The sequence below is a fragment of the Meles meles genome, chromosome 19 (genome assembly GCF_922984935.1).
Source record: "Meles meles chromosome 19, mMelMel3.1 paternal haplotype, whole genome shotgun sequence".
In the NCBI taxonomy this organism is placed as follows: domain Eukaryota; kingdom Metazoa; phylum Chordata; class Mammalia; order Carnivora; family Mustelidae; genus Meles; species Meles meles.
This window is the reverse complement of record NC_060084.1, coordinates 1017353-1153342: the sequence shown is the minus strand read 5'-3', so window position 1 is coordinate 1153342 and position 135990 is coordinate 1017353. Positions and strand designations below refer to the sequence as shown.

The window sequence follows — 135990 nt, the reverse complement described above, 5'->3', positions numbered from 1 at the left end:
GGACGCACCTGCGCTTGGGCCTGGCAGGGAGGTGTCCCACCGTGGGGGGTCCTGGCCGGCGGCTGCGTGGGCCCCTGGGGTGCACAGAGCCACCCAGCCTGGGAGGCAGCGTTTCCAGGCGAGACTGGTTTTCCGGTACACGGCCCCTGTGCACACTTGTTTCATAAAACAAATGTACCCAAAGTGGGTGCACGCTGTGCCTTTGCCCACGGTGCCTGGGGACGGAGCCTCGGCTCCCCTGGTCAGAGAAGCCAGCCCCGTCGCAGGCTGGCCCTGGGGCAGAGGGCCTGGCTGTGGCAGCAGTCACCCTGACCTCCTAGGGCAAAGCAAGGCCAGGGTTCCGTCCCTCCTGGAGCCTCCCCCAGACCCGTGCTGGTCTCCTCACCCCGACGAGGGGCTGGGCCGTGCAGCGGGACGGCAGGCAGCCCTCCCTCCCCAGCACCAGGCTCTGTATGCCTCCTTTCCTGCCGGGGTGGCCCTGGGTGTCAGAAATCAGGGACCCCCCCCACACACACACACTCCGCAGGCCCCGGCAGCAGCCTCACGGGCTGAGCCCAGAGCACTCCTGTCTTTCAGGCTTGCAGACTGAGCCAGGGAGAGGACGTGGCTGGGCGAGGCGGTGCTGGTGTGGGCCTCGCCGCCGTTTCCCCATCTCCCCACCTCCCTTCCCTCTCCTCGGGGTGGGAGAAGGGCTAAGCCCACACCTGTATGTCCATCTCTCAGAGCCTCAGGGAGGCTGAGCCAGCCTCAGCATGGGGACCGCAGCTCTGGGCAGGAGGATGTTCTAGGGTCTGCGTGCGCTGGCCTCAGGACAGACAGGACAGAGGTGGGCCTGCCGGGCCCTGCGCCTCGGGGCAGGACAGAGGAGCCCCTCTCTAGGGAGACACCCTCTCTTAAGGCCCGTCTCAGCCTCCGCTCACTTTGGGGGCCTGCATGGGGGGAACCCATGCTCGATGTGGCCCATGCCCCCACAGGCTGCCCTGTGGCCCTCCACGGCCTGCCAGAGCAGGGAGGCAGGGCGAGAGCCCAGATGTGGGTGCGAATCCCCGCTCCCTGGGCCGTGGTTTCTAAGCAAGCCCAGTGCCCCGAGCGTGGAAGGGGCCGGCTGCTGGCTGCGTTGGGGGGAGGCCTCCCTGCCACGGGGGCTCGGGCTCTTCCCTCGGCGCCACGCGGGACCCCCGAGCGGGCTCTTCCTGTGCTCTGTCCTTTGAGTCCCCTTTCTCTCCCCCAGGGCCCTGCCCGGACGCTGCTGCTGGAGGACGAGCACTGCTGGCTGCAATCGCTGCCCCAGGCCCTGACCGAGGCCGAAGCCAACACGGAGATCTACAGGAAGGGTTGGTATCGTGGCGCTTCCCTCGCGGCCTTCCGGCAGGTGGGGGTCACTCAGCCGGCCCTGGCTGGCCCTTAAAGGGACAGCAGCCTGCTGGCCCCAGCAGCGTCGGGGAGCTAGAGCCAGGCCTTGGGGCACCCTGATGGAGGAGGTCAGCCCCAGCGTCTCGGGGGGCTGGCATCTGCTGCTCCCCCTGGGTCTCTAGCAGACCGCCAGGGTCAGCAGAGAATCCCAGGCCCCAGGGGCCGAGTGTCTGCTCGACCACGGTCCTGTGCAGTCCACCTCGCTCCGGGAAGGGCAGGAGAGCCACATTCAGACCCAGCCACGTGAGGCCTGGGCCACATCCCACATCCCATTCTGCCCTCGCCTCGCTGCACCTTCTAGGAGTGGCTCGGGAGGGAGGAGGGAAGGACCCCCACCTCCGACACACACTGCTCGGTTCCGAGAGCTCAGGCCACTCAGATGTGAGGAGGGGGCCTCCTCCCTCCCCAAGGGGATGACGTCAAGACAGAACAGGACAGGTTCTGCAGCCATGCCCGGTTCGGCCAGCACAGCTGTCTGGAGGGTGTGTGCCCCGTGACCACAGATGGTGACCTCATTCCCCCGCGGGGGGCTCTGCTTTGCTGGAATGTTTCTGGGGTGGGGGGAGCACGGCCACGTTGCCTCCCCACACGCGGCACATTCGCGGCGTGCTCCCAGAGGAGACAAGCTCTGTCCCGTGGGCAGCTCTCATTTCCGGAGGGAGCCAGAGGCCGTCCAGGGCAGGCCAGGGGCACACACCCAGCCCAGCGGGCCTTACGGGCAGCCCCCTCTCCGGCTCGGTTCCCCCAGGAGCTTCCTTGGCTTGGTGGGGGTGCAGCATGGGAAGCTGGGCCGCAGTCCACTTCTCTGTCCCCTGCAGGGTGGGGGAGGACCCCAGCCCCCACCTGTAGAAGGGGTGCTCGGACATGCCGTCAGCCCTGGGTGTGTTAACCCGGCCGGGACGCAGGCCAGTTCGTGCCGCGTGGCCTGCCCCTCCCGCCCCGGTCAGCAGGGCTCCAGCCCCTGTCCGCCAGGCAGGACAAGGTCCTCACAGAGGACAGGCGTGAGTTTGGGCTGGGAGGTGGGGGGCAGGACTGCAGCTCCCGGTGTGGGGTTCTCGGTGGCCTCAAGCCCAGCTGGCGCTGGGCAGGCGGGTGCCTGGGAGGCTGGCTGGAGCTGCCCCCTGCCGGCCACCTCGGGAACGACAGCTCTCAGGGGAGCAGTGGGGAGGGGAGGACTCGCAGGGCACCGGGCTCTGCTGCCTGTCCCTCAGGCCACTGCTCTCCTGGACACCGGGGCAGCCGTGCGGGCGCTCCTAGAGGCAGGATGGTCGTTACAGAGACGGGTCTGACCCAGCCATGGGTCTGGTGCTCCAACCCGCCCGGGCCTGGCTCCATCCCCCGCCCACATTCAGAACCCTGGGCCCCAGGAGAGGGCCACGCAGAGCGGCTCGGAACGGGAGGGCGAGCCGCCTGCGGCCCTTCGGTCACCAAGGCTTTCGCCCCCACAGACGAAGCCCTCTGGTGCAGACTCACCAAGCCGGTGCCCGCAGGCGGACGGCTGAGCGTGCTGCTCACGGCGGCCGAGCCTGGGGCCCCCCCCAGCCATGCTGTGAAGAAACCCGCGGAGCCCGAGGGCCCAGCCCCCGCCGACATCCAGCTGCTGCCGCAGCAGGCCGGCATGGCGTCCATCCTGGCCACAGCGGTCATCAACAGTGAGTACACGACGCGTGCCCCCTGGGCTCCGGGGCTGAGCACGGGGACCTGAGTGGCGGAGGCCACACTGCAGCCGATGAGTGTGGGGGACGGGGGCAGGCCCCAGGTGGCGGCAGTCCCCACAGGGTCCCCGGGCCCCACCTGCCCTCCCCCCGCCGGCTGGGCACGGAGCGGGTTCCGTGTCCGTGTGGGATGCTGAGCAGCAGCCTGGCTCCCACGCCGGCAGAGGCCAGGGCCGTGTCCACACGCGTCACTACATGGCCCGGCACCCCCTGGGGGCAGAGCCGCCCCGTGGGAGCACCCGGGTGAGAGACTCGCTCACTCCCTGCGGGGACGCTCGGGGTCGGACGGCGGCTGCGGGCAGAGTAGGGTTTCCTCTGCGCTCCACACACACGAACCAAGGGGTCCAGGCTGCAGGGTCGCCCGGTCGGCCCCCCGCACGGCGCAGCTCACGAAGCGGGGGCCGGATCCGAGGATGGCCGTGGCCAACTTGATTCGGAGCGCTTGGGCCCGAGCCAGCAATGTGGTTCTACCACCGTGGCGCCGGGCGAAGGTCCGCATTTCCTCTGGAGCCACGGGCACTCGGGCAGGGTCTGCTCCCGCGGCCGAGATCCCTGGGCCGTGAGGCAGCAACTGCAGGGCCGCAGGACGGGAAGGAAGTGACGGAGAAGCCCCAGGAGGCGGGCCGGCAGCACAGGCTGGACGGGGACCTGCCGTGGCTCGTGCTGAGCACCATGACCCCCACCAAAGGGGAGCCCCGGAGGCGGCACCTGAGGGCAGCGGGGGTGCACGGCGTCCGGCTGTGGAGACACCCAGGGCAGAGAAAGGACCACAGAGCTGAGCGAGCTGGAGGGAGAGTGTGGAGGGGACGTGGCGTGTGTCGCTCAGACTCGGGCGATGCCCGTGTGCATCTGTGGGCTGGTGGGAACGCCGTGGCGGGAGGGACGCACTGCGGGGGAATATTTACCCCCTGGAGTCCTGCAGGGAGAGCACGGTCCTCTGGGGGGACTGGGCGCAGGGGCCCGAAGGGGTGCTGAGCAGGCAGAACCCGTCCAGACACTGAGGTTGCAGGGGAGGGAGACCGGCAGGGGCTCTCCGGGCCCGGGACGGCCCCCTCACCGCAGCCGCCAGCAGAAAAGTCCAGGGTGACCCAGCGAGGTCCATCCGGTCCCCAGCACTAAGCCAGCCTCACCCCCCCAGTCCTGTCCTCGGTCCAGGCTGCTCGGAGGGGGCCGAGGGAGCGGGAGGCGCTGAGGGCTTCCCCTCATTAGGTCTGATGCTGTGGTGTCCACACCTCACGCAGAAACAGCAGGACGGCTGCTATCACGGGCGACACCCCTTCCGTGCCCAGCACCCGCCTCCGCCGCTAGAAAAGCTTCCGTACAGAGTCCACCATAGCTGGTTTAAGTCAGACCCAACCTCCCTGGGCCTCCGTCTTCTCACCTGTGCAGTGGGATCGTAGTATCACAGACGTCCGCACAGGTCGCCCGCATGCACCAGCAGGACTCCGCCCTGGTCAGCCCTGGGGCAGGGGGACCATGACTGTCCTTGCCAAACCTCAGGGCTACGTCCGGGGCTTGAGCAGGCATCTGAGGCCCCCAGCCCCTCTCCCCACCCACAGCCAGCAGCACCCTTCCCAGCCCCAGCCTCCCAGGGACAGAAACAAACCCACCAGGTACTTTCGGGTTACAGCTCGAGCTCAGCGCCTCAGCCAACAAACAGAGCTGCCCTGAGGCCCCCACATCAGAGGAACACGAGAGGGAGGAGGAGGGTCTCGTCTGCCGTAACTGGGGACCGGGATACATCTGACGCCGGCGTGAGAACCAGGTCCTAAGCTGCGTTAGAGCCCGGACACGTCCTAGGGCCCAGAACGAGGCCTCCGCCTGCCCTGTCTTCAGCCAAAGGGCAGCGGGCCATGGAGCAGAGGCAGCTTTCCTCACCATCCCGCTAGAAAGACCCCAAGAACCACCCACAAGAGAAACCTGCGGCAGCTGGGAACCCCCCCCGCCCCGCCAAGCGCCTATAAACCGAAAAGTCACAGGCCCCATCGGAGACAAATGTGCAGAATTGAGCAGTTCTGACCCATCGGTAGCTGACGTGAAACCACTGTGGGGAGAGTTAAGGGGGGGAGGGCGCCTCCTCCTCCGCAGCCCCCAGCCTCCCCACTCGAGGCTGCCCAGAACCACGCTCTGCTCCCGTCTTCTCGCCCACGTGCGTCATGGGCGTCCAGCGCACCTGGCCATGCCGACGGGCTCCCCTGCGCCCACACGGGTGTCTCCTCCACAGGGCCCCGGTCCGTGCCCGCCCTCCTACCCGCTCACGGCACACCCGCACCAGCAGGGACCCGCCCTCACCCACACGTGGCCACCCGCGCCGAGTCACACACGCGACACGGCAGCCGTCCAGCCTCCCACCATCGGGGGTCTGCGGGCACGGCCACACCCTCCCGCTGGCCCCCACAGCGGCTCCGGCATCTTTCTGTGGGGGGGTCACGGTCGGGAGGCAGCATGGGGGCCAGCCTGCGGGGGGGGGTTACTCAGAGACCCCCGTCCGTGTGGTCCGATGGCATCCTGGAGAGCGAGGGAAAGAGAACCCGGGTTCTCAAGGGACAGAGCGTGAGCAGCAGTGACCAGGAGGGAGGCCCCCCGCGTCCCCCATTCCTGCACCTCACTCCTCGGGATGTCGGAGGCCACACGCGCAAAGCCGTCCGTTTCTGGAGGCTTGCTGCCTGGCCTTGAGCTGTAGGCAGCCCCCGCTACGGCGCCGGGGGCCCTCAGCCTGCGCCCGCCTCTCCCCCGACAGAAGACGTCTTCCCCTGCAAAGACTGTGGCATCTGGTACCGCAGCGAGAGGAACCTACAAGCCCATCTGCTGTACTACTGCGCCAGCCGCCAGAGCTCCGGTGCGGCCGCCGCCGCCGACGACAAGCCCAAGGAGACCTACCCCAACGAGCGCGTCTGCCCCTTTCCTCAGTGCCGCAAGAGCTGTCCCAGCGCCAGCTCCCTGGAGATCCACATGCGCAGCCACAGCGGTGAGCCCCTCCCCAGGACCCCCGCTGTCTACCATAGGGCGTGCGTGCCCCCCCCAGCAATGCATTTCTGCCCCCTCTGGCCCCCAGCTGCCCGCCCTGCCACAGACAGGCCTGTGTGTTCCTCCCACCGCACCCCAGTGCTCCCGCAGCACGTGGCCCAGCTGTGCTCATCAGAAGGGTCAGCTCGGGGCCGGGCCCTTGCCGCAGTCCCAGGAGACAAGGGGCAGAGAAGGCAGAGTTCACACAGACACCCCCCACCACCCCCCTGCCCCATGTCACAGGTCCTTGGCCAGCTGGGCTCCAGGAGCCCAGCCCTCACTCAGCCCTGTGTTCCAGGAGAACGGCCCTTCATCTGTCTGATCTGCCTGTCGGCCTTTACCACCAAGGCCAACTGTGAGCGGCACCTGAAGGTGCACACCGACACGCTGAGCGGTAGGTGGGGGCTGGGAAGGGGCCGGGGCGGGGGGCACCGTACCCCAGGGCCCTGATAGCACAGCCTGCCTGCAGGTGTCTGCCACAGCTGTGGCTTCATCTCCACCACAAGGGACATCCTCTACAGCCACCTGGTGACCAACCACATGGTCTGCCAGCCGGGTTCCAAGGCTGAGATCTACTCGCCAGGGGCCGGGCACCCTGCTGCCAAGCTCCCCCCAGGTGAGGCCCTGGGCTCCCCATGAGGACTGGGCAGGGATGGGGCTGGTCCTCATGGCCGCCAGGGGTGAACTTCAATCTCGGCCCTCCACCGCCTCTGCCCAGTCCAGCTCTCCCCTTCCCGCCCTCCCCCTCCTCAGGTCTGGCCCAGGTAGGTCCTGCTCCAGCCCTGACGTGTGGCCCCTGGGGTCTCCCTGCAGACAGCCTGGCCAGCTTCCAGCAGCCCACGGCCCTGCACGGCCCCCTGGCTTCTGCCGACCTCGGGCTGGCGCCCACCCCATCGCCAGGACCGGACAGGAAGGCCCCGGCGGAGACCACCAATGGAGAGGCCAGAGCCGCCCCCCAGAACGGGGGCAGCAGCGAGCCCCCCGCAGCGCCCCGGGCCATCAAGACGGAGGCCGCCGCAGAGGAGCCCGAGGCGGAACCAGGGCCCCCGGCCGCATCGCGGACACCGTCCCCGCCCAGCCCCGCAGCGGCCAGGGTGAAAGCCGAGCTGCCCAGCCCCACGCCGGACTGCAGCCCCCGCCCGGGCGAGCTGGGGCTGGCGGCCGGCGCGCTCTTCCTGCCGCAGTTCACCGCGGCGCCGCCGGCCTCCGAGATCCTGGCCAAGATGTCGGAGCTGGTGCACAGCCGGCTGCAGGCGGGCGCGGGCGCGCAGGCCGGGCTCTTCGCGGGGGCCCCCAAGGGCGCCACGTGCTTCGAGTGCGACATCACCTTCAACAACGTCAACAACTTCTACGTGCACAAGCGCCTCTACTGCTCCGGCCGCCGCGCGCCCGACGACGCCGCCCCCGCGCGCAGGCCCAAGGCGCCCCCGGCCCCCGCGCGCGCGCCCCCCCGGCCCCCCGCCCGCTGACGCCGACACGGGGCGCGCGTCGCCAGGCTCCGGGCCGCGCGAGGACGAGGCGGGCGGCGCGGCCACCCCCGAGGCCGAGCCCGAGCCCGAGGCGGAGGGGGGCAGCCGGGGCAGCCCGAGCCCGAGCAGCGGGGCGGACGAGGACGACGACCCCCGCCGGACGCTGTGCGAGGCCTGCAACATCCACTTCAGCCGGCACGAGACCTACACGGTGCACAAGCGCTACTACTGCGCCTCGCGCCACGACCCGCCGCCGCGCCGGCCCGCGCCCGCCGGGACCCCGGGGACCCCCGCGCCCGCCGCGCCCGCCGCGCCGCCTGTGCGCACGCGCAGGCGCCGCAAGCTGTACGAGCTGCACGCGGCCGGGCCGGCCCCGCCCCCCGGCGCCGGCCCCGCCCCCGCGCCGTCCGGCCCCGCCCCCGAGCCGCCCGCGTCCTCCTCGCCGTCGCCCCGGCCCGGAAGCGGAAGCGGCGCGCCCGACGCCGCGGACGGCCCCATCGACCTGAGCAAGAAGCCGCGGCGGCAGGCGGCCCTGCCCGCGGCCCTGCCCGCGCTGGCCGACTACCACGAGTGCACGGCCTGCCGCGTGAGCTTCCACAGCCTCGACGCCTACCTGGCGCACAAGAAGTTCGCGTGCCCCGCGGCCCCGCGCCGCCTGCGCGCCGCCCCCGAGGACGCGGCCGTCGTGTGCCCCTACTGCCCGCCCGACGGGCCGGTGCGCGGCGACCTGGTGGAGCACCTGCGCCTGGCGCACGGCCTGCTGCTGGCCCAGCCCCCCGCCGGCGCCCGGACGCCCTCGCCCGCCGCCCCCCGCGACGGCCTCAACGGCCGCGAGCCCCGGGAGCCCGACGGCAGCCCCCGGCCCGGCCCGCCGCCGCCCTCCCCGGGCCCCGACGCGGCGCCGCCGCCCCGCGCGGACAAGGGCGTGCAGACCCCCGGCAAGGCGGCGCCGGGCGGCCAGCGGTACTGCCGCCTGTGCAACATCCGCTTCAGCAGCCTGTCCACCTTCGTGGCGCACAAGAAGTACTACTGCGCCTCGCACGCCGCCGAGCACGGGCCCTGAGCGCCGCACCACGGCCCCCACCCGGGCTCGGCGCGCCGGCCGCGGCTCTAATAAAGAGGTTCGGCCTGACGGGCGCGGCGCGGCGCGGCCTGGTTCTCTGCGCGCGGCCCGGGGGCGGGGGGCGCACGGGCGGACGCCGGGGTCGCGTGGTCCGTGGCCCCCGAGCGGAGCCGAACCGCGGTCCCGGGACGCCAGCGCACGTCCTGGTGGCCGCAGCCCCGCCGGCCGCTCGGGGCGCACCTGGGGCACTGGGGACCACGCCCTGACCTTCCCGCGCTCTGCTGCCCTCCGGGGCGCTACCGGAAGCTCGCGGTCGGCCAGCAGACACCGAAGGGAAGGACCTGGGACTGGCCAGCCGGCAGGGGAGGAGGAAGCCCTCTGCTTGCCAAGGCTGGTGGGAGGGAGGGGACACAGGCATCCAGCAGGCACCAGGGGACTCCGGCAGGGCTGGGGGCACCGGGTACCACAGCGTGCCCTGGGGCCAGCGGGAGTCAGATCCTGAGCTGGGCGTCGCATGGCACCTGTAGGGGCTCCGGGACCGCCCACCCCAAACTGCCCCGCTGTCCACCGCAGGACCTGGGTGGCCGCACCCCAGCAGAGTCCGGCCATGTTCTCAGCCTGCAGCTGCTGCTAGAAAGCGGCCACGTGAGTGTCTCACACCCACACCCCACAGCCCGCACTCACTTCCCGCCATCCGCTCAGGCTCACTCTCCCTGCTCAAGGCACGTCTTTCTCCCACCCAGCCCTTGTGGGGTTATGGGTCCATGTTCGGACAAGATCAGCCACAGGCCCCTGCCTGTCTGACACGCCCCTGCTGTGGGTCCCCAGGATCCAGGCCTCACCAGACACCAGAGCCCGTTCTGGGGAAGTCAGTCGAGGGAGGGTCCCAGGGGAGCCGAGATGCCCTGGCCTGTGCCACCGGAGGCCGGGGCGGAGGAAGCCCCCTGACGCTGACCCTCAGCCCTGCCCCTTTGCCTTGTCCTGCACGAGTCTGCACGGAGATTTCAGGAGACCCAGACCCCCGGGTGACAGCAGACACCATCGACGTCCACGCGCCCTGTCAGTAGAAACTTAATGCAAATGAACTTTACTGAACATAAAGTACAATAAAATACCTGAAGGGGTGCTGGGAGCATCAGGACTAGGACTCCTGATGAACCGACGGGGCCGAGAGGGAAAACCCAACAGACAGCGTGGGCTGCGGGGGGAGGGCACACAAGGGCCTCGGTCCCCTGCCTACAGGGGAGGGGAGCGGGTGCCCAGTCATCCCAAAGCCCCTTCAGGGAGTAGGAACACCCCGTGACTCCTATTCCAGCCTAGGACTGGGCCTGGCTCACCAGGGAGGTCCTGGGCCCTGCAGCCCGTGCCCCCACCTGGCCCCAGGAGTCTGCTGGGAGGCAGCGCTCCATACCGGATTAAGGTTCCCACGCAGGGGTCCCCCATCCCATCGCCTCCCTCTCAGACCCCAGGTTTCCCACCCCCTGCAGACACCACCCGTGCCCATGCTTCCCCCTCGAGTCCCCTCCATCTCCCCTACCCCCGCACCGTCCCAGGGACAGCTCAGGCCTTTAGCTCCTCTCCAGGAAACCCGGCGCTCCCCACTCCCAGACCACACCTCGCAAACGCGCTGCCTTTCTAACTAGGGGGTTCCAGGCTCTCGGGGCCCTCCCTAGAAGCTCTACTTGCACATGCTCTCCCCAGGGGGCGAGGGAGGGGGCACGCAGATTTCGTTGCCCTGCATCTCTCTCTAGCGCAGCCCCTCTGTCCCTCCGGAGCCCCGCCCTGTCTTCCTGCCTCTGCTCAGGTTGCCAGCAACCTTTGCTCCTCAAGCCAGTGACCTGTGCCCCCCCTCCCTTTCAGAAGCAGCTCCGGGGTCGCCCCAAGTACGCCTTCCCCCGTCTGCCACCTGCTTCTGGCCTCCACGTCTGTGGCTTTGCCTCCGTCCTCCCTCAACCCCCACTTCCAAACGCTATCAGAGAGTGATACGTTCTACCTCTGGGGATGGCTGCCACTTCTCCCTGCCCCGTGGCCTGGCCGCCGCCACAGCCACCGCAGCTCGTCCCCGCTGCTGGGCTCTGAGGGTGGCCTTGTGCCCTGCTTCGGGCTCTCGGGATTTCCCGCCACACAGAGGTGGCCTCGGAGCCCTGCTCACCCACCACGCCGTTCGGCTCAACGCGGCTCCACACTACCCCGGCCGCCAGGGTCTGCTCCCAGGAAGGGCTGCCCTGCATAGCCCACGGCTCTCAGCTTGGGGACCTTCTCTGACCCTCCATCCTGATGCCAGAGCAGGAGTCACTCTGGGGACCCCTGTCACCCCTTCCCCCAGGCCCCGCCTGCCTTGACCAGTGCCTCCTGCGCCCCTGGCACCTGGCGCTGGGAGGGGTGCTCGGGTCACCGACGTCAAGAGGGAATGGAAGGTCATCTGGGGCGCCAGCCCCACCCAGGACCCTTCCGGACCCCAGTTCTGTTCGTCGCCTGCCTTCCACTGTCCTTCGTCCTGCGCCAACTGCATCTCCCTAGAGCCGGCTGTGACCGGGGGATGTCCAGCCACAGCTCCTGGCACACACGCCACGGTCCACATTCAAGGTCACCACCTGACCCCATCGCCTCCTAACCGGCCATCCCCCATGCCCTGGTCATCGCTGTCCTCCGCCCAGCACACCCCACAGGCATCCCCATGCTGCCCGCTCGCCCGGTGTGGCAGGAGAGCAGGCTCTGCAAGTCCTGCAGGCGGGCGTGCCTGATGCCAGGGGTCAGCAGCGACTCGGTTCTACAGGCCAGCAGGCCGGGTGCTGGGGGGAGGCTCCAGGCCAGCCGGTTGGGGATGGGAGGCTTTGTCGTCCCCGCTGGGACAGAACACGGGGGAACAGAGCAGGAGCAGCCGACAAAGGAGGGGCCCAGGCTGGGATTTGGCCGTGGGTGAGGGGAGCACCGGAGAAGGCAGGCCAGGCAGTAGCAGATGCTTCAGGGGCCACCGTGGGGTTACAGCAGGACGAGGGGGCGGGGGCAGGACCGGCCGTCATGGGAGCCAACACCAGAGGAACACAGGCAGCCCCGGCCCGTGTCCCGGTGCATGGACACCCTCGGCCAGCCGGCCTCCTGTCTGCCACCGGGTCTCCTCGGAAGCCCTGGTCCAGCCTCGCACACACGCCCACCCTTCAGCCTCACCGGGAGCTCTCAGTGGGGGCAGCCCTAGGCTTCCCTGTACTTCCCTTCCTGTTCAGCCAGAACCAGCCCCTCCTGCATGGGACAGCCACCCCTTCACTCCTGGGGACAACATAGGAGAGTGTCCCTGCGCCTGGGAACACGCGATCCAGGCCCGGGCCCGAGGGTCTGCACGTTTGTCCCTGGCAAGGCAGAGAGACCCCCACAGCAGGCGCGTAGAGCCCGGTAGCCCCTTTGTTACCAGCCTAACGGGAGCCTGTATCACGCATAGGGAGAGGGGAGGGAGGGCACCCAGGTGTCCTCCCTTTGGGACCTGGGACGGGGTGACCAGCCGACCACCTGCCCAGGGAGCCCGTGCTTCATCCCCGCCCTGCCCCAGCGCCCTGCCCCGCTTCCGCTCTGCCATCCATCGGTCATGGGAAGGAGCACGTGAACAGACTGCACGTGAACAGCAGGGCTGGGGCAGCCACCCACAAAGCTGGAAGGACACCCTCCATCCCACAATACAATCCCCCGTAAAAACCGGAGTCCTCCCACACCCCCAGGCACGGCTCCTGGGAGCTATGAGGAAGGAGAATGTGTCCCCCCACCAATGCCTCGTGGGACTTGGGTACCCCGGGGGGGGGGTCGGACTCCATGCCGGCTGCCTCTGTCGGGAGGCTCAGCCCTTCGCCAGCTCTGCCCATGGCCCCCCCACCCACGAGTGGGCTTCCGGGTAAAGTCACCCTCCCAGGGAGGACACGGAGCCTCCCTTCCCTGACCGCTGTGTCTGCAGGACCGCCGAGGCTGGCAGGGCTCTCGGGATGGAGGGGCCCCCGCAAACCCACGTGTGGCCGTGGCCCACGGTCTGTCACCGCCCACTGTGAGGCTGTCGCACTCATCCCCTGACCACAAGGGGCGTCGTGGGTCCCACCCCTGCACGCGATGGCACAGACCTCATGGCCAGCCCCTCAGTAAGGACGAAATGCCCCCGGAAGTGGCCACAGCGTGGGCTCCATGCTCGTGGGTCTACGGGGGCCCGCCCCAGCCCCCCCGCACTGGAGGAGGCCAACTCCGCCCTAGCACGGCCGACCGCAAGCGTCTGGAGAGGCCGCGTAGAGTCCGGCCATCGGGAACGGCCACCACAGGTCTTCAGAAGGTCGAAGGTCAGATCAGTGGGGGTCATTAGGGAACTAGGAAGAAGCTCGAAACGGCACGCATACGGAGACCCGAAATATGTTAAAAGCTTTGTACGGCAGGAGGGAGGAGAGGGTCCGGCTGGGTCTGGGCTCTTACCCCCCCCAGAAATGCAGGCGTGTGCCTCATTCCCGAGGACTCCGAGTGCATAACCTTGGACAACCCCCAAATATGAGGACCATGTTTCTTAGGGACAGGGTGACCCTGACCGCCCACCGGCGAGAGCAGGACCCGGATCTCTGAGTCAGAGTCAAAGCAGACACTGCACGGAGCCAGGGAGGGCCATGCCCCAGGCACCCGCCGGCTGGGACAGTCCCTGCTTCCGGGACTCCAGCGGCTGAGCCCGCCCCGTCTCCGAGGGGCCACGCCCAGGCTCAGTGGGACACCGGGATGAAGCCGGGCGCTGACACAGTCCCATAGGTTTGCCGCTTCGTCACCACCGCAGCCCAGACGGCCCCGACTCCCCCCCCCTGGTGCACGGGGCCCCAGCAACCCCCTTCCAGAGACGTCTCAGCAGCAGCCCTCGGGCCAGGACCTGGAATTCCGCCATGAAGGGCTCTCCGGGCTGTCGCACAGCAAGAAAGGCAGCGGGCTTCCCAGCCTGTGTGCGGACACTCGGAAACGAGCCCACCCCAGAACAGGCCCGGCCTCCAAGCGGGGACTGCCTGGAGTCCCTGCTGCAAGCTACGGCCCCCACGAGGAGCGCACCTCCGGCGGCCTGTGCTCAGCCCCAGAACGCAGAGCTCGGGCGCGCAGAGAGGAGAGCGAGCCAGCCCGGGGCCCAGCCCCCTCCCAGTTGGTGGGGCGTCCGCCTCCGCCTGTTCCCTGTCCTCTGCCAGCCGCACACGCCCTGAGCCTAGGGGCAAAGACGCAGGCCCACGCACCCTGGCAGGGACTGAGGTGGGCCCAGCCGCCTGCACCGGGAGCTCGGTGGCAGGAGCTCCTTGGCGCTGTGGCATAGCCCACTGTGGGTCTCTCTGGGCTTCCTGAAGGTCACCTTTGCGCTCCCCCAGGGCTCCCTGCAGTGACATCACTTGTGGGCAGGTTTCTAACACTTCACAATGAGAAAGCGAAAGCAGGCTCCCCGAGGTCCCGCAGGGTCCCTGTGGGCCGCCCCGGCTCCCGGCAGCTGATGGGAAAGCCATCTATCATGTCGTGGTCTGAGCCGGAGTGGGACCAGCCACTTCGTCCCGTCCTGCTGAAACGGAGCCGTCTCTCAGCTCCACAGAAATCACATCTCTGCATCCCAGAGGTACAGCGGGGCTGGCCCTGTGAGTCTGCAGGGAGAGTGCTTAGCAACGACGCGAGGCAGGAGGGCACGGTGCACAGAGGGGCGCACACAGCCAGGCTATGGAAAGCTGCAAGGAACCTGGTGTGACGGGCCGAAAACTGTCTGCCTCCTACTCCCCGGAACCCACTAATCATGTTGCCTACACAGAAAAGGGGCATCAAGCTGGCTGTTCAGGTGACCTTGAGGTGGGCGACAATCCCAGAGAGACAAGGACGGACAGTGAGCAAAGGCCCGGCAAGGCCCAGGCAGACCGGCCGCCTCAGGCAGAGCAGTGAGCCTCCTGGTGACCTCGGTTTGACTAGGACGATCTGGGAAGAAACCTGCCATACTTTCCCCCATCCGCGGGCTGCTGTGCCCTACCCGGCCGTGGAAGCACCCAGATTCCACACTCCCGCCTGGGGTTCCCTGAGCTAGTAGCAAGCCGGAAGCAAGAGGACGTCTGAAATCCCGCAGGGGACGGAGCTCGGTCCAGGCCCCTGTGTCGTGCAACGTGAGCTGGCCTTCTGGATGTCCACAGCCCCCCGGCAGAGGGGGTTAGGCAGAGGGACGACCCATAACCCTCCTCGGCCTTGGCTGCCAGAATGAAGGCGTCTCCCCTGCAGAGGCGGGCAGGGTGCAGCGGCAGAGAGAACCCCCGCAGAGGCTCTGGGCTGGGCTCTGAGCCCCTGCCTGGACCACAGCCCACACCAGAAACAGCCAGCGGGGCCTGGGGAGCAGCCAGGAGCTCCAGCTCCCCGCCTCCCCCGAGACCAGGGCGGGAAGGAGGACGACACGACCCGTGCTGTCTCCATTTCAGAGTGTGCTCCAGGGAACCCAAGGGGGACCCGGGACCCCCTCTGGGGCTCTGCACGATCCTGGCCCGACCCACTGGGCGCGAATATGACGGCCGCACGGATCCAGGCTGCAGCCTAGCCCGAGGGGGCGGCTGCCGCTCTCCCCGCTGTGCTCACAGGAAAACACCACGACCGAGGTTCGGTTAAGAAGCTTTTGATGACAGGGCACCTGGGTGGCTCGGTGGGTTAAGCCTCTGCCTTCGGCTCAGGTCATGATCCCAGGGTCCTGGGATCGAGGCCCACATCGGGCTCTCTGCTCAGCGGGGAGCCTCCTTCCCCCTCTCTCTCTCTGCCTGCCTCTCTGCCTACCTGTGATCTCTGTCAAATAAATAAATAAAATCTTAAAAAAAAAAGAAGCTTTTGAGGACAAACGGTGAAAATTATTAATCGAATTAAATCTCTACTGTTGGGCACAGTCTTCTTTCTGCCCGTGTGATGGACGAGAACGCGAACGCGCAGGACAGCTGCCGTAGGGATGGGGGGGGGGGGCATCGCGTCCCGGATGATCCCAGGGACCGTCAGCACCTGGCGGACCGACGGACGGAGGACGGAGCCGACTTGGGCCGCAGGAGGATGCTTTCGAAAGCTCAACTGTTAGCCCGTGGCTCCGAGGAAGACGGCGGGCAGTGTTTGTGGCGCTCAAATGAACATGAGAATTTGGGGACGCTTCCAGCCATCATGGAACAACTTCTCGGTATTTAAAGAGTTTCCCGATGCGACGGGGAAAAATACAGATTTCTCCTCTTCTTACGTCGTGGGACGAAGGTGGTTCTTCCTGGGAAGCCCTAGGTGCCTCCGCCTTCACAGCGTGCCAGCAGGGGGGCTCGGGGAGAAGATGACGCCCACGTCCAGACCACACGTGGCAAGCTCTAGTCCATCCCGACGCTGGGACCGTCACCCGGTCCCTCCCACCCACAGGACGGCTGTGACCGTGCCCGGGCAGCGCCGAGGAAGAGCATGAGTGGTAGTGGACCACCTGCCCGGCGGGAGCCAAGGATCCACACGAGCGACCCCCAGCCCGCCGCTCTGTAGAAGAGAGAACCAGGGCGTTGGCGTGAGCACCCCACCCCCCAGATCGTGGGCGCCTCAGGGTGCCGGCGGGCCATTGAGGAAACCACTGGGCATGGAGGGGCCCTCTAGGCACACGGCTCCCCCGGGACGGGGTGGCTGCGAGGGGCGTGCGGGCGGAGGGCCTCCAGGACCAGAGCCACAGGAAGGTTCTAGAAGGCTGGAACTCCCTATTCTGCATGGCCCAGGGTCATGGCGTCTGGGGATGCCGAGGGGAGCGGACCCTGGACCAGAAGTCAGCCTGGACCAGGGGGACCGGCTTTCCCTGCCTCTGAGCCCCTCCCCATGCAGCCCCTTTCCCCAGATGTGTGTCCTAGGACCCAAAGAACAGATGTCTTTGTTCCCAGTTTGGGGGTCAGAGTCCAAAATCAAGGGTCAGGCAGGACCCCCCACCCCGAAGCCTCCAGGACGGTCTGTCCCAGGCCGCTCCTCCGGTCACTGCCAGTGGCCGCCGTGCCTGGGGACCCTCGGCGTGCAGACGTGTGTCCCTCTGCTCTCGGCCTCCTGAGGAGGTCCCCTCTTCTGGGTCCGTCCGTGTCTCCCGTGTCTCTTGTAAGGACTCACGGGAGTTCAGGCCACCTGGATCGGGGGACCTCACCGCGATGCTTCATTGCAGACAGATTTTGCACAAGGACACGTCGGAGGCTCCGTGTGGCCATGAATTAGGGAAGCCACCGTCTGCCTGCTCCACCTGGAGGCCCCAAGGAGGAAGCCGCCTTCCCTGCTCCCCGAGGGCCTTCTGAAAGGGCAGGCGTCCACCTTCTCTGCTGGTGGTCAGCCTCCAGCTTGTCCTGACCCCACGGCATGTCCAGGCTGTGAGCAGGACAGTCCTTGGAGACCCTGCGGCCACCGACCAGCTGGAAGGCTGTCACTGTGGGACCACGGGTGCTGACGAGCCCTCGGCCCCGACGTGCGGACGCGCAGCCACACTCCAGCCCTAGGCACACGGGAGGAGGTGCCTAGGCTTTCAACCATCCTGGTGGTTTCCTAACTCTGCCCCAGGGGCTTGGAGGTCCATGAGGCACCCGGGGGGGGGGGCGTGGAAGGGGGAGGGAGGCCGCTCCAACCGCAGGGACCGGAACGCCGCGGGGTAAAATGGTTTCATGTCAGGACAGCGTCCCACAGCCACGGAAGGGGAGAGAGACAGGACGCCGGCCGGCCCACCTCCAGTGTACAGAATGAAGGTCACTACATGTCGTAAGACCGTATGTCATCTGGACCTCACCACATCGTCCCGTCAGCGCCCACGGGTCCACAGACACACGGCTGTGGCTGCAGTCCCCGTGCACGTATCTGGGCATCCTGGCTTCAAATCAGCCCTCGCTGTGCTGCGACCTTGGCCTGCACACTCCTGATGGCCCCAACCGAGGGCTCTGGGGCAGCCTCCACAGGAAAAGGAGCCCCTGTCCCCACCATGGGGCAAAGAGGGCGGCCTCCCTCCTCCCCCAGCCCATACCCGAGTGACCGGAGTCTGCTGGCAGCCAGGCTGCTCCCCTGGGAGGGAAGGGGCAGGAACGGGGAGAGAGGAGGGAAGAGAAGAGACAGGGAGGAAGAGAGGGGAGAGAGAGGGGGGAAGGGGGGAAGGAGGAAGGGGAAGAGGGAGGGAGGAGGGAGGGAGGAGGGAGGGGAGAGAGGAGGGAAAGGAGGAGGGAGAGGGAGGGGACTTGTGGGGGGAGGGAAGTTTTGCAGAGAACCTGGGGTCCCCGCACCACCCGCCCCGCGCGCTACTGGAGGTGATGGGTGCAGGGCACACGGACAGGGCACCCTGCGCGGGGCTGCACGATCGTCCCTAGGGCCCTGGGGGCAGCCCACCCATCCGGAGCCAGGGTCTCACGGACTGTACCTTCCCTCCAAGAGGACAACCGAGCCCCAAGCTCTGCCCAGCCATGCCCCGGACCACAGGGCACCTCGGGGACCAGGCTCTCCCACGCCCCAATGTGCGGATCCTTGGGGTCTGCGTATGATGCCAGGAGGCTGGGCAGCTGGTCCTCCTAGCAGTGTCCTGGGACACCCACCTGCCGCACAGTCCACGCACCTAAGTGGACCTTCAGTGGCCATCACCACCCCAAGGAGCCCATGCCCCTCAGCCACCGCCCCCTGGCCTGTCCCCGCCCAGTCCTGGGCCACCTGCGTTCCGACCCTCACGGACCCTCACGGGCACCTCACGGACGCGGACCCCATAGCTCACAGCCTCCCTCCACGCCATGTCAGGGCCTCACGGGTCTAGAGCTGGACACGGCCACACTGTGCGGGTGGACCGCGTCCCGGGGTTCATCAGGTAACAGACATCGCGGCGGCCGGCGAGTCTCCTGTTACCAGTAACGTGGACACAAACCCCACGTGCGAGCGTCCGCGTGGACATGGCTCTGGCTTCACGCGGGTGGACGCACCCACGGGGACGCAACGGTTCCCCCACGCGGGACCCGGCAGACGGTCTGGCGCGGCAGCCGTCCCCCCACCACGTGCCAGCCGCCGTCCCCGCGGGAGGGAGGTGGGGTCTCGCGGCCGTCCTGACGTGCGTTTCCCCGGTGGCCCTTGGCCGTCGCGTGACTTTGGAGAATCACTTGTGCAGACGCTCTGACCATCCCTGCAACTTCTGCGCTCGTCCTGACGGTGAGCAAACAAGCAGAAGAACCTCCGAGTCTAGAAATGACAGGAATGGCCTCCGGCCTCAGACACCACGGCTCGTCCCCTCCTGGGCCCCGCCCAGCCCCCCGACATGGGGCGGTCACTCCAAGACCCCGGTGCCCTCGCCCGTCCAACACGCACAGAGGAGCGACCTTGTCCACGTCGGCAAGCTCCGGGGCAGTCGGGCACCAGAAGCCCGGGGTGGACAGGAACAGAGCCAGGGCACACTTGTTCCCACAGGACACGTTCTGGGTGGGCTCAGAGGGACAGATGGGAGGGACACAGCCGGCAGACGGGTGACCCTCATGGGTCCTCCCGAGCCCGGGGTGGGAGCCCCAGGCCCACTGCCCAGCACTGCCTGGGCGGCTCCACGGGGACGCTGGGCGAGGAGCCTGCTCAAGACTCTGCATCTCCCTCTCCCACTGCCCCTCCCCGCGCTCTAGAAACACAGAAAACCAAGGCCGCCTCCCTAAGCCAGCCTGGCCTGGTCTGTAAGTGGGGGGGTCCCTCTGGCCCCACAGAAACTGCCAGTGGGCCACAGCGCCGGCCCCGGCTCCAACCACAGCCTCCAGATGGGCGGCTGACCCCCAGTCACCCTTGAAGACAGCCCCCTCCTGGGCCAGGACCCCACCTCCCGTCCCCTCGCCTCCCCCAGGGTCTGGCGCCTTCCTTCCACACGGCGTCGGCCCTGGAAACCCAGGGACCCTCCTGGACTCCCGGCTTGAAGTGGGACCGAGCTTGATGGACCCCTGAGTGGCCCAGTCTTGGGGGGCCTCCTGCCCACTGCCCCTGCGATCCGTCCACCCTGACAGCTGGGCCCCCAGCCCCTCCCTCCCCACCGGGCCCTCTGGGGCCCATCCGAGGGGGTCGGCACCGTGCTCGGAGCCGGACGCCGGAAGGACGTGAGCCCCCGACAGCAGGGTTTGGGGCTTTAGAAAATCACCAACCACGGGATGGCCAGCAACCGCTCTGGGGTCACACAGGCCTGACCTCTTTCTTTCCTGTTTTTCCAGATACCGACTTTAACCACTGGTGAATCATTTCAGTGTTTCCTAATAACACACTCTGGCATCAAAGATGTTGGAAGACAGAACTCAGAACAAAAGACAGTTTTTTATAAGAAATTAACTCAACTTTGTGAAACCCCCACTTCCCTTTTCTTCGCTTCGCTGCAGAAACTCCACACACGGGTCCACGGACCAGGGCTCGGGGACGTCTGCTCCCGTCAGAACGCGTCCAGCCCCCGCTCCGTCTCACGGAAGAAGAAACAGAGGGTCCCAGTGGCGGAAGGCGCGGGCAGCTTCAGCGCCGGCAAGACCCCTCCCGACTCCCCCCAGTACTGCTGTGACTGTATCAGACGCCACAAGGACTCGCAGAGAAGCGGTGTAGGTTTCAAAATACGCTAAAAATACCAGAGTGGAATAAAAGTCCGTTTCTCCGTCCAAAAATGGGTCCCATGTCAGAGTCCGCGCCCGAAAGCCGTCCCCCCGCAGTCTCACGTTCACGGTCACGTCTGAACTACTTGGGCTGATTCTCGAAGGCTCAGAACCGCGGAGGCACGTCGTGTCGCCTGCGTTAGCTCATCAGTCATGCAGTTTTCTCAGAAACGCTCTTGAAACAGCAGCGAGAACCTCCGCGGTGCTCAGGGGCCTGGGGAGGGGCGAGGGGCCTGGGGAGCCGTCCGTAGAGACCAGGGCGTCCCTGGGGCCGGCCCCGGTCCTGTCCCGCCCTGAGGCCTACGGGCGTCTCCAGGACCCTGATGGGGACCCCACAGGCTGGGAAGACACGGGAGCCTCTCGTGCACCCACCGCTGCTGTGCCCTTGCCTCTCCCCGGAAACACGCGTCCGCGGGCGACCCTTCCGAAGCCCCCAGACCCGCTCGCTCCCTCCAAGCCGGCTCCGCCCCACCCGAACTCGGCTTCCTGTCTCCCGCTGTGGGGTGCGTCCTGGCTTGGGGTCTCCTGCCCCCAGCACTGTGCATGCCTCAAGCCCCCTCCCGCCCTAGTGCCCCCAAACTCCACTGTGCCACCAGCGGGGGCGGGTGCGCTCTGCTCCTGCCAGCCCCAGCAGGACAGAAGTCACCCACGGACACCGGGCGGCTTTCCCACTCCCGTCTCCCCTCGGACCGTCTTGGAGGTGGGATGCGGCTGTCAAGACACGAAGTCCACACTTGACGCGCACGACCCAGCAGCATGTAGCCCATCCGCAGGGACGTGTGACGCCACCTCCCATTCCTTCGCCCCTGAGGAGACCCCGAACCCGCTGGCGTCACTCCCCTCGTCCCCCGACCCCCACACCCACCCTCCGCTCCCCCATCTCCCAGCCACACGATTTGCCTGTTCTGGGCATTTCGTACCCGTGAGATCAAGCACACGGGGCTTCGGGCCTGGCTCCCCGCACTCCCACGCTCCCGGGTCCATCCGTGCCACGGCTCTGCTCCGCCGTGTGGATAAGCCACGTTTTGATGGAGCCCGTCCGTGGATGGGCGTCTGTCTTGTTGTAAATGTGTTCGTGGCCGCTGAGCAGGGACAGCTCTGAGTCATGAGGCCGGGAGGGCTGAACCCTGCCATCTTCCCCCGGGACAGGGGACGCGGCCGGCCATCCGTGCAGGAAGCAGGGGTTCTGATGTGGGATGCCCAGCCCACGGCATCCCTCCAGGGTCTGACTCCTCTTGTGACATGGGACACGTGCTCCCAAGCCCTCACCCAGGAGCCTCACCCTCCCCTCCCCACACCCACCGGCCACGACGCCCCCACACTTTCCTGCGTGCTGCCCCCTCTGCCTGGGGAGCCCCTGCAGGTCGTCTCCACACCCAAACCCTGCCTGCTCCTCGGAAGCCTCATGTGGGGACCGTGGCGGGGTGAACTGTGTCCCCCAGGGTGATATGTCCACATCCTAACCCCCGCTACCTGGGACTGTGACCGTTCTGGAAATAGGGTCTGTGCAGGGACAATCAGGTTAAGGGGGTCGTGCTGGAGTGGGCGGCCCTACCCCACCAGGGGTCCTAAGAGGGCACACAGCACCCCGTGGGACAACGAGGCAGAGCTGGGGCCCCGAGCTAGGGGACGTCAAGGATGGCCGGACCTGCCGTTGCGGGGGGAGGAGAGCACGGCCCCGCCCCCAAGCCTCCAGCCTACCCGCCCCGGGATCGCAGACCCACGGCCGCGGGACGGGAGAGAACCCGGTCCTGCACTATCAGGCAGTCAGGGCCCTCTCTCCCCACCGCTGCAGGAAGCACCTGGGCCCTAACTTTAGACCCAGACCCATCGCTAGTCACGAGCAGACGTTACCTCCCACGTCAGACACAAGCCTCCCTGAAGACAAAACCCGCGTTTCTGATTCTCACGCAGGCGGCCAGCCCCCGCCAGCCAGTCTCCCGCCCGCAGGCCGTGGGGGAGACTCGCCCCGGCTGGACTGCACCGCGCACACAAGGACCAACCCGGGGAGGCTTGCGGTCCCAACAGCCGTCATCCTGTCCTCAACGCTTTACCCCAAACCCACGCTTTTCAGCACCGCAAGGGAAGGGGCGCCCGGGCCTGGCCCTCAAAGCTGCTATGGAAAACTGGCTGAGACGGCACCGAGGCCGGGGTCTCGCCGTTGGAGAAAGCCGCACGCACCCATCATGCAGGCCACACGGTCAGCAGATAGAAAACGCTGTCAGGGGGCGCCTGGGTGGCTCAGTGGGTTAAAGCCTCTGCCTTCGGCTCAGGTCATGATCCCGGAGTTCCGGGATCGAGCCCCGCATCGGGCTCTCCGCTCAGCGGGGAGTCTGCTTCCTCCTCTCTCTCTGCCTGCCTCTCTGCCTACTTGTCATCTGTCAAATAAATAAATAAAATCTTAAAAAAAAAAAATGTGTTTAGAAAACGCTGTCAGCCCCCAGCGAGGACAGGAGCAGGCGTCCGAACGGGTCACTGGGACCCTGGTTAGACCCGGATGCTGTCCCTACAGGAGTGTCCTGGGGCTGCTGGCCACCCCGACCTTGTCCAGGTCAGGCCTCACCTGGAGGCTCCTCTCGAGCAGGCAACGTGATGCCCGGGGTCCCTCGCCCACGCCTGTGTCCCCGCACGGTGGTGTTAAGGTGACCGAGCAGTGAACGAAGGACTCCCACTTCTGGTTGGTCTGTCCCATCCACACGGGCTCCGGCTCCCTCTCCTGCTGCCTCTGGACTCCGTTCCTCTCCCGGGCGGCACCCGTCTGACCACCCGTGCCTGCCGCCACACCGCCTGCACCGGCCCCGCGCTCCTCACCCCCCCGCCGGCCCGGGCACCCACAACCCCTTCCCGGCAGCACCGCGCTCACTCCACCCCCTTCTGCAAACACTGACCTTTTCCATCCTGCGGAATTATGGCTGGATGGAGCACGTAAGCGTTAAGCAGAATTTTGTCAGAATTCCCACTTTTCTGTCCCAGATCTAAATATTCCTCCTCTCTGCGTCCTCCTCCAGGGGCCTTCTCTCTCCCTGCCTCCTGTCTCCCCATGCCCTGGGCCCTCGAAGCTCCTAGGTTTTGCCTGATAGGTGGGAGGTCAGGGGAGCCCCGGCACGGTCTTACATCGTCTCTCCCGGTGTCCCCAGAGCTCCAGTTAGAGTCCGTGGACGCCCGCTGCCTTGTGTCACCACAGCAACACCCCTAAGTATCCAGCACCGGCAAAGGGAGCCCAAGGAGCCCCTCGACATGCTTGGGGTAGCTGGCCTTGGTGCGAGAGCAGAGCAGTGACCAAGAGACCCCCAGAGAGCATCTGACCGGCCCCCCCTTTCTAAACACCGTTTGCCGCAGAGACACGCACGCCGGCCTGACGACCTTCACCACTGCCAAGTGCACAGCCGCCTCCATCTGGCCACGGAAAGCCTCCTTCTTCCCCAGCTCCATCCCCAGGACACCCTAACTCCCCGGCCACGGCACCCTGTCCATCGCTGGCTCTGGGGGCAACTCCTCGGGGGACGCCATGCAAGTGGCACCTTGTTAGGTCTGTCTCCATGACGGGCTGACCTCACGGAGCCTCGTGCCCTCCAGGTCCACCCACGCTGTGGCCGGTGTCCGCATGGCCTTCCCGGTGACGGCTGAGTCCCAGGCCACGGCATGGACGGACCATGCTCTGCTCGGTACCCCATCCAGACATGGACCCTCGCGTTGCTTCTGCCCTTGGGCTGCTGTGAGTGACGCTCTTGAGATCATGGGGTGCAAAGAGGTCCCTAAGACCCGGCTCCCGGGGCTCACGGGTGTGCACGTGGTCCTGCAGCCGCTGGGTCATGCGGGAACTCGGCGTTCGTGTTATAGGAATGACCCCCACACACACACCGTCTCCCACAGCAGCCGCACCTCCTTGCCCTCTCATGGGGCATGAGATTCCCAGTCTCTCCACGTCCTCACAGCGCTGGGGTTTCGGCCGCCATCGTCAGGGCTGTGAAGGTGTCACGATGATGCGTGGCGACCGTCCCTTTGGAGCTCACTGGCCACTCGTACGTCATCTCCAGGGAAACCTGGAGTCACGTCCCTCACACGTTCTGCCTCGAGTGTCTGGTTTTGCGGTTGGGTTTTGATCTCTGGTCAGATCGGTGGCTTTCTCCCTTTCTGCAGACCGTGACCTGGGCAGCCGCCTTGACCCAGCAGACGCACCCGCCAGGCCCGCCGTGCAGCCGAGCACGGGCAGACCAGGGGCTCGCTCCAGACCAGCTGGCTTCTGTGACACAGGTCACTGCCAAGGCACACATCCAGCCCTGCGGTCCCACCACGAAGCCCCCCAGCCCCACCGAGGAGCACATCTCCGTTCACAAAGCACTTGGGGGCAGAACTCGCTCCTCTGACCTCATAAGGAGCCCAGACCTTCCTTCCCGCATGGGTTCTCAGCTCTGTTTCGTGCTAAGAGCTGCCCATCTCGAGGAGCTGCCGTGGGCCAGGCTGCTACCGAGCCCTGCGCAAACAGCGTCTTGCTCTAGGGCACCCAGGGGAGGCTCTGCGTGTAGCCCCGTTTATAGGGAAAGGACAGGAAAGCTCAGAGGGTTCAGGGAGCTGGTCCCCAGGCTCAGGAGTGGGGCGCAGGGACAGCGAGTGACTCGGATGTGGGGCCCGGCCCGAGCTAACCACACCGCTGGAGGAAGAGACATTAAGGCACAGACACACCCAGAGCCTCCTGACGTGCCCCAAAGGGCCACGGTTCATACTCCTCATCTCGTAGCATGGAGCCCAGACCACGGGGTGGCCTCAGACCAGTCTGCTGTGGTCCACGGAGGAGCGGCCCCTGAAAGAGATGTTCCCCTAGAACCCACAGATGTGACTGTATTTGGAAAAAGGGCGTCTGCTGACGTGCGTAAATCAGAGATCTGGACATGCGGCCGCGATGCTGGCCGCCCTGGGGGGCCCCACGCCCCTTCACATCACAGGACGGAGGCGGGGGGAGGCCAGGCACACACGGAAGCCGGAGGCCAGGGGACGACAGAGGCAGAGACTGTGGGTTTGTGGCCACAGCCCAGGGACACCTGGAGCCCCCGGCAGTCCCCCAGGAGCTGGGAAAGGTGGACAGACCATCCCTGGGGCCTCGGAGGGCGTGTGGCCCTGTGACACTGAATTTCAACCCAGCTCAATAGATCTCAGACTCAGGCCTCCAGGACAGTGAGGGTCTCCAGCTCTGCTGCTCTGAGCCCCCACCCCCCCGGCTTGGGGCACTTTGTCACAGCAGCCCTGGGACAGAGACACCCACACAGTCCTGACCTCAAGACAAGTTTCAGTCTGGCAGGAAGGGAGCCGGCGTGGATTCAGATTGTGTTGTTGACGCTGGGATGCGGAGCTGGGGTGCCGGGCCATGGCCAGGGGCATGGCTGAGCCCCCGGGGTGCCTCCCCCGCCTGGCCGCAATGTCCAGCTCCAGGGACACTCCGGGCCAGGCAGGCTGAGAGGCGGGCAGTGGCGGCCGCCCTTCACCAGCTCCAGGAGGACAAGGAGCCCGGCCTGCTCTCCAGGATGACCGAGCCCACGGCAGATGCCTCTCCATGGCGAGGACACACACACTGCCACCAAGCCGTGGGAGACACCCCAGGAGCATCCCGGATCTGGGCAAAGCTTTGCTGTGACGGACGCCGTCCCATGAGCATCAGGACCGCCGGGCCTGGACCATGGCCCGTGTACAACCTTGGGCCTGTCCCTTCCTCGCCTGGGGCCTCAGTTTCCCTGCTGTGAAACGAGAGCTGCATTCTGCTTCGCGATCCTCAGCCTGCAGGCAGGGACCAGGGACCCTGGGCGGCCGGCCATGAGTCGTGCCAGTGTGGTACGACTGGGCTGTGTCTGCGAGACGTGCGTTGAGTGTTTCCGAGTCCAGCACCGCTCTCCTGACACCCCACGGACACTCTTGTTTAACAACCACGTCGGGTGGCGCTCACGGTCGTCTTTTTAAAGCTTCAGAAGCTTCGAAGGGTGGGGAAGGGCCAGAAAGCCAGGGTGTGCAGAGAATGCGGGAGGGCAGAGGGCTCAGAGCCTAGGGCCCTGCTAGGGAACGTGGACTTGGGTGCATAGCTCCGTGACCGTCCTCCTCCGCCGCTGTCAGCCCAGCAGCAGCCGTCCTGCCCCCGGGTCATGGGGACGGACCCCCGAGCACATCGGCCAGGCTCTGTGGGAGCGCTAGCTGGACTGCTTTCACGGTGGGAGACTTGAACTCTGACACCGGGCCACAGCCGGCCGGAAGCTGTGTTTGGGAAGGACCGACTCAGCCCGGCCATCTCCAGGCTCAGAGCCACGGGAATGGGCCCTGGGCTCTTTCCCTCCTCCTGCCGGACCTTCCCATCAGGTGACCCATTCCAGAGTGAACCATGCTGCGGCCCAGACATTTTCAGCCCCCAAGGGACATTTTCACTCCCTTCCCCTCCCCTGGCACTGGCCACCGCCAGTCGGCTTTGTGCCTTGGTGGAGGGTTTTTCTGAACGTGACCTAGGAATGGCATCACAGGCCACGTGGCGCTCTGGGCCCGGCTTCCGTGGTCCAGCACGTCGTCCGGGCCCCCCTGCCCCGTGCCACATGTGTCCGTGGTCCGTCCCTTCTTACGGCTCAGTGGCCTTCCCCGCGCGGCTGAGCTCCACACGCACCTCGTGAACCTCCTTCGTCGCTGACGGGCTGCGGCCGCGTCCACCTTCTGCGTGGGGACACCTGTGTGAGAGACTGGCTCCCGGTTTCTCTGGGAGCCACCCCGGAGCGGAGCTGCGGGGCCCCGTGGTGTTCCGTTCTGGGTTCCGAGCGCGTCTGTCTGCACCTGTACCGCGTGTCTCGCTCAAGCGAGTGGCAAGCACGCGGGGAAGGAGAGCAGGACACCGCGGGCGCACAGCTCAGCCTCCGGAGCCGCTCCCGGCCCCGCTCCCGGGCAGCCCCGTCGCCACGCTGCGCCCCACACTGCGCCCCACACTGCGCCCATCCCCTGCTTTGCGACCAGTGACCAACGCCGCTGTTTGGGAACTTCCCATCGTGTCGCTACAAGACATGAAGGAATTCAAGGGGCTCCCCGGGTAGCTGAGTCCGTGAAGCGTCCGCCTTCGGCTCAGGTCATGATCCCGGGGTCCCGCATCGGGCTCCCTGCTCAGCGGGGAGCCTGCTTCTCCCTCCGCCTCTGCTGCTCCCCTGGCTCATGCTTGCCCGTAAATAAAATCTTCTTGGCCTTGGCAACCTTGGTGCGATGTGGTTCGAGATCCTGCCCAGGATCGACCTCACGGCCGCGTGCTTGGTCACCCCCGGCACCGCCGCGGTGCACACCCACAGGCCCAGTACCGCGGCAAGGAGAAGACAGCTGCCTGTGACCCATGTCGGTGGAGCGTGCTGCGGAGAGACAGGCTCACCTCTGGAGTTCCTTGTTACTACGTGTCAAAGGGCTTGGAGAATATGGGTTAAGGAAGCATTTTCCTGACTGATGAAAACCGACGCGGTCAAGCCCATCTAGCCCTTCTAGGAAGTGACGCAGCACATTGACGTAGCGCATACTAAAAACAAAAAAGTAAATAAATAAATGAAATCTCAAGAAAAATTCAAGACCTAAAACTGCCGGTATCTGTCGCGGCCTCGGGTAGGACAGCCCCTGGGAAAGCCGCTCTCCTCCACGCGCCCCCAGAGCCCTGACCTCCGTCTGGGGCTGCAGCCACTCTGTCCCCGCAGGGCGAAGGTCAGCTTGTGGAAGAGACGAGGCCAAAGGTTTCTGGTGTCACAGACCTTGAGGGCTCCATGGGCCGCACTTTGAGGATTGCTAAACACGCACCCAACCTCCGAGCGGGTCCGAGCCCTGCTCTGCTGAAGGAGGAAGTGGGGGCCGGGAGACACGGGAGCCCTCGTGCCTCATGAGCTCGGGGGACCCCAGAGTCCCCACGCCCGTCTCTGCGGGCAGCGATCTGGGAAGACCGCCTACCCTGCATAGGGCCAGGCAAGGTGGGGGGCAGGGGATCTCTGAGGCCCCCAACTGCACAAGTCCAGCCCTCCATGCTGACCCCCTTGCCTCTGCTAAGGCCTCCCCCACAGGTCACTCTCTGGGGCCTGCGTCCCTGCACAGGAAGTGGTCTCCACGGGCCCCTGCCCATGAGTGTGCACTCCGGGACTCTCCCCTCTCATCCTCTCGCCCAGAGGGACCGAGGCTTGGAAAGGCGCTGGCTGCCCGGCCCTCCAGCTGCCAACGCGACTCTCACGGCCCCTCCCCCCATGTCTCCCCGCCTCCGTCCCTCCAAGCTGTAATTCTGGGACCTGCCACTGGGGGTCAGAAGAGGGCTGGGGGCCGCGTCCGCACCCGCCCCTCTCCCCTCCCCGGCTGGTCTTGGGCTGGGAGTAGCCCCTTGACCCCAGGCTCCACCACAGGACAGGTTCGAGTCTAGGCAAGTCCCAGGCCCTTCTCGGCGGGTGACGGAGGCAGCGTCACTGCCCCTGGATGCCAGCTTCCCACCTCCTGGACAATTCCTCCCTAGCCACCGGATCCCTCTCCTGACGCCGGACACACTCAGAAGCCTGATGGGCGCAAGCGTGTTCCCTGATACAGCGCTGGGAACTCCGGGCCCCAGCCGGATGGAGCATGGAGCGCACCTGCCGAGGACCACCCCCTCCTCCTAGGGCTGCGGCACCAGTCCCTCCCCCCGCTGCCCCCGTGGCCCGCAGCTTGGCCTGGAACAGGCCCCCCACGCACCTAGTCCTTGCAGGAGGGGGAAGGAGAGGTTGCCCCTGCTCCTAGAAGCCCACGGTGGGTGCAGGGTGACGGGCGCCTTCAGAAAATGCGCACCTGGAATGAGCAGCAGGTGCGCCCGGCGTGGGGGCGGGGGTGGCCGGCAGAGGGCTCCGAGGCCATCTCAGCTGGTTCTGCCATGGGAGTGCGGGAGGCGCTGTGGGCCGCTGCTGAGGGCCGAGAATGTTCCTGAACCGAGCAAGGCCGTCGCCGTCCTGCCCGCCCCAGCCGGCTCCTGTGGCGGTCACCGGGCTTCTAGGACGGCATGGGGCCACCCACGGGTGCGCAAAACAAGGGGCTGGGAGCGCGTCGGGCTCATCTGCTTGCATTACACACTGTCAGTCTGCCTCCCAGACGGACGCCCCGCCCTGCGCTTTTCTCTGGGATTTAATTTGTGGGTTTTCAGGCCCCTCGGGCCCCCCAGAACCAGCTCTGTTCACGACACAGGGCAGCGGGAGGACCCCAAGGCTTGTCGAAGGCAGGGCCTCACCTCGAATGCTCTGACCCAGGCCAACGTTGACCGCGGACCCGGGGCACCGCCACGCCTCAGCTGAGCCCCAAGGAAAGGGGCCTCCAGAGGCCCACCTGACCGCACACGCCGCCCCGTGAGACCCGGACCCAGCATGAGGGGACGTTCGTGCCGCCAGCCCCGGAGGCAAGAACTCAAAGGCATGAGCCAACAGCTCATACCCCAGCATCTGCGGTCCCGAACAAGAGGGACGCCGCGGACGTCAGCGGTTGGGCCCGAGGTGGGAAGTATCAGGGTCTTGGGGGGGGGGGAGTCATGTTGGGAGCTGCCCCGGGGCTTCCTAGAGAAGGTTCCTAGCATCGCCCTCAGGGGCAACCCCCGCAGCTGCTTGTAAAGTTCCTCGGGCCCAGCGCAGTCTCCCCTCGGCCGCATGGGGCTGCCCAGAAACCGCGGCGAAAAGCGCTTCACGGTCGGACGCAGAGCACACGAAATCACCAACGGGTGTCCTACCTCCACACGGGCGGGCCGTGGGAGCGCGTCGGGCGTCACTGTGCCCCGGAGGACTTCAGCCGGCTCCGCCGCCAATGTCTCCCCCGGTCCTGAGACTGCCAGACGCCGTGGGGAGAACGCCGAGACGCGGTGCCGGCCCACGAGGGGCGGGCAAGGCGGGCAGAGGGGAAGTGGGAGGGAAAGGGCCGCAGGGCCTGCTGGGAGTTCGGGCGCTGGAGGGGACGCACTGGGCACACCTGCTGCGCTGGCCGTGGGGGCGGGGCGCTAGGAAGGGCCACCGGAGCCCCGCCTGCCTCCAACCGAGCCCAGTGGGCAGACCGGGTATGAGGGTGCCCAGCTTTGGGGGAGCAGAGGCTGCTTAGAAAGGCACAAGAGGCCAAGAGCATCTTCAGCTCAGGGACGCCAGACGGAGCCAGAAGCCGACCTTGATTCCAGTCAGGCCATTGCAATAGGGAGAGCCCCGTGGGGCTGAGGACCTCGGGTCCCGGCAGGGGGCTCTGCCCGGGCTCGCAGGGGGAGGCACAGACAGGGGACAGGGTGGTCCGCGGCTGGGCTGGTCTTGCGATCGGGGGAACTTGGGCCAGCGGCCTCCACGTCTGGCAAGTCTCAGCTAATCAACCGTGAGACCAAGGTTGGGGAGCTGCAGGGTCTGGCCTGGCCTGGTCCCAGGTGACCCGGGGAGTGCTCTGTGGGTCTCATGGAGCCATGAGGCGTGTCCTGTAAGTCGTTAGGGGAAGGGGGTCTCTGCAGCAAGCTGGCCCCCGGGGCACTTTGGAAAACAAGAGATTTGTGGAAGCTTCCTCACGGGCCCTGTTTTCGGGCTGCTCCGGCGCAGGTGAAGTTCCCCGTCGTCCTGAGAAGCTCAGAGGGGCCCGGCCGGTGCGCCGTTTCCCCGAGGGAGGCCCACGGTGCCCAAGCCCCACACTGTGCCAGAAAGCGTGCAGCCCCTCACACCCCTCTGTCCTCACAGCTGTCCCCCAGGTGCGGCCCCTGCCAGGGTCACGCGGTCTGTCTGTGCGTCTGGGCCTGTCCCCTCCCCACGTGGGCCGCACACGCCCACTGGAGAGCAAAAGGCGGGTGGTGAGCACCAAGTGACCGGTAGCATGTGAGCCCCACGACAGTACGAAGCCTGCCCCAGCCTCCCCAGCCTCCCCCGGCCCCGGGGGCTTGCCCTCCCGCACTCTCTGGACGCACGTTCTGGGCACGTTCTGGACACACGCTCGCCCTCCCGGTGCCGGGCCTGACCGCCGCGCCTGCACCCTCCAGCGGGTGTCACGGGACGTGGGCGCCCAGGCTGTAGCGGTGTGGATTTCACGAGAAATCCGAGCTCAGCCCGTGTCTGTGCGGTTTTCACGGCCAGCAGTGACCCCTGCTGACGCCTCCGCGCACCGGCGTGTTTCCACTCAGCCGCTGCGGGCAGGAAACAGACCCAGAGCATCGCGCCTTGAACCGAGGCCTTGCCCTTTAGCGGGCGCCGGCCGTTTGGGAGCTGGGGGCTGGCCGTCGGCCCACCTCTGCCCCCGCATGCTTCCTAACGCTGCTGGTCCGTCTTCTCCCTCCTGGCGCCTGTGGCTCGTCGTGGAGGCCACTGAGCAGCTCCCCCGCGTCTGTCACAGACGCCCAGGCCCCGCCGCCCCGGCCAGCGCTCTGCATTCCTGACCCAGTCCCCAGGAGACCGCCGGCGATCACTGTCCTGGCCCCTGCGCCAGAACCGGCCCACAGAAGCCAGGGCGCACGAGGGCCTCCGCTCAGAAACGGGGCGGGACCGGTGCGGGCCAGCTCTGGGGGCCCCGACGGCTGTGCTGTGTGCGAGACAAAGGCAGGAGCGGGAGCAGGCCACTCCTGGCCGTCAGCCTGCTGAGCTCCCAGACGACTGGAAGTCACTTTTTGTTGGTGGGGGCGGGGGGGGGCACATCTCCTCCCAACAAATCCGCAGAAATTCTGTTCTAACCCACCCCAGGAGGCCAGGAGGAAAGTGCTCTCCAAAGGAATAGGGACAGGGTCGGGGACACGTGCCCATCTCGGAGGTGGGGACACAGCAGCTTCCTGCCTTAAGGTGTCCGGGGCTCACGCACACCACGGGGACGTGGGAGTCCCGCTCAGCAGGCCGTTGCTGGGGCGAGGATGGTGGGCTCGGCCTCCCTTCATTGAGGAGTGCCCCACGGGGACGGTCCTGCCTCCTCAGGGGCTCCCTGCTCACCCCAGCACCCCGCTCCTGCCCAGCTCACTGGGAGGGCCAGGGGCATGGCCGTGGGCTAGGGAGGGGCCAGCTGCAGACCCTTCCACGGGGAGACGCTCTCCAGGCTGGGGCACCAGGGCATGGGGGTGGCCTGGATCCCCTGCCCCATGGAGTATCTCTGGGTGTCAGCGGGGGAAGCTGGGGGAACCTCTCGATGTGGCCCTGGGCAGCTTATCTCTGCAGGGAGCACGCGGTCCTGGCTGGGCAGGCCCCACACAGCGGAGGACAGTGTTGACAAACACTGGACACTCGGCCTTTAACACCCCCGAGGGCTGTCCCCAGAAAGGATGCTTAACACAGTGCCGGTGTGTAGAAGGTCACACCATCACCCTGGTGAATGCCGGGGGTCCTCCAGACTGTCCTTCCTGTTTCTCCCCTCGCCTGCTTCCCGAGGAGGGGAGAGACTCCCACATGGAGTCCAGACTTGAACTTCAAGCACCTGGACCCAGGCCGTCCTGCTGTCCTTGCCGCCCGGGGAGGGAAGCCGCAGGGGGCCCGGGGGCTAAAGGGGCGTCTGTGCCTGTCCTGGCCCAGGGCGCGGGTTGAACCCACACAGGAGCAGACAGAGGGAGCAGAGGCAGGGAGAGGCAGGGAGGGGCAGGCGCCGGGCAGGAGGAGCGCTGCCCTCAGACCGCGCTGACCCAGGGCTCCTGCGGGGGATGGCAGTGACCCTGTGGCGTGATGACCCCAGCCCTCACTCCCGGTGGCCTGCGGCTTCTGGGGGGCTCTCGGACCGTGCTGCGGCTGGGAGCTGTGTGCCAGGCTGTCGCTCCCCCGCTGGACCTCGGCACAGGCGCCGGGAGGCCTCGCAGAACTTCCGGGACACAAGGCTATAGACGACGGGGTTGAGGCACGGTCGGTGGAGACACGGGTGCGGCGGGAGAGGAGCGCCGGGGGTCCAGGAAGGGCCGGGCCGCCAGGGAGTTGTGCGGACCCCGTGGGCACAGCGCCAGGAACAGTGCACGACCACCACCAGCGTCCTGGTGACCCACAGGACAGGGGGATGGGCTGGTCGCCAAGCACAGCCCCAGGAAGGGGCCCGGGCCGCTCCCGCCAGCGGAGCACCGACGAGACTGTTGCCGGCACCCCGGCGGGCAGCGTGCCAGGCCCTCCCTGTGCGCTGCCGGGTGCACGAGGTCACGGGACAGGCTGCCTGGGGGACCTCCTGGTCACCGCCCTGCATCCCCAGGGGCACCCTGCCCCCACTCCGCTCAGACTCCCGGCTGCCAACCCTGATGCTCGGGGCCCCAGCGGCTGCGAGCCTGGGACGGCTCCCGGAGGTGGGGCCATCACGGTGGTCCGCTCAGGGATGGGGGAGCAGAGCTTGGAGAGCAAGAGGCCTCCCCGAAACCCATCCATGCTTGTGATGTCCGAATGCCCTTCCAGCTGCAGCCCTGCCCCTCTGGGCCGGACCCCCACCCGCACCCCGCCCCATCCTTCAGTTAAGGAGTGAGTTGCAGACCCAGAAAGGCTTGAGGGGGATTCGAGCCCCCCCGCCCCCGTGCAGCCAAGGACAGTCTGCTGGGACCAGAGTGTCTGCGGAGTTGGGTTCATCGGGAAGGGGAAGAGGCACCCGTCCAGGCCTCTGGGGGTGGGGGGCGCTATCAGACTGACCCATGCCGGGAGCCTCCTGGGGGCCCCGGAGCTGAAGGGAGGTCTCCAGAAGGCCCCTCCCTGCCGCCATCTCCAGGGGGAGGGTGTGATGCTGTTCGCCAGGTGAGATCCCAGCTCCTGCTGTGTGACCCCGGGCAGCCCCGACCCTCTCTGAGCCTCCCTTTCCAGCGTCAGGATGTCAGCAATTGCCTTCCCGAATTGTGGTGAGGAAGGGGGACCGTGCAGTCATCGCTGGCTTTTGCCCCAGGAGGTGTGACCACCTGTGTGTCCAGAGCTTTGTCCCTGAGAGTGGACACAGGCCTCGACCATTCTATGTGCCTGGCTCTGTCTCTCTCCCTCTCTGACTCTGACCCTGTCCCTCTCTCTGTCCCTCGCCCCTCGTGAGACTGAGGCTCGGTCCCAGGCGTCACCTCTGCTCGGTGCTCTCTCTCCCTCCGTGTCTTGGAGTGTGCACCTGTCTCAGGCTCCCCACGTGGGGACCACCACTGTCTCAGAGCCCCGTGGCTGCCCCATCTCTCTGCAGTCAAAGCCGTGAGCCCCAGCCATTCACGCGGCCCCCTCCCAGCCCAGGGCGCCAGGCCTGCCTCCGCCTCCAGGCATCTCTCTGCCCACCCCCAGTGCTTCCTGGCCCGTCCTCTTGCCAGCCTCACACCTGTACCCCGCTGTCGGCTCCGTGAGGCGTCCCTGCCTGTCCCTGAGCCCCATCCCGCGTCCCGTGTCCCCCAACCGCCACAGACCACACATGGGTCTTCCCTGTGGTCCCGAGTCCCACCGTCCAGGTGGGGCCCGCAGACACTAGAGGGTGAACAACTCTGCGTCCCGCCCGAGACGTCCAGTCCCGTCCAGCCCTCTCTGCCGGGCTCTGCCTTGGCCTCTCCCTGCCCTCTGCCCGCCAGCTCCCCTCTCCTGCCCGCCAGCTCCCCTCCGGCCACCCCCCTCCAACCCGCCTGGAGACCTCACCCATGTGCCTCCTGGAAGACCTGGGCCCCCACCTGGCGGCCGGGCTGCTTCTCCTGGATTCCCCACTCCTGCCAGGCCACGCTGCGCCTGGCCCCCGGCTTGGGGCCGTGTGCTCCGGAGCAGGACTCTCCGGCTGAGCCCACAGAGGACGGCGGTCTCCGGCAGGGGTGACAAAGAACAGGGCGAAGTCAGCAGGTAGAGGGCAGGTGGAGGCTGCGGGCCGCTCTGCAGCCACTGTGGGCTGCGGCTCTCGCTGCCAGGCAGGTCCGCCAGCGAGAACCAGAGCGGGCAGCAGACGCACGTGACGCCCAGGCAGCTGCCAGGATCCGCCGGGCCTGGGCCATGGCGCACGGCGTCTGCGCCCACATCGGGTGGCAGAGGGCAATGTACCTGTGGCCGTGTTGGGGGCCCCGTGTGGGCATAGGCATGGGCGTGTGTGCGTGAGCGTGCGTCAGGGGGGCACGTGCTCACGACCCAGCCTGCTCCTGTCACGGGAGGACTGGAGGGCCGAGAAGATCCAGGCGGCGTGTGGAGGGCGCGTGGGAAGTGCCACCGCGGGACCCCAGGCTCAGCCGTGTCTGCTGCTGGTCCAAGGACCCCAGGGCCCTTTCCAAGACCTTCGACCTCTACGAGAGCCCGGGTGGGTTTTTAGTTGTGCACCTCCAACACTCACCGATGTGGCAGCCAATGACATCACATGCCCCTCACGGCCAGGTTCACAGCCTGGACCCCGGCCCCCCCCTGCCATGTCCAGGCCGTGGGGCCAACCAGTACAGGCAGGGGATGGGGGCCGCGGGAGCCCAGACAGCCACAGCCCAGGAGAACCAGGACCGGGCCAGCGTTGGGATGTCAGAAAGCCTCAATTATGTCCCAATTCTGTGTGGCCCTGGACACGCCACCCAGCCTCTGGGTTCACCTGCCCAAGACCATGCAGGCAGGAAGGGGCAGGGCTCGGTGTGAACCCAATCAGCGAGCTTTGGGGACCACACGCCTAACTCTGGGCTACACTGCCTCCCGGGACTAAAATCAGAGCAGGGAGAAACCCAAGGGGATGTCCAGTCCAGATGCCCACTTCCCAGGCAGGAAAACCGAGGTCCAGAGATAGAGGATTGCCTTGGCACCTCCAGGCAAGATAGCCGCGGAGATGAGAGAAAAGCCCTTCTGAGCCCTGCTTCCCGGGGGACCCACCCCACTCCCTGTCTGGAAAGGGGCCCTGGCCCTCCTGCCCAGCGGAGGCTCAGCTTCCGAGCCCCCCAGCCAGGGAGTCCTGGCTGCATCACTTTGTGGTGAGGGACTGCCTGGAGGGCCGGGCCGGGGAGCCCCCAGCTCTCCACCAGGAGGACACGCTGAGGCCCAGGCACCGCAAGTGGATGATGGCCGGGCACCCAGCGCGTCATAGACCCGCTGCCCAGCCGGGCTCTCGGAGACGTTGGGCAGCCCCGCGGCCACCAGCACAGTGAGGCCAGCCAGGGCCAGGCTGACCAGGTAGCACTAAGTGGTGGTGTGCGTGTCGCGTGTGGTCAGCACCACTAGGACCACCATGGCGATGCCCACGATGCCTGCCACACCCACCAGGAGCACTGGGAAGACTGCGACGGTCTCGTACTCGGTCAGGCCCAGGACGGCCTCTCCACGTCCCCCGCCTGCACGCTAGCCTTTCTGCAGGAAGCATCCACCAGGTGGGAGGCCGCCACCGCTGGCTCCCAGCCCCCAGGAGAAACTTGGAGAACTTGCCCAGTGATGAAGCCTTACCACCTTCTTCTTCCTTCCAGAGACGGAGAGAGGGGACGACGGCCTCAACACCTCAGGAATCCCACGGACGGAGGCTTCTCGTCCTTCAGGCTGCCGTGCCAGGCGAACAGGCACCGCGTGCTCACGCACAGACGCACGGGGCCCTGCCAACGTCTCCCTGCTCCTGCAAGCCCCTCGCCCTCCCCCTGCAGGAGTGATCGCCAACCCAGCCAACCCGCCCACCACTAGTGCGGCTTCCCCAGCAGGAGACCCGCTCTGCCATCCCTGCCTCCCCTCCCAGGCCCGGGGAAGGGGCTCCCCGGGAGTTTATTAGGCTGAGAAGGACCCTGCCAGCCAGCTGAGCCATCGGCGGGCCAACAGGAGGAGGCAGAAATCCAGGGAGGAGGTGGGAAGGGCATGGACAGACCCCCTTACCCTGAGAGGCCAGGCCGGGGTTAACTGGGAAGCGCTCTGGTGTCTACAGTCTGCAGGCAGCTCTGGTGAGGGGCCCGGCGCTGTGCTGTGGCGAGGACAGAATGACGGCAGCGTGTGCTGGGGGGAGACTGAGGCATGGGAGGGGGAGCAGCTGTCTTGGGCTGAGAGGCAGGTCTAGAGCCTGAGCCCAGGTGTTATGGGAAGCAGGGGTGCCCCGGTCCCTTGCTGCAGGGTGCCCCACAAGGGGGCATGTTTGACACATCTTCTCTTGGCAAGCCCTTGGGAGGAGACCACAAAGGAGCCCGTCCGCTGGCCCAGGAAGCACAAGTCCCAGACTGTCTCCCCCACACGGTCAGGGGCCTGGCTCTTCCAAGGCATTTACAATGCAGATCTCAGGGGCGTGTGGCTGGCTCAGTTCTGGAGAGCCGCAACCCTTCGTCTCGGGGGTCTGGGGTCATGAGTTCGAGGAGCCACAGGCACAGGCCTCGGAACCAGGGAGGGACAGGTAGTGTGCGAGTTCCTGGCCAGGGATTGAGCGACCAGTGACCCTGCTCTTGAATTGGGTTTTAACAGCCCTCACCCCACGAAAGTCCAATGGCCCCGCCTCAGGGACTTTCTTTTACTTTTCCATCTTGAAACGGAATCAGCTCAGGAGCAAGTACGCCAAACATAAACCGATGGTTAAATGAACCAAAAGAGCCCCACCCTCCCAGCCCCTGCCCTCCCTCTGCAGCCCCAAATGCCATTCTTCCTGTCACCTGCCTGGGAGCTCTCCGTAACCAGAACCGCACGTAAGGACTTACGTCCTGCTTAACCCAGCATCGTGGTGAGAGATGCGTCCCTGCCTCGTGTGACTGTCCCTTACCCATCTCCACGGCTGCATGAGACTGTGCTGTGGGGCTCTCTGCAGCATGTCCACACAAGACGGGCTGTCAGGGGGCTTCTGGGTGGTCTCCAGTTTGGGGGACTCACAGACGACACAGCTAGAACGTTCCTGCACACAAGCTCAGCCCGAGTGGCATTTTCATCTGCTTGTTCCCAAAACTGTGATTTCCAGGGTCTGACTGAATTCAGGACCACAGAGAGCAGGGGAGAGGCTGATGCGAGGGGGTGGAGGAAGGGTGGCGGAAGGCCCTTGTACAGGGCTGGCCCCAGTCCCTCATGCCCCTAAGCGTGGCAGCCGGAACCTCTGGGAAGGCTGTGATCCCGCGAGCCACCATCGCATGGCAGGGTCATCGTTCCCAGGCGCAGAACACGTGTCCATCTCCCACCATCCCTGCTGCTTCCTCCCCGTGGCCCGCACCTCTGCGGCCCTCTTCCAGTGGGGGTCCCCACCCCCGCCCCGTGGATTCAGCCCATGGACAGCTCCTTGCGCTGTCCTCCCTCGCTGGTGCTGAAGCCTCGCGCTGCCTTATCACGCAGCCTTCCAGGAGCCACCGGCAAGGCGACCCCGGGAGAGGAAGCTATCAAGTGCCTACGAGCCCATCTCCTCCAAGGCCTGTGGACGTGACCACAGAGGTGCAGAGAGGGAAGGCGGCTCGCCCAGCTGCGCAGTCAACGGTAGCAGATGAAGTCGGCAGGGGCAGCTACGATTAGAGGACCCCTTGCTACACCCCGCACGCCGTGTTGTTTGTGGGCACAGTGTCTCCGTCGATCCTGAAGAGCAGGACGCCGTTGACAGAGGAGAAGCTACATCAGCCTCACGCTGGGCCTTTCTTCTACCCCACGCCCTTGCCCCTGATCTTGGGGAGTCCTCCTCCTCTCCGGGAAGCCCCCAGAACCTGTGTAGAGAGCGCTTTCACCCTGCCCTGAGTTCTCTCAGCCACTAGCCCGCCTGCACTGTAGACAGACCACAGCTCACAGATGCTCTGCCCCCGCCGACCGTGTGCCCCAGGAGCCCTGCAGCCAGCAACCTCCCAAGAAACCCCCAGTGGCATCTCCTGGCGTCATGGAGCAGTTACATAGATAGCCTTTGTTTGTAAGAGCACCACTCACCGACAGCTTAAATGTCCATTCCGAGTGGAAAGAACTCGATGCTGTGTCCCCACAGCAGAATATCAGTTAAAACCGATGTCACAGGGCACCTGGGTGGGGAAGCATATGCCCTCGGCTTGGGTCATGATCTCAGCGTCCTGGGATCAAGCCCCACTTCAGGCTCCTTGCTCAGTAGGGATCCTGCTTCTCCCTCTCCCTCTGTGTGTGCTCTCGCTCGCTCTCTCTCTCAAATAAATAAATTTTATTAAGAAAAAGAAACCCCGATGTCATAAGAAGTACTGATTGGCAATGGCAAGACGTGTGTAACAGAGTGAGCCAAACCTGTCTGTGAGCAGCTGGTGCGTGTTGTCTCCTACACGCGAATGGGTTCACGTCTACCAGCAACCATGCTCCAGGAGCGGGCCACGTGCATGGCCTGTGGCGTCCTGCGTGGCTGTTAAAACCATCCCCACGTGCTGGCAGCTGTGAGTGCCACTGTTTTCCGGACGGGAAAGCAGTGTCAGGAAGGCGAGGCTGCAGCAGGCAGAGTGGGGACTTGAACCCAAACCTCTCCTTCTGCAAAGTGGTGTCTTTAGCCACATGGCTGGGCAGCCACTCCTCCCGGAGACTCTGGAAGGGCTTGGATCCTGGTACACACTCAGGGCCCAGATCCCCTTCTTTTCTTCAACTGTCTGCCTCTGGAAGGGCGGGTTGATTCCATAATTAGGAAAAAATGACAAAAAACGTTTGCCGTCTTCGTGACAGTGTTCCTACATTCGGTCCCAAGGACCCGAGCAGGTGCGGGCAGGAAAGGCCACGGTGCCATGCTCTTGGGAGCAAGGATTTGGGGATGAGCCACAGTGAGATTTCCTAGAACGTCGCCTCTCAGGCCATAGTCTTAGGAGCTTGGCACTTGGTGAAAACCCCCAGCTGGGAGGTGGAGGCCCAGGGAAGGGGGTGTTCCAAGCGTGTGCTGCAGACGGTACTCCTGCGGCACGCCCCAGGGGCCCTGCGGCGGGAGGGTGTGTGTCGGACCGGGCCCCCAAAGAAGCAGGCAGGAATTCCGCTGTCTCAGTCTAAATGACCACACGACTCCCATACCGTCTGACCATAACCGAGGACCCTCTACCTCAGCCAGCTGGACTCTTCTTGGGGACTCTGGACCTCTTCCGTGGCCCGGGAACTGAAGGGTTCATGTCTGGCCCCACGGTTGTGACCCCTCTGGCTGGTGGACAGTCATGCCGTCCGGCTGTTGACCAGTACTTCAGCAGCGGGCTCGGGTACTCGGCTGTGGGTTCTGCTGAGGGTCGGAGGTGCTCCCGGAAGCTCAGGGGGCTTTCGTATAGAAGAGGGTTGGGGGTGGAGGTATGAAGCTGTCGGCATAGAGACGTAGGCAGGCTGGCACTCAGAGGGAGCAAGTCGTATTCCGGAGGTAAAGTCATCACAGGGCTGGGGGGCCGCGTGGGTGCAGAGCCCGGGTCCCAGGTGTGGCAGAGTCCCCGTGGCCTTGGTTCTCTGGGGCTGGGCCCCAAGGACAGGCACTTCCTCATTGTCCACACTGCTGCAGCAGGCTCCCCTGTGGTCTTCTGTGCGTGGTGACGGCGGGGCCTCCGGGGTCTTGGGTCAGCAACCGGGCTGGTGCTTGTGCGCCTGTTGGCTCGCGAGGAAGACCAGCAGCTGGGCTAGCCGGGATGGCGGGGCCCGGCCCTCTCCATGCAGCCGTGCCAGTGAAGAAGCCGTTGTTCCTACAGCACCTCAGGGCCCCAAGAGCACACAGTGCCTTCCCCCGCCCCTGCCAGCTGGCCACCACAGTCCCCTTGTCTTCTAGAAAGGGCGTCCCTGACAGCTGGGATGGGGAGACCACGGGCTGCACAGTAGCATGGAACGAGAGTGCTGTGCCCATGCTGTTGCTGTGGGAGGAAGTCCTTGCTCTTGGTAAAGGCTGTGAGTGGGGAACTAAACTAACATTCTTTCATGCAATCATTCATTCGTTGACTCGCTCGGCCACACCAGAGAGGAGGGGGCTGGCAGCCACTGCTCGGCTGGGACCAAGGGTCATCCCTGAAACGTCTCCCCGAAAGGAAGGGAAGAGGCTAGCGGAGTCAGTGCTGGGCAGCCCTTGGGAATCAGGGACAAAGCCTGGAGAAGGCAGGGGTCCCGCAGGACTCAGGGTCCGACACAGAACCAGGGGGCCCTTCCTGCAAGCCGCGTCCACAGCTGCCTCCCAGAAGTGAATTCCAAACATGTAAAAGAGCTGAAAAGAAACATGTACTCCATCGATTTTCTCATGAAGCTGGAGAAAGAGCTTCCGGATGAAGACGAAAGGGAGTGTGTGTGTGTGTGTGTGTGTGTGCGCGCGCGCGTGCACGCATGTGCCCCTCGCCAGGTGGGAATGGATAGCACTGGAAGGTCCAGGAGCCTGAGGTCATCCGAGGGGCCACCCGGAGAATGAGAAGGGCCAAGGGGCATCGACAGCCAGAGCAGCACCCATCAGCCCCCACCCCAGGCCCGGGAGCGGAGAACACCTGGGTTGGCGCGCCCTCTGGTGGCATCTTGGGAAAACAGCAGTGGCTCGCACGGGCACTGCTACCTTGAAGAAGTGAAAATGTAGGTCCTACGCCCCGCCAGGACCCCCATGCCACGCCCTCCTCTAAAGACAGCTGTGAAACCCCGACGTGCTGAAATACGTGCACCTGTGCATTTGGAGGGCCGCCAACACGCGCAGCTGTGCGGCTATCACCCCTGAGCAGAGAGACAAGGTGAAGCCGGCATCCGCCCTGTGGGAGGCTGGGAGGGAGACAGCTGCACGCTCGGCCCTGCTGAGCTGAGCGGACAGGTCTAGGCCATCTGGAATGTGAGGCAAAAGCCTGGAGAAGAGGAGCCCAGCATCCTGAGTGCAAACCCGCAGCGTGGTGGCTGCCCGTGCTGGGGAACCTGTGAGAACAGGCAGAGACGAGCAGCTGGGGAGACCAGGAGCTGGAGGGAGGAGCAGCAACAGCACGAAAGCAGGAGAAGCAGGTTGCAGATCAAGCCTGCGGACACGGAGTCGGTGTGGACGGGGCAGACCGTCCTCTGAGAGTGCAGACGCTCCACTCCCAGGAGTATGGGCGGGCCACACTCTCAGAAACAACCAGCCCTCGGGAATCCTAGAAGAAAAGCTTAACACAGCCCAGTGACCTGCTGAAACCAGCCGCTCGTACGAATAACGCCTCACCCTCTTTGGGAACAGACAAGGCCATCCCAGCACCCCGTAAAAATGTATCCATCGTGTCTAACATCAATAAGAAGTACAAGGTGTGCTACAAAGCATGACCAGATCACTGAAAACCAAGAGGAAAAGCCACAGACCCCGCTGGTGACTTAGATGTAGGAGCTTCGGATGAAGCTTTAAGATGACCATGCCACCTTTCTTCATGTCACTCCCCTGTTCAAGATCTACTGTGGCTCCTCATCACTCTTCAATGGGGCAGTCAATGCCATGCTTGACGCAGCTTCCCAGAGTGGAAAGAAAACAGCATCATCCTCATAGACATCATGTAGGTGCAGGCCAGGCCGGACTCATCTGTTGCAACGTGTAACACATTATACAATGTTGCACTCAGTTATAAGCCTCTGGGCCACTTCTGTTCTCTCCCCTTTGCTCTTTCGGTTATTATCAAGAAATCTCCTGTAAGTATCCTTGCTCATGTCTCCTTGTGGCCACGGGCAAGAGAGTCCAGTTGTGTGGTCTCGCCCTCCGTGGGGCATCAGATCCCCAGGTCTGTGAAAAGGCAGCCTGCCAGCCCCACAGCCAGAGTTTCTGGCACAGCAGCGCAGGGTGGGGCCTGGGAATGTGCATTCCTAGCCGGTCCACAGAGTTCTGCCGTCCAAGGGCTCCACTCTGAGCACACCTGTCTAGGCTTGCCTTGTTTGGGCACGGAGCACTGCTCTCAACGTGCCCGTGGTTTTCCAAAGTGGTTGTCGCCTGGGGTAGACTGTCACTCTTGTTCAACTCAGACTCGGTGACCCCCATGCTCACTGTGCAAACACCTGTCATGGTTTGGGAGAGTCGTACCAACTATCTTGGTCCGGAACTGATATTCAGGCGGGCCTGTTGGCTTCCACCAACCCCATGACCCCGGCCACATGGGACCACGCCTACCAGCACACTGACCTTGGAGGGGTGCACGCCTGCCAGCGAGGAGGAGGAGGAGGAGGAGGAGGAGGAGGAGGAGGAGGAGGAGAGGGAACTCGGTGCTCTCTTCCTGCAAAGACTTCATTGCTTTGTATGACTGGGCATACCCTATTGAACGGATAGACCGTATTTCTCTCCCATCAGTGGGTGAACATGTGGGTCCTCTCCCTCTGTGGCTCCTGTGAGTAAAGCTGCTACCAGCTCCCGTGCGTGTGCAGGTGTCTGTGCCGATTCCGTTTCTTGGGTCGGCTACGAAGGTCACTGCTGGGCTGTGTGGCAGCTCGGCGCGCGCCCTCTTCTTCCCCGCTCCATTGTTCCGGTAACGCCGGGCAAACCTCTGCGAGTTCACGCAGCTTCACCGGCGCCAGACCTTAAAGCCGCGGCTGCGCGGGGGCAGGTGCACCGGGGAGGAGCTCTGCCTGCGGTTTCCCGCGGGCCCCGAGGAGGACGCGCTGCGGGAAGGCCTGCCCTGCCCCGCGTCTCCCAGCACCTTCACCGCACCCAGGACCGGGTACATAATCCGCAGCGCCCCGTGCAAAATGGGATGGAGACCCCAGCCCGTGGGGCGCCTTCCGCTGGGGTCGTGGTCTCGGGGTGGTGGGATCCAGCCCCACGCCGGGGCACACGTCACTTAAAACCAAAGTATTTCTTCTCCGAGGGCGCCGTCTGACCCCGCGGGCGGCCCCACGCCGAGCGGCTGTGCGCGGCCGGACACCCGCGGGACCCCGGCCCCGGAGAGCGGGTCGCGGCCCCCGCGGAGCCGCTCCGGGAACCCCGCACCCGCGACCGAAGGGACAGCCCGTGGAGCCGGCGACCCGCACGCGAGCCGGGACGGTCCCAGCCTCGCTCCGGCGTCGACCCTCGGCGCTCCACGGGGACCGGGTCTGGGCGGCACCGACCGGAGCCCGCGGAGCGCAGGGGGCCGCGCCCGGGCTGCCCAGACTCGCGTGCGGGGGGCGCGCGCTCCACGCGGCGGGCGGAGCGGGATTCCGGCCGCGGCGAAGCCACCTGCCGGCGCCGGCGTCCCGAGAGCGCGCGGCGTCCCGAGAGCGCGCGGCGTCCCGAGAGCGCGCGGCGTCCCGAGAGCGCGCGGCGTCCCGAGAGCGCGCGGCGTCCCGAGAGCGCGCGGCGTCCCGAGAGCGCGCGGCGTCCCGAGAGCGCGCGGCGTCCCGAGAGCGCGCGGCGTCCCGAGAGCGCGCGGCGTCCCGAGAGCGCGCGGCGTCCCGAGAGCGCGCGGCGTCCCGAGAGCGCGCGGCGCGGCCCGCCTCCCCCACCTCCGTGGGCGTGGCCAGGCGGCCGGCGGCGCGCGGGCTCGGAGACACACCCTGGGGCGGGGCCTTCGGCGGCGCCTGCGCCGTGGCGGGCTCGGGCGGGCGCGCGCCGCGGGGGCGGGGCCGCGCGGAGGCGGCCGCGCGGAGGCCGGAAGGAAGCGGGCGGAGGGCGGGGCGAGCGAGGGAAGCCCGCCGGCTCGCAGGACGACCGTCGCGGCCTGATGACGTCGCACAATGGCCGGCCCCCGCGGGTAGTGGAGCCCGTTTGTTCCGCCCGCGTCGCGCCTCAAGCCGGAGTCTGTGAGGAGCGGAAGGGCCGAGGGACGCCTTCCCCGCGCCGCCCCGACGCCAGCGGAGCCGTGGCCCCCTCCCCGCCCTCGCGCTGAAGTAAGTGGAGGCGGCGGCGGCGGGGAGGCCGGGCCGGCGGGGAGGAGGCCGAGGCGGCCGGGCGGGGAGCGTGGCGGCGGCGCGGAGCCGAGGCCCGGGAGCCCCGGCGCCGCCGCCTCCGGGGAGCGCTCCGGGCTGTGTCCCCGGCCGAGCGTGGCTCTCAGGTCGTGGGCAGGGGTCGCGGAAACAGGCACGATCCCGCGTCCGGTCCGCGGCTCGCCGGCCCGGGCGGCCCCGGAACCTGCTTGGAGCCCGGAGCTCCGCGCCCCGCGGTGGACTCCATTCTCCGAAGCTGTCATTTCTCTTCCGGGACGTTCGCGTGGCACGTGTTTGCCGCCCACGGCGGGGGTGGGGGGGCGAGGCACGCAGGGTCCCCCTCCCGCGGAGACCGGCCCGGCCTGGGGATGGGCTCCCCGGGAACTTTGCGCTCTCGGGAGCCTCCCGGAACTTGCTCCCTCGGCTTCGGCGCGCACGGGTTGGGTGTGTTGGCCGAGCCCCAGCGCGCCCGCCGCGCTGGGCATGAACTTCTTGCTCCTTCAGCGAGGAGCCCGAAGGATGCCGAGTCCGTTGGATAAACTGTAGCCATCGTGCCCGGAGAGCCCAGGACCCCGCCCGAGCTCTCTGGAGCACTTTAGGACAGCGCGTTGGCCGCGTAGAGTGGTCGGGCGTCTTGGGAGAGCTCTGGTCCGCAGGCTCTTCTGCGGGAGTAGGTCAGTGCTCCGTCCGCGGGGGGACCTGGAAGAAGAGGGTGTCTGGTACCTGCCGTGCTGCCCCGGGGCCCCGCAGAGTCTCACCATCTCTTCGTTGAGACTCCCCTCCCTCCTGTTCTCGCGGAGTGGAGTTGGAGCCTTAGCTGGAGAATTTTACAGTCTGAGCACGCGTGTGTGTGCCAAAGGCTGGGACTCCTCTCTGGTTTTGGGTAGGGAACGCCCCGATGTTGTAAGAAAGCTTTGTGGGATCGTTCCAGCGAGCCAGCAGGTAAGCCGTGCGCTTGCTCGTGTGGAAGAAGGGTTTTCACTCTTTCACAGCTACCTGTCGTCTCAAGGTGAGTGCTGCTTTCCTGGGGAGTTTGGGGTCAAGTTTAGTCAGTTTGGGGTGGAGTCTGTCATCTTCCTTGACGTCCCTCTTTTAGATGCTGTAATCCGTGAAGTCATGAATCAGAATTTTTAAAAAAGATTTTATTTATTTATTTGACAAAGATCACAAGCAGGCAGAGAGGCAGGCAAAGGGGGTGGGGAGCAGGCTCCCTGCTGAGCAGAGAGCCCGATGCGGGGCTCGATCCCAGGCCCCTGGGATCATGACCTGAGCCGAAGGCAGAGGCTTAACCCACTGAGCCACCCATGAATCCGAATTTTTAACCAGAGGTACCAGAACTTAAACATTCAAATAGGGATTGCTCTGTTAAAAGTTGTCCTAAAAGGTTGTGCTTGTATTTCACGGGCGCTCCTTTGCCTAAACCGTCTTCTAACTTCTGTATTGGCAATAAATACGAAAGCCGTATGATAAAATTGGTCTCATGAATAGTCGTACCCCATGTTTAAGCAGCGGTCGTCTCACCTGGCTCAGTAGCTTACCTCATGTACTACCACACCAGGCTCTGAACGGTTTCCTGTGATTTCTCAAAGTGACCTGCCTTGACAGGAGGGATACCTGCTTCTCCCAGAGCGCCAGAATAGAACGTTGCAGGTTCGAAAGGTCAGTCAAGCTGAGAAGTTCCCCAAATGGTCTGCACTTTAGCATTGTCAGTGGAGTCCGTGTGCGGCCTTCCAGAGTGGCTGCTGGGCCATGAGGCAGCACCCGCTGTGTGTCGAGTTCTGGGGTGGTCTTCTAAACACGGGGCACTCACTTCCAGTTTCCTCCTGGGATGCAACAGGTAGTTTATCAAGTAACAACATTTTGCTACTTACTCAACAAGCATTTTTCGAACATAGTCTGCTGAATGCAGCAGTGGAAACACAGGGATGGACACTTGTCATTCAGTTCTCTGGGCAGGTTCACCATCTTGTGGGTCAGAGAACCGGAGAGGTAGTTCTAAAGTTCACCAAGAATCCTCAGTTACAAGGCGATCACGTGAGAAGAACAACTGAGTAAAAACCATGAATGGGAGTTGGTGCAGATGGGACGTGAGGACCCTTCGTGTCATTGTCTGCATGCGATGGGCTGTGTGTTCTCCTTAGCACTGGACCCCACGTGCGCGCACAGGTGGTTGCCAGACTGGATCCATCTCAGAACAGGATGTAGATGCCCAGCCCTGGGCCTGAAACACAAACCAAATTCTGACCCCCAGTGACACTTCTCTTTTGTGCCGCAAGCTGTGACTCGGGTTGTTTCTAATAGGTAGATTCCCGGGCACATTTTGCTCTCCAAGGTGCTCACCTGTGTGCGGCCTCATACTGTCAAATCCCAAGGGGTTCCATCGCTAGAGGAGAGACGGGACTCTTCAGGCAATGTCAGAGCCTCCTAAAGGTGATTGTGTTTCCCATTGTGCCTAGGGCAGCCCCTCTTCATGCCTGTTGTAATTGTTTTTTGTTTTTTTAAGATTTTATTTATTCATCAGAGAGAGGGAGGGAGTGCAAGCAGGGGGAGTGGCAGGCGGAGGGAGAAGCCGTCTCCGCTCTGAGCAGGGAGCCCGATGCGGGGCTCGATCCCAGGACTTCGGGATCATGACCTGAGCCAAAGGCAGAGACTTCACCGACTGAGCCGCCTGTTGTAATTGTTAATAGTGACCCCTTTACAGTCTCAGGTGTGACGCAATTTAGACAATAGTTTGCATGGAGCACAGCCACTAAGGGCTAGCTGTTCGCTGAGCTTGGGAAGCGCAGAGGCGAGTCTGAAGCCTACCACTCAGGTACTTTATGGAGGGAGGGATCTGCCAGCAGACTTTGCAGACAGAGAGTTGTGCGTGGCGTGGTCAGTCTGGGTGTGTACTAGAGCAGCGTATGGTGTACTTAGGGCAAGAGTTCTCAATTTGGGAGTAGTAGGTAAACCTCAGGGGATTTTGAGCTCCCGAAAGTGGGAGATAAGTTGCATACATTCAGGTTTTTCTAGGGAGAGAAGCCATCCCATCCCCTTCATCGGATTCTCAAAACAACCCATGCTCTGCTAAGGCTAAGCACCGCCACCCTAGAAGAGCCGGCCACCCTCCTCGTAGCAGGTGCGCCCGGGACCTTTTGCCCTGCCCCCTTCTGGTCAGCACTGGAAACTGCCTTTGAGAGTCAGGAAGTTCAGGGCCTTTGTGTCCTGGCATGTTGAAGTGATACCCAAAATTTAAACTGTGGGGGCATGTACTCAGTACTTCTTAAAATTACTTGCCCTGCCACAGTACACCGGCCTCTCAGGATTGTGATTCCAGTCGGCATTTCCCGGGGCGCCCAAGTAAAGCTGTGCCCCTCTGCGGTTTCTTTTCTTGGATTCGTGTTTAGTTTACATGCCTAAGGTCCAGACTTCAGACAAGGTTAAAATAAATGGCTGTTGTCACAAGTCGGACCTCCCTATAGTCGTAGCTGTTTTTTAACTAACAGACTATGTAGATGATGCGTTACCTTTTCCACGTGGGTGAGGATGTTCTTGTTTCCAGAGGGCCTAAGAGAACTGTGGACGGAGCAACACAAAACGATAAAAGGGAGAAAAGACAAACGGGCAGAATCTACTGGTTCAGAAGTCCCCAGTATGTGTGGGTTCTGTTCCCAAAAAAGAGTATGTGAGATCAGTTTGAACCCAGGTTCCATTTTCCTGTAGAAACAACAGCAAAAAGCGGGGGCTGGCTCCCCGGTGGGGAGCACCAGCTCATTTCACACGCAGCACGAGGCTCCGTAACCAACTGTGTGCCCTAGAGGCAGCTCTGATCTGCAGTCCCAGGATGCCGGCTCAGTGGCCGTGTGGCCTGGGCTCTCCTTCTCCATGATGGGGAACGTGGCTTATTTGGAAGGCTGATGTGAGGGGTTGTTCAGGTGCCTGACCCAGGGGCCGTCTCTTAGCGGATGGTGGTGGCGGTCAGCTTCACTGCAGACATCGTTGCAGTGATAGTCTCGCGTGGAGTAGAGAGCTGTTTGTCGAGTGAAACCGCGACTGAATTACTCAGATGCGCCCAGAGACTGGAAATGCGTCTGTCCGGAGCGATAGGGGTCTGGTTCTTAGAAGGTGAGGAGGACCTTTCCTGGTCTTCTCGCTAGTTCAGTTTGAATTCAGGTATGTGGAACCCTTGCCAAGCATGTTATCAGGCTTATCGCATCTAATCGTTGCAGCAGCCTCGTAAAGTAGATACTGTTGTTCCCGTATTTCAGGGGAAGAGACAGACTGAGCTGTGGCAAGTGTACATACTTGGCCCAGGATCCCGAAGCTGGGAAGCGGAGGGGCTGGGGTTCAGCTCTAACGCCGAGCCCACGCTGTTGCGCCGTCTGTGTACCCCGTTACACTGCAGCACTCCGAGGGGTAAACTGCTCGCCGGCCTGGCCCACTTTTTGTCCTGGTTCTGGTGTTTGAAGTTAGGTGCTCTGTTTCTTCCACTTCTTACTCGAGGATTTGATTTCAGTTTCGCAGAATATAAAAAGCAGTTTGGATCTAATCATAACCCTGAAACCGAAGTGCAAACCCATCTGCATCCGAGCCGCAGCAAAGGGCTGTTCGCAGGCTGGGGGAGCTTGTGGCCATGAGCAGGGTCGGGTGTTAGAGGCCAGCAGCAGGCTTGTCCGCTGCAGATTTTTAAACTAGTTTGAGGACGTGTCGTTTGAGATAACATTTGATTGATTGAAGTAAGAAGCCCTTTTGTTTTCAGGGTTGCCGTTGGACTAAAAAAGGTGGGAATCAGAATTTGCTGGGGGTTGCCCGGGGGGTTGAGCAGGCACCTGTTGGTTTCAGCTCAGGTCACGATCTCAGGGTCGTGAGTTCGAGCCCTGCGTCGGGTTAAGATTCTCTCTCTCCCTCTCTCTCTGCCTCTCCCCACTTAAGCAAAAAGAAGAATTTGTCAGGTTTCGAGTAGGATGTCTGAGGCTCAGGGACCTGCTCCAAGGGACTGGCTGCCCGCAGGGTACGTGTCTAGATTCAGCAGCTGGGGAGATGAAAGTCGCTGCCCTCCCGCGAGGAAGGTTTCTCATATATGGTGTGATAAAACTATGCGAAGATGGGCATAGGACTCATAACAAAGGAAAATCTTACTCCTTAGTGAAGGTGAAGGGGCCCTGAGTGGCTGCTGTGTCCCACTTCCTTCCAGGCCCTGTGCAACAGCCAAGAACAGAAAGCCCTTAGCTTTCGGGCACCTTGTTCATGGTTACTGTGGGCAGCAGGCGTGCTGTGCACAGGGACAGGCTCTGCCCCCGGTGGTAGGGTGCTGCTTGATTTTCCGCAGAGCCCATCGTTTGAAGACTGACTTTTTTTGAGAGAGAGAGAGTGTGCGCCCTGGGGAGGGGCAGTGGGGGGGCAGGTGGAGAGAGAGAATCTCAAGCAGACCCCGCTGAGTGCAGAGCCCGAGCCCTATGCCAGACTCATCCTCACGACCCTCAGATCACGACCTGAGCCGAAACCGGAAGCTTAGCTGCCTGAGCCCCTCGGGCGCCCCTTGAGGCCTGACTTTTCAGCAGGTCTCCCCAGTAGTCCTACCTCTCAATAGTGCAGTCGGAAGACTGAAAAGTGAGTCGTTTTTAAAACCGTGGCTGTGAATGGATTCGTTCGTAAACTTCTATTATCGTTAACCGTTTAGTTGATTTGTAAAGTGATGAATTTTAAGTGATTTGTCTTAATGTGTACTGAATTATAATAATTTCCATTAACTGCAAAGAAAAGTATTTTTAACTTTAGGTTAAGATACTATCTCTTGGGGTGCCTGGGTGGCTCAGTGGGTTGAAGCCTCTGCCTTCCACTCAGGTCATGATCTCAGGGTCCTGGGATCGAGCCCCGCATCGGGCTCTCTGCTCGGCTGGGAGCCTGCTTCCTCCTCTCTCTCTGCCTGCCTCTGCCTGCTTGTGATCTCTATCTGTCAAATAAATAAATAAAATCTTTAAAAAAAAAAAAAGATATTATCTCTTGTTATATGCATCTTTAAACACAGTTTCTCCTTTCAAAAGTATAAACTTGAGAGATATACATTTAGTTTTTAATTACATGAATGCGCAAAATAATTCTTTATATTTAAAGTATGTAATTATATGGTGTGTTTCCAGATCTCGCTGAAGTACCAAGCTGCATATATGCGACGCGCATTATTTTAAATTAAATTTCGAAGAACCAGGTGAACACTGAACCCCTCACTGGTCCCGTTATTTCCCGCTAGTTCCGCAGTGGCTAGCTCCGGGCTGCGCTGGTGAATGCTCCCGTCCCACTCTCTGCACTTTACGTTTAAACAGATGGAACGATGTCCTGTCACTGGGCATGGAGGAGGGAAAACAAAAAATGTCTGCTTTATCATGAAGTCTGGGTTAGTAAAAATCGAAGAAAAAGGTCTTCTGAAATGACATTCTGGTAACCTATGAAACTGCTCAGATACGGACAGTTTTCAGCCAGAGTTCTTTTCCGTGGCCTAGCTCTGTTAGAGTTTTGGTTCTGCACTTTCCATGAGGTCATCTCAGCATGCGCGGACGGATGCCACTTTCTGAGCATCTGTGGGTGGCCGCAGCGTACAGATCTGTGATAAGCCCCAGATCTGCGCGTTTGAAGATTCTGACGGGGCAGTTGGGGCCATCCTTGGAGAGGTGCGTTCAGGGACAGGAGCCCATGACCTGGGGACGAGGCCAGCTAGGGTTTCTGCTCCAGATCCTTGAGTGTGGCTCTAGAAAGATAGCAGCGTACCTTCAATTTTGTTGCCTCATTCCACAATGCAGCTTTTCTTGAATTTTAAAAGTAATTTTAAGGATCCAAAAAGCTTTCCCTTGCGATGCCTGCCTGTCTCATTGCTCACTCTCTGTTCACCTGCCGGGTGTGCTTGTGGCGAGGAGCACTCCAGGTCCCAGCCAGATTGCCGAGCTGGGACGCACACACGGCTTAGGGATTGCGTGCAGCCTTGTGGATGCATGTGTGCAGGGCCAGCCCGTGGCCTCCCTGGTGGGACCGCCGGCAGCAGTGGTCTGTGGGGTGCCGTCTGGGGTTTGGAGGAGCGATGCGGGACCAAGAGAGGTGCAGGTCCTGGTCCCCCCTGCAGGTCAGGGATGAGCACGGGGCCGAGAAAACCAGGCCAAGATCGACTTTCTGTGTTGCTGACTGCTGTGTGTCTATGTTCTCTTTCTTTTGCAGAACTGTGGGTACCGATGGATGTGGCCGAGAGCCCTGAACGGGACCCTCGCTCTCCAGAGGATGAAGAAGAAGAGCAGCAGGGGCTCTCGGACGATGACATTTTGAGGGAGAGTGGGTCCGACCCGGACTTGGACGGAGCTGGGGGGAGGGCTTCTGATTTGGAGGATGAGGACAATGCCGCCCCGGGACTGAGCCAGGAGGAGGAGGAGAGTCGCTCTGAAGAGGAGGACCAGGACCGGGAGTCTGAGGCTCAGGATCTGATCAGGGGCCCCACAAGCCCCCCGCCTGGGGAGGAGGGGGACGGAGGGGAGGAAGAGCGCACAAGCGACCTGAGGGACGAGGCCTCGTCGGTCACCAGGGACCTGGATGAGCATGAGTTAGACTACGATGAGGAGGTCCCCGAGGAGCCAGCCCCCGCTGGGCAGGAGGACGAGGCCGAGAAGGCTGGCGCTGAGGATGACGAAGACAAGGGGGAAGGAGCTCCTGGGGACGAGGGGGCGACAGGCGTTCACAGTGTGGAAGACAAGGAGCCCCTGGAGACTGCCCAGGAGAAAAATAAGGAGGATGATGATGGGGAGCTCGACGATGGGGAGCTCGATGTGAGTGCCTGGGCTGGCAGGGCTCGGGGTGGGGCAGGGAGTGGGGGGCAGGACACGTGAGGGCCGTGGTGATTGGGAGTGCCCAAAACTGGGCAGGACAAGGAGTAGGCTAGATTCAGAGAACTCGGGTCTGCCGCCTGGTAGCTGGCAGTTCCGCGGATCCTCCCCTTCCACTGGTGCGGCGGATGGCGTTCAGACGCCTAAGCCAGCTGTTCTGCTGAGCTCCGGGTTTGTGTGCGAGTGGAGGTCGCTTCTCCTTTTACTTTTGCTGTCTTTAGATGATTTTTGAGGTCATGTTCAACTAAAACCATCGTGGATTTTCAGTTCTGTTAGGTTCTTGAGACTGATGCACGCCAGACGACGAGCTCAGGGCTTCCTTTGAATTCTGTCTGTCCTTCAGTCTGTCTCCGTCCCTGAGCCCATCCTCCGACAAGGATGCCGGCTGGCCAAGCATCTCTGGAGCTGTCCCCAGAAAGATCCTTAGGAGTGGGTCACGGGGCTGTCTCCAAGCACCTCAGCCTTTGACCAAGCCATCTCACTGGGTTATAATGGACTTAAATGCTCTGTGGTTCAGGTTACAGAGACGGCAACGCTGCCTTCGCCTCTCAGACGTGGATAGGTCGGGTTTTACGATGCAGCATCCGACCGAAGGACTTTAGTCGTGGTCTGCTTTTCTTCCGTTAGTTCTGGGACAGTTGACATACAGCGTGGCGCCAGTGTCGTGCACGACGTAACGATGCAGCCCTTCCACACATCACCCGGCGCCCCCCAAGACAAGTGCGCCCCGTCACCCTGCCACTCTTCCAGCCGTCCCCTACCCCTCCCTTCTGGGGGCCGGCAGGGTGTCCTCCGACGTCACCCGTCTGTTCTGGGTCTGTCTCTCTTTCTCCCTTTGCTCCTTTGTTCCCTAAACTCCGTTAGGAGTGAGATCGAATGGTATTTGTCTATTTCTGGTTTCTTTCACTTGCATTACGCTCTCTAGCTCCCTCCATGTTGCAAATAGCAGGATTTCCCTCCTTTCTGGGTGAGCAGAGTTCCAGCGTGTCTACACCACGTCTTTACCGTCCACGTGTGGCTGCCCATGTGGGCTCTTCGCCGTATCGGCTCTGGGAAGTGATGCTGCAGTGAACATAGGGGTGCGTGCATCCCTTTGAATTCCTTTTGTATTTGGGGGTTAATGCCCGGTAGTGCGATTGCTGGGTCGTAGCGTGGTGCTATTTTTAACCTTTCGGGGAGCCTCCATGCTGTTCTCCAGAGTGGCCGCACCAGCCTGCATTCCCTCCAGCAGAGCACGGGGGTTCCCCTTTCTCCGCGTCCTCGCCAGCATCTGTCGTTTCCCGACTTGCTTCTTGTGGCCGTTCTGACAGGTGTGAGGGGGCGTCTCGTGCTGGATCTGGTTTGCACGTCCCTGACGATGAGTGCCGTGCGGCATCTTTTCGTGCGCCTGTTGGCCGTTGTGTGTCGTCGTCGGTGAACTGTCTGTTCACGTCTTCTGCCCACTTTTTAACTGGCTTATTTGGGTTTTTGCTGTTGAGTTTTGTAAGTTCTTTATTTTAGATACTAGCCCTTTACTGGGTGTATCATTGGCAGATGTCTTCTCCCGTTGCACAGGTCGCCTTTTCGCTTTGTCGGCTGTTCCCTTTGCCGTGCAAAGGTTTGTTATCTTGTAAAGTCCCAGTAGTTCATTTTTGCTTCTGTCTCCCTTGCCGCTGCACAGACTGTCTCGAGAAACGTTGCTGTAGCCGGTGGCAGGGAAACTACCACCTGTGCCCTCCTGTAGGTCTGACGTTTAGGTCTTCGGTCCATTTTGAGTTTGTTTCTTGTACATCGTGTAAGGAAGTGGCCCAGTGCCGTTCTTGTGTGTGTTACTGTGCAGTTTCCCAACACCATTTGTTGGAGAGACTTTTCCCCATTGCATATCTGTACCTCTTTAGTAATCAGGACTTTTTTAAAGATACATTTATGTATTTGAGAGTGAGTGCACACACGTGCGCTTGTGGTAAGGGGAGGGCCAGAGGGAGAGGGAGAGACTGTCCTAAGTAGACTCCCCACCGAGCATGGAGCCGACAAGGGGCTTGATCTCACAACCCAGGCTGAAACCAAGAGTGGGACACTCTACCGACTGTGACACCCAGATGCTCCTTTTGTAATCATGATCTTTTTTTTTTTTTTAAGATTTTATTTATTTATTTGACAGAGGGAGACAGCCAGAGAGGGAACACAAGCAAGGAAAGTGGGAGAGAGAGAAGCAGGCTTCCCACCGAGCAGGGAGCCCAATTTGGGGCTCAGTCCCAGGACCCTGGGATCACGGCCCAAGCTGAAGGCAGACGCCCAACGACTGAGCCACCCAGGTGCCCCTGTAATCATGACCCTTAAAAGTTAGTTTGAGGGGTGCCTGGGTGGCTCAGTGGGTTAAGCCTCTGCCTTCGGCTCAGGTCATGAACTCAGGGTCCTGGTATGGAGCCCCACATCGGGCTCTCTGCTCAGCAGGGAGCCTGCTTCCTCCTCTCTCTCTGCCTGCCTCTCTGCTTACCTGTGATCTCTGTCTGTCAAATAAATAAATAAAATCTTTAAAAAAAAAAAAAAAGTTGAGTTTGGGCGGGGAGCCTGAAGTCCTCCTGAGTAATGCTTTTATTCAAAGGAGCTGAGAGAGGGACAGAGCGCATCGAAATAATGAGGGTTTTTTAAAGTCCCCCAGGGAAGGGGGTGCTGCCTCTCCAGGAGCCGTGGCAGTGAAAGGTGCGTGGAATTGGTCTCCGGAATGTTTTGGTTTAGGGGAGTCTGGGGGGCTCAGTCAGTGATGCTTCTGCCTTTGGCTTGGGTCACAATCCCAGGGTCCTGGGATTGAGCCCCATATGGGGCTCCCTGCTCAGTGGAGAGCCTGCTTTTTCCTCTCCTGCTCTCTGCCGCTCTGCCTGCTTGTGCTTTCTCTCTGTCTGTCAAATAAATAAATAAAAAAAATCTTTAAAAAAAAAGAAAAAGAAATGTTCTGGTTAAGGGAAGGGAAGAGGTTGCTGCTGAAGTCCTTAGCCATTGGTTCACGGCAGGCACCGCGCTTCCTGGCCAGCTGCTGGTGCAGCGGGGCGCCGTCCAGTTCAAACTGTGGTGGCCCGTGGCTGTGCCTGGTAAGTGTGTAGGGTTTAAGCCTGCCTGTCTGACTTTGGTTCACAAGAACAGAACGGTGGGGGGGGGGGGCTTATATGGTTGTAAGCTGAGAATCTTAGCTCTTTTATCTTCTCACAGCTGAGTTAATCGTTTTCGTTTGGAGCTTCATTTGAAAGGTATTGTCAGGATGTGATTAGGCAGGCGCCCCTAGGTTTTCGAGCTGCGCTTCCCTTCCGGCTTTGGACAATGTACGTCTGCCACAGGGTTCCTGAGGAAGGAGATAGTGAGACTCAAGTTCGTCAGTTTGGGTGAAATTTTAGGTAAAAGATGAAGTTACTGGTTGAGATTGCACGTGAACGGGGTTTTTCGGAGTCATGGAGAGAAAAGCGGTGGTTTGCTTCTGTCCTAAGGAAATGAGGTCTCCTGTTTGCCACTCAGAGACGATCAGGTGCAAGTGCTCGCGTCAGCTGTGGAATAAGTCTTGGGGGAAATTCAGCTCCTTTCCTGCCTTTCCATGGTTCTGTGGGGTCAGGTGTCTCCCTGCAGGTCCTGGAGAACCTTGCTGTCCTCACGCCAGCGGGCTTGCCGCCACTTGGATATAGTGGTGGGACCTTGGGTTGAACCGAGCCAGCCCTGGGAAGTGCCCATTGCCTAGAGACTGGCCAGTTTCCCTGGAGGAAGCATGTGCAATAAAAAATCTAGCTCAGCTTTCTTGTCCCTCAGATTTGACCATCGGCTGGCTGGCTGGCCGGCTGGCCGGCTCTGCCCTCCGTCACACCCTGTTGTCAGGGGCCCCCGCCGTGCTCGAACGGTGCAGCTGAGGACACCTGAGCGCGGCTTCATGCCACCGCGCGGACCCAGTCTCCCCATGCCCCAGATGGGGCCTCTTGGTCACAGCCCCGGGGGACCCTGTGGCGTGCCGGGGTGTGAGCGTGCAGAGCAGGACCCCACCCCCACCCCCTTGGAGACCGGCAGACCTCAACGAGGGGAGGGCAGGCGTCGTGGATGGTGACTCGGACCCTCCCAGGAGCGCGGCTGTCTCCAGGAGCTTCTCTGCTGATTTCCGCTGTCGGCCCCGCCGGCTGCGCTCCCGGCTGCCCCCGACCCCGTCGGCGTGAATGTTGCTTCCTTGACGGGGGCTCTGCCTCCCCGGGCCCTGTTACCCTGGCTGAGGACTCTGTTTACTTCCGCACACTCAGGCCACTGGTGTGTTTGTTCCTGTTGCTTCCCCCTCCCCACCTCCAGAAATGCAAGTTCCCGAAGACCAGAACCTATCTGGGCGGCTCACGTCGGTCTCCCCGGCACAGGCCCACCGTAGGCAGCCAGAAACTGCGTGCTGAGCAGATGGCGAGCCCCTGTTACTTCGGGGTACACTAATGTTGAGTGCTGTTGAAGTATATAGTGGCCGTGGGCAGAAGGGAGGGTTACCCTGGAGAGCCATTCCCTCAGACAGGGCAGCCCAAGTCCTGGGTGCAGGTGACCAGTGCCGGGCCCCGGCCCATCCCGGCCCTTCGTCGCTCCCTGACTGATCCCTGCTGTGGCGTTGCCCCGTGTCCCCAGCAAGCAGACGTTCCATTCCTGGATCGCTCCTTCCCAAGGTGCCCTGTTAGCGTTCTGGCGCCGTGTCCTCCTTGGCCCAGGCCCGTGACCCTGATGGAGCGGGAGCCAGAGGTGTGCGCTTCCTTCTGGAAACAGCCTGGTTTTGTCAGTTCTTTCGCTTTGTCCCTTTTACTGAGTCCCTGCGAAGTAGCCTCTGGCCTCATGGAAGGCGAACGTCCCAAAGGCCTCTGCGCTGGTCGCTTTCAGGCCCGCTCGCACCCGGCTGCTTTACGAGAGGAAGTGGGCAGTCTGGCTTACACCCCAGCAGTACCCTTCCCTGATGTCCCTGCGAGTTCCCGTGCCCGGCAGGCTCACTGTCCGGAGCACACCCCGCCTCCCTGCAGCCTCCCGGCCCTGAATCGCCAGACGGCGGAGCGGAGGAGTCTGAAAAGCCAAGTGCTTTTCTCCTCTGTCAAGACACATCTTCGTGCCTTTTTTCTCCCTTTCAGATCTCGGGTCACTAGGGTAGGTGAGCTGGTGTGTGGCCAGGTCACCCCACCCGCCCCAGCTTTTCTGCCCTCTGTGTTTTTCCTGATGGTGACACCAATTTGTGCATAAACCCATAAATTTCTTTTCTCTAAAGCACACGATTTGTGACGAAGATCTCGAATGACCTTTGCGTATGTTCGGTGTGCTGCGGCACACCGGCACCGATCATTTCTGGGAGTGCCGCCTGCTGCCGTGGTCGGGCCGGGAGGGTTAAACACAGCGTTGGCTGTTTGTGGAGGGGGCGCCGAGGGTCCCTGCCATCTGAGCCCCAGGGAACCTTAGTTAATGCGTGGTCCCCCACCAGTTCTGGAAGCCACACTTATCACAACAGACTCACCGGGACTTTGTTTCTGTGTCTTCCTGTCGCAGACGAGTGGAGGGAGCCCGCTGGCCCCGCCCCTGCCGCCTGGAGGCCTGTCCTGGCCTGCACCGCCGTCTTGTCTTGTCGGAGCTCTTCCTCCTGCCCTGGTGGGAGGAGCCCTCAGATGCGTATCTGTGGGTCTTGATTTTGTCTTTTCCAACTTAGGACCCCCCTGTCTGGTGTGTGCGTCCTTCCCTTTGTTCGTGTGTTGGCTTTGGTTTTCTTTTTCGTCATTTGGTCAGTAGAACTTGGTGCTGTCCCTTGGGGAATGGTGGACTGCGTGTTTTGTTCCAAACCTGCGTTCTTCGGTGACTCTCACACTGGTGGGATGGCCTGTCGGGGACAGCAGGACAGCAGTCCTGAGTGGACAGCCCACCCCTGGCTCACAGGTGTTGGCTCTTGGCCCACCCATGTGAAAACTACTTTAAACATTCTCTTTGCAGGTGGTATTTTGTATTTTCTCCTGTTCAGATCTGCCTGTTCCTTCTGTGTCTAGATACCTGACATCCTCTACAAAAGGTATCCTTTTAGCACACTCCCTCTGGTGGCTTAGGGTCTCCCCTCCGCAAGGGCCCGGCCCCTTCCAGGTGGCGCCTATGGGTCGTGTCTGCTCTTCTCCGTGTCACTTCACGCAGATGCTTAGCGGCCTTGCTGAAGCCCCGGAGGCAGCCACCTGTGCTGTCTTTGAGCAAAGAGGGAGTTCCAGGTCTGCCGCCCCCGTGTCCTTGAGCCTGGTCAGCGCGGGCTCGCGCAGGCGCGCCGGCTGCAGCCCCCACCCCGAGTGGCCGGAGTCCCAGAGCTCTGAGGACAGAAGGGTTTCCTCGCTCTTCTGGTGGCAGATCTGGCCCCAGTGGACACCAGGCTGTGTGTCCTATCGCTCGTGGGGCTGGTCACGTGTCTCCGCACAGAAGGAGGTCTGTGTCCTTTACGGGGAGCTGGTTCAGACCCCTGCTTATACTGCCTTTGTAAAACCAGAATGTTTCTGAACTCCCGAAACATGTCTGCCCCAAGGGTTTCGGTTAAGGGATGGTGGATCTGTACTGTTGCTCCCTCCTGCCCACGCAGAAGTCAGGAGCTGTGGAGGTGGTGGGTGGCCTGTGCCCATCTGCCTCCCCACGTGCCCGGCCACTGCTGAGCCCCCCCTCTGTGCGGGAGCTGCCGTGGTGGAAGCCGCTTCCTGTCGGAGAAATGATGTGCACGCATTGTTTTTGTTTGTTTGTTTTAAAGGAAAATAAAAACCTGTACAGAGTAGAAAGTAAGGCTAGGCCGCATTGCTTAGACAGTCGTCTTTTGGGTCCTTTCCCGTTAGTCGTGACCACGTCCTGAGCTCTCACTGCTAGGGTGCCCTGAGACGCTGCACACGGAGCTCCCTGAGCGCGGCCAGTTCTGCTCCAGGGCTCCCCAGCTCGAAGTGGAGGCCCTTGTCCTTGTGCACACCGTCAGGATGCGAGCCCAGGCCTTCCCCCCAGTCCTGTCTCGTAAAGCCATCAGAGTGCACTGCGCCCCACGTGTGTTTCCCTGAGGACGCTCTGAGGCCCGCGTGCCAGCCTGGCTTTGCTGAGGCCTGCAGACCCTCGCTGTGTCAGCCTGTCTGGATGCGGGTCGCGGAGAGCCTCGGGAGCGCTGTCCCGTGTACATCCACCAGTTTGCTCGGCCCGACTGCCGGGGCCCCTCCCTGTCCCCCACTCTCTGCGGTCCCTGCCTGCAGCCGCGCGATCGGGGGTCTGAGAGAACCGCGTGCGTGGCGCGCTCGCCGGGACAGCCGCATGCAGCGGAGCGCTGCGACACGACTCTGGAGGCCGCGTGTCTTCGTCTGCACGAAACCGCGAGGTGCAACAACTTATTTCAGTTTCTCATCACTTGAAAAGCCATCCTACTAAGGGGTTCGTTGAAAATTTCAGGATATTAGTGATTTATTGATTGTTCTCGTTTGTTTTTTAATTGAAGGGGAGCCCATAAACCCAGCCTAGCACCAGGGACAGGCGTCCGTCTTCATCCTAGCGGGTGTGGGGGCTGGCAGGGGGCGGCGGCCAGCAGGGGATCTCTGGGGGGGGCGTCGCGTTGTGAGTGCGCTGCCGTGCGTCGCTAGGCCTGTCACAGAGCGCTTCCAACGGCCGCACAGAACTCCTCTCTGTGGCTCCCGTGGCCACTCACCAGTCTGCAGTGGGTGGGTGGTTCTCCTTTCTGCTCTGCCGAGTGTTGCAAGTCCCAGCTTTGCAGAAACATCTCCTTAAATTTCACCCAGTGCCCTTGCTGTGAGCTGACTGCGGACCTGCTCTCCTCATCTCCGCTCCTGTGCCTTAGTTTCCAAGGGACGCAGATTTGAATGGCTTGTAATCTTTCAGAAGAGCTCGCTTTCCTAATGAGCGAAGAACCTGCTCTCCGTTTGAGCCTGTGTAAACCGCACAGGAAGGGGTAGCCGAGCAGTCATCTCTGCGAGGACAGTCATAAAAGAAGACGCCAAGAGCCAGAGGAGAGCGGCGCTCTGTCCCGCACGTGAAGGGTGCGCGTCCCTCTGAGACGTGAGGACTTCGCCCTGCGGTGGGGAGGGGGAGAGGTGGGGCTGGTTCGCAAGAAGGCCGGGCCTCACTTAGATCATGAGTACGCTCTGGCCACTAAAGTCCTTGAACAAACGATTCAATCTTTGTCAAAGAAAAGTCATTCTGTTGCTTCTTAAGGAATATAACTTTCTAGCAGGTGTTCTTTTCACTATAAAATGTGGGGTTTTTTTAGATTTACTTCCTAGACAGTGCACACGTGTGCAGTGGGGAGGGGCAGGGGCGAGGGAGGAAGAGTCCTCAGGCAGACTCCACCCCAAGCCCGGACCGCAGCACGGGGCTCAGTCCCCCGACCCTGAGACCATGACCAGAGCCGAAACCAGCAGGTGGACACTTAACCACCTGTGACACTTGGGTGCCCCCAAAACGCTTCTGTAGTAAGTAAATATTTTCAAGGCAGAAATGATACAAATACCTAAGCTTTAAAAATAAGTCATCGGAAACCCAGGGTTTGACTTCAGTATTTTTTCATTAAACAGATTCTTACCGTCGGCCACAAGCCCAACGCCATGCTTGGACATGACATAGTCGGGCCCGGGAGCGCTCCTGTTCAGTCGGGCAGGGCCGCGGTGGCCCAGACCCGTCACACAGGGAGCTGGGGTGGGGAGCCGAGGGCGGAGACTCACCTGCCGTCTGAGCATGAGACGAGCTGCGCGTGAACAGAAGTGGGGAAGGAGGAAGGCGGGCTGGGGTCCGAAAGGCCACTGCACGTGGACCGTCGGTGGGGGGGGCACGAGGCGGAAGTGGTTCCAGGCCGGGTGGAACTGGGCGGTACTTTGGATGAGAGTGATGCTGCCGGAGAGGGGAGATGCTCCCATGACCCCACAGGCCGCCCTGTGTGACCCCCTGGGTAGGGTGACCTAGAACAGGCTAGGACACGGGGGCTCCACCTCGGACCTCCCAACAGAGATGTGGGCGGGGTGGCTGCACACTTCCTCTGGACTGCAGGTGACCCCTGGGGCTGGGGGCTCAGCCGAGGGACACAAGGCGGGTGTCGCTGCAGGTCATTGGGACTGAGGCCCTGGGGTACTGGCGGCTAGCCAGGGCACAGAGCAGTAGTCAGCATCACGGCTGCTCTGGGGAATCCCTGAGGGCGAGACCCACCCAAGCTCCCGTGTTTTCAAAGCCCCTGCATCATGTCAAGACTTGATAGTCAAGGTTAGGAGCTCTGGACTACGGAGAGAGGGGCCTGGTCTGACTGACCTCCCTCTTCCCCAGCCCCAGGCTTTTAAATTAGAAGACGTGGATGTTTAATTTTTTTTTTTAAAGGAGCCACTTTGAAATATACCAGAACATTTTGTTCGTTTGGTTTTTTTTTTTTTTTTTAAGGTTTTATTTATCTGAGTGAGAAAGAGAGCACAAGCAGGGGGAGGTGCAGGGAGCCTGACTCAGAGCTTGATCCCAGGACCCTGGGCTCATGACCTGAGCCAGAGGCAGACGCTTCACTGATGGAGCCCCCCAGGCATCCTAGAATGTTTAGTTTCCTTTTGCTTTGTCTTTTTTTGTTTGTTTTGTTTAAGATTTTATTTATTTGAGTGAGAGGGAGAAACAGACTCCCCACTGAGCTGAGATCCTAATGTGGAATTCAGCCAATCCAGGACCCTGAGATCATGACCCAAGCCAAAGGCAGACACGTAACCAGTGGAGCCACCCAGGCTCCCCGACAGTGTTTAGTTTTAAGAACATAAAATATTCTGGGGCGCCTGGCTGGCTTGGCTGGGGAAGTGTCGGACTCTTGATTTCAGCTCCGTCCGTGATCTCACTTGGGGCTCTGCACTTGCTGGGGAGTCTGCTTACGGCTCTCTCTCTCTCTGTCCCTCTCCCCATCACTGCTCTCTCTCTCTGTTCCTCTCCCCATCACTGCTCTGTCTCTCTCTGTCCCTCTCCCCATCACTGCTCTCTCTCTCTCTGTCCCTCTCCCATCACTGCTCTCTCTCTGTGTCCCTCTCCCCATCACTGCTCTCTCTCTCTGTCCCTCTCCCCATCACTGCTCTCTCTCTCTCTCTCTCTCTCTCTCCCTCTCTCTAAAATAAATGAAAATAAATCTTTAAAAAAGAGCATAAATATTTTGCTCATAAATCTTGTTGAAACGTTGGGAGTATTAAAAACCTGAAGTGTGACCATTTTCTGCCCAGCATTGCTCATGAAGGGAGCCGTGGTGAAACCCTGCTTCGTCCCTGCCTTGTCTGTGTCCGGGGTGTTTTTACTTGGTGTTCCTCTTTGTGCCTCGGTCTCGGAGGCGAGCTCGACATAGCCCCGTCACGCCGGCTGAGGAATCTGGGTCGGGAAGATGCGCGCGAGTTGCTGAGCGGCCAACACCAGTCTTGAGGAGATGTCCGTTCTGGTCGGGGAAGCCGGGCCTGCTGGCGGATGCCCCTCCCACCTCCTCTTTGTCGTTAAGGTGATTCCCTGTTAAGTCCTGTTGTCCTCTATTTCAGGATGATGACCTGGAGGAGGGCGAAGTCAAGGACCCCAGTGACAGGAAGGTGAGGCCACGTCCCACCTGCCGATTCTTCATGAAAGGTAATTGTCCAAGGGGCTTGGTGTGGCCTTGGCTTTTCCCGGGACTCTGGTGGTGGTGCAGCTCTGAAGCTGTGCGAGGCTGTTCTTGGGGCCAGACCGTGACCGTTGGTGGCAGTGTTGGCATCAGTCCTTCGTGGGTCTTTGCCTCCCTTGACTGGCTCGGAGGGGCCAGCCTCGCCATTTTCACACTTGTGGTTCCAGGCCCACGTGTTTCTAGAGAACCATAGCTCTCATGGCAACAGTATCATTCCCTTTCCCTGAGGCCAGACGTCCCAGGCACCCCTGCAGACATTTTCCCACAACTGTAAGGAAAGTTGCCACTTTTTTGCTAAATGTATCGAAGCCGAAGTACTCCCTTCGTCAGAATGGAGCGGCTCTGAGTGCAGCACGGTCTGCCCCCTCCGGGAGGGCGTACGGTGCAAGCCAGGTGGCTGGGACAGGCGGCAGGTGCGGAGCGGGCAGAGCCGGGAATGGCAGTGCGAGCCCCGGTCCGCAGGGTCGCTGTGCCGCGCGGCAGTAGTTGGGGCGGTCCTTGTAGTCGCGCTGTCCGTGCGCAGGTAGGAAGATGCCTGTGTCGGTCCCGCCTCGCTCTGGCCCTGGGCGCCCTGGCTTGTGGCCCGGCGATTTCACAAGGGCTCCTGTACTTCTCTTCCAGATGTTGTGGCCGCACTGTCCTCTCCTCTTGCGCCGGTGCCACATTCCATGCCCTTCCGAGCCCGGGGGAAAGGTACAAAGTCTACGACACTCAGTCTCTGTTCCGGAGGCCAGACTTCTTTCTCCCGGATCCAGCTTTCTGATGTGAAGCCAGAAGGAAGGGGGAGGCTCTGAGGGGCAGAGAGCGATCGTGGACCGCTGTTCTTAGAGGCACCTGAGGCTCACGGGAGCCTCCTGGATGGCATGGGGAGGGGGGACAGCAGGGGACGGGGGAGTCTCACCCTCCCAAGAGGGCAGGCTCTGCCCTTGAGCGGCCCCTGGAGGGCCCTCTCCGGACACCCAGGATGACGCGGTGCAGAGGGGGCGCGGGCGCCAGGGAGCCGATGCGCTCAGGACCTGGGTCAGCTCCCTCTTTGGGGCGCGCGCTCCAGGCCCGTGCCGTGTACACGCGGGCTGCGGTTTCTGCCGAGAGGAGACCCCTCGGAGGTAGACGTGCGTGTGGTGAGCTCCGCTGTGCGGCCACGTGCGTTCTGCCCTCAGGAGGGTGGCTGCTGGTGACGCCGTGGGCAGTGTGGGCACCCTGAGAACGCAAAGTGTGTGGTATATCTTAGGAAGTCAGTTCTTGACAGTTCTTTAAAATTTTGGTGTTTGAGGGGCACTTGGGTGGTTCATTCGGTTAAGTGTCTGACTCCTGATCTCGGCTCAGGTCTCAATCTCAGAGTCTTGAGTTCGAAGTGCACCTTGGGCTCCACGCTCGACATGGAGCCTGCTTTAAAAAAAGTTTTGGTATTTCCAATGTTAACGTTTCAGAAAATTTTAACTTAAGCAGGGGACTTCTTTTCCGTAATGATGTGGGCATAAGTGATGTCAGTGCGCCTCTGAAATTTCTAGATGACAGAGAAGGAGGCCAGTGCGTACGTGCTCGCATAGATGTACGTGTGGTGTGGTCAGACTGCGGCTCAGCATCCCGGCCGGCCTGCCAGGACTAGCCGGGGGCTCCGCCGGCAGAAGGCAGCGCCACCCGTCCGCGCCACGGAGGTTGCGGTGCACAGGGTCGCAGCGCGCAGGTGATTTTCAGAATCGAGCAGCACCCAAGTGACATTGCTGCTGGGCCTGCAGGTCAGCGTCCTCAGGACTTGCCTCGTGGGCCGGGACTGGGCACCGTCTCTGTGGACCCTATGGTCCCCAGGGCCACTTCGCAGCGGGAGGCGGGTTCCTCCAGAGTGCAGTGAAATGCCCAGCTTGGGTTTCGGAGACAAAGGCCAGCGGGCAGGGCTTTCTGCGGGGAAATCCGAGGCGAGCGGCAGCCGGCCTCCACTGCAGCTCGATTGCGCAGAATCAGTAATTCGTCTCCGACTTTGCTTCTAAGGATATATTTACCTTTTCTGCCCACACTTGTTCGTTCTACAGAGTAGTGTGATACAGTACAGAAAGAAATGGTTGATGCTTTGGGGGTTCTAGAACACATCTCTTGCTTCTTTTCTTAGTTATGCGAGTTTTTTGGGTGAAAATGTTTTTGCTTACCTTCAGTTTTTAGGCTTGGTATTAAATTGAGATGAGTCTGTGTAAGTTCCGTTTATTAGCAAGAGGAGTCACTTTAAAAATAATACAGAATATGGGCGCCTGGGTGGCTCAGTGGTTAAGCCTCTGCCTTCGGCTCAGGTCATGATCTCAGGGTCCTGGGATCGAGTCCCGCGTTGGGCTCTCTGCTCTGCAGGGAGCCTGCTTCCCCCTGCCTTCTGCCTGCCTCTCTGTCTACTTGTGATCTCTGTCAAATAAATAAATAAAATATTAAAAAAAAATACAGAATTTGACGAGATGCGGAGACCTGAAACCTTCACGCTGGCGGGAGCGCAGAACGGTTCAGCTGCCGGAAGACAGGCGGCGGCCCCGAGCACAGGAGAGGGTAGAGCTCTCCGGTGACCCGGTCACTTTTGCTTCTGGGTCTCTACCCACGAGAAAGGAAGACTCCATCCGCACAAAAATGCGTATGTAACTGCTCATAAAAGCAGTGTTCAGAATAGCCAGCAGGTGCAAACAACCAAGTGTCCGCCAGCTCACAAGTGGTTCCACACGGTGTGGTCTGTCCGTACAGTGGGACGCCACGCCAGCCAGAAGCTCAGGGAGAGCTGACCCCACCGCGCAGGCGAACCCCGAGGACGCTCTGCCACTTAGAGAAGCCAGACAGTAAGGGGCCCCGCTTGTGCGTCTTTGTCTGTGTGAGCCGCCCAAAGTGGCTCTGTCGAGGCGGGAACTGGGTTCGTCATTGTCTAAGCTGCGGAGCCTGGGAGGAGAGGGCGTGGGAGCGGGCGGTGGGGTGATGGCCTGGAGTCGGGGCTTCCTCGTAGGGCGATGGCTGCGTGCCTCCTGCGTCCGTACTGAGACTCACTAAATGACACTCAGTAGACGGAGGTATTTGGTGGTAGGTGGAATCATTTTAATTTGAAAATTCTTTCCAAGAACATTTGTTAGTTACATTCCTATTGGAAGGTTCCTGCAGATTAATCATTAATTGTCCAAATGGATACATTGGTATTTGTGACCATGGACAACGAAATGTACTTAGATATAAAAATGGAAACATTTTTTTAAAGATTTTACTTATTTGACAGAACACAAGCAAGGGGAGCAGCTGGCGGAGAGAGAGGGGGAAGCCAGCTCCCCGCTGAGCAGGGAGCCCGATGCGGGGCTCGATCCCAGGATCCCGGGATCATGACCTGAGCCGAAGGCAGAGGCCCAACCCACTGAGCCCCCAGGCGCCCCTAAATGGAAACGTTCTTAAGCACCAGTGTTTCGTTTGTGGTGTGTTTCTACCTCTGCTGTATTTATGTTGAACCATCGAGATATATAAAGTGCTGTAAAGGCCTCAATGACATTTTCTTTCAATTGTGGCCTACTTCGGGTTTCTGACCGAGCCGGCCGTTCGTAGTGCCCGCCCGTTCTGTGGGCCAGACCTTGTCCCTGCTCCTTCCTGTTTTCCCCCGTCCTCTCCGTCCCTCCACCTCTTCTCTCTCTCCCTCTCTCTCTCTCTCTCTCTCACACACACACACAGAATTTGGTAAAATATGCCTGAGGTGAGGTTTGCCGTCTTAACCGTTTCGGAGCGCACGTTCATGGCACGTTCACTTTGTTGCCGTCACCCTGTCCGTCTCTAGAACTCTTTCCCTCTTGTAAAACTGAAACTCTGTAGCCATTGAACAATCACTTCCTGTTCCTCCTTCCCGCAGGCCCTGGCCGCCACCATTCTCCTACCTGGATTTGTCTGTTTCAGGTGCCCACTGTGAGTGGAATGACACGATTCCTGTTTCTCTGTGACTGCCTTATTTCACTCATCCTGCTGTCCTCGGGGTCCATTTGTGTCTTAGCAGGTGTCAGAGTTCTTTTTCTTTTTTTAAGATTTTATTTATTTATTTGACAGACACAGTGAGAGGGGAACACAAGCAGGGGGAGTGGGAGAGGGAGAAGCAGGCTTCCCACCGAGCAGGGAGCCCGATGCGGGTCTCGATCCCAGGACCTTGAGATCATGACCTGAGCCAAAGGCAGACGATCAACACCTGAGCCTCCCGGGCGCTCTTCCTTTCCTGGGTTAGTGGTCCACCGTGCATACACCGTGGGCTGTGTCTGCATTCATCCAGCGGGGGACACGGGTTGTGTCCATCTTTCCGCTGCTGTGAACATAGGTGTGCATGTGTCTTTGGGACGCTGCTTGGGAATTTTGGAGCTGTGTACCCAGCACTGGAATTCCGGGATGGTGCGGTGATCCTCTTCTTAATTCCTTGGGAGCCTCCGCACTCTTCTCCGCGGCAGCAGTAGCGTGTGGGATCCCGTCCACGGTGCGCAGGGACCCGGGGCCTCCTCCCGACACTTCGTGTGACCTGACTTTTTGGTAGTAAGCATCCTGATGAGAAGTGGTATCTCGTGGTGGTTTTGATTTACGTTTCCATAGCGATTAGTGATGCTGAGTGTCTCGTCATGAGCCCATTGGCCATTTGAACAGTCTCTTTTCCTTAGAGAAACGTTCATTGCCTTTTTTGAATCCCTGCGTTGTCTTCTTTGTTTAAAGCAGAAGATCTTCAGATGTGGTCTGCAGACCCCGACGGGCTCTTAAAATTCTTTGAAGGGACCCTGAGGTCACAGCTTCTTCTGGGGTCATGAGCTGGTATTGGGGGTGACCACCACACACTAGGGGTTCAGTTTCGTGTAATGAGGCTCTAAGAGAACAGTAAGAGTTATGATTAAATTTTACATTTGAGTGCAGGTTTTCAAAAAAAAATTGAGGTACAATATCCATGCCCTAAAACTCATGTTTGAAGCTACAATTTAATAACGCCTATGAAATGTACCGAGTTGGGTGGCCGCCGCCACAGTGCAGTTGTAGAACATGTCCCCGGCCCCAGGAAGACCCCGCAGTGCTGGCCTTTCCCACATTCCACATGACGAGATGGGGGCGCTCCCGGAGCCTCTCTTCCGCCCGGGGAGGCACGGCCGCATCTCCAGGAAGGCCGCGAGGCTTGCGCTGTGAGCGGGGACCGCTGCGTGACAGAGAACACAGTGTCCTCTGAAACAGAGTGAGCCTGCCGCCTGCGGGAGAGCAGCTGCCGGTATCTGTTGCTAAGCAGGAGCTTCAGGCTCTTACGTGAAGTCAGGATTTTGGAGGGCCTGACTATCCACCTGCGGTGCTTGATGACTTTGCCAAGTGACCAGTGCATGGCGTCACAGAGTCACACCCGCGCAGAAGGCCTGCTCACAGCGCGAGGCGGACCAGCGGGCATCAGCGCAACAGTCGGAAACATTCAGCGCAAGGGTTCTGGGCCCCGCACAGCTGTTAACGGCCTAGAAGCCTTGCTTGACGTGTGGGTGACCTCAGGGACGCACGAGAGTCTCTGCGGAGGCCGCAGAGTCCCCTCCCCGGTCCCGCTGTGCCTCAGCGTAGGGCTGGCTTCCCTTCAACTGCTCCAGCCAAACCAGCCGTCCCGGCGAACTGAAAGCAGAAGGTGACGAGAGCGAGGCTGTCCCGTGTCCCTGTCAGCTGGAGAGGTTTGCAGAAAGGGAGGGAAGACTGCTTGTGTCTCTAAGTATTTGTGAAAGTTCTCACGAGTATCTATGTTACTGTATCGTTAGTTTAAGTCACGCGTGGCATGTGCTGTGGCTTTTTAAACCTTTTCAGTCTTAACGTCTATAGTAAACACCGATAGACAGGACCCATCTGTGATTCTTTTTTTTTTTTAAGATTTTATTTATTTATTTGACAGAGATCACAGGTAGGCAGAGAGGCAGCAGAGAGAGGGGGGAAGCAGGCTCCCCGCGGTGCAGAGAGCCCGATGCGGGGCTCGATCCCAGGACCCTGGGATCATGACCTGAGCTGAAGGCAGAGGCTTAACCCACTGAGCCACCCAGGCGCCCCCCATTTGTGATTCTTTGGGCTTGTAAGACTTCAACGTTAAAGAACTTCTGGTTTCAAGTCTACCTCATTTACAAAGACGCTGCCCACACACTTGGAATTTTTTCCCTGGCGCAGTGCAGGGTTTCCTAGAGAAGTAACGGTTTTATCTCCGATACCACGTGAGGTGACCGGTTGTCTGTGAAACGGGAAAGGAATGTGCTCCTTTATGTTCTCTCTTAGGAACTTGCCCATGATGGTCCGTGGACTTGATGCTCGTTAGGACACACGTTTGTAGATTCTAGGTTGGTCCTTAATATTGGGTGATTAGGTTTTTTCATATTCTGCCTTCCTTTCAGTGGTAATTTCTTAAAACCATGAAGCACTTTAAACCTCTCGACTTCTATGGTCGCGCTCTTTTCTGTTCTGAGTATCTCGGACTCCCAGAAGTGGGCCCACCGTGTCTTATTTAGAGATAACAGTAGCAGGCTCCCTCGCGATGCAGCGAGGCCCCCATAAACGATGCGAGCGTGGCACCGTACTGACCACCAGGCTGAGTGACAGCGAGACATGTTAACTCTCCTCATGTGTCTGGACCCAGCGCACGCACGTGTGGCTTGCTTCTCCTGACGTTCCACGCTGCAGGAGAAGCCGGTTGGTCCTTGATCTGTCAGGTGTGTGGTTGTGAGCAGTGGGCTGCGGCCACACACGCAGACGTGACTTTGGTGTCCCGTCGTCTCTGGGTGCAGTTCCTCTGATCGCTGCGGAAGAACCTGTAGGTTTTCTGCGAAGGTTGTGCCTGTCTCGCTGGTCACAGGTACGTGGGTATTGTGCACACGGTTCCTTTTTCATGGATCTGTGATGTAGTGACGAGAAGCAGGGGAAACTGGGTGGCTTCGTCGACTGACTGACTGACCCACCCCCAGCAAGTTGCTCACCGTCTCTGGCAGAAAGCCCTAGAAGCATGGAGACTTCGCTGAATCCCTTTTAGAGTATTTGGACGTATTTTTATGTTACTTTTATTTCTTACTGTAAATAGTTCGTACATTTAGAATAGCACTGCAGTGACGTGCTGTGCTGATGGAAAACGTAGCTACTGAGCCGCCTGCCGTCCAGTTGAGAAACAGCGTCCGTGCCTTCCAGGCCGTGTTTATGCCAACGTGAAGAATCTTGTCCCCTGTCCTGCTGCTGTGACCACGCTTCATGTCTCCTTTTCCCTGCTGGCTTGTGCCCAGGTCCCTGCCCAGGGTCCTCACATTGTTAGGAACCTGTTGCTTCCCCCGGTCAGAGGCACAGTCCGCATAAATTCTGTATTTGTGAAGCTTCCTTTGGAAGTAGAAGACCATACAGTTTTATAGCAAGATTTTTCCTCCATTTTCTAGAGAATATTTTTCCCTAAACAGAATGCTTTTTTAAATTATGAAAGTAATACATACTGACAGAGAGGAGAGTAAAAGATAAAAGTCTTTTTACCATCCAACAGTTTGGGGTGTTTCTTTCCAGACTTTTTTCTACACAGATAAAAATTCACTGTTTAAAAGGCTAGTGGAGCCCTAGTGGATGGTTGGCTCCGTCGACGGAGTGTGCAAATCTTGATCTCGGGGTTTTGAGCTAAAGTCCTACATCAGGTGTAGCGATGACTTAAAATCATAAAAAAATAGGGGCGCCTGGGTGGCCAGATGGTTAAGCGTCTGCCTTCGGCTCAGGTCATGATCCCAGGGGCCTGGGATCGAGCCCCGCGTCGGGCTCTCTGCTCAGTGCAGAGCCTGCTTCTCCCTCTGCCTCTGCCTGTCTCTCTGCTTGTGCTCTCTGGTTCTCTCTCTGTCAAACAAATAAAATAAATAAAATCTTTAAAAAGTAAAATCATAAAAAACCCAAAAGTCTGCTGGCTGGGAGCGCTCATGCTCCCTCGCCTGCGTGTGCTGGGCGTCTGTGCTGAGGCGAGGTATTTGAAGACCTTCTGCCCGGAGCACGGCCTTCTTGTTTGCTGGCTGGGAGTCAAGGCACGTCCCGCCAGGATCTTTGCACACCCAGGCACACAAGGTCCACGAGGCCAAGCTCCTGTCACCCCACAACGTCTCGGGGGGCACAGGCTGCTGCTCTTGCCTCTGGCACTCCTGACTGATGTCTTCCCCTCCTCTCTTTGCCCCTGCCTAGGGGACCAAGAAAAGATCTTTTTTGTCTGTAGGCTCATTGGGTGATGTTTTGTTTTCATTTTAGAAAATATTTTACATATGGGGCGCCTGGGTAGCATACAGCTCTTGGTTTCAGCTCACGTTATGATCTCAGGGTCATGAGATCGAGCCCCACACCGGGCTCCACGCTCAGCATGGGGTCTGCTTGGGCGTCTTTCCTCTCCCCTTTCCCACCCCCCTGCTCCTCCCCTGCACACTCCCCCTCGCTCTCTCGCTCTCTAAAATAAGTAAAGTCTTTCAGTAAAAGATTTTACATACAAAAAAGAAAAGACATTACCAAATAGCCATTTATCTACCACCCAGGTACGTATGTTAGCTTAAAAAAGTTATGGGAACTCGGGGCTTGAGCTATTAATACTTCCTGCGTTTGCAGACTTTCTGCAGAGAGCCTCCGTTGGTCTTGTACCTGCCCAGCAGTGAGGGTACCGTGTGAGCTCTGTGACAGACAGGGAAGGGCTGGGCAGCATTTGGAATCCCTTATGTACTTGCAGGACCGCACCCAGGGTCTGTTTTCGGTAAACCTCTCTGCGACTCTGGGATCTGAACTCCTCGTAGTATAATGTTTCCCAACCTCTGACTTAACGTGTGATTTCTCCAGTGCTCTTAAGAATTTTAAAAGTCGTTTTTGCATTTCCAGAGAATTAATTTTCAGCATACTTTATTTTCCATTTAATTTGGCTCAGTATGTTATTAGGTTGGTTTTAATCCAAGTTTAAATATTCATGATGCCTAAAAGGTAAATTTAGCCTTTTCCTAAATACCAAGTGATTATTTCTCTTTAATTTATGTTATACAAGGAAAAATGTGTTTTGTTGATAGAAACATTCGAGTGGACTATTACATTTAGAAGGGAATATATATTAAAAGATGGTTTAAAATTTATGTGTTAACCCCTTGAAAATGTTTTTAAAACTATTCAGATATTTATGCCATATTTGTGCTTATGTAGATATTACATGTTTTAAAAATTAAATTTTATTTTTATACATGTGTTTTATTTGTTTTTTGAAGTAATCTCTACGCCCACCATGAGGCTCGAACTCCTGACCCTGTGATCAAGGTCGCGCGCTCCACTGCCTGAGCGGGAGTCCTCCCCACCATGTGAAATTTTTTGAAAATGATTCCCTTAGCGATTAAATTAAAACTTGGACTTCTTGCCTTCTGCTCTGAGAAGTCAGGTGGTTTCCTTGAATAATCTTGGTGTTCTGTTACGGAGAAATTCTAAAAGGTGACTTTGTAAAATATTTTGTGTGAAGTGTGAACAGCCAGGGAGGTCCAGCCCTCCGTGTCGTACGTCTCTCACGCGTTTTTAAGCACAGGGATACCCTGGAAGGCTTTGCGAGACTTCTGGTGGGCGACGTGCCGGTTTCCGGAGCTGGTAGAGACGCCCTGAGCGGACGGGCGGGACTCCCGCGGTGACTGTTGGGTCAGGATGAGGACCTCGCGCGCGCACCCCGGAGCCCTTCGGGGGGTGCCGCGTCCCCTGCGCAGGAGACCGCCTCACAGATGGGCAGCCTGGGATCGTCCGGGGCGCTCTAGGACTTCGCTGTTCTTGGGGGAGAGGAACTCTTCCCAGAGTGACTTAGGAGCGGGGGCCGGGTTCCTCGGCCGCACGAGCCCAGCCCCTTTCAGGGGCCCTTAGGCTCACGGGAGGCTCCTCCGCCCGGGCTGTGGCCACAGACCTTCCAGACGGCCTGCGTGGAGCGTGTGCGGAGGTGGGGGCCGGGCAAGGCTGGCGGTGGCTGTGCTCCGTTCACTGGGAGGAGTGGGCCTGGGCGGCCCAGCTCTGGCTCTGCCGCGGCAGCCGCTTGCCTTGGGGCCTGTCCGTGCTCAGGCAGGCACAGCTGATGAGGTGGCGCGGGCTGCGGCGGGAGCCCGGGAGCACCCGCGGGCCCCCCCCAGGCCCTCCGAGAGCGGCTGCTCCTGGCACGGGCCCCAGGCTGCCACTGCACACAGAGCGGGCGGGAGGCTGACCTGTGCGCCCTGGTTCTCTTCTCCCCTTCCTGACCTGGCTTTTGTCTCCATAGGGAACTGCACGTGGGGCATGAACTGTAGGTTTATACATCCCGGAGTCAACGACAAGGGCAACTATTCCTTAATCACCAAAGCCGAACCCTTCCCGCCTAATGGCGCCCCGCCTCTTGGACCTCACCCGCTGATGCCCGCCAACCCATGGGTGCGTGAACCCCTCTTTCTCTAACTGCTGGCAGGTGGGACAGCTAAGCTCTCTGAACCTTCAGCTTGCAGCACGTTAGCAGCTTGTGTGAAAGGCACTTCTGTGACGTCACACCGTCACTGAGTCGCCTTCCAGAGGCTTCCGTGTCTCCGTGTGGAGGTAATCGTAGATTCAGGCTGGGCAGCGGGTCGGGCCAGACTGAGGCCTGGGGAGCAGGTGCCATGGAGCTAGCTGATGCTCTCGCCAGGCTTTTTGCTCCCATTTCTGTATAAATGTCAAAGTTTTGCTTGCTTTCTCAACTTTTCCCTTCTCGTTTTTTGATAGGGTGGGCCGGTAGTTGATGAAATTTTGCCTCCACCCCCTCCAGAGCCCCCCACAGAGAGTGCCTGGGAACGAGGACTCCGGCACGCGAAGGAGGTAACCAGACAGCCCAAGAAGAAAATGCTAGCAGCCGTCCCTTGAGCCAAAGTAACTTTTCTTTGATTCAGAGACAAGGATTGAAAACCCAGTAAAGTCTCTGAAGCGAGGGGTGTATATCCGTGATTTCTCTGTAGAGTTGTGAATAGAAACCGATGTCTGTCGATCTCTCCAAGGTGTGCGAGCTCACAGGGCAGTAGTGGGCCCCGCCCCGGCTAGTGCTGCAGCCCCCGGCTGCCCAGAGCCACTCCCCGGAGGCTTAGCACGGGGGCCCCCTGCCTGTGGAGGAGCCGTCCTCTCCCGAGGAGGCCAGGTGCTCACGCACACCCTCCCCTCCTTCCCTGCTCTCTGGCTCCCGGCCATACCTTGGCCCCGGCTGTCTGTCAGCCTTGTGGTCTGTCGGCACCAGGCCTGCTTGCTGAGTCCCCACTTCTCTCCAGGGAGGTGACAGACTAAAAACCCTTCTCCTCCCTCGCTCAGCACACACACACCCCCGTCCTGCCTTTCCTCTGAGACTGGAACCGCTTCATGTGGCTTTTCTGCCACAAGCGGCCTCCCCTTCCCCTCCACACGTGGGCCTCCTCCCCGAGTGACAGTCTGGGTTCCCCAGCTCAGTGTGAGGACTGTTTCCAGGAGATGCCAGCTCTCTCGCCCCTTTCTGGAACGTGAGCGAGCTCCAAGGCACTGCCGAGCGGGCCCGTCCTGGCTGCCGGGTGCAGAGACGGCGCGCTCCCGACCTGGGACGGGCGTATCTCCCCCACCCGTCACGCTCTCGCAGGCCACTTTTGGGCCAGGGGTTCCGTGGGTCACATCAGGACAGGCTGCCCTTTGCTTTTCCTGACGGTACCGGCATTAACGTCTTCCTTCTTATAATGGTAGGTTTTAAAAAAAGCAACCATTCGAAAAGAGCAGGAGCCTGATTTTGAAGAGAAAAGGTTTACGGTGACCATTGGTGAAGACGAACGGGAGTTTGACAAGGAGAATGAAGTTTTCCGAGATTGGAATTACCGGATCACCAGAGATGTCCGAGACACAGTGTAAGGACCAGTTTTGCGTCTTCCTTTCCTTTCGATAGAGTATGCGTTGCTGCCCGCTGTGTGAGTCCCGGGCTCTGGAGAGCAGCAGCACATAGGTTCCCCACAGGCATCGGGGGCCTGTGCGCGTCCCCTGTCCTGGACTGAGAATGGCATCCCTAAGATCCTTTTGGACTCTTTGTATCAACTTTCCTTGGTTTTTTGCTCTGGGAAGGAGCAGGGCTGTGGGCCTAGGGAGGGCTCAGCTCCCTACACGCTGAGCTCGGAGAGCTTCTACAGCCGTCCTTGGAGCCCCGTCGGTCTGTGTCTGCCCGCCCTCCGCCTGGCACCCATGAGATTGTCACCAGGGTCCAGGAACTGGGCAGGTGTGACGCTTTTCATTGTTTCTCCTCCCCGATGTTCCACTGCTGGGCTCTCAGGGACTCATTCCTGAGGCGCACGTGGTTGAAAGCCCTGAGTCAGAATTTTAGGGATCGTGGAGCCTTAGGAAAAGCTCTCATCCGCCCGTGTTGCGGGGGAGGCTGGCCGTGCTGTGATCCGCTCAGAGGGGCGGGACCAGGCAGGTGAGCAGCCACCACAGGGTGGGGCCAGCTCCCAGGCCAAACGTGGCATCTGGCTTCAGCCTCCCGCCAGGCCTGTAGCGACGTGCGTTCCCGTGTGCTGCCAGGAAGGGCCGGTCGCCAGGTCTGGCTGGGCCGGTGGTGGTGGAGGTGGCGCCGAGGGGAGGGGCTCCTACGGCCTCGGGCCCCGCCGCCCTCCCTGCACCCACCAGGCTGTCTCAGGGCCCTCCTGTCCCGTGTGCAGAAAGGAAGAGGAGGAAGCTCTTCGATCCTGCCTGTCATGGCAGGGGACAGCCCAGAGGTCAGTGGGTAGAGTTTGAAAGACGGAGTTCAGACCGCTGTGCTCCTGATTCTGGGTATGGAGGCACCTCGATCCTGGACAGGAGCACGGGAGTCGGGAGCAGTCTGCGGGGGCACGTGGCCCCCGTCCTGTCCTGAGCCCTCACGTTCTCCTTGTGTCGAAGGCGGGTGATGATCCTGCCCTGCGGGGAGTGGGGGGAGGGGAGAGCCCTGGGAGCTCGCGTGTGTGTGTGGGGCATGGGACGAGCACGGAGCGGAGGGTGCTCCCTTGGTGTGCTCATCCGGGCACTGGAAGAAGAGCTCTGGAACCTCAAGGTGCCCCCGACCCCGTGCTTCCCAGCCCTGGCTGGAGCGGGGGGCTTCACCATGTGCCTGCTGGGGAGCAGCGCAGGCAGGTCTGGTTCTGTGGCCGTGCTCGGCCCCGCCCTGGGCTGGGGACGGTCCCCAATGCAGGGCCTTCAGCCTCTATAGCCTCTGAAGAGGGGCCTTCAAGCCAAGTGCTCACCGGTGCTGGCCGTTTGGACATCAGTGCCTTAGCAGGAACTGGGGCTTCTGTGACACGCGTGTGCCGGGCCCCGACCAAACCCAGTCAGTGAGGACCTCTGGGAACAGGGTCCCGGCGTGGGTCAGTGGGAAGCCACCTCTGCTGCGCCAGCTGGGGTCCACGCCCCCCCCACCCGCTGTTTCAGTGGAGAGATTTGACGGAAGACCTGCTGTCCGGGAAGACTGCCTGCAGCGTCCCCACCCCTGCAGGGAGGGAGGGGAGAGGCCGGAGGAGGCAGTAGGATTCCGGTCGCTGAGGAGGGGACGCTGGCCAGCCACACTGACGTCTCTGGGGTGGGTGAGGAGGCCGGGGTGCGGGAGTGGTGCAGGCGGTGGGCAGGGCGAGGACGGAGAGGGCCCTTCTCCACCCCGGCCTCCCCAGCCCCCGTGGCACGTGCCGGGGGCTGGGCTCTCGCGGGGCGGCTGGCAGAACGGAACGCCCTTGACAGCGAGCGCGGGGAGGTGGCGGGGACACCGGGCAGGTGACTTCACGGAAGTTCAAGGGCATTCGTGGAGAACTCAAAAAGCCCAGCATGACTGGTTCTCCTTTCCCGGGCGCCGGCAGCTGAGGTGCTCCTCAGCCAGCAGCGCGACAGCCCCGTGACCAAGGTCCCTACGCGTGCCGGGCAGGGAAGGCGGGAACAGGGCAGAGGGCTGAGCTCCGGGGTGGCCGCGGGAGCCGCAGCACACCGGGGAAGGGTTTGTCAGAGCGCCCGGGGCCAGGGGCATGCGGCTGGCTGCTGCCAAGCCTTGTGGCTGATTCTGCTGCCCTCCCCCAGCTCCCAGGCCAAGGCCGCCTGTTCCCGGGGCCTGGGCTGCCTGGCCCGAGGCCGGCGGTGCGCGCAGAGAGCTGAGTCGTGGTCACGCGGTGGCGTGGGTGGCCTCAGTGTGGGCGGCTCCGGCCCCGCGGGGGTGCGCGCCGGGAGGAAGCTCTGAGGCGGCGGAAAGGGCGGGAAACAGGTGTTTTCTTCACGCTGGTATGGGAATGAATTGTCTAGCAGGATCGTTTGGTAAAAAGAGCGTTTTTCTAGACAGACCGCAGGTGGTGACGGGATGAGTTTCTTCCCACCGCTGCTGCACTGGGTTCCGACGCAGCCTCCCCGCGGGACCTCCCGCAGCAGATGGGAAGTCCTGTCCCCTCCATCAGGAAGCTCCTGTCTTCATCTCAGCGTTGGGAGGTCAGGCCCCATGGCGGGCATGGAGGCTGCTTCAGAAAGGAGCGCGGGAGACCAGAGGAGCGTCTCTGCCTGGCAGCTGGGCCAGCCAGGAGCAGGAGCGCGGCACCGGCCCGGGGTTCCGCCGCGAGGAAACGGGTCCTTGGCAGGAGCTGGTGGCCACAGAGCCGCTCGGCAGCCAGGCGCCTGGGCTGGAGCCCTTCCTGGGGTGCGTCCTCCGAGCCACTGTTGCCTGCAGACCGGGGCCGTGATGGCTGATCCCTCTGGTGCCAAGCAGTCCCGCAGGACAGGGGCCGCGCCCACGTTGCTGACCCCGCTTTCCAAACATGAATCGGCCGGAACAGCCCTCCTCAGAGAGCACGCACACCCTCACACCCGCTCGGGGCCGTGCTCGCTAGGGCCTCGGCCGGCTGCGATGGTACTGTTGCCGCGGGGCCTGCGTCCCGGCCTCGGCCGCCCAACTCTCGTCTTCAATCTGACCTGGGTCGCGTGCGGCTTAGGCGCTTCAGAAGACGTCGGGCTGATTGGAACGAAAGAGCCGTGTCACCCGCAGAGCCAGCCTTGGGGGGCTCTGCTGAGTCCGGGGAGCCAGGGGAGAGGCCTCCCAAAGAGCAGGCTCCTCGCTGGAGGCCTTCAGGTGGGGCTCGATGGCAGCCCCTAGTGGCAGGTCTCTGGGTTGCAGGTGACTCAGTTTCCCCCCCCCAGCTTACTCAGAGGGGAGAGTTGGTCCAGAGCCAAGAAATCCCTGGCAGAACGCCCGTCTGTTGCTGCATTTACATTTTCTCGTTCCCCCTTTGGGGTCCCGGGCACCCCCAGAAGAGGTCCTCTGGGTCTGTGGGTAGTAAGGTGGTGGTCTCCTCACCTTCCTCCCGGTGGTTGGCAGTGGTCCCTTCCCCATCGATGACAAGCCTGCCTCATCCCTGTGGGAGGATCTTCTATCCTCCCTGCTGGGCTTGGTCTCTGGGCTTCCCGTCACATTCCCGTGGGCCATTCCTTTCCTCCCCAGAAAGGCCTCCTAACGTGTCCCGGAGGACTCATGTTTCTTGGCTCATCTCCCGGGCCTGTCTCGCAGCGCACCCAGGGCCAGCTCGTCTAGCTCACGCAGCGGCTGGCTGCTGTTCTGGGAGGGCCCTGCGTCCGGGAATTAACTGGCAGGTAGCTGACTTCTTGGCAGTGTCTAGTTGTCCCGCTGAACACAGGGAACATCATCTCATTTATTCACACGTGTTTCTGTGTCTTTCCAGGGTTTTCTGTGTGTTTTTGTTTTAATTTTAGGTAGTTAACATACAGTGCAGTATTGGTTTCTGGAGGAGAAATCAGTGATTCGTCCCTTCCGTACGACACCCAGCGCTCATCCTAACAGATGCCCTCCTCAGTGCCCGTTCCCCGCCCGCCCCAGCCTCCCCAAACCACCCTCCGTCTACCTCAGTTTGTCCCCTGTGAAGAGTCTCTCATGGTTTGCCGTCCCTTCCCTTTGATCCTCCGTTTCTTAAATTCCGCATACCAATGAAATCATCCACATGAGTGAGATCATACGTTAATTGTCCTTCTCTGACGTATTTCACTCAGCATCATAGCCTCTGGTTCCAGCCTCATCATTGCAAATGGCAAGATTTTGGTTTTCGACGGCTGAATAATATCCCTTTGTGCGCGTGCCCCACGTCTTCTGTATCCATTCGTCTGCCGAGGGACACCTGGGCTCTTCCCGTAGTTGGGCTGTTGTCGATAAAGCTACTGTAAACATTAGGGGGCACGTGTCCCCTGGAATCTGTATCTCTGTATCCTTTGGGTGAAGACCGGGTAGTGCAGGTGCTGGGTCATCGGGGAGCTCTCGTGTCGATGTCGCGAGGGTCCTCCACGCTGTGTCCCGGCGCGGCTGCCGCAGCTCGCGTACCCACCAGCAGTGCGTGGTGCTGGCGGTGTGTTGGTACGGATTGCGTGGACTGCGTGCATATCGTATTTATCTGTTCATTTTTAAGATTTTATTCATTTGAGAGAGAGAGCGAGAGAGAGCACAAGCGGGGTGCCGGGAGAGGGAGAAGCAGGCTGCCCGCTGAGCAGGGAGCCTGATGCATCCCTGGACCTCAGGATCATGACCTGAGCCGAAGGCAGACGCTTTAGCGACTGGGCGACCCGGGCTCTCCGAGTATGTACATGTTTTAACTGTGTTTGCTCTTCCAATCCGTGAGCATGGAACATTTTTCCGTCTCTTTATGGCCTCTCGAGAGTGTTGTGAAGTTTTCCTGAAATAATACGTTCTCATTTCCGGTTACCTGTGCTTTGACCCTCCGTACCCCCGTCTCGCTGACTGTCGTCAACGCAGACTGCCCTGCTCGGTCTCCCGGGCGGTGATGATCTGGTCTCAGTCTGCCTCCCTGGGCTCCTCTGGCTACTTGCGTTGGCTTCACTGTGTCTCGGTTTCCGGGTGTAGATCCTTCTCCTTCTTGCCGGGTCTGCTGCCCCCTGGTTGTAGCGGCGGGGCCCCATCCCGCCGGTGAGTGCTCGTGAAGGCCATGGCCTGGCCCTACAGAAGTGCCCGTCTGTTCCACGGAGTAAGAGGTCGCTTGCGTCCGTAGTGGAACGTGTGTGCGGCCACATCAGGGAAACGCCACCACCACTTCCTTTCAGGACTGCCACCATGGGTGGGCACTCCCGTCCCAGACGCTGCCACCAGCCGTCGGTGCAGGCCCATGGTTTTTCTCTCTCAGTCTGTCGCGATGTGTGGTATAGGCAGGAATTTCCTCGTGTCGACTCAGCCTCACACTCCTGGAATAAATGCCCCTGAGTCACGGTGTCTGTTCTCTTAACGTGGTGTGGGATTCAGCTCGCTGACATTTTATGTCACGTTCTGGCGTTACTGTTCCCAAGTGGTAAGGTTTGTGTTTTCTGGGCTCTGTTTTCAGACTCGAGCCTTACGCGGACCCGTATTACGACTATGACATCGAGCGCTTCTGGCGCGGCGGGCACTACGAGAACTTCCGGGTGCAGTACACGGAGACGGAGCCATACCATAACTACCGGGTGAGTGTGCTGCGCGGCTCCTCGGTGAGCCCCTCTGCGCCGTGTGGGACTGCGGGCGGGCTTAGTCGTGTTGGCCTGGTGGACCAGCTTCAAGCCCGGATTAACTCTGTGGAGAAGCTCAGATCCAGAGATTAAATTGGTGGTGGTCTGCAGACAGACTTCCTTTACTTTGTGTCCTACTGTGGTGCGAAATTTTAAATTTTAAAAATTAGGTTTGCAGATAGGGTTATTCATGTTAATATAGGCCGGCATGGGAGTGTGTTCCACGCTCCCGAACCAATTCCTCCTTCAGGCTCCTTAACGGTACCGTTTGTAACTGCGCTGTCCTCCTCCGTTGGCGTGACCTGGGCCTCTCCCCAGCCGTGCCATGGTGGTCTCCTGGAGGACCATTCTGTTTGGTATTTTTCGATGGGCGTATGGTTCAGTCTTTGAGTCCCTGATGTTTTCAGAGTGATGGGAAAGCTGCTGCTTAGAAGAGGTCAGGCGGGAGCAGGAGGGTGGTCTTTGTGATGGAGTTTTGAGGACAAAGGGTGGTGGCTTCCTGGGAACCCGTGGCTGGTGGGACCGTGGTCGACCATCCTGTGCTGCTCTCCCTGAGAGCGTGTCCGTGGGGCCAGGCTGCCGGGCTGCAGTGCCACGTGCCAGGCAGGGCAGCCTGGAAGGTCGGTAAGTCCTGTTAGAGTCCTTTCCGCCTCCTCTCTCCCTTACCAGGTCCACGATTTGGGTTAGGGGAAGGGCAGACACTTGCTTCATTTCTTCCCACAGCCTCCTGGAGCCTCAAACCCATCTTCCTGCTGTGATTCGGGCATTATCGTTTTAACTCTGACTGTTAGCGCAAGTGGGTGGATGAGTGCCGACTGCTAGTTCAGAAAGGCGTTAAAGGGTTGTGCTTAGGAAAGCAAGGGCCAGCACTTTGGGGCACCCCCTCTGTACCAGACTCCCCGAGCAGAATGCTTCGGGCCGAGCCCACCGGAGGCCTGGCTGGGTCATGTCCAGCCCTCGCTGGAAGGGGTGAGGCGGGAGGCAGGATGTGTTGGGCCGCTAGCTTGGGGCCCAAGGCGGAATCCACTCACCGCGTAATGCTGTGTTTCAAGGAGAAACTTGGGAACAGAGTGAGCACTTGAGATCGATCCCCGTGGTCTTGGTGCCAGGCACCACCCAGCACGTGTGTTTGGCTTTAGGACCGGGAGCGCGAGCGGGAGCGGGAGAACCGACAGCGGGAGCGCGAGCGGGAGCGGGAGCGGGACCGAGAGCGGGAGCGCCGGCAGCGGGAGCGTGAGCGGGAGCGTGAGCGGGAGCGGGACAAGGAGCGGCAGCGGAGGAAGGAGGAGTGGGAGAGAGAGCGAGCCAAGCGGGACGAGAAGGACCGGCAGCACAGAGACCGTGACCGCGAGAAGGAGCGCGAGAAGGAGAAGGAGAAGCCGAAGCCCCGTTCCCCGCAGCCGCCAAGGTAGGCCATCCGCCCCCGAACTCTGGGTTTGTGGCCCCGGGCCCAGAGAGGAGGGGGCTCGGCAGTTGCTCACGGGTCCTGTCTGCTGGCCGTAGCCCCGTGCCCATAATCCTTGCTGAGAAATGCTGGTGTGTTTTGAGAGGCGGGTGCCGCCCCCTCCCAGAACGGGTGTGTTACGGCGGGAGCACACGCCAGGTGCTCCTTCTCGTCACCCTAAATCAGGAAAGTTGTGAATTTCCAGTGCCCCTGCTTTGGCAGCGAGGGTAGGAGTTGCTGGCCACTGTGTGGGCTCTCGTGTCTGCCGGTGGGGGGCAACCTCCAGGCAGCCCTTCTCTGGGTGCTCGCCTCGGTGCTCTGCGTCAGGAGAGCTGCCAGGGAGACCGCAGGGGTGGGCGCTGATGACACGCAGCACAGCCGCGGCCCAAGAGGCCGAGCAGGTTCTGGGCCTTCAGACAACCTTTGTTTAAAATGCACACGGGGGTGGGGGGGGCGCCTGGGTGTCCGCTGTTGTCGGCTGGTGATCGTGGCTCAGGTCGTGGTTTCAGAGTCTTAGAATCAAGCACCACGTCGGGCTCTGTGTTCAGTGTCTGCTTCAGAGTCTGCTTGAGGTTTTTCTCTCTCCCTCTGCCCCTCCCACTACTTGCTGCCTCTTTCCCTCTCTTTCTCTCTCTAAAATATGTCTTTGAAACATAAATAAAATACGTGCATATGTATATTTGAGTACTAGAGCGGGACAGGTAGCCTCAGAAAATCACGGAACTGGAGAAGTTTTGTCTGTGTTCGCGGCCTCGTGAAAGGACAGGTGCACGCCCCGCAGTGCGTCCCTTGGAAGCGGGCAAGGTCAGCGGTGTGTAGGACCCTCAGCACAGAGGCGCTGCTCTCACTACGCGCGGACGCCGCCCGGCCCCGCAGCAGCAGCCCACTTTGTGCCTCTGCAGATCTGCGGCCGGGCATCACATAGAAACGGGATCGCACATGCGGGCTTCTGTGCTTGGCTCCTTCCCTTGGCAAGATGTTTTCCGAAGTTCACGAACCCATAATTCGCTCCCTTTTGCGGCTGGCTGCTACTCTGTGGTGGGGATGTGTGCGCACGGCCGTTTGTTGGCCTGCTCGGCCGTGGAAGGACACTTGGGTTATTCCTGCCTTTCGGCTGTTGGGAACGTGTGCATTCGCGGGCAAGCGTGTGTGGGAATGGTTTCATTTCCCTTGGGTGTGCACCTCGGAGTGGAGCTGCTGGGTCATGTGATAACTGTGTTTAACCTTTTGAGGAATTTCTAGAATCTTCCTGGATAGCTGCATCAGTTTCCATCCCCACCAGGAATGTGTGAGGGTTCCAGTTTCCTCCACATGGTTCCTGACCGTCCACCTTTGTTGTGGTGGTGGTGGCTGTCCTGCCGGGTGGGACCTGGGAGCTCACTGTGCTTCGTTTTCATTTTCCAGAGTCTTCTTTTCATGCGCTTCTTGGTGTATGTTCTTTAGAGAAACGTCTATTCCGATCCTTTACCCACTTCCTCATTTTATTATTTGCTCATTGTCTTTATTTCTGAGTCGGATGTGTTCTGGGTACAACGCCTTGTCCAGCACCCTCTAGCGCGTGCGCGCCCCTCACCGTACTTTGCATTCTCAGTTTTGCCTTCTTGGTGTCCATTTCTTCTTTTTTTTTTTTTTAGAGGGAAAGCCTCTTTTTTTATATTTTTTCCAACTTTATTAGGCGCAGTTGACGTGTGTTGACGTGTGACATTGCACAAACTTATAATACCCGGTGTGACGCGTGGCCCTGCCTCCGTGCTGCGGAACGGCCTCCGCCGTCCATCAGCACCGGCACCCCTGCACCGTGCGTGGGGAGAACACGTCAGATCTACCCTCGTGGCAGCTTTCACGTGCACAAGACAGAATCCCTCGCTGCAGCCCCTGTGGCTACACGAGCTCGCGACTTACTCCTCTTCTGACTGGGAGTGGGAGCAGCTGCCCGTGTCCGGCAGCCCCAGCCCGTGGCACCCGCTCTTCTGCTGTCGGTCTCCACGAGCTCGGCTCTGTGAGGCTCCGCGTAGAAGCGGCGCCTGGGTGTCTCAGTCATTCAGCACCTGCCCACGGATCAGGTTGCGATCCCAGCGTGTTGGGACCAAGCGTTGGGCTCCCTGATCGACAGGAAGCCTCCTTCTCCCTCTCCCATTCCCCCCTTTCTTCCCTCTCTTGCTGTCTCTCTCTCTCCCTCTGTGAAATACTCTTTAAAAAAAAAAAAAAAGGATTCCACGTGTAAGTGAGCAGGCACAGTGAGGACAGAGGCTTTCTTTTTCTGACTTAGCCCACTTCTCGGTCGCCATCGGAGTTCTCACCGACGGCAGGACAGCCTCCTTTCCGTGGCTGGGCAGTACCCCATCATGCGGCCCGTCCACATTTCCTTGATCCGTGCGTCCAGCTGCAGGCTCCTGTTGAGAAGAATGCTGAAGTGAGCTGGCGAGTGCAGACGTCTCTTTCTGTTCTCGTCTCCTTTGGATGTTTAGCCAGAAGTGGTGGCTGGTCACGCCGGCTTCCCTTTCCTTCACCCTCACTGACGTGGTGACCAGCTCTGCGTTGGATTTCAGCCACTTGAAGAGGTGGGGCGCGATACCTCATCGTGGGTTTGACCTGTGTGTCCCTGAGAATTAGAGGTGTTGAGCATCTCTTCACGGACCTGTTAGCCATCTGGATGTCCTCTTTCACAAAATGTCTGGTCAGGAAATTGCCCATTTTAAGTCAGATTTCTTTTGGCTATTGAGTTGTATGAATTTAATTTCTTTTCTTTTCTTTTTTTTAAAGATTTTATTATTAATTTGTCAGAGAGGAAGAGAGAGAGAGCACACAAGCAGGCAGAGGCAGAGGGAGAAGCAGGCTCCCTGCTGAGCAAGGAGCCTGATGCGGGACTCGATCCCAGGATCTTAGGATCATGACCTGAGCCGAAGGCAGCAGCTTAACCCACTGAGCCACCCAGGCGCCCCAAGTTGTATGAATTTCTTGCATAGTTTGTGTGCTAACCCCTTATCTGGTAGATGGTTTGTACATATTTTTTCTCATTCTTATAGGTTGTCTTTTCGTTTTATTATTTTTTTCTGTGCAAAAGCTTTTTAGTTGAATGTGGTCCTGCTTATTTATGTATGCATTTATTTTTCCATCTTCAGATATGTATTTTTTACTTAAGTTCCATTAATTAACCATATTATATTACTAGCTTCAGGGTAAAGTGCAGTGATCACATTTATGTCTTATCTCGTTTCCTGTGCTGCGGGCGTCCCGGTCGGACGGACATTACTAGATGCCTATCAAGGAGCTTTTGTTCCTGTGTTTTCTTCTAGGAACTTCATGGTTTTGGGTCTTTAATCCACCTGGAGTTATTTGTGGCACAGTGTGAGATGGGGGTCCAGTGTCCCCAGCACCATTCATTGAAGGGACTGCCCTTACCCGTTGCATGTTCTTGCCTTCTGTGTCGTGATGGGCTGTATACGTGTAGGTTTCTTTCTGGGCTTTCATTTCTGTTCCATTGCCCTGTGTCTGTTCTTGTCTTTTAGTTTTTGGGGTTTTGTACATAACCTCTACACCCAGCATGGGGCTTGAACTCACGACTCTAAGACCAAGAGTCCTGCACTCTGTGGGCTGAGCCCACTAGGCGCCCTGATCTGTGGCTGTTTTTACGCACTACTGTGCAGTTGGGATGACTCAGACTTTGTGATGCAGTCTGAGACGGGGAAGCGCAACACCTCCAGCTTTGTTCTTGTTCTGGCTCTTTGGCTCTTTGGGGTCTTTGTGGTTCCATATAAATTGTACGATTGTTGCTTCTATTTCTAAAGAAAAATATCATTGGAATTTTGATAGAGATTGCATTGGATCTGTAGGTGACTTTGGGTACTGGGGACATTTTTATAGTATCCTTTCTTCCAGTCGTGAACACGGGATGTATGTCCCTTCGTTTGTGTGTGGCCTTTGGTTTGTTCCATTAATGTCCATCAATTTTCAGTATCTCTCTCTTTCACCCCCTTGACTCAATTTATTTCTATGTATTTTTTATTTTTTTAAGATTTTTATGTATTTGAAAGTGAGAGGCCAAGAGCATGAGTAGGGAGGGGAGGGGCAAAGGGAGAGGGAGAAGCACACTTCCACTGAGCAGGGAGCCTGATGCGGGGCTTGATCCCAGGACCTTGTGGATCAGAACCTGAGCGGAAGGCAGACGGTTAACCATCTCAGCCACCCAGGCATCCCCATTGTATTTTTTTTTTTTTTTAAGATTTTATTTGTCAGAGAGAGCACTGGCAGGCAGAGGGAGAAGCAGGCTCCCTGCTGAGCAAGGAGCCTAATGCGGGACTCGATCCCAGGACGCTGGGATCATGAGCCAAGGTGAAGGCAGCCGCTTAAGTGACTGAGCCCCCCAGGTGTCCCCCAGTGTACTTTCTGATGCGGTTGTTAATGAGATTGTTTCCTCCGTTGTTTTTTTCAGGTTGTTAGTGTATAACAATGCAACAGATTTTTTTTTTTTTTGTAATGTTGACTTTGTATCCTTTGCTTCCTTTGTACCGAATTCATTTATTAGTTACAGTTTTTTGGTGAATGAAGCCAGGCTCCTGTTCTCTGTGCTCAGACCAACCCCTTTCTTGTGCAGCCGTGATTCTGGCAGGAAGCAGCAGGGTGCTTGGTCTGCGTGAGCACCGGTTTTCACTCTTCTCTTCCTCCAGATCGTGCGCCATAAATGGGCCTCAGTAATTTGCTGTATTTTCTCATACTTGCCTAACATTGGGCAAAATAACGTTTTTAAAGTACATTCAGAGTGACCACGTATTCTGGCTGCACTGAGACCGCTCAGTCTTCCGACAGCTTTATGACCGTCCGGCCTGCGGCGGCCACTCTCAGTGCTGTCCTGCGTGTGTAAGTACGCGCGAATGGCACGCGAATGGCAGCGCTTGGTTCTCATCTTCTGGCTCGGGCTGTCGAAGCGCCGTTTTGATAGAAGCCCTTTTCCCCAAGATGCGCAGGGCAAGTCCAGTGTGGGCTCCATGGTGGGGCTGTGTCCGCTCTGGGAGCGCTGCTGGAGCAGGAGACCCAGCTCCCTCTGCTCACACCACCGACTTTGCTGGCCCTCCGGCCTGTGCCCCGGCCGTCCCCTGCCATCTCTCCGTGTCTCCAGGACGTGGCTCACATCTTGCTGCTCAGAGGGGCCGCCCTGCTGCTCCCACCCTGCTAGAGAGTTCGTCATGGCTCTTAGCACTCCCCGATGTCACGTTACCGTTGACCGATGTGTTCTCACCTGTTGCCTTCTTCAGCGCAGTCCCCTGCAGGCCGCCACGGCACCGCGCCCCCTGTCACGGCCCAGCCCAGAGCTGGAGCCCACAGACACTTGACGGTGCTGTAAACAAGTTTTGGGTTTGGTAGTAGCCTCCCTTTTTACTTTCTCTGTCGTAGCAAACATTGTAGGACTGATGAAATTGCAGACGGAGTTCTGCTCTCCAGATGCCTGAAAGCTGTTTTCATGCGTATCCAGATGCCTGGTCTGGAAAGGCGAGACGCGGGGAAGATGGGCAGATGATGTCGCGGCTGTCACTCGGCCCCATCACTCTGTGGCGTCCCGAGGCACATCCGCCGGTCCACTCCAGTGCTTTTGAGTGTGTTTACTCCTATGTACTCTGGCTATGGACCGCCGTCCCCCACCCCCTTCTTATGTCCTGCTTGTTTCCAAGAAGTCAAGTAGCTCCGAGTCAAGTGTCTGTGTGTCCAGCTCAGGGACATTTTTATACACCTGAGTGTGTCTTTAGCACCTCTTGGAGGGAGGACAGCTGCACAAGTGGCTGTGTCCGTCTCTGCTCGTTGCTAACTCGTGGGACAGACGCCCTTCCAGCCCTCGTGTTCCCAGTGCTGCCTGGCCCCTCCAGGGGGTGTCTGTGTGAATCCAAACAGACCGCTCGAAGGGCACTAGCAGCAACTGGCTTAGCCCCCAAGCACCAGATCCCTGGGAAGACCAGCCTCGAGCCCTACATTTGCACAGTCAGTGAGAGCACCGCCAAGCCAGCGGCGGGTTCAGGAGGCGGGACTCCGTGGATTCTTCCTAAAACGAGATGCAGCTTTCTCACCAGACCCGGCAGACCTGCTCTCCCCTGGTGTCTGCTTCCTTTTGTTAGGCTCGCATCCCCCTCCTTTTCCTTCCCTGGACCCTCGCTCATGCTCCTGTGGGCAGAGGCAGGCGCGCCCTGTTCCTTGGTGTAGGTTCAGCCTCTCATTGCTGCCAGGGAGTCGTGAACCTCGTCTTTGATCACCCTGGCTGGAAGCCCGCCAGCCCTGTGCCAGCACGAAGGGCTAGGGTTTCCCCAGAGCAGAATTTCCAGCACGGTCCTCCTGTTTCCTTTCTCTTTGAGCACCGGAGCTGGCGTGACCACTTTAGGAGGCGGCTGAATTTCCCTGCATTAGTACGTTTGTGTCGGCTTCCTTCTCTAGATCAGTTTACTTACCTACCTAGGACAGGGTGGGAATTTTACATCAACAGCTGGTTGGAAAGCACTTTTCTTGCCTCAAGTAGGAGGCAGTCATGACTGCATTCAGAGTGGAGTGGGAAGCTTGCGTCTTTGCTGGTGCTCGAGGGCTCTGCAGTGGGGTCGGATCGGTCCCAGGACTGCTCGTTGCAGAGTCCAGCGGGCACACACGGCAGTTGGTGAGGATAGACTCAGTGTGGTTTGTCTGCGGCCAGCGAGAGCTCTTGAAACCCAGATGCCCGTGGCCCGGAAGCGGGGCACAGACTCGGCACCGTGGGGTGAGGCGCAGCGAGAACCACGTGCCAGCAGAGTGCCCGGCTCCCTGGGTCTTAGTCCCCGCTTCCCCCCACCGCCGTCCGCCGTCTTGCCTGCCCTTCTCCGCCTGCCCCACCCGAGCCGTTCCCACAGGGCTGCTTGGCAAGTGTTTTCTGTGGAACATCTCCCTCCGGGGGTTCTAACGAGCTTTCCTCTAGATAGCCAAGACTCGGGGCCGCGGTCTCTCTCCCCCTTTAGGGTTCCCTTCTGGGAATTAGGCCTTGAGCAGGACCTTGTAAGCAGTTCTGTAGAACGCATCTATGTAAATAGAGGGAAATCCCTTTCGTGAAACCTTGTAACCTTTACAGCCCAGCCAGCCGGCTTGCCGCCCCGGGTGGAGCCGGGTGTAATTAGGATGCTCTTTGGTATATGCAAATTAATTTCATTCTAGATAAAGGTAGTAATTGGGATCTTCCTGGAGGGATTGCCTGGACTGCTTAAAGCTGTTCACTCTTGTTCAGATGCACGTGGGAGGTTTGGTGCCCGTTGGGGCCGAGAGGGCAGGCTCCTCACTTCCCGGGAGCTCTCCTCCGTCCTCAAGAGGGAGCCCTGTTCCTGCCCGCCGCCTCCGCTGAGGGCTTCTTTTTTTTTTTTTTTTTTTTTTTTTTAAAGATTTTTTTTTTATTTGACAGAGAGAGATCACAAGTAGGCAGAGAGGCAGGCAGAGAGAGAGGAGGAAGCAGGCTCCCTGCAGAGCAGAGAGCCCGACGCGGGGCTCGATCCCAGGACCCTGAGATCATGACCCGAGCCGAAGGCAGCGGCTCAATCCACTGAGCCACCCAGGCGCCCCCGCTGAGGGCTTCTTGTCTCAGAGTGCCAGGGGCCTGCATCCAGTGTGAGGCCCCCAGGGGCCCAGAGTGGGTTGGCGTGGGCAGGCATTCACACCTGTCTCCGCAGAGCTCCCAGGGCCCCTCCCAGAGGCCCCCCACTGCTCTGGACTCGCCCTGGGAGGCCGGAAGCACCAAAGCAAGGGAGGTGGGTTGTAGCCACGTGAGCTGCGCCGGGACCGCTGCCCTGTGGGTCACGTCCGAGGCTGCGTGGCCGTCTGCCGCCCTGGAGGGAAGGTGACCCTCGCTCCGGTCTGCTACATTTTTTGCAAAAACTACACATTAGGTTTCCTGTCTGCATTTGGTGACTCTCCCTCCCGGTTGTCTGAGCGCCGCTCTCCCCTCCAGCTGCCCGTCACCCTCGCCACGCATCATGGTTCCTCAGCTCCTCTCTCACTTAGCGCTGCGGTTTGTAGGCTTCAGGAACTTGAACGTGGCAAGTTGTGCTCTCACACGGCCCTAGACCGGCGTGGTGGTGTCCCACACTTTGCTGTCCCTGAGTGTCCGACAACCACACCCAGATGGCTGTCAGGAGCCTCGCGGGGTGTGCGTGGCCCCGCGGAAGCAGGTGGGCCTTGTCCCGAGGCCGTGGGCCGGCAGGTCGCCCCAGCCTCCCACTCCGCTCCCCGCTGCGTGGCGTTCCATGCTTCCTGACGAGCCGGGCGCTGGAGGTCACTCGGAGCCGCTCTCGGGCCTGGCGTCAGAACAGTCAGTAATCTTCGGTTAGGGCAAAAGGCACTCGTCTGGAGATGCAGTAAACCTTAGCTCACTGTCCTGACCTCTCGTCCGTCCTGGGCACGGCTGAACTGCTTGCCTCCGAGAAGGTCGTTGTGCCCGGGGCGTAAGCGACTGAATGCTCCGGAAGTTGCCCGACTGCCGAAGACAGAAAGGCAGACGGTCGCACTCCCCCGTGGACACGGATGCAGCCATGAGGCAGAAGGACGTGCCGCTGAGCCGCCTCAAGCACGACCTGCCCCCAGCGGGAGCTTTGGGTTCTTGCGGGGGAGGCAGCGGGGGCAGGAGCCGTGAAGAGCCTTGGGCAACGTCAGGGGCCTTGCAGCGGTCAGGGAATGTACGGGAATGCTGCTTACCCACCGCCTGAAACAGGAGGCTTTTCTTCTTTCTGTTCCCCCAAAGTTCAAGTGGAAGTGGGTGGGAACGTGCCTGTCCCCTCTGCTGGCAGTCACGTTTCTCTCGGGTTTACTTGTTCCGGATGAAGTTCAAGGATGTTTTCATAGTTGGAGAGTGAACGTGGTGGGTCTGTTACCAGATGCCCTCTCACTCGGGAAAGGCTTTCTGTGCTGCCCCCTGGCCCCGGGAGAACCGTCCACAGCAGCGACCCACCCTTGGGCCCCTCCGGTCAGGACCCGGCTTCGGTCCCTAGAAATGGCAGGGTTCCGGGGTGCTGCTGTGTGCCTCACTGATGGGGCCTACGTTGGCCTGCGTTGCAGGCTTCCATCAGGGCCTGGGGGGCACCAGAATGAGAACCACAAGCGCCGGTCTACGTTCTCTCGCATCTTACTGTGTGTCTGTTGCGAGAGGGACCCGTAGCCTGGCCAAGGCTGGAAGGGGGCTTGTAGCGCACTGGGGCGGGTCGTAAAAACCCAGCAGAGTCCGAGACAAGGAAGAAGTGGGATTTCCACGCAAGGTGAGCATCCCAGAGGGAGGGGTGCCTTGCCAGCACCTGGAGTCTCTTCCCTGGCGGGCGTCCAGAAGTCCGCGGAGGGGTGCGGCAGCCCCCAGCCACACGGACCCCCGCTGGGGGTTTCTGCCCAGGGCTTAGGGGCGGTGGTCACAGTGCAGGCCTTCATGGGAACCCATGGACGCTCCCAGGATGCAGCCGCCGCCAAGCTCTCCCGTGAGAGGTGCCGTGACACGAGTGTGAAGAGTTCCGTCACTTCTAAGTCCCTTTTCCTGGACCTTTATCGGACGCCTTCGATTTTAGAAGAACACCTTGATGTTTTCTCTCGTTGCATCTTTGACCCCAGACTTGCCAGCTGCTCTGGTCGGAGTTTCCAAACACCTTGATGTTGCTGCTTATGTCACTGACGTCTCTCGCCTCTGACCCGACCTGACGTGCGAGGCGTGTTGTGAGTTGTCGGGCCAGGGTTGCGCTGTGTTGTGACGTCTGTTTGGCAGGCCTTGCAGCTGACCTTTGCTCCCCGGAGTCCCTCTCCAGGCCTTGAGCGGAGCGTTAGAGCCTGGAAGATAAGAGGGTGCCGTCACAGGGCTGGGGAAGGCCCCTTCCTTGGGCAGAGTGAGGCCTGTTTCCCCTCTGTGGAGCAGGGTTTATGCAAATGCTGGCCCGCTGCCCCTGCTGACCGCGGCCCTTCCCGCCGCCTCTCCCGCCCCTGCGTCTTCAGACTGCTGATCAGCTGACCTGCCCACGGGGTTTCCGAGTCATTGGGGTGCAGCGTTTGTCAGTTGGTCGGCCTCTGGGGCCGGGCACCCGCGTGACACCAGCCGCACCGCCCCTGGGTCCTACGCTCCAGGGCAGGGGTGCAGCCCTCCGGGGCTTCAGAGCACAGTCGCGCCAGCCCTGCTGCCTCACCGACTGGTCACGTTCAGCGTATGGACCTGCGCGGGGCGTCTTCTCTCCGGTCCCTGCCGGTGTGCGGCTGAGAGGCCGCTGAGGGTCGGCAGCCGCGGCCCTAAAAGCCACTTGGCCCTGCGGCGGCGCCGGTCAGAGCCCCGGAGCCCCTTCCTGCTGCAGGGAGGTCTCGTGAGAGATGAGACCGCGTCGCTAAGACCAAGAATGAGTAAAATTCCCGGGCGTGTGCTCGTCAGCACAGCAGAAACTCTCCTCTGCAGGAGGGAAACGTTCCCTGAATAACATCTGGGGCTTTTCTATGATAGACGTGGAACAGGGCGGGGTAGACAAGTGTGGGGAACTCCGTAAAGAACGAAGAAAACCGTGAAGAAGGACAGACAGCCTGGACGGGGGGCTGCCGTCACCCCGGCCCATGTGCCGGCCCACGTGGACGTCCGAGGGCGGGCCTCCTGCCCCCGCTGCCCCCCCCGCCCCCCATGCCCACGCATGCTTCCCCCCGGGGCTTCCCAGGAGCTCTTTCTTGGGTGTCCGTTCAGTCGTTTTCGCCGAAACATGCCATTAACACGGACGGTTCCAGTTCTGTGTCCAAGCCGGAAACTGTGGCTCCCTGGTCTGGGCCGGCAGCTCTGTGGCCCAGATCCACAGTGCGGGAGTCCGGTGGCCTGCAGAAGGGACCCCGCCCTCCGCTGCTCCCTAAACCGCTTCATTCCTGTGCCGCCAGCATGGTTTTCTGTGTCCAGGGCCCATGGACACTGTTTCTATTTTTTTGTTATCTTTACTTTTTAGGGTTAAATACATTTTAAGAAGACACTACATCATTTCCGTAAAACAAGCCAAATCATTTGTCCTAGTGAGTAACTGTAGAAATTAAGTGAAAAATGAAAATGGTTGTCTGTGTACAAATTAATTAAAATCGGGACCTCCCACTTGCCACCCTTTGGGGGATCTGTTTTGCGGGGTCACTACCACGCCTGGTACCGTCCTTTCAGAGGGAAGGAGGCGCTGGCGGCGGCCCAGTGTGCGTGGTCTGGCGGCGCCTCCAGGGGAAAGGGCAGCGCACCACGAAGCCCACGGTGTTACCCCCAGAGTGCGTGCGAAGGAAGGGAGGCAACGTCCACTCGCAGAGACGGCGGTGGCCCCTCGGTGGACTTCTTTTCCAGGCTGCGAAGGAGACGGGCAGCGGCACTCTGTCCTCTCTCCCCCTCCCTGCTACCCGAGCTCCCAGTACAGTTAATGGTGACAGGAGGAGTCTGTCCCTTGCTTTCTGTCTGCCCTGCTGCCCTGTCAGAGGGGCTGCAGACCGGCCGAGCCGGCCGCCGTGGAGACAGGAAGAACCCCATGCGGCGTTCTTAGGACGAGGGTAGCTCAGGATGTAGGGGTGACGGCATCTCCGGGCTGGCCTGGGACAGGCTGGAATGGACAGGTTTCCCTTCCTCCCACGATCCCTCCTCCCCTTATACAAGCTTGTGAGCTTACATGGCAAACACTCTTGGGGTTTAGGGCCAATACAACAGGGATTTTGTGCTTCAGTTTAATGCGTCCTTAGGACGTTTTTTTGGTTTTTGTTTTTAAAGATTTTATTGATTTTATTTCTCAGAGAGAGAGGAGATGAGCACACAGGCAGGCAGAGTGGCAGAGGGAGAAGCAGGGTCCCTGCTGAGCAGGGAGCCCGATGCGGGACTCGATCCTAGGATGCTGGGATCATGACTTGAGCCGAAGGCAGCCGACTAACCAACTGAGCCACCCAGGTGTCCCCTTAGGGCGTTTTTTAAAATGTTTTATTTAAATTCAGTTAGCCAGCATGTGGTCCGTGATTAGTTTCAGATGTGGTATTCAGAAGTCTAGCATTTGCATAGAACACCCAGTGCTCATCACATCACGTGCCCTCCTGAATGCCCGTCACCCAGTTACCCCATCCCCCACCCCCCACCCCTCCAGCAACCCTCAGTTTGTTTCCTAGAGTTAAGATTCTTTTACAGGGGGCGCCTGGGTGGCTCAGTGGGTTAAGCCGCTGCCTTCGGCTCAGGTCATGATCTCAGGGTCCTGGGATCGAGTCCCGCATCGGGCTCTCTGCTCAGCAGCGAGCCTGCTTCCCTCTCTCTCTCTCTGCCTGCCTCTCTGTCTACTTGTGATCTCTCTCTGTCAAATAAATAAATAAAATCTTTAAAAAAAAAAAAAAAAGATTCTTTTACAGTTTGCTTTGTTCTCTTTTTTCCCTCTTTCCTTATGTTCATGGGTTTTGTTCCTTAAATTCTACATATGAGTGAAACCATATGATAATTGTCTTTCTCTGATTGACTTATTTTACTCAGCATAGTACCCTCTAGTTCCATCCACGTCGTTGCAAATGGCAAGATTTCGTTCCTTTTGATGGCTGCATAGTATTCCATTGTATATATGAACCGCATCTTCTTTATCCATTCATTTGCTGATGGACATCTAGGTTCTTCCCACAGTTTAGCTATTATGGACATTGCTGCTCTAAATATTCGGGTGCACGTGCCCCTTTGGATCACTATGTCTGTATCTTTAGGGTAAATACCCAGTAGTGAGATTGCTGGGTCGTAGGGTAGCTCTACTTTCAACTTTTTGAGGAACCTCCATGCTGTTTTCCAGAGTGGTTGCACCAGCTTGCATTCCCACCAACAGTGGAGGAGGGTTCCCCTTTCTCCACATCCTCACCAGCATCTGTCATTTCCTGACTTGTTAATTTTAGCCATTCTGACTGGTGTGAGGTGGGATCTCACTGTGGTTTTGATTTGTATTTCCCTGATGCCGAGTGATGTGGAGCACTTTGTCATGTGTCTGTTGGCCATCTGGCTGTCTTCTTTGCAGAAATGTCTGTTCATGTCTTCTGCCCATTTCTTGATTGGATTATTTGTTCTTTGGGTGTTGAGTTTGCTAAGCTCTTCATAGATTTTGGACACTAGCCCTTATCTGATGGGTCGTTTGTGAATATCTTCTCCCATTCTGTAGTTGTCTTTTGGTTTTGTTGCCTGTTTCCCTTGCTGTGCAAAAGCTTTTGATCTTGATGAAGTCCCAATAGTTCATTTTTGCCCTTGCTTCCCTCGCCTATGGAGATGTTTCTAGGAAGAAGTTGCTGCGGCTGAGGTCGAAGAGGTTGCTGTCTGTGTTCTCAAGGATTTTGATGGATTCCTGTCTCACATTGAGGTCCTTCATCCATTTTGAGTCTGTTTTGTGTGTGGTGTGAGGAAGTGGGCCAGTTTCAGTCTTCTGCGTGCGGCTGTCCCATGTTCCCAGCACTACTTGTGTAAGAGACTGTTTTTTTCCATTGAACATTCTTTTCTGCTTTGTCAAAGATGAGTTGGCCATAAGTGGAGGGTAACAAGCACTTTATTGCCCTTAAACGAAAAATTTGTTTTGCACCTGCTGTGTGCCGGCTCTAGAGAGAACATGGTAGACGAGACCACCCCGTCCTTCCCAGAGTTTGCAGTATGGTGGGGACTTCTGGAAGTCGTTACACCCACAAAAGTGGGTACTGGTGTGGTTCGTTTCCACGAAGGAGAAAGACATGTTCCTCCAGGAAGGACATGTGCGTGGAGACCGTCCATGGTGCGAGCTCTGCCTGTCATGCTGGCAGTGAGCTCTGCGGCCCCGCCGGGTGACCCGTTACTTGTCAGGCTCCCCCTGAAGCAGGCGCTTACGTCGCCGTCCTGCCTCTCGGTTTCCTTCACCGAACGGCACTGCTGTCGCTGAGGACGGTCCCAGAGCGGCCAACACCTCTGATTTTAGCCGTCAAGCTGAGCCGCCAAAGAAGGAGGCCGCCACTGCGGGCCCGCAGGTGAAGCGAGCAGATGAGTGGAAGGACCCTTGGCGCCGGTCCAAGTCTCCCAAGAAGAAACTCGGGGTGTCCGTCTCCCCGAGCCGGGCACGAAGGCGCCGGAAAACATCAGCCTCGTCTGCTTCTGCCTCCAATTCCTCCAGGTAAGGGGGCTGGCCCGTCACGGTGACGGTGCATGGACGCTGCCCGAGGGCTGCCCCACGCCGGCCCAAGGACAGTCAGCAGGGCTCAAGGGACACCTGTTTGCCCAGAAGAGATTCACTGAGTGACTGGGGCCCTGGGGCTTCAGCGGCAGACAGAACTGAGGCTTAGAGCTTCCCTAAGGCTTCATGCCCCCAAAAGAACGATTGACCTCAGCCAGGATGCTGGCAGCCCAGCATGGAGACCTGGTGAGGGGCCAGCGAGGGGGGGAGAGCTCACACAGTTGGTCCGGGGCAGAAGGCCAGGAGGACGGCGAGAGCCCGGCCACGGAGGCAGCCCTCTCCTCCTCCTGTGTGTGTGGGCTGCAGCGGGGCTGGGTGTGAACCAGCAGGCAGGCCTGCGGTGGGGGCGGGAGGCCAGAGCCCGCCGTGCTAGACGGGCGCTGGGGAGGTCAGCGCCGACCCAGGGCTTTTGTTGCGTGCACGGATGGGTAGAGAGGAACCTGTGTGTGACCGCACGGGGGGCTCTGTCCAGGCAGGGCCCGGACGCTGTCCTCCAGCCGTAGTGAGCACACACCTCCCCACGTCTTGCTTTCTAAACCTTATTCCCACCAGAAGGGGATGGACTGCAGCCCACAGAGGTGTCCAGAGGGTGGCTGGGTGTGCACAGGCAGGGACGGGGGGTGGGGGGCGGGAGCAGGTGGGCATGTGGCCACATCACCTGGGTCTGCACCTGAGGAGAGCAGGTCCACAGCAGCGGCCAGGCCGGAGGTGGAGGAAGACCGGCCCCTCCCCCCACCCCTGTCCTTGGACACTCTAGGTCATCGTCACGGTCATCCTCGTACTCTGGCTCCGGCTCGTCCCGCTCGCGCTCCCGCTCGTCCTCCTATAGCTCCTACTCCAGCCGGTCCTCCAGACACAGCTCGTTCTCAGGCAGCCGGTCCAGGTATGTGCGGGGCCGGCCGCGGCGGGCAGTGGGGGCAGGTGTGGGCACGGCCGCTCTGTGCCCCGGCATCATGCCGGGCACCCGGCTGTTCTCAGAACGGCCTGAGCCGCGTTTCGAGGTCATTCTGAGGCGTGTGTGAAACGTATGCAAGTAACAAGCTCCAGGCGCCGAGGGCTCGGCGCAAGGGGCCCGTGTCGGCAGGCAGCTCAGAATGGCCCCCCACGGCCTGTGTCATGCGTGCGCTGAAGTCAGGAGACAAGCCACGGTGTGGCCACGTCCTGTGGACCTGCGCTATCCGCTGGGCCACTAGCCACGGGCAGTGATTCACGTTCTCGTTCAATTAGGACTTTAAAGTGCGCGCCCCGACGGCAGGGCTCCGAGGGCGTTTCCGTCTTCACAGGAAGTTCTGTGGACGCCTCTCGAAGGGTCAGACAACACGTGTGTTTTTCCCACTGAAGAGAGACACTGGCGTTTTAGAGGATCCTCCGTTGTCTGTAGGGACAGTCGCCGGTTAACGTAACCAACAGGCCTGTGCAGGCTCTGCAGCTTCTCTTTCCCGCCCTTCCAGGCGGCCTGCACCGCACGTGCACCCACGCGTCCCGCCTCCAGGGCACACCTGCGTGGGGAGACCGTGGCCCCTCTCCTTTCCCTTCCCCCCACCCACGGCTTAGTTAGGAGAGGAGAAGTGCGAGGCCAGAGGGCGGCGGGGAGTGGAGGGCTGCCTGTGTGGGGGCTCCGCCATCCCCGTAGGGCACCGCAGCTGCCCGGGAAGCCCACAGTGGGGATGAGACGAGAGACCCCGTTGTCGCAGGTGGTGCCTAGGCCGTGCGCACACAGTGCGGCGCAGGGTTGTGCGCTCTGGCTCTGGCCTCCTGGCAGTTAGCGGGGGCGTCCGTCCCCTGGGGGAATCCCCCAGCCCAGCCAAGGAGCGTCAGGAGGGAGGACCCAGGCACTTCCTCCGCACCCCTCTGTCTCTAAAACCTCAGGGTGTGTGACTGCAGGGGCCCCGCCTCATTCTGCCGGTGCTGCTGCTTGGTGGAAAATGGGGCTTTGTGCGCGACAGTTTGTAAGTAGGAAGAAAACGCCTGCTCAGGGGCTTTTCGGAAGCCTGCGTCGCGTGGGGTGCCGTGCTGGATCCCGGGACAGCGGAGTCGTCGGCCTGGCCGGGCCAGCCTCCAGAACTTCCCAACCAGCGTCCCCGTCCTGCGGCTCTCCGTCCTTGCCGCTGACTCCTGAACCTGCAGCCCATCACTGTTTCCTTCCGCAGGCGTGTGGCGCCCAGCCTTGGCCGGTCCCTACCTCGTGCTGCTCGCCCCGCCCTCCCCACCCCACTTTCCAGCCGCCGGGCCTCAGGGCTCCGCTCCCCCGCTCGGCCTCCGTCCTGCCTGTGTCACCGCGTCCGTGCTGGACTTCAGCAGCGCAGTGTGCCCTTCCCGCCCCGTGCTCGCGGCCGCCCGGCCTCCTGCAGGGTCTGGCACTGCTTTGCCGTCCAGTGCGCTGCGGGAGAGGACTGAGAGCTGTCGGAGAGCCGTTTCGGACGTGAGGCAGCTGAGGAGAGCCCTGCAGTAGCGCCCTCCGTGGAGCTGGGTGACGTCCTAGTGTGCTCCCGTGCAGACGGGCGCCGCGGCGCTCCCTCCTCACGCATCTGCTTCCTCCTAGGTCCCGCTCCTTCTCCTCATCTCCCTCCCCGTCTCCAACGCCGTCCCCACACAGACCTTCTGTTAGAACCAAGGGGGAGCCTGCTCCGCCGCCTGGGAAAGCAGGGTAAGTGCCCCGTGGGGCAGGCTCGCCTGCTGTCCGTCTCTCTCCCTGTTGCCTCTATGACGAAGTCCCAGTGAGAACCCTTGGCAGGTCGGCAGAGGTGTCGGGGGATCAGGCTCGGGGGCTACAGGCCACAGACGTAATCTCTCTTTTCCTGGCCCATGGACTTCAAGGCTACTCTCACCTCGGCACGCCAGCAACCCCTGCGTGGACCGTGCTGATGGCCGTGCTCCTTGCGGTCAGACCGCTGTGCCTGCCAGGAGCGGGCCCTGCTGTTTTCTCCAGCGGGCAGGAGGGAGGTGGTTCCCGTCGTGCTTCCAGGGCCGTGCCAGGGTGCAGAGAGGGGCGGCCTGCCAGACTGGCCTCGTTCGCACATGCTGCTCCAGGAGGGGACCCCACTGGTCCTCATCAACAGATGCGGCTGATGTGGCAAGTTAGAAGCACCTGGAGCGTGCCGTCCGGTTACAACCCCTGACGGGCAGTGTCTTAGGTTGCAGCCATGCCCACACCCCGCCCCAAAAAGGGAAAGCAGGCTCCTTTCCCGAGCAGAGCACTGAAAGGCAGCCGATGGTGGCGTTGACCCTGCAGGCGAGGCCGGTTCCTGTGTGTGGCGCCAGCGCCCCCCCCGCTTTGTCCCCTGCCCTCACGTGTGCGACTCACTTAGCGGCCAGTAGCCTGGTGCTCGCCAGGTGGACGGCGCCGAAACGCTCCACACTGCCGATGGGCGCCCGGAATGGAGGCTGCCGGTAGCCCTCCGGAGCGTGTGGGCCCCCGGAGCCGCGCACTCCCGCGGAGGGAACGGTGTGCAAGCGTCACTGATGCCCGCCTCGCAGCCGTCCAGACCGGGCCGTGTGACCGGGCCTCGCGAACACGGGAGGCGGCGTGTGCGCGCGTCTCGGCCGCCCCCGTTGCCGTGCGAAGCGGCTCGCCTTTGCCCCTGACGCGGATCCCTGCCGATTGTGCCGGTGCCAGGACGGTCAGCGGGGCCCTCGCCCCACACTGACGGCGCAGAAAAGCTTTTGGGGTCGTTCTTCATATTGCAGTGTGGGTCCCACACGCGAGGGGTCCTGGCGGCCTTGGAGGTTTGCCCCACTCATGGGGGGCACGTTCCTGAGGAAGCACAGCGCTGGCTCCGTGGTTCTCAGGGCTCTTCATGGGGACCTGTCCTCCACCCGTGGGGCCGGCTCTGACCCTGCGCCCATCTCCCGTCACAGAGAAAAGTCAGTGAAGAAGCCAGCCCCACCTCCAGCCCCACCTCAGGCCCCCAAAACCACTGCTCCAGCCCCCGAGCCCGCCAAGCCAGGAGACCCGCGGGACGCCCGGAGGAGGGAGCGGCCAGCGAGGACCCCCCCCAGGAGGTGAGCAGATGGGCTTCAGGCTGGTACCCGGGGCAAGCAGCTAAGGCTGGGGTCTGCCGGTCCCTGTCCTGTGTGGCTGTCCTGTCGTGTCACCTCCCTGAGCCTCAGTTTCCCCCGATCACGACGACAGAGTGTGGTCGTGCGGGACGCAGGCGCCCCTCGACACAGAGGTCTCCCCCGGAACGGGGCAGTTCTGCCGTGGGACGCTGAGGAGAAGGCTGGCGTCTTTCTTCGGAGGAGAAATCGCGCTTACAAGCGCGCAGAGCCCCACGCCCCGTGAGCCGGCCGGTCAGGGGCTGCGGCAGCCACACGGCGGGCCTTCTCTGTTGCAGGCGGACGGTCAGCGGCAGCGGCAGCGGCAGCAGCTACAGCGGCTCCAGCTCCAGATCCAGGTCATTGTCCGCGCCTCCCTGGCCCCCTGAACCCTGGCCGCCTCCCCTTCGGGCCTGCACACGGGAGCCCTCCCGCCGGCCCGCCCGTCGCGCTTGAGGCGCCCAGGGGCCGCCGGTCAAGTAGGAAACGTGGTGCCTGAGCTGTGGGAAGAGAAGACGCCCCCGCCGGTGCTTAGGTTCCCGGAGCGGACGCTCCTGCATTTCCAGGCAGCCCAGAGCTTCCTCTGAGAGGTTCGAAGGCCCAGTCTCTAGACAGAACTGGGCCCTTGCTTTCTCCCCCGGGCCTTCCAGTGTTTTCTGAGCGTGCGGAACTCAGTGGCCTGCCCAGTGGCACGACCTCACCGTGGCGGGAGCCGTGGCCGCAGTGCCTGCGAGCCGGCCGCCATCCCGGTGTTTCCCAGAGCCGCGGCTGGGCCAGGGCAGCCTCCGCTCCAGGGTCTGGTGTGGCTGCCGGGCAAAACCTCCCCTTCTCGGGCCTCAGAACCTGGGCCCTCGGCCCTGTCGCCACCGGCCTCACTCCCATTTCGTCACTCGTCATCCGTCCCTGCCCGCAAACAGGGTGGCTGCTCATTCGTGCGAGGGCCCTCGACTCCGTGATGGGGCGTCCCCTTGAATCCTCCCACCATACTCCCTGCAGTCTCCGGGGTGCTGTCCATGGGAACGTGGATGTGGAAACCCGTGGCCTCTGGCCCCCGGCCGTCTCGCCTTCGGGGCTGCATGGGTGCAGACGTGCTTGTGTGTGTCTAGGTCCCTGAGCGTGAGCAGCGTCTCCTCGGTGTCCAGCGCCACGTCGAGTAGTAGCTCGGTGCACAGCGTGGACTCAGACGACATGTACGCAGACCTGGCCAGCCCCGTGTCCTCAGCAAGTTCGCGGTCCCCCACCCCAGCCCAGACCAAGAAGGAGAAAGGTACAGGGGGTCCTCGTGTCCTGGGCATTGTGGCTGCAGAGGCGGGCAGGCCCTTCCTGGAAAGAGGGTGTGTGCACTGCCTCACTTGGTTGAACAGGAAAGCGCAAGAACCTCCCGCCTCTGTCACACGGCCACGTGGCCTGGCTGAGAGCACGTCCCCCCTCAGGAGGCCCACAGGAGACCGCCGTGCCGGGATGGCCACTGCGACTTAGCATTTGTTGTTGGCAGGAAAGTCTAAAAAAGAAGATGGGGTCAAAGAGGACAAGCGGAAAAGGGACTCGTCCGCCCAGCTGCCCAAGTCCTCGAGGCCCTCTGCCGGCGGTAAAGCCCAGCAGCCCACGGCCCCCCAGCAGGCGCCCCCCGGGCAGCCCCAGCAGGGCACGTTTGTCGCCCATAAGGAGATCAAACTGACGCTGTTGAACAAGGTGAGGCCATGGCGCCGCTGCTGGGAGGCTGCTGGGAGCCCAGCCCCCGGCGGCATCCGACTTCCTGGGGCCCATGAGCCGTGGCTGCACACAGCCCACTTGTCCTGCTGCTCTGATGGGGGAGATGAAGCCCAGTAGCATCTTCTGGGAGATGAGCGCGTCCGGGAGTGGTGGCTGCTCTCCCCAGCCCTTCTCCGTGTGGCTGAGCCTGTGTGAGCTGACGTCCCCAAGGCTCCCTCGACTCCGAGGGCGAGATGCTGAGTTCCCTGGGGTCCTCTGCAGTGCCCTTGGCCCCCAGGGAACAGTGTCTGCGGTCCCTTCGCTGCGGAGAACGAAGGCCTGAAATCCTGGCCTTGCCTCCCTTGAGGCCCCGTCAGCACCCAGCGATGGGCATGGGACCAGCACCGCTGTGCTCCCTGCTTCCCGCGGGGGCTCGTGCCGCCCGGTGGCCAGCCTGTGGGGCCATCCTCACTCTGTTCCCTCTGCCGTTCCAGGCGGCCGATAAAGGGAGCAGGAAGCGCTATGAACCTTCGGACAAAGACAGGCAAAGTCCTCCTCCAGCCAAGCGGGCTAACTTATCCCCAGACCGAGGTGAGCGTCCTGCCTCCCTGGGGCTCCGCGGGGCTCCGAGGGGCAGAGGGCCGGGGCCCGTGCGCTCATCAGGACGGGCTCGCGTGGGTCCGTCCGTCGGTATTAAGGTGTTAGAAGTTAAAACTTGGGAGAAAGTGTCAACGTTTATTAATGTTAGGGTAACAGTAACAAAGTATTATATTTTTAAACAAATAACATTTTTTATGGAAAATAACTACATTTCCATGAACAAAACACAAGTGTCCTTGTTTTTTCTCTCTGAAAATGCCTTCTGCGTCCAGCCGGCCGACGGGGGCTGCAGTCCTCCCCTCTGCGATGGCACGGGGCACGCGCACTCTGGGGGGCAGCGGAGGGCAGGCGGGGGCTCGGCACTGCAGTCCGACCCCAGCTGTCATGGGCCATCCGCCCGGCCGGCTTTGATCACTGGTGCAGAGCCGTCCTTCCTCCCGAAGCAAGGGCAGGGCCTGTCTGGAGCAGGAGGGGCGCCCCTCGCCTGTGCCACTGAGCGCGGGGATGTGCGCACCCGCCAGGGCCGAGAGCCGGCTGCGGCAAGAGCTTGTGTGCTCCCCGGGCGCCGACCTGCTGCCCACGTGGACCTCCCCGCTCACCCGACAGCGGGGCGCCAAACACCCCTGGCTTCTTGGTTTTACTTCTTTCCTACCCTCTCCTACCTGCTTGTTCCCAGTTCGCGGGTGTGAGTGATGAGGGTCTTTGTGTCGGGTAAGCGGGAGCTCCGTGGCCTGTCCTGACCTCAGCCTCCACGGGCTCCTGGCGCTCCGCTTTCCAGCGTGACTGGTGCTGCCCTGTCCTTTCTTTCTGGCCGCCTCTGCCCTTCGCCTCTTCCTGTGAGAACGCACAGGCCGCACTGAGCTGCAGCGACGCTGGCACGGGGTCCCTGGCATCCGGCCAGGCTGTCCCAGCCCTGTCCATGCACACCAGCCCACTCGGCTGGGACCATGGTCTTACCTCGCCCGTGTCGTCCAGGTTCTCGGGACCGGAAGTCCGGCGGGAGACTCGGCTCCCCAAAGCCAGAGCGGCAGAGAGGCCAGAATTCTAAGGTGCCCGTGGCCCCACCAGACAGGTGAGCGCCCCACCCATGCCCTGAGCAGACCACACGGGCGCCGGGGCCTCAGGGCTGGCCAGCCAGAGCGTTCCTGCCCCGCAGCTGGTCCTAGAACAGGGGCCCTTGGCACGAGGCTTCCTGGTGCTCCCAGCTTCTCCCGCCTTCCCCGTCGGCCCCGGAAGCAGGGCGAACAGTTCCTCCTCACAGGAGGTCATCTGGGAGGCCCTTCCCCGCCCCCCCGCTTCTCAGGGTCGTGGGCCAGACGGGTCCCGGACTCTGCTATCCTTGGAGCCCCCACACACCCCGGCTCTCAGGGCTGCTCCTGGGTCAGATCGTGGGGTTTCCCCACCGCAGGGGGAGGCCGCAGAGGGACCAGACGCAGGAGGGACAGGTCAGCAGGGCACCAGCTGAGCCCTGGACGCCGCGCCCTGTTCGCTCTCCACAGCCGAGGGCGGGGGGCGCGGGGGGCACAGCCCAGTCGGAGCTGCCGTTGTCCGGTGGCCTCGCCCTGCGGGAGGCGCCTGGCAGACCCTCTGACGGCCTCCCTTCCCCCCACACAGGAAGCGCCAGCTGTCACCCCAGTCCAAGAGCTCCAGTAAGGTCACAAGTGTCCCTGGCAAAGCCTCCGACACCGGCCCGGCCAGCTCGGTCTCCGCCGGCACGAAGTCGGGGAAGGCCAGCACGTTGTCGCGGCGCGAGGAGCTGCTGAAGCAGCTGAAGGCCGTGGAGGACGCGATCGCGCGCAAGCGGGCCAAGATCCCCGGGAAGGTGTAGGCCCCGCGGGGAGACGCGGGCGTTTGGGACTAGCGCGAGCACAGCCGTCTTGGATTTTGAAGTTAATGCCTCATTTTGGCTGTGAGTCTTTTTAAAAATTAAAAAAGAAAAAAAAAGTTTCTCAGCTGGAAAAGAAGCCGCCCGTGAGGAAGATGATGCTGGATCCCGGGCTTCTCCGGACCAGGCCGGACTGAAGCAGCCCTGTCCCAGAGCAGCGGTCCCGCCGGACAGAGGCAGGCCGGCCGGCCGCGGCAGGAGCCAGGACTGGGCGTCAGGGTCATGTAAACGAGCAGTCCCGGGCCCCGGGGCCGCCTGCCCGGCTTCCCTCACCCCTGCCAGCCAGCCTGCCCCGCGCCCGTCCTCCGCACGCGCTCCTCCCCGTCCCGGAGCGCCGCGAGCTCCCGAGTGGCCGCCTCCCGCCCCTGCCCGGCCCGGGTCAGAAAATAGATCTATATTCTTGACTGAAGTCCGATCGGGAAATACTTCCTGTCTTTTATTTTAAGCCTCAGATTGTTTTAGTTGATTTAAAAAGAAAAAAAATACAGAAAAGACCAAAAAAAAAAGGCTAAGGGTGTTGTTGGGCGTCTGTCTCATGTGGAGGGTCTTTTTTGAGGGGTCTCCTAAAATAAAGTATTTTGATAAGCACCGTCTTGCCCTGGTGGTGGTGATTCCCTGGGCCTGGCCCCCCGGCCTGTCAGCCACCTGCCCACGGAGGCTGCGTCCGCGGGCGCCTGGGAGGGAGGCCCTAAGGAGACGCCCTTGGCGCTGCTCTGCCCCTTGGCCCCCGTGGGCGGGCGCCTGGTGTGCTTGTGGCGGCCCCGGGCGTGGCGGAGCATCCTGAACACCGGAGCCCCCCTCGCTCGTGCCCGTGACCTGTTTTGTTTCAAACGGGTCCTGGAGCAGAGGAGGAGCCAGGAAGGGCGGTTGTCGGGCTAGGCCGGCCACCGGCCCCAAAGCTGCTGTGCACACAGTCATCGTCCCCCGCTTCCCCCGCTGTGGGCACGCAGGCAGGCCTGACAGGTCCTGGGCCCAGGACCACCCTGGGGTCCCCCCGCCGTGAGGAGCTTTGAGCCGGGCTGTCCCGCCCGCCGCAGCCCTGCCCGCCCTGGAGAGTCCCATCCACCAAGACCCATGAGGAGTAGCCCCGGTGCTCACCGCAGCCCCGTCTTGGAGGAGCGAGCTCGCCAAGGGGCACCAAGGCCTCGGGGGCCCTACACGGTCTGGGGGTGTCTGCCCCTCCGCACTCAGATGGCTCTAAAATGAGTTCTGTACGTGCCGGCGGACAGAGCGCCCCCTGGGGCCCGGTTCTGGGGAGGCGGCTGCGCTGGGCCGGTCAGCCGGCAGCAGCCCCAGGGCTTCTCTCCTGCGTTCAGGCACTCTGCCCCGGCTGGGTGGCTGGTGGAGCGCGGGGCCTGGGCGTGGACAGCACTCCATGTGGCCACCGAGTCTGGCCGGGTGTCTGAGCCCTCCTATGCCAGTGGCCTTGCTCCTGGGTCCCAGTAGGTTTTCAAGGCTTCTCTGATCTGCCTTTGGGTCAAAGCTGGGTACAAAGGGAACTCCCGTTCTCCGAGTGGGAGGCCTTCGAGGACACAAAGCCAGAAGCCAGGGCACTGAGCCCATGTGCTCTGTACTCCCGGGCCGCTGCACCCCGCAAGCCGGCTGGGAGCCCGCAGGTGAGCCGACCACGTGTCCTGTCTGCACGCAGCTCTCCTTGCCCCGCTGACCCGGCCTGGGCCTCTGACACCAAGGCCGGAGCCATGGCCCCGTTCCTTCCGCCCAGCCCGGTGTAAACGAGCACGGCTCCTCTGGGCCAGACTCCGTAGTACCTGTCCTGGGAGGGGTAAGGGCTGCAGCCTGAGCCAACCCTCCTCCTGCCCAGTCTGGTGCCAAGAACATTCGTGGAAAGAACATTCCAGGCCAGGCATCTGGACAAAGGAAGCCCTCTTACGTAATGGATCCTCAGACATGTGTGAGCTCCAGGGAGCGTGATGGCTGAATTCCTGGCTGTGGCTAACACGTAAACGTGGGCGTCATTAAGGGCCGTCCCTCCAGTTCCACGTCTGTCCACCAGACTGAGCCCGGTGTCCAGGACCAGCCTTCACAGCTAGAGCAGTCCTGCCACGTTACACATGCCGACCCATCCCACCCCCACCTGCTTGCCTTTCCTCCCACCCCAAGCCCTTTGCACGTGCTCTTTCCTGTTCCTGGAGCTCTGACCTGACTAACTCCTCACACTAACTCTCTGGCCCCAGCAGCGCGGCCTGTCCCCTCAGGCCTTCCCACACTCCTTCCCCAACCACCTGGCTCCTGCTAATAACCCCCAACCCCCACCGCGGCCTCTCCTCATCTTTCTGGAGTGGATAAAGAAAAAAAAACAGGGGCGCCTGGGTGGCTCAGCGGGTTAAAGCCTCTGCCTTCGGCTCAGGTCATGATCCCAGGGTCCGGGAATCGAGCCCCGCATCGGGCTCTCTGCTCAGCGGGGAGCCTGCTTCCCCCACCCCCACCTCTCTGCCTGCCTCTCTGCCTACTTGTGATCTGTCAAATAAATAAAATCTTTAAAAAAAAAAAAAGAAAGAAAAAACCAGGAGGGGTTTTTATTTCTTAATTTTGTCACTCAAATGTGAGATACAGTCTCCAAGGTCGTGAGTGAACATGCCTGGCTCACCCGGCTGCTGGTTTGCTGAAAGTGAAGTTTCTGTGGTTTCTCTCTGGTCATTCACAGCAGCCGCCAGGGCATCTGGGCCTCCTCCCCCCGCCCTCCCTAGTGCGCCCAGCCCCCCAGCTCTCCCCAGCGACAGTTGTCAGCTTGTCAACCCCCCCCCCCCCCACTCCGCAGGGCGGCTAGCAGCTTCACTCAGCAGGAGACTGAAGGAGGCTCGTGGTCCAAGGGGCATGGCTGGAGGGCGGGGCCTTCTGGGACATCGCCTCCGGGACGCCCTCCAGGCTTCCTCTGGCGGCGCCTTTCCAGTCTTGCCCAACCCCGGACTTCCGCACTTGCCTCAGCCACCGCAGGAATGAGGTGCCGCCCAGGCCCCCGCCCTGCACCCTTCTGGCCTCAGTGCCGCCGGCCAGGACCCCCGACCCCAGACCCCTGCCCCCCGTCCCCTAGGGCAGTCCCCCCCCCCGCCACCCCCTCGCGGACCAGCTGTCAGGACCACTTGGAGCCGCCCCTGGTGGTGGCACCATGAAGCGGGGCAGGTGCGCAGCCTGGTCCCAGGGTCCCTCCTCCCAGCACGGCGCCCACCCATGGGCTGCTCTGGAAAGGCACAGAAAACGTGGAAACGACCCCCGCCCACGGGGGGCTGGCGTGGGGGGTTGGGCCAGGCTGGGGCGTCTGTGCCCTGTGCAGCCTGCGGTGCCCCCACGGGAGCGCACCCGCCAGGCGGCAGCGGTGGCAGCAGAAGTGCTCATCTTACTTTTCGTTCCGCAGTTGACCCCCGTGTGTGTGTGTGCAGACCCCCCACACACGAAGGTGAGACCACGGCACAGTGGGCGTCTCCCTTCCGGCACCCCGCAACTGGGGCACCGTCCCCCCGTGCTACTGCCCGGGGAACCAGGCTCTCCCCTCTTGCCCTCGTTCCGGCGTATTTACGGAAGCCCGAGGCGCAGGGCACAGCTCTATGCCAGGGCGGCCATGGGACCACTCCACCGCCTCTGCCCTCAAGGGGCTCACCCTGAGACAGGAGGCAGCAGCGGTCAGTAGTCCGCGGTCAGCGGTCTGCGGTCAGTGGTCAGCGGTCCGCGGTCAGCTCCTCAGGAGGGCCATCCCGGAAAGCTGGCCTGCGCGGGCGCACCAAGCCAGCCCCCAGCATCCGCCCTGGAGAGGGGGTCCTGGGTTCTACTGTGTACCCCCCAAGAGACACAGACGTCCTGGCCCCATCCCTGGGACGAATGAAGGGTCTTGGTTCTTCAGATCTTTCTGAATGAGGGTAGCGTCCTTGGGCAGGAGACACACAGACCCAGGGGAGAGCCCGTGAGGACGAGGCTGGGGTTGCAGTGATGTGGCCACAAGCCAAGGGATTCTCAGAATTACCAGCAGCCCCAGAAGCTCCAAGTCCTCGGAGACCCCGGAAGGAACGGACCCTGCCCACAATTTGGTGTCCGTGACCATACGCACTAATGTGGGGGGGTAGTGATTTCCCCATAGCAGAAGGTATGCGAGCAGAGCGCTGATGACCAGGGACCAGGACACTGTAGGCAGGAGCAGCCCTGGGAACTCAGTGCATCTATCCAGCCATCTGCTGGGAAGGAGCATTTCCTCCGGGCCAGCGAGGGGCAGGATCTCCCCTGACCATGTCCCGCTCCCCGAGAAGGCGAGGGCCACAGGGCAGCCCCCTTGCAGGTGCAGACGCCTATAAGGACCAGGAGGGCAGGTCTGGGCTCCCCTAGGGGGTCTTTGTGGCCCCCAGCCCGGAGCCTGTTCCAGACTGTCCCACCGGCCCCGCTGGAGGAGGACACGGGGCTCCTCCTGGACCATCTCAGAGAGGGAAACGGGACCGACTGTTTGTCCCCAGCCTGGGGAATGAGCCCTAGATGAGTCCAGTCTGTCCCAGCGCGCCACTCACGGCAGGGCCAAGCGGCAGGTACAGCCCAGTGCTAAGACGGCTTCGGCTCCTTTTGCAAGGCGGGGTCCCTCTAGGGAGGGGAAGGAGAGGAGTGGGGTGGGAGGAGGGCACGGTGGGGACCTGGGAGGGGAGGAGGAAGTGCAGCTGGGCACTTCCCCAGGAGGAAGCGGCTCTGGATTTTCCCCAGGTGTGGCTGGAGGTATAAAGGGCACCTGGAGCAGGGCAGCTGCTAGGCCCGCAGCCGCCAGGCCCGCAGCCGCCAGGCCCGCAGCCGCCAGGCCCGCAGCCGCCAGGCCCGCAGCCAGGTGCACCTGCCTGTCTCAGCCCAGACCCGCGGCTGCCATGGTGAGCCCAGGGAGCCGCTGCTCTCCCCACCTGCACTGTGCCTCCGGCCCCAAGGAGAGGCTGTTGGCATGAGGTCCAGGAAAACCCCAAATCCCAAATCCGGGGACAGGAGAGAGCCAGGGCCCGGCAGGTCTGGTGCTCTGGGGAGCCTGGCCTGAGGGCTCAGTTTCCCTCTGGGTCTCAGTTTCCCCAACTGTGGAGGGAGGGCCGCACCCCATCTAGGGCAAGCTAGGAGGCCAGGGAGGTGCCCCCTTCCCTGGGCACCCCCTGACCTGAGCACCCAATGCCTGTCCACCAGCTCCTACCTGGCCTCTTGCTTCTGCTCTGGCTGCCCGCCAGCCCAGCCCGCCATGGCCCCCAGTTCTGGGGGGGAGCCCACCCCCATGGGACCTCACGCTGTTATTCGGCCGAGGAGCTGCCCCTGGGCCAGGCCCCGCCACACCTGCTGGCTCGAGCCGCCAAGTGGGAACAGGCTCTGCCCGTAGCCCTGGTGGCCAGCCTGGAGGCGGAAGGCCGCAGAAGGCAGCACGACAGGCCCCCAGCGGGGACCCAGTGCCCAGTGCTGCGGCCCGAGGAGGTGCTGGAAGCCGACATTCACCAGCGCTCCATCTCGCCCTGGAGATACCGGTGAGGGCCGCGGGACTTCCCGGGGGACTGGGGTCCCTGCCCCGTAGGGTTGGGCCAGTCCCTCCCCTCTCCGAGCCTCCCTGTCTTCGCAGCTGGAGGGGCCGTCACCCCCTGGCGGGAGGGCAGGGCCCATCCCGCGAGCCCCGGGCAAGACTGCCGGGAGCCTCCATCCCCCGGTCCCCCGGGACCATCCCGCAGAAAACGCTGAGCCCCTGCAGGGGTGGCCGGGCCGGGGCTAGGGGTCGGAGAACCCGGCGGGTGGGAAGGGGGCCCCACGCCACCTGCCCTGCAGCCTGGTTTCCTCAGCCCGCGTCCGGCGGGGGCACCCTGAGCGCCAGGCACAGCCGGGGTGGGGGCGGGCGGGGGCCTCACGCCGTCCGTCCCGCAGCGTGGACACCGACGAGAGCCGCTACCCGCAGAAGCTGGCCTTCGCGGACTGCCTGTGCCGCGGCTGCATCAGCGCCAGGACGGGCCGAGAGACGGCGGCGCTCAACTCCGTGCCGCTGCAGCAGACGCTGCTCGTGCTCCGGCGCCGGCCCTGCTCCCGCGACGCCACGGGGCCGCCCACTCCCGGGGCCTTCTCCTTCCACACGGAGTTCATCCGCGTGCCCGTGGGCTGCACCTGCGTCCTGCCCAGGTCGGCACAGTGACCGGAGGCCTTGGCTGTCTTGGGTGGCCTCGGGTCGCCCCCCAGACTGGACAGTTGGGGTCTCTGCAAAGAGGGTCCCTCCTATTTATGGGTATTTATTGGTTATTTATTTGCCCCCTGGGGGCGCCGGGGAGGTTCCGAGGCTCCAGGCCTCAGGGGTGAGAATGGGCCCTGAAGGGCTGTGCCCCTCGGCCTGCAGGGTCACCCTGCGCCGGTCAGGCCCACCTCGAGACTCGGTTTACCCTTTCTGCAAAAACAGTCGGGCTGGAAGGAGTTGCCTTATTCCTCTAGAGCTTCTTAAACGAAACGTGTTCTCACGTCCCCTCCTCGTCCGTGGCTCCCGGGCTCCCCTCACACCTTCACCGGCCTCAGGCTGGCCCCGGCCCCCAAGCCTCCCCTTCCCAGCGCCCCCCCAGGAACAAGCACCTTCTCTTTCTAAAACAATTATTTGCTCTAAGTGCAAGTGTGTTTTTAATTGACAAACGCCCCCAGAGCACAGCGTCGGGGGCAGGGGGCAGTGGCTGAAGGTGCCCTCCTCACCCTCACCCCTGCCTGGCCCGACGCCCAGCTGTCCTGCAGGGCAGCCGCTGGCCTGGATCCTGCGTCCTTCCAGAAATGTCTGTGCATGAACCCTGAGGGTGGCCGCTCTGAGGGCCCTAGTGGGTTTCGCCTGCCAACACCTCTGGCCGTGGCTCCGGGAAGGGCCCTGCCCCTGCTCTGGCCACGATGCGGGCAGGCCCTGCCCCACCAAGGGGACCCAGCCCCCTGCCCCATGGCCAGGGGTGTCAGCTCAGGGTGACACGCCTGTGCAGCCCACCTTCCCCTCCAAGTGTCTGAGTCTCTCCTCCGGCCCCACCAGACAAATCTGAAGGCCCATCTCGCTGCCCAGATGCCCCCCTGGGGGCTTCAGCCCCCACCCCTGCAGTGACCTGACCAGCCAGGGACAGCCCCTAGGCCAGGCACCCCTGCCTCTGGACCCGGGATCAGAGCCTGCGCAGTTCCGGCGAGGCGATGACCTCCCCGCTTGGAGACTCAGTTTCCCCAGCCCACCTGAGGGAAGTTTTCAGCACCTCCCTGCCTGCCCAGCCATCTTCACCCCCGAGGAAGGCCTACTGTGTGCGAACGAGCGCCCAGCTGGGGAGGAGTGACCTTTGTCTGGGGTCTGAAGGACGCTTTGGTCGGCACGTGACTGAGTTTCCACCGCGTGCTGGCTCTGAGAGCAGAGCCCCACGGGCCACGGACACCACAGAACCAGCGGCGACACCATCTGCTGGGGACAGGGAGGGGGAGGACCCTCCGAACCGAAGGTCCAGAAGGCCCAGAGGCCACGGGCCAGGGGCGTCCCTGTGGCGGCAGTGACCAGCGTGCTGCAGGTGGCGTCTGTCCTGGGCTGCGGGAGCCTGGCGGTGTGGCAGTGGCCCGATGGGACGGGCAGGCGGGGAGGCAGAGGGGGCGAGAAGCAGCCCATCCCGGATTTAAGTGGAAGGAGGAGCCTGGATTGGGTGTGGGGTGCACACGGAGTCAGGAGCCTGCCCTCCTTGGTTTATTTTGGAGGCTACTTGGGGGACAAGAGGAGACGCGGGTCACACGACCTCATCGATCACCGGGACCGGGTTTTCCTGGGGGCCACCGGAAACCCCCGCCACACCCGCAGCCTCCTCCTCCCCAGGCTTCTTCCGAGCCTCGGCTGGGGGCCGGGGCGGGGGGTTGCTGGGTGGCTGCTTGATGGTGCCTCCGACCTGCGGCCGCTCCTTGGGCTTGGGCTCGATGGGGACCCACTGCTCTCCGCGGATGGCCGCCTGCAGGGTACAGAGCAGCTGGGTTGATGGGCCTCCCAGAGGCCAACTCGGCTCCCACCACCAGCCCCCGGGAACCGCGCAGGACCCACGTCTGAACCCACTAATTCCTCAGTGACAACCAGGACCCCAGCCTCTGGCTGCCTCACTCTCCAGGCAGGACCCCACCGTGGGGAGGGTAACCTGCTCCAGCCGCAGGGTGGGAGTGGCGGGGGGGGAGCCAGGGAGGGCAGGAGGCTTCGTGGGGGCTCAAGCCACAGCGGGCGGGGGAAGAGAATGGGTTCCTGCTGGACGCAGAGCCCTCAGCACGCCAGGAGGGCTTGGGAACGTGTGCCTTTCCTTCGTGCCCCACCGTCCTCGAGAGAAAAACTGTGACATGATGTCACTCAGGAAGCAGAATGAACGGCACCCGTGGTCCCACCTCCTGAGCTAAATCCCAGCGCGTCTTCCCAGAAAAGGAAAACTCCAGGATCCGAGAGAGGACAGAGGCAGGGAAGGGCGTCTGTGAAACGTACAGACCAGCAGGCAAACAGGCAAACTTCGGTCCCGCCCCGGGAAGGGTGTCACACCAGCATCAACAGACCCTCACCGAGGCAGAGAAAGTATTCGGGGTCTGAAACTCACGCACAGAACACCCACACTGAAAACATAACTTGGGATTCCTGCAAGTTAATCCGGAAAAGACAAGAGCCCCTCAAACACTGGGCGGTTCTAAGAGAAAGCTCAGACCGTCTGGCCCAGAGCCTGTGCCCGGCAGAGCTTCCCCCAGTGCTGTCCTCCCCCGAGCCCGTTGGCCCTTCTGGGAAGACAAGGCGATGTGCAGCCTTACCTTGGGGCCTTTGCACGTGGCCCAACCCTGGGCAGGCCCCATGGGGCAGCTTTGGAAAACATCCCCTGGCATCTGTACCGTTAACAGGCTCCCCAGGAAGCGCTCCCAACAGCACCCCAGGTAGCAAGGATGGGTGAGATGAGAAAAGTATCGGATCCCAGGCTGGTCGGGCCGTGGCTGGCTGTGTGACCCTGGGCCACCCACGTCACCTCCCTGACTTTCTACTTCTTGGTCTGCAAAGCCGGGCCCAGGCCCAGAAAAAGGAGCTTGTACGCGCTACACGTCCAGCGACTGGTGGCCACGGAACCACCGACCCCGCCACGGCACGAGTAAGGACTCAGGCTGCAGGGCTGGCTTTGGGGACCAAGGTGGTGAAGGCCCGCGGGGCGGGCCACAGACGAGAGCACTCACCACCAGATAGATGCTGCTCGCGATGGCCAGGCAGGCTGTCCCCAGGATGGTGGCAAGCAGGAAGCCGGCGGGTACTGACAGGCTGGGGAGGCGGGGGGGCGGGGGGAGGAGGCAGGTGGTCAGGAGGGGTCTGCACCCCAGGACCCCCAGGACCAGGCAGACCATAGCGTGTGGTCCCCAGGACCCTGGCTGGAGGACACGCCCAGTCCTGCCAAAGGTTCAGCTTCCACGCTTGGGCCCTTGGAGCTGTCTTCTGCTTTCCTCTGAACCTTAACAACTCTTGGGGTGCTGGGGCTGGGCCCCCACCACCGTGCCAGGAGGACGCCCACATGGCCGTCAAGGCCCCAGGGCGTTGGGGCCTCCCTGGCAGGAACCAGCAGGCACACGCCCAAGGCAGCGAGCAGAGCCGCCCAGGCGAGCCTCATCAGCCCCCCAACTCCCGGGTAAGCTCCTGGCGTGGCCATGAGCCGTTACGCGGCGCGAGGTCACGGAGCCGGTCTGGGGAAGCCCCGGTTCCAGGTCTGGAAGCCTATCTGCGCCGGGATGGGGCTGACTTGAGCCAGGCGGTGGGGAGGGGTTACTCCAGGGCTGTACGGGTCCCCGGGGGAGGGGGGAGGCGGGAGGAGGCTCACCCCAGGTGCAGGAAGGCCCGGATGTAGTAGTTCCTGGTGAGAGGCCCGAACACCTTCAGCACTTTGGTCATGTACTTCTGTCCACTAGGCGGAGGGTGAGAGAGACAGACTGTATCCTGCACGGCAGCCACCCCCCACCCCCCCAGCACCCCGGCTTCCTCCCTCCCGGAGACCGAGGGGCCACAGCAGCAGGACGGGCTCGGGCCTATTTGCCCGGGAGGGTGTTTGCGGCCTCACAAGGCGTGTCCTCTCTTGTGGGGTGGCCCAGCCCTGGGGACGCCCCCCAGCGCAGGGATAGGTGCTCACCATCTCTCCATGGTGGATCCCTTCCTCCTCTTGCCCCGGGGGTACTCCAGCAGGCAGACGAACACGCCTGCGCCACTGAACGTGCCGTGAAGGAACAGCGGGCTCAGAAAACGGGGGGGGGGGGGGGGGGCACAGCTGCCTGCTGGCAGTCGGACAGCTGGGAAACAGCCGGGCAGCTTCCAACGGGTCTGGCCACTTGGGTGCCCGCCGGCCCGTCCCAACTGGGCCAGAGGGGCTCAGCCCACCGCCGACAGGTCCCAGGCCGGCCCAGCTGGACAGCTGACAGAAGGGGGGCACAGCGGGGCTCCCCAGAGTTCCTGAGGCCTCAGAGCTGGTCTCGGGGCTGCTGACACCTCTCGCCAGGCCACGGGTCTCCTGGCCTCATGCCAGTCACTCCCCTGCTCCCAGCCTTGGCTTCCCAAACTGCGACTGAGCCCCGTCCTGCCTTCCCCACGTCTGCGGGGCTCCAGGGAAACTGCGATGTGCCCGTGGCCCCAGGGGCAGCCACATCCGCGCCCGGAGCCCAGCACCACTGACCCCACACCCCGCCCCACGGTCTACACTGGCAGGATACATGGAGTAGGCGCCGAAGTACCACTTGGTGAACTGGCCAGCCGTGGCCACGATGCCCCCCATGACGAGGACTGCGGACAGAGGAGAAGCAGGTTAGCAGGAGTCCCCCCTCCCCAGCTCTCCCCGGATGCTCCCCCTCCCTCGGCGAGGCCAGCTGTCGCCCACACATGCTCTGCGGTGGGACAACACGTTGCCGTGCAGGGGACACGGCGGGTGGGGTGGGGCAGGGAGCAGCCCGTGACCGGGGCACGGGGCCAGGGCCGGCGACAGAGCACTGCGCATGGGCGGAGCCGGTCCCCATCCCGGCAGCGGCTCAGAGCCCGGGGAGCGCTGGTGGGGCTGGTCCTCACCCCGGCCCCCGCGCTGCAGGGCTCTGCGATGCCTGGCCATGTTGTGTTTGCTTTCCGTGCTTCGAGATGACATTGTCATTTGCGTGTTTCTGTGGGCGGACGGCCTCTCCCGGGCGCACGGCACTCCCGCCGTCCCACCTGGACCGCGGCGGTCGGGTGCCCGTACCCCTGCCCCTTCCTGGGCCTGGCGTCCGTCGGCTCTTCCCGGCCTGCGCGCAGCTGCCTCCGCCGGCTGGAGGCTGGACCTTTCCTCCCCAGCAACTATTTTGTTCGAACCTACTCTCTTGCGGTCACGTATGTGCAACACGAAACGTTCCACTGTAGCCGTTTTGGTCCTCGCACCCCTGCGTGCGCAACCCCGGAACTGCCAGCGGTTTCTCCGGCTACAAGCACGGAAGCCCGTGCCTCTGGGAGGCGGCGCTCTCGCACGATCACGGACGAGCTGGTCCAGCCGCGCCTGTGACGGGTGCCGGGGTCACCTTCCACGGCCGGCTAACGCGCCCCAGCATGCAACCTCACGCTCCTCCCCCGGCCGCACCCCCAGCTGCGCGCGGCACGATCGCTCCACGATTTACCATCCGTGCTCATGCCCCGAGGCCCCCTCCGCGCCGCCAGCCCTGCCGCAGGACCCCGCGCGCCCCGCTGACCGGGGTCCCTCAGGGGTCCCCCCCGGGGAGGCCTGGCAGCATCCGTCGGAGTGAGTCGGCCTGGGGCTTGAACGCACCCTCCCCTCCGCACCCAAGGTCTCATTCCCTTGTCTTCTGCGGCCCTCCGGAGAAGTGGGCCGTCAGTCTGACCCTCGAAGCCGCTCTTGCCGTCTGGTAAATTTTAAGATTTTTCTTCAAGGGTCTATAATTTCGTTACCATGTGTCCAAAAAGGGATTTGTTTTTCTTTATTCTGTAAAGGGCTCTGCTTTCTCTCAGTCTGAGATTTCTCCATTTCCGGAAAATGCTCGCCCGTTGTCCTTCCGCACTGCTTCCCAGCATTCGCCCTACAGGGCCCCGACTCTCAGCTCTGCACCTGCTGCTGCCCATGGGGAGGGTCTCCCCCACCCACTGACCATGGGGAGGGGCTTCCCTGTACCCCCACTGCCCCCACGGCCACCCACCCCGCACCCCTGCACAGGGCTCAGCTTCTCCTTAGTAACCCCGTCTCTGCTGCGCGGCTCCGGGTCCCCCGGTCCGCCCGTGAGTCCTCTCATCGTCACACCGCATCCAGCTCACGCCTGAACCTTTAGTGGGTTTTCTTTCTTGACGTTTTGCCTTGGTTCCCTTTTTGTCCTGTTTCATTGTACCCTCTGCTCTATCCCCCCCCCCCCCCACCGAGGCTCTGGAACACACTGGTGGGCATCAAGGCGTCCTCACGTTCTCAGGTCTTCCAGGAGGCTCGGCCCCCAGCTCTGCCGCAGTGTCCAGGCCCACCCTGGCCACGTGCTTCCTCCACGGGCGGGGCAGGGGTGGGGGGCAGAGCAGGCGGCTGGCAGTGTCTGGCTTCCTGCCGCAAACAGCCTTGCAGACAGCTTTCGCGTTGCTTCTGCAGGGGGCTTCGGGGTTTCTCCAGGCCTGGGCCCAGTGCATAGCAATCTCTTGGTCTGGCCCAGGGTAGAAAACATTCAGCCCTTGCCCACACACAGCACAGGCCTGAGTTTGCATGGTTTCACATTGTCCCCGACTTCTTCAAGCCAGCCCCGGCTGCAGGTCCCAAGCATCCTTGAAGGGAACTGTTCCCGACTCTGTTTCTTGTGCATGTGGCCCTCCGCAGCCAGGTCTAGCCATGCGGCCCAGATTCACCTGGTTCCACACAGAGGCCCCCAAATCCCACCAGGTAAGAGCCTGAGCCCCAGAGAGTCCCTATCCCCCCGGCACCCCTTCCTTCAGCCCAGATACACCACCTTGAAACCTCCCTCTGCTTCCTGCTGGCAGATTTCCTACCAGTGGTGCTGCTGAGCTCTAGGACATATTAACTCTTGCTGCGGCGGGTCAGCATCTGGGGGAGCTGGGGGAGGGAAGGGCGCTGTTCCGCTTTCAGCCGGCTCGCTTGTGTTTGGGCGCGTGATTTCCCCCTCTGCCCTCGGCAAGAGGAGGGCAGAGACACCACTGACTCACCAGGAAGGAGGGACTGCTGCACCGCCCCCAAACGCCAAGAGAGCCCTGCCCGTGCAGCGCCCAGCAGCGGCAAGGACAGATGAGGCCTCGGCTCTTGCGGGCTCACGGTCTTGTCAGGGGAACAGTAATGAACATCAAAACCAGAAGAGGGGGAACAGGATGGAATGTTTGGGGCTCCTTTCCACCTGGTACCCCGGAAAGTCTGCTCCAAGCAGGTGGCATCATGAGCTGAGAGACGAATGAGGAAGCCAGCCAGCCAGAGAGGCTTCCGCTCAGCAAAGGCCCTGGGGTCGGTTCAGAGGATCCGGGAACAGAACAGAAGGCTGTGCACGAGTCCCGGAGAAGGCAAGGGCCTGGACACTCGGGGACTGGAGCCGCCAGAATCTGGCTTTTGGTGTGGGTACTAGAAAACCCAAGAAGGCCACCACTGGGTCAGATGGGACTTCCCACAACAGAACAACCTGTGGGCTGTGACTGTGTGTGGCCAGCGTCTCCCCAGGCCTGAGCGGTCGCTGCAGGCTATGGTTTGCACCCAGGAGAGAAGTCAGCAAGGAAGGAACCAGAGCAGGGTCTGGGGGCCTTCCAGCGAGCGCTCCGACCTGGTGATGAGAGGGCTGAGCCCGCCCTCCCTGCCCCCAACTCTGCTGTCTGTACAGCGGACATGAGAGAAGTGTGGGCCCTACCGCCTCGCAGGCGGCAGCTAAGGCCGGGACGCCGGCTGCTCAAGTGGGCCTCCAAAGAACCAGAGGCTGGTCTGCAGTGGACAGCCTGGGGACTGTGACAGCACCATGTGACCAACCCACTGAGTTTTCAGCCACTGGCGATGCCCACAGCAGGTGGGACCTGCCTGCCCCTACAGCACGCCCTGGGCCCCGGCTCTAAAATGTGATCTGACAGTGTGGGGCGGGGAGACGCCCTCTGCCTCTGCTCCTCCCCCTCCCAGGTGCAGGAGGCCGGGGGTGGGGTGCGGTCCCGGGGGAATGGTGTGCGGCTGAGACCCCCCCTTGTCTGCATGTTCCACACTGGGCGCACAGGCCCTTCCTGGGACTGGCAGGTCCCTGGAGGGGGGCAGGCAGAGCCTCTGGGGCCCCCTTGACTCAGCCTTGCCCCACCCGGTCCAGAGAGGCTCCTGCTTTCGAGTACAGAGCTGGGGTGCACACCCCCCTGCTCCCTTCCCAGAGCTCTTGCGCACGCGGGGCACGGTGCCTGGGGCCCTGCCCCCACCCCAGAGGCAGTCTCTCTGGGAGTTGAGCTGAACGGGGTCACTCTCCGGGGTTTCCAGCTCCCTTATGAAATCCTAGCCCTTCTGTGCAACTGGGGGTGGGGCCCGCGTGCTGAGCACCTGCCCCCCCCCAGGACGAGAGGGAGCCCCTCTCCACGGCTCGGCCCCCCCAGCCCTGGGCAGCAGGGGTGCTGGCTGTCCACTTGCTGTGTTTACCCAACCCCAGGGCAGTGACTCCCCGGAAACCACAGGGACCAAACGCCTGTTCCCCTGGTTGCAACTTCCCCTCTCCGTGCAGAGGTCCCCGCAGGGCTGGGGGAGAAGAGGGGACAGCTGGGGGTGGGCAGGAGCCGGGGCTTTTGGTCTCCAAACCTCCTCCGCAGGCCAAGGTCCCTGACCGCCCCGCTGGTCGCAGCCCACCCCGGCCGCCCGCAGCTGCAGGCCCGCAGCCCTGCCTTCAGGCCCCGCTCCCGGCCCGCAGCCCGGGGTCTCGGCGCGCACTCACTCAGGCCGGACGCCAGCGCCTGCTCGTTGGCCCACATGGCCCACTCGATCTGCCCCATGGTGGCGGACACGGCCGCGGCTCGGCGGGATCCGGGCGGCACTGCGGGCGGTGAAGGCGCCGCCCGCCCCGCCGGAAGGCCGGCCCCGCCCCCGCCCCGCCCCCGGCATCAGGCCCCGCCCCGCCCGGCAGGTGGGGTCCCCGCTGGGGCCTCCCGCCCCGCCCCGCTCCCCGCAGCCCCAGCCAGTCCACCTCCGTCCAGGCCCAGGCCGCGGCCTACTTCCTCCCCCAGCTCCTTCCAGGCGCCGGAGGGGGCGGCCACCACCGTCCCCTTAGGCTCCACTTCCCCAGCATCGCCTGGCCTCTTCGGACCGAGGCCACCCCTGGCCGGCTGGGGAGCGCGCTGTGGGGTGGAGGCGCCTGCCTAAGAGGGCAGGAAGCTCAGCTTCTCGGACCTTCAGTCGGCAGCAGGGGTTTCTCCGGAAGGAGGTGAGGGCAGGCTAGTTCCTAGAGGGTTTTCAAGGCCTGGAACCTTCACCGCGGCCGCACCCGGGATGCCCCACAAGGGAGCAAGGCGCCAGTCCTCACGGGGGGGGGAACAGTGGCAGGCCCAGCCCCCACTTCCTCCTCCGCCATGCTGCATCTCGGGTCTAACCAGGCAACCCTCTGCGGCAGGACCAAGTCCAGAGGGCAGGGCCTGCCAAGCTCCTGGGGAAATCCAGAGGGCAGGAGTGGTCCGCGCCGTCTCCCTCCACCTCCCCTTCAGGATCACAGCCCAGCAGGTGTGTTAGCCGCCCACCGCCCCAGACCCAGCCCTGACCCCGGTGCGGGGTGGTTTGGCCCTGGGGTCCACCTCCTCCCAGAAGCCTGCCCTGCCCTGCACTGATGTTTCAGAAACGGGGAGGGGCGGCACTCCTATGGCTTCCGAGCCCAGAAACTTCTGGGCTGCAGGGAATTGAGTCCTTGACCAGCACTCCCACTTCCCACCCTCTTGCGTGGACAGGGACTTACAGCCAGACCCAAACCACACTTCACACCCATCAGAGCCTCAGAGACCGTGTCAGCCACCGGACGCGGCTCATGGCCACAGGCTGAATGCCCGTCGCGTGGCCGGCAGTGGACCGGCAAGCGGAAGGCGCGGAAGGCAGCTTTCCCGCGCTCCGTCCAGACCCTCCCGGCCTCACAACACAGGGGCCCAGAGTGCCAGGGTCAGTACCACGATGAAACACGTCTGTCCGTCAGCACCAGTGGCTTTATTCCCAGCAGCCCGCAGGCTCCGTGTAACACACCCACCTTGGCGCTGCTCTCCCATCTCCCGCGAGAGACACACCAGGGCTCTTTCTATACAGAAACATTCCATTTGCTCCGCATGGCATGAGTCCAGCCGAGGAGTTGTGGGGGGCTAGCTGAGGCTTGAAGCTTTCGTGGGGGGGGTCCCTGAGGTCTGCCGCGGGGCCTGTCGTCCAGCTCTGAGGAGCAGCGCCGACTCCCCATCACGTCCCGCAGAGCTGCCGTTCGGGGCAGTGGGAGTGGCCTCAGAGAGTGAGCCTAGGGGGTCCCCTGAAGGGACGCTCAGCCGCTCACCATGCCGCTCCGCGCCCGGAATCGGATCCCTGGCGCTCACACCCGCTCTCTTCTCAGCAAAGCGCTGGGTGAGGCTGGGGCGAGGTGAGGCACTTGGTGGGGGCGGGGGGGGGGGGGGGAGTGCTCCCTCAACGGTCACTGCACTGACCCCCAGCTCGGCCACAGCGCGGGGGCTGGCCTGGAGCCCCAAGCACAGACCCCCCCGGCCGCCTCCCCCACCGCCCCCCGTCCGCAGCGATGCAGCCTTCTTCCAGGGGACGGCCGGAGCTGCCCTCAGGGGAAGGCGGTCAAGCAGCTGACTTCGGCAGGCCGTCTGGGGCCCAGCAGGTGAGCGTGAGGGTCCTCCAGGATCTGAGGCCCGGGTCCCACCTGTCCAAGGGGGGAGGCAGGTGAGCACAGGTCAGAAGCTAACAAGCCACGCGGGTAGCGTCCGGCCCCACAGCGGCCCCGTCACTTGGCTGCCACCACCCAGATGTGGGGCGGACAGCACGTCCCAGCCACAAGGTAGAGACCGGGGGCCTGGGGGCTCAGGTCACAGGAATGAGGATCAGACCAGTGTCGGTGAGATGCGGGCTCAGGGACTGCGACCTGCTCCTGCGGGGTGAGCCGGGAAGGCCCCCGAGGACCCCCAGCACCTGTGTCTCCCGGAGTCTCCCCTCAGCACGGGGAACGCCACCCCCGCAATGCCAGGGGTCCTCACACACCCACGTGGAGGGTGACTGAGCAAAGGGTCAAGCCAGACGGTACCAAACTCTGAAAACCCAAAGGCCACGTCACCGTGTCTCAGCGCTCCAGCCACGACAGATGGCGGCTGAAGGGCGCCCCTTCACCTGGTGGCAGGCAGGGGCTGAGCCCGCGGGGCTGGACGCGCCCCCCTCAGTCAGCCGGGCCCGGGGCCTCACCTGGGTGGCGATGATGTACTTGACGCCGCCGGGGGTGGGGTCCACGTCCAGCGCCGTTTTAAGCTCATCGGAGAGCGGGACGGGCAGCACGGGCAGCCCCTTGAGAAACCTGGGGAGAGACAGGCGGCAGGTCCTGAGGCCACGGACGGAGGCCGCAGATGCGAGACAGGAAGCAGACTGGCAGCTGGCGTGGGGTGGGGGGGTCCCTTCTGGGGAGATGCAGAAGCTCCGGAACCAGGTGGCAGGGCCGCTCGCACAGCAGCGTGGGGACAGCCGCGGGGCGCGCCCTCCCGGCTGTGGAAGGGGTGACGGCTCCGTGGCGTGCATCTGGCCTCACGCACGATGCCCAGCACGAGCGAGCGCGCGCCTGCTGGGGTCATCAGGCGTGGGGGCTCTGGTTTCCTCCTTCCGCTCCTCACCCGCGGCTCCTGCTTGGCCCGGGTGGGACAAAGGTCAGAAAGGAAGCACCCGTGGGGGGCCTGCAGGGCTCAGGGTGCCGAGCAACCCAATCTCTGCTTCAGTTCAGGTCACGATACCAGGGTCCTGGGTCCAAGCCCGTGTCGGGCTGCACGCGCAGGGGGGCCCTGCTTCTCCCTCCCCCTCTGCTCTTCCCACTCGAGCTCTCTCTCTCTCAAACACACAGAGTCTTTGAGAAAAGCAGCAGTAGCACCTCAGTCCGAGCGGGAGTCCCCGCTCCCCAGGACGCGCAAACCCACAAGCCGCCCGTGGGGTGACAGGAGCAATGAGTTCAGTCTCCCGCAAGGACGCCGGCTGCCTCGGGGCTGTCCCTGGTCATGGGGTCTGTCCCCCAGTGAGGAAGCCGGCCCTCCAGCCCCCACACACTACAGGTCAGTGTCCCCCAACGATGGTGACACACGCCGACCCCACACATTCCCCGCACCCCTGGCAGCGAGGTGACCCTGCACCGAGACGACTGGAAGGGACACGGGCTCCACCCCCAGAAACCACGATGCCGCTCGCCCCTGCATGTGTGGCCACCAGGCTGTGATGCGTGATGGTCACAGGGACGTGCCCTTGGTGACACACCGCTTGGGGTCCCTGCGGACAGAGAGACTCCCACGGGACCCCGCACTTAGCACCACTGTCCCAGATCCCAGCAGGAGACCCCGCACCTCCCCAGTGTGACGGACCCCCAACTCACTCGTCTCCGTTTGACTCGGGGGGGAAGCAGTGCCTCACAGCAGCCACAAACTCGGGCACGGTGTCGTGCAGGGCAAAGACCACAGCGTTGGGGCCCGCGTCAAATGTGTATGCCACCTGGAAGGCCCGGGGCCCGCGTGAGTGTGTCTGCAGGGCGGCTGGCCCAGCTCCCACCTCTCCTTGGCCCCGGAGACCCCGCGCTGCCTGGAGGGAAGCCGCCGCCCCTCTGCCCACCGGCTCAGGACCCGCGCCTTCAAGTGCCAAGTGGGGGCCGCGCACCCGCTCACTGGCCAAGAAGCTAAGCGCCCGCCGACGGCCGGGTCCAGCGGGAGCCGCGAGGCCCAAGTCTCGGCCAGCCTGTGCCGGACTGCAGCCGGCTGTGTAGCAGCTCGGGGCCCGAGGGCCGGCGCAGGGAGCGCGCCGCGGGTCTGGGGAGCCGGCAGGAGCGGCGCGGCCTTGCCTTGGTCTGCCCGTGGTGGGCGTTGAAGCGGTGCACCAGGTGCATGATGCGCCTGGACGTGTCGCTGAGGTAAGAGATGGGCGGGAAGGTGTCCAGGCAGGTGGCGTGGAACTGGTTGCTGTCCTTCATGGTCAGCTGGGCGAAGCCCGGGAAGTCCCGCTCCTGCACGCAGCGGGTCATCTCCGCCATGCGCGCGGGCACCACCGACTCAGCCCGGAACTGCAAGGCACGGTCCCGTGAGGCGCCGGCCGCCCCCCAGGTCGGAGTCCCGGCTCGGCAGGGCGGCCAGCAGCTCCGCTGGGGGGGACTGAGCCGGGCAGACCAGCCGGGCTTTGAGGGACGCGGGTGAAGCCCGCCGTGTGCCGTTAGGTATGGGACGTGCCCGGCCATCCCGGAGCCAGCCGTACCCGGAGCAGGGGGCTGGTCTCCACGCTGGTCTGCATGCCCACGGTGCTGCCCGTCGGCTTCTTCTCCGCGCTCACCTGCCCCAGGAGAAACAATCTGGACCCCGCCCTGCAGCCCCAGCCTAAACACTCCCCGCGTCCCATCCTTCGCCACCCCGCCTGGGAACGGCAGCTCCTTTGCCGCGGGGAGTCACTCAGAGCTGGGGCAGGTGCTTCCGCCACCCACGAGCCCACAGGCCCGGAGGAGCCTCCCCCCCAGCCTCACTCACCACAAGTATGAGAACTCGGAGTTCTGGCCAGTGTGACTCCGGGGCCACCTGCCGGGCGACGCTGTCCTTCCCATCGGCCCGCTCCCCCATCTGCCACTCCACAAAGCCGCCGTACAGGCTCCGGCAGGCGCTGCCCGAGCCCCGGCGTGCCACTTCCGAGAGGTCACTCTCAACCCCGTAGACCCGGGCCAGGGTATAGGCTGTGAAGGCACAGGGGGAAGGGCACAGGGCGGTTAGACGGGTACGGTGGGGACGAAGACTCGGAAAAGCGTGTGCAGCGGAGACCAATGCAGAGAGGCCTGAAAAGTGGGCATGAGGACGGCAGCCGGCAGTGCGGGCCGCCGGGGAGCAGGGCTGGTCTGGCCGAGCGGCGGACGCCAGGATACAGAGCTGGGGGCCCGTGACGTGAGCTCTCTGCCCCCAGCCCCGGGTGTCCTCCTGGCCTTGCCAGTCATGGAGGGCGGCTCAGGCAGCGGCATGTGAGCTGGCTGAGCTGGGTTTCAACTAGGCCACGCACGATGAGCCTGCCGCCTGCCACGTGGTGCCCAGCTTTGCCCCAGGTGGGGAGGGCCTACTGGAGAGTGAGCCATCAGAAAGGGAAGCCAAGCAGGGGTTTGGAGGGAGGGAGACAAGTTGCCAAGGAGTCTGTTGGAGCACCTGGAGCCAGCTGCACCTGAAGCCAGCTAAGCCAAGAAACTGCTCCTATCTTAGGCTGAAGCAAGTTGGAGATGGGTTTCTGAGGATTCAATACACACAGCCCCAGGAAGAGTTGGGCACCCGGATCCCTGGAGGCCGCGAGCGAGCGGTGCCGCCCGCCACAGCACAGCCCCTAGGGACCCTGGGCTCCTGTGGGCACCCACCTAGGCAGGCGTAACCCGCCGCTGAGGAGGCCAGGCCCGCAGCCGTGGGGAAGCTGTTCACGGATGCAATGTGAACCTTGTAGCTGAGGCCGAGGGCCACTGGGTCCTCGTCACCGGCGCTCCTCTGCTCCCGGGCCAGGCGGCGGACTGAAGGGACGGGGGAGACGGTCACGGGCAGAGTGGCCTATTCCCGACTTCTCACCCGCCATGGGTCAGGAGGGGGCAGCGGCACAGCTGAAGCCGGGCCTTTGTCCCAGACTTGGCGCAGGCCTCCTGCGCAGGGCCAAGCCCCAGACCCCAGCCCCGGCCCCACACCCGCTCGGGCTGTGCTAGGGGGCGTCCCCTTTCCCCGAGGGGCCGGGCTGTGCTGGGAGGCCGGGGGAGCTAAGAGGCAGCAGCACCTCTGGGCACTGAGACCCCCCGGGCCTGGCCTGTGGCGCCGCACGCGCCCCTCCTACAGCCCCACTCACTCTCCCTCAGGCAGGCCTGGAGGCGCGGCTGCCCCACGTCCTCCTCCCGGCCATTCAGCCAAATCCGGTCCTCGGTGAAGTCCTTGCTAATGGCGGCTGTGGTGGTGGTTTTCAGCTGGGAAAGAACACACAGGCCACCTCAGGGCGGGTGCCGGCTCAGCACCCCGGGCCGCTGGGGACGGCCTTCCTACGTGGCCCTTCACGGTCACCCACTGAGGGGCGAGGACGGCCTCCCTGGAGAATAGGGCTGTTGAGGCCGAGGCAGCCAGGCCAGGCGGTGAGGAAGGCCTCAAGCCCTGCAGCAGGCTCGGCGCCCAGCCTGGCTCCCGCTCGCAGGGCGCAGCCCACACTTTCCTGGGCCACAGCGGAGCCACTGGGCGTGGCTCCAGGAGGAAGGGACAGGGACCTCCAGAGTCCAGGGAGGATGGGAGTGCAGGGAAGAGCAGTCCTAACGGGGGCGGGTCCAACCGGCACCGGCTGGGAAGTTATGCTGCCGATGGTCACACACGAGCGCGACAGAAGTTTGGTGATTATTTGCTTTGGTGTTTAGTGCGACCCGTACTAACCTGGTCCTGGTGCAAAGTGACACTCAGAGAGGAGTTGATGGGCAACACCAGATCCTCATCTCGCTTGCCCCCTGGAACAGACAACCGAGGGCCAGGCTGGTCCATTTCCCAGCCCTGTACACCAGATGCTGCCCTCACTCTCCCCCACCAGGGCTCCCCAGTTACCCTCACTCCCATCCCACTGCTCCCCCATCTGCCAGGACCGTGCTCTCTCATGGCATCGGATACGTCCTCTTCCTGCTGGGCCCTCACCTTCGGGAAGTCTTCCTGGATTGCTCCCCCACTTCACTGGGCTCCCACTCCCAGAGCAGAGCTGGAGGCCAGTCCACGCCCCAGCTCATCGCCTGTTTTATCTTGTTTCTTCCATTCAACTAATTGCCTGGGAGCGGCCTTCCAGGCCCTGAGCACTCCAATGGTAAGACTCTCGCCCCCCACGCAGGAGTGCCCCGGTTACTGAAACTCCTGCAAGCTCTCCGCGCTTACGCCCTGGAGACACGTGGGACCGCCTCCACTCCCCGCACACCAGACGAGGGAACCGTCCCGCAGGTGGGAAGTCGCGGAGCTCGCTGTGAAGCACACAGTGCGCGTGCGGTGTCGGGAGCGGGGACAGTTACAGGTGGTGGTGGTGACTATGCCTGGCAGGTGATCCACGACAGCCCAGACAGGGACCTGCACAAACACGCCCGATCGTCTTTGAGAAAGCGCAGAAGCGCTGCAAAGGGGAGGGGCGGCCTTCTCCGCACACGCTGCCGGAGCCGGACATGCACGGCCAGAGGCAGACCGCCACCCGACTCTCACGCCTCAGGCAGGGAAACAAGTCAAGGTGGAGACTTCAATTTAAAACGGAAGCTACAAAACCTTTAGGAAAACACACGGGAGAAAACCTTTCGGTGCAGGACCAGGCAGAGGAGTCTCACTCGACACCAAAAGCCTGATCTCTTCACGGAAAACCTGGTACACTGGACTTCGGCAAAACTCTCAAAACTTTGAAAGACCCAGTTAGGAGGAAGAAAGGCCGCACTAAGGAGTGGGAGAAGATGCTGGCACAAGGCCAGCAGAGGGTTAGAACCTCGACTAGACTGCGGACTCTCACATCTCCACGGGAGAAGGCACACAGTCGGAGCAGGACGTGGCCAGGGGACGCGAGCAGACACCGGCCAAAGAGGACACACGGGTCGCAGGTAAGCACCAGGCCAGGTGTTCGGGATCCCTGGGCGGAAACCCACAACCAGATGTCACCCCACCGGTCAGAAAAGCTCAAATAAAAACCAGTGACGAAACCAGCCACGGCTGAAGACCGGGCTCACGCAGAACCTGCTGGTGGACACGCAAAGTGAGCCGCAAAGTGAGCAGCAAAGTGAGCCGGGCGCTTCTGTTTACTTATTTACTTTTTTAAGATTTTATTGATTTGCCTGATAAATCAGAGAACCTTGTGGGGGAATGAGAGACGGAGAGGGGAAGCAGGGACCCCTGGGGGGCTCACACGGCGGCGTCTGCCTTCAGCTCAGGTCACGATCCCAGGACTCCAGAATGGAGTCCCGAGTGGGCCTCGGGCTTAGTGGGGAGACGGCTTCTCCCTCTGCCTCTTGCCCCTCCCCCCATCGTCCATGCATGCTCTCTCTCAAATAAATAAAATCTTTTAAAAAATTTTTTTAAATAAAAAACTGAAACACGGGGCGCCTGGGTGGCTCAGTGGGTTGAAGCCTCTGCCTTCGGCTCAGGTCATGATCTCAGGGTCCTGGGATCGAGTCCCGCATCGGGCTCTCTGCTCCACGGGGAGCCTGCTTTCCCCTCTCTCTCTCTGCCTGCCTCTCTGCCTACTTGTGATCTCTGTCTCAAATAAATAGAATCTTTAAAAAAAAAAAAAAAAAACCTGAAACACAACCACCTTATGACCCAGCATTCGCCCCCGAAGAGGGACAACTTGTGTTCCCAGGGGTGCCGGCAGCTTTATCCACAATAAAGCTCAACCTGGAAACAGCCCAGCCGCTGAGGACCGTGTGGGACGGCCCCACCAGGGAACAGGACAGCACTAGAAGGACCAGTAATGGCGTGAGCAGCCTCCCGTGGGAGTCTCCGGAACCAGGCGAGTGACAAAGGCCACTCCTCAAAGCTACACACGCAGTGACTGCGCTCACAGCGTTCCGCAGAGGAGAGCGGGAGAGAGACAGGAGCCGCCAGGCCGGCTGCGAGAGACTGTGGGTCCCCAGCCCCCGGGGTGGCTCTCCGTGTGGACACTGTCTCCCCCTCCCATCCCGCGTCAACACTATCACACACCACCCCCCTCCCGCCCTGCGGGGCTAGGCATCCGCGTGGACACTGTCACCCGCCCTCATCCCGCCCCCGCGGGGACAGTCACCCTCCCCTCGTCTCGCCCCAGCGTGGACACTGTCCCCCACCCCATCCCGCCCCCGCGGGGACAGTCACCCTCCCCTCGTCTCGCCCCAGCGTGGACACTGTCCCCCACCCCATCCCGCCCCCGCGGGGACAGTCACCGACCCCGTCTTGCCCCAGCGTGGACACTGTCCCCCACCCCATCCCGCCCCCGCGGGGACAGTCACCCTCCCCTCGTCTCGCCCCAGCGTGGACACTGTCCCCCACCCCATCCCGCCCCCGCGGGGACAGTCACCCTCCCCTCGTCTCGCCCCAGCGTGGACACTGTCCCCCCACCCCATCCCGCCCCCGCGGGGCTCGCCGTCCTAGTGGACACTGTCGCCAACTCCGTCCCGCCCCCCCGGGGGTGGACGTCCCGCGTGGGCCGGGTCCGGCGCCCTGGGCCGCGCACTCACAGTACTTGATGACCGCGATGTTGACGGGTGCGGTGCAGGTCACCGCCACCACCGGCTTCTCGGAGGCCATGGTCAAGAAACCGCAACTCTGCCCTGGTCCGCCAGCGGAGCCCGGCTCGCACCTCACCCGGCCTGCGATTGGCTCGCAGGGACCCTCTGTTTCGCACGCCGCCCAATCAGCGCTGGGCCCCGCCACCGCTCCATTTCTCAGCCAATGAAGGGGATGGAACGATGGACTGCCGACTCTGGGCCCGCCCCCGTTGGCGGGGCCATCCCACGCAGGCTCTGCGCAAGCGCGGAGATCTGTCCAGGCTTCCCCTCCACGCAGGCGCAGGGCTCTGCGTAGGAGCTGGGACCGCGCAGGCGCAGAGAGGAGCTGGGACCGCGCAGGCGCAGGGGTCTGCGCAGGCGCCTGGCGTCGGACGTCCTCGGAGCGACTCTGGGTTGCGGCCGAGGGGAAAGGTGCCCGCGGCCGGACGCGGTGGGGGACCGCACCCCGAGGGCCTGCCCTGCCGGGCTGGGCTCAGCAGCTCCGGACACCAGACGGAGTGACCGCGCTAGGGGTGCCGGCGGAGCCGAAGGGCCAGCCCCGGAGTCTCGGGCGCCGCGGGGCGCACCCCCACGCCTGACCCTCGTGGAGTCCCCTGCGCCCCAGCGGCCCGGCGTCACTGCGGGGCCCGCATCCGTACCCCGAGCCGTGCGGGGTGGGGCGGGCGCTAGGACGCGGCTCCAGACGGCGCCTCTCGAACCTCAGGCCGCGGGTTTCTAACGAACCTCCTGGTGGGGGAGGGGAGGAGGCAGCGGCTCGCCCGCGGGGGCTGATCCCACCGCCCTGAGGTCCCGACCCGAGCAGAAGCCAGAGGTGCAGCCCGCCCTCCGGCACCCAGGAGCCCTGCTCGCTGCCCCTTGGGCTCCGTCAGCGGGGACCTTGTCCTCGCTGGTGACAGCGTCGCGCACCCGGGCGCGCTGAGTTGTTACCGTCAAGGATTTGCCGCGTAAAACCGCGTCTTAACCGCGTTCCGGGGTGCGGTTCCCCGTGGCCACGACCACCTGTAGCCGCCGGACCCCTCTTGTCTTAACCCGAGCTCCTGGGTTGCAGCACGAGCTCCCGATTCCCGGTTTCCCCCGCCCTTATCGGCAGCCGCCGTTGCCCTTGCGGTGGCTGAGACGCCGGCCGGGCTGGGAGGACGCGGGGCAAACCCCGCCGCCCCAGCCCTCCTCCTCCCAGGCCTGTTCGTGCTCGTGTTTTGTGCCCTGTTCCCTCGCGGGTCCCGCGGGATGCATGTTCCAACACCTTTTACCCCATAGGTGCTTCTGGAGAGCAGCCCCGCTCCCGGCCGCAGCGCGCCCTGGGTCTGTTGCCTAGACCTGCCGCCTTCTTCCCAACTCGCCGCCTGTTGGTGGGCCGGTAGGCGGTGACCGATCGCGGTGCCAGCAGCTGCTCAGGTAGGACATCTAGTGCCGTGTTCGTGTTCCTCGGAAGGCTTCTCCGTGTGATCACCGGGCTGAGCAGAAGGTGCCAGGCAGTTTTGAGCTGTTGGCAAGTTCCCAGAAGGCCGTGGAATGGGTGGTGGGACCCGGCCACCGCAGCGCGCGGCCCCTCCGTCTCATGGCGAACGCCGTCTCTCACCGTGGTCTGCGTTTGCGTCTCAGGTGCTCGTTATTTTAAGTCGTTCTTGCCATCGTGTTCCTGTTTCATGCAAAGCCGCTACAACCTGTTCTGAAAGGTCGATGATAGGTCGTTCTGGGCACCCCTTAGGGGTACTCTCTGAAGACAGGTCACCTGGGAGCCTCAGGAATGTACGTCCTGCCATAGTAGTGGTGGAGAGATCAGCACGGACCTTTACGAGGTTCTCCAGGTTCATGTCGTGAACCCCCAGTGTGACGGTTTCGGGGGGGGGGGGGCCAGCGGGAGGCCGTGAGGTCAGTGGGGTGGAGCCTCGTGATGGGGTTAGAGCCCTTGCAGCAGAGGCCCGGAGCCTGCACACTCCCCCCTTCTGCCCGGTGAGGACGCGGCCTCCTGAACCGGGAAGCAGGTCCTCCCCAGACGGGGAATCTGCCAGGACCTTGGTCTTGGACTGTGAGACATCAGTGGGGTTGTGAGCCCCCTGGTCTGGGATTTATTGTTGTAGCAGCCTGAACAGATTAAGGTAATGTTGTATATGCGTGATTTTACAACTTGGCTACTGGACCCGTGCCGGCTTACTTACCTCCTCCAGGTTTGGCAGGGAGAGGGAGAGAGAATCTCGAGCAGTCTCCACACTGAGCACCAAGCCCAAAGTGGGGCTCGGTCCCCGGACTTCAGGTCATGACCTGAGCTGAGAGCAGGAGTCAGGCACCCCGAAGGCGGCCACTGTTCAACTCTGTTGCTTTCCTCCATATTTCTTTTTCTTTTTAAGATTTTATTTATCTGGTTTTTTTTGTTTGTTTGTTTTTATTTTTTTATTTTTTTTATTTTTATTTATTTGACAGAGAGAGATCACAAGTAGATAGAGAGGCAGGCAGAGAGAGAGAGAGAGAGGGAAGCAGGATCCCTGCTGAGCAGAGAGCCCGATGCGGGACTTGATCCCAGGACCCTGAGATCATGACCTGAGCCGAAGGCAGCGGCTTAACCCACTGAGCCACCCAGGCGCCCAAGATTTTATTTATTTGTAAGAGAGAAACCGCACAACCAGGGGAAGCTGCAGGCAGAGGGAGAAGCAGGGAGCCGGTTGCGGGACTCAATCCCAGGACCCCAGGAATATGACCCGAGCTGAAGGCAGACGCTTCACCGACTGAGCCGCCCAGGTGGCCCTTCCTCCATATTTCTAAATAACCGGCTCATATTCTTTCTTTCTAATTTCTGATCCCTTTTTTCAGTTTTGAATAGCGTCTGTTGGTTACCACTGAGTAGAAAGAAGGGGTTCTGTTCTACCCCAACAACGTCCCTCCCTCCGTGTCGTCCCCGTGTAGTGAATGGGTATTCCTTTGTTTTCATTTACGATGGTGTAGACCGTATTCTGTTCAGGCAGGTGGGCCTAAATGTCTGAGCACGTGTTAGTGGGCGAAGCCTCCCTTATTCAACGGAGAATCCTGGACGGACAAGCCCTGTAGAAGGGGGCCCAGAGGGGCGCCTGGGTGGCTCAGTGGGTTGGGCCGCTGCCTTCGGCTCGGGTCATGATCTCAGGGTCCTGGGATCGAGTCCCGCATCGGGCTCTCTGCTCAGCATCGGGCCTGCTTCCCTCCCTCTCTCTTTGCCTGCCTCTCTGTCTGCTTGTGATCTCTGTCAAATAAATAAATAAAATCTTTGAAAAAAAAAAAAAGAAGGGGGCCCAGATCCCACACCAGCACCTTCAGCCCCGGACCTACTCACTTGTGTCAGGTCAGCTCCTCATAGGGCCTCTTGGGTAAATGTATTTTTCCCACTCTCAGCTTTTGGTTCTGTGGGCTGTGGGGTTAATGCCTGTTAACCCCACAGAGGCTTCATTATTCTGATTCTCTGCCTGCTGCATTCACATGTTTCAAAGGTGTGTGGAAAACGGAGTAAAGCTTGACATTTCAAGGCCAAGTACCAAGACCGAAGAGCAGAGTTTACGTCTGTAAGCCTAAGCGTCTCCCACAATCCTCCTCAGATTCTTTTATTTTAAAGCATTTTTTTTTTTAAATTGTGCTGAAATACACATAGCCCAGGGGCACTGGGGTGGTGCAGTCAGCCGAGCGTCTGACTCTTGGTTTCCGCTCGGGTGGTGATCTCAGGGTCACGAGACCGAGCCCCGTGTGGGGTGCTGTGCTCCACACACCGCCTGCCTGAGATCCTCGCTCCCTGCCCCCGCCCCTCCTGCTGTGCTCTCTCTCTCTTTTTTTTTTTTAAAGATTTAATTTATTTATTTGACAGACAGAGATCACAAGTAGGCAGAGAGGCAGGCAGAGAGAGAGGAGGAAGCAGGCTCCCTGCTGAGCAGAGAGCCTGATGCGGGGCTCGATCCTAGGACCCTGGGATCATGACCTGAGCCGAAGGCAGAGGCTTTAACCCACTGAGCCACCCAGGCGCCCCTGTGCTCTCTCTCTTGCCCCCACTTTCCGAAGTAAACAGATAGATCTTAAAAACATATATATATACGTAGCCTAAAATTTACCGTCGTTACCGTTTTTGGACCAGCTCGGGGATGCGGAGCTCACTCACTAACACACACGCGGCCGCTCGTTCACAGAAGGCGCCCGTCTTCTGCAGCTCGAGCTCCGTCCCCATTAAACTGACTCCCTGTCCTGTACCAAGCCCCTGGCACCCCATCTTCTGTACGGATCCGACTCTCCCAGGACCGCCTGTGAGTGGGATGGTACAGTGTTTGTCCTGTGGTGTCTGGCTCTTCTCATCGGTGTAATGCCCCCCCCCCCGACCCGTCCGTACGGTGTAGCAGGTGGTCATGACCTTTCCTAAGGCCAAGTGCCGCAGTCCGCTGCAGGGCCAGGCCGCACCGTGCTTTTCTGGTCGTCCTCTGAGGGATGCTTAGCTTGCTTCCACCTTCTGACCGCTGTGAGCGATGCCGCTGTGACAATAGGTGTCCCGGTGTCCGTGCGGGTCCCTGCTCTTAGTGCTTTGGGGCAGGTGGTCAGAGATGGACTTGCTGGGTCTTACGGGAATTCTCTGAGTTTTGGGCGGAGCTGCTGTGGTGGTCTCCTGGGACACCTGTGTCATAGGTTCCCACAGCGGTGCACAAAGAGCCCAGTTCCTCCACACCCCTTCTCTCTCTCTCTCTCTTTTTTTTTAATATTTTTATTAGACTCCCCACGGAGTCCAGAGCCCGACACAGGGCTCGATCCACGACCCAAGCTGAAACCAAGACTCGACTCACCCGACTATACCACCAGGCGGCCCAGTGCTCATTTTCTTTCTCCTCTTTGTTTTTAATCGCCGCCGTCCTGATGGGTGTGAAGCTGCTCCTCGTCGTGGTTTCGGGCTGCGTTCCGAGACGTCCCTTTATTTCAGGTCATCTCCCAGTGTCGATGAGAGGAAGTCTCGGCGGCGTTTCTCCAGTGTTAACGTGCACACGAGTCCTCTCGGGAGCTTGTGGAAGTCCTGGTTCGGGAGATCTGGAGCGCGGCCTCTGCGTTTCTAGCAAGCACCGGGGGATGCCAGTGACGCAAGCGGCTGGTCCGAAGGCCATGCCGGGAGTGGCAGAGACAGATGAGAAGAAGTGCATTGGGTCCGGAGTCGGGCAGACCTGACTCGGGCACGTATGTAAGTTTCTTCGCTGCGGCGGCCCCAGGGTCTTCCTTTGTGGACCGAGAGCATTGTCTCTACCGCACACTGCCAGGTGCAGGGCTCAGACACAGAAGAAAGGACGACTGTCCTCAGTGGCTGCTGCTTGGCCCGTCCCTGCTCCGTGAGCCGCCGGAGGCAGAACTGAGGACGTGGGGTCCTCGTGTGTGATCAGTGGGGACCACATGCAAGGTGGGGCATTGGGGCCCAGGGTCACCTCCTGGCCACAGGCTGCAGGGCCTGACCTTCCCTGAGCACTTGGCGTTTCAGGAAAGCACGAAGGGCCTCACTGGCCATTCAGTCACCGTCCATCTGGGATCTGCCCTGCGTCACAGTGCCGTGCCAGGTGCTGGTGTGGGAGTGTGGTCCGCAGAAGCAGGCGATCACAGCCTGGCGTGGGAATTTGGGCCTGGGCACTGTCATCCGGCGGCCCTTCCCTCCTGCTTGGGGACCAGCGCTCAGCACTCCTGGGTCTCCTGCATGACGATTCTCGGGCCTTCAGCTGCCTGGCCTGCCCGTCTCCAGGCACTTCGCTCCAGGCTGCATACTGGGGACTGAGTCCTTTCATGAATTGTTTCATTTATGCTCATGATAGATTGTCTTGAACACCAATTGCCTGGCAGCTCAGTGAGGCCTGCTCGTATCCTTTAGTTACCCTGGGGACCTGCCCCAGCTCACCAGCAGTCCCACCTAGAGAAACAGATGTGAGGAGAGCGGCCAGAGCTGGGGGCTGGCTGGGACCGAGCTGGCATGCCCGTTCCTGGCATCTTGGAGACCTTCAGGAGCCCGTGTTCAGGGGAGAAGGGGCGGGACCTTGCCCTGTGATTGTCCAGGAAGCACCAGCCCCCCTTCCTGACGTCTCTTTTTTCTCCCAGACCCACTGTTCTTTGACGTTTTCCTGTTTATGAAGGAGTGTTTGGCGCACAGAGCACAGGTCCCGTGGTCACTGGAGGCGTCACAGTATGACTCCCCCGCCTCCTCCACTCATTCTGGGGTCCCGACCAGTGCCCTGAACTCCTTGGGGCCACCCTCCCTGCCGGCTCTGCTGGCCAGAATGCCCTGACAGGCGGGCCCTGCTTCCGAGCCTGGCTCTTCTCACACGCGGTTACCTCTCAGGGTCCCGCTCTCTCCTGTACGGGGAGGATTCAGAGTCGTGGATCCAGGGCCTCCTTGGCTAGAGCCGAGCACTTTCAGACTCCTGGCCCCTGCCGACATCGCGGGAAGGCGAGAGGTAGCAGGGCTCGGGGCAGAGACGGGACAAGAAGCGTTTCAAGAGTGGCTGTGCCCTGGCCCGGCACGAGGTCACCCCCAGCCACCTTTTCCAGCTTCCAAAACTGTCCTCCATTCCGTCCCCGCAGGAAGCGGCTGTGTGACTTTCTCATCGTCACAGAACGCAGGCCGTGAAGCCTGTGACTCTTCTCAGCTCTGCTGGAGTTCACATGCGCGCCTCTCTGTTCATTCGTGAAGCCTTTCTAGGGACCCTCCAGCAGCGCACGGGGCCAGGTGAGGCCGGGGGAGTCCTGTCCTCGGGAGGGTCACAGCCTCCCTGCAGAGGTGAGATGAATGCTGGAGCGAGCAGGACACAGCAGAGACGGTGGCGTGTTGCCGGAGGTGCTGGGAATGCTCAGGCCCCACAGACCGCAAGAAAGGTCTGGCTTTCAGTCTGGGGAATGACACGATTTTAACTGTATGTTAAGCAAAGCTCATTGGTCGCAGGGGTGAGCTGGAGCAGGGAGACCCCGAATGGTTGTCACAGTAGTCAGTGACCTCCACTGTCTGCTGCAGCCTAGACGGCGACATCTGTCATCTGCAGCTGTGGTGGTCTGCGCGTCTGCTGTCTGTCCACCCTGATGGTCTTGTTGTCTGTCATCTCCAGACCAGGACGGCCCGTGTCGTCTGTCTTCTCCAGACC

At 61.8% G+C, this 135990-nt stretch overlaps 6 protein-coding genes across 8 annotated transcripts in view; 4 read left to right on the top strand and 2 right to left on the bottom strand.

Annotated features, from left to right (window-relative positions):
* The window catches only part of ZFPM1 (zinc finger protein, FOG family member 1), a 61567-nt gene extending 52832 nt beyond the window's left edge, over positions 1–8735 (top strand). The window contains 7 exon segments of the mRNA XM_045987723.1: positions 1232–1334; positions 2862–3065; positions 5869–6096; positions 6433–6528; positions 6604–6750; positions 6948–7588; positions 7590–8735. Coding sequence (XP_045843679.1) covers positions 1232–1334; positions 2862–3065; positions 5869–6096; positions 6433–6528; positions 6604–6750; positions 6948–7588; positions 7590–8666 — 2496 coding nt within the window. The 3' untranslated portion in view covers positions 8667–8735.
* Positions 8736–44570: 35835 nt separating this feature from the next.
* ZC3H18 (zinc finger CCCH-type containing 18) lies at positions 44571–105106 on the top strand. Of its 3 annotated transcripts, none has more exons than XM_045987781.1 (19): positions 44571–44760; positions 51982–52580; positions 63131–63215; positions 63871–63942; positions 73472–73620; positions 73945–74037; positions 74917–75074; positions 80553–80670; positions 81852–82120; positions 96055–96246; positions 97064–97189; positions 98849–98953; positions 100165–100308; positions 100641–100700; positions 101448–101608; positions 101837–102033; positions 102528–102624; positions 103609–103705; positions 104248–105106. In XM_045987781.1, exons 2-19 carry the CDS (start codon positions 51996–51998, stop codon positions 104459–104461), a joined length of 2922 nt encoding a protein of 973 aa, XP_045843737.1. In that variant the 5' UTR covers positions 44571–44760; positions 51982–51995; the 3' UTR covers positions 104462–105106. The 3 variants fall into 3 exon arrangements, with proteins under 3 accessions (XP_045843737.1, XP_045843739.1, XP_045843738.1); XM_045987782.1 differs by lacking the exon at positions 44571–44760 and adding an exon at positions 51151–51169; XM_045987783.1 differs by lacking the exon at positions 63871–63942 and having other exon boundaries at positions 44573–44760.
* A 4260-nt stretch (positions 105107–109366) lies between these two features.
* Positions 109367–111018, top strand: IL17C (interleukin 17C). The gene is made up of 2 exons (XM_045989235.1): positions 109367–109998; positions 110387–111018. Exons 1-2 carry the CDS (start codon positions 109655–109657, stop codon positions 110646–110648), a joined length of 606 nt encoding a protein of 201 aa, XP_045845191.1. The 5' UTR covers positions 109367–109654; the 3' UTR covers positions 110649–111018.
* A 1134-nt stretch (positions 111019–112152) lies between these two features.
* Positions 112153–119516, bottom strand: LOC123931718 (cytochrome b-245 light chain). Its single transcript, XM_045989190.1, has 6 exons — positions 119378–119516; positions 115196–115265; positions 114622–114696; positions 114316–114399; positions 113684–113765; positions 112153–112446 (listed from the first exon to the last, which is right to left on the bottom strand). Exons 1-6 carry the CDS (start codon positions 119433–119435, stop codon positions 112231–112233), a joined length of 585 nt encoding a protein of 194 aa, XP_045845146.1. The 5' UTR covers positions 119436–119516; the 3' UTR covers positions 112153–112230.
* A 150-nt stretch (positions 119517–119666) lies between these two features.
* Positions 119667–120752, top strand: LOC123931749. Its single transcript, XM_045989254.1, has 2 exons — positions 119667–120156; positions 120378–120752. Exons 1-2 carry the CDS (start codon positions 119929–119931, stop codon positions 120750–120752), a joined length of 603 nt encoding a protein of 200 aa, XP_045845210.1. The 5' UTR covers positions 119667–119928.
* MVD (mevalonate diphosphate decarboxylase) lies at positions 120607–128983 on the bottom strand. Its single transcript, XM_045989253.1, is given in 11 exon segments — positions 120607–121275; positions 121277–121327; positions 121861–121969; positions 123023–123138; positions 123482–123700; positions 123889–123963; positions 124155–124354; positions 125015–125161; positions 125485–125599; positions 126051–126121; positions 128840–128983. Coding segments are annotated over 11 exon segments (1203 nt in total). The 5' UTR covers positions 128910–128983; the 3' UTR covers positions 120607–121245.
* Positions 128984–135990: the final 7007 nt, after the last annotated feature.

Coding starts and splice junctions, on each gene's coding strand:
- LOC123931749 (XM_045989254.1), top strand. CDS start 119,929: ATGCCCCACAAGGGAGCAAGGCGCCAGTCCTCACGGGGGGGGGAACAG. Junction 120,157..120,377: donor TCAGGATCACAGCCCAGCAG/GTGTGTTAGCCG, acceptor TTGCGTGGACAG/GGACTTACAGCCAGACCCAA.
- ZC3H18 (XM_045987781.1), top strand. CDS start 51,996: ATGGATGTGGCCGAGAGCCCTGAACGGGACCCTCGCTCTCCAGAGGAT. Junction 75,075..80,552: donor AGAGATGTCCGAGACACAGT/GTAAGGACCAGT, acceptor CTCTGTTTTCAG/ACTCGAGCCTTACGCGGACC. Junction 102,034..102,527: donor AACTGACGCTGTTGAACAAG/GTGAGGCCATGG, acceptor CTGCCGTTCCAG/GCGGCCGATAAAGGGAGCAG.
- LOC123931718 (XM_045989190.1), bottom strand. CDS start 119,435: ATGGGGCAGATCGAGTGGGCCATGTGGGCCAACGAGCAGGCGCTGGCG. Junction 114,400..114,621: donor GGATCCACCATGGAGAGATG/GTGAGCACCTAT, acceptor CCCTCCGCCTAG/TGGACAGAAGTACATGACCA. Junction 113,766..114,315: donor CGGGCCTTCCTGCACCTGGG/GTGAGCCTCCTC, acceptor CCGCCTCCCCAG/CCTGTCAGTACCCGCCGGCT.
- IL17C (XM_045989235.1), top strand. CDS start 109,655: ATGCCTGTCCACCAGCTCCTACCTGGCCTCTTGCTTCTGCTCTGGCTG. Junction 109,999..110,386: donor ATCTCGCCCTGGAGATACCG/GTGAGGGCCGCG, acceptor TCCGTCCCGCAG/CGTGGACACCGACGAGAGCC.